Source organism: Hylobates moloch, unplaced genomic scaffold (assembly GCF_009828535.3).
Source record: "Hylobates moloch isolate HMO894 unplaced genomic scaffold, HMol_V3 SCAFFOLD_24, whole genome shotgun sequence".
NCBI lineage: Eukaryota > Metazoa > Chordata > Mammalia > Primates > Hylobatidae > Hylobates > Hylobates moloch.
The window spans coordinates 32166080-32310258 of NW_026652299.1; positions in this window are offsets into that span (position 1 = coordinate 32166080).

The window sequence follows — 144179 nt, forward strand, 5'->3', positions numbered from 1 at the left end:
AGTGGCAGAGGGGAAAGAGGAAAAACCACTGGGGTCCCTGAGGACCTCTGGAGCCACTACATCAATTCTGGGACCACCCACACCTATGCTTTTGCTGTGGCATATCATATATATCCTTGTTCTTGTAGCTGTTTTACTTTGGGTCTTCTTTGCTTTCAGTCCAAAGCATCTTGAATTTGTTGTTGTTGTTGTTGTTGTTGTTGTTTAAATCTTTGTTTTCAAAGCCATCTTGCTGGCCGTTATTCCCTATTTCCCTGCTTGAGGAAGCCAGTGGAATGGGTTTCTCCTCTGCTCCCTCCCTGAGAGGATGACTCGAGCCCACTCCCTGCTTGTCCTCCTCCTGTCTGTCACAGAAGCTCAGGGCTCAAAGGAGTTAGATCAGAGCAATAGGTTAGAGCCAACCAGCACCCTCAAGCCTCAAGTGGTCATGTGTATCCCAATAAAAAGACCAGTGTAAAATAAAATCTGTCCATGTTCCCTTCCCATGCTTGTCATGCAAATGCTTATAGCCTGACTTCAGCAGAAACCATCCACACCCCAGGCCTTCTGAGTGTGGATGTTCCAGCTTTTTCCTGCCAAGACTCTGGCTGCCAGGACCCAAAGCTGTGCAGAAAGAATAGGCTGTCCCAGGAAGGAGGTTCCATGCTTTCTTCCTTGGAGAGATGAGTGTGGCTGATTGGCCTGGGCAATGGTGAAGCAAAGGACCTCTGTGTAGTCCTTGTGATTGGTCCATAGACATTTAGAATTTCTCTCTACCTTGAGGACCAAGGTTCTATGGAGGCAGTAGCTTCAGTGAGTGGACCGGAGCAAAAAAAGCGTAAAAAATTATGTCACCTGTAAGGAGCACTGGCTCTAAGGAAGAGAAAGAGCTCCCTGTGGCAAAGGCTACTGGCCTGGACAGAAGCAGAGGGGGGGAGCAGGAGATGGCTAGGAGTGAAGGAGGAGGGTAGAAACCTCTCACTCTTGCCTGCTCCTCTCCACTTTTTCTCCCTTTCTCCTCCTCCAACTTTTGTTTTCCCACCTTTCTCACTTCCTCTCCAGCACTTTAACCGCTCATCTCTCCCATTTGTTTCCTCTTCCCCTGTTGCTTCCTCCCTTTTGATGGCTTCATCCTCTCTCACCCCAAGGATGAGATGTCCTGAGATGAAAGTCAGAAGATGGTGCCATCAACAATCTGACCTTAGGCTTCTGCAGCTTCTGACAACTGTGGGCAGTTTGGGCTTTTATTATATTATTAAGCCCTAGCATTGCAGTTGCTAGTTATAGACTAGTATTCAGAAACAGTGTGTGCAGAAGGATTTAAATTGGAGGTTGTCTGAGTTGCCAAAATGTATAACAACCAGAGAGTGTGACATTAGCAACGTGGCAGAGTAAGAAGCCCTAGATCCTCCTTTCCTCCACAAACAAACCGATTCAGAAATAATTCTGAAATCAGGAATTATTAAAATTATTCTTAAATAATTAAATTTTTTAAATTAATTTTTTTAATTAAAAACATTAGTCTTAAATTATTAAAATTATCGAGCCTCACTGAAAGGCTCCTGCACCCTAAGAGAATGTGAAACCAGACTTATCAAAGCTTGTAAAAACTTTCAGGACACCCTGCACCAGAGATTCTGCCTCCAGAATGGGATCATATGATTAGAAAAGACCCCATTAGCTCCCAGCTTCTCCCAAAAAGGACAAGGTTTGATTCACTGTTCAATGTCCCAACTTCCTCAGGAGGGTTTGCCAGAGAATTAAGTTTGTCCTGCCAGTCTTGGGACATGAATAAGTCCACCACATCCTCATAGCCTGAGGAACAGTGAAGATGGCAGCTTGGTCTGATAAAAAGTATAGCTCTCTTCCTTCTGGTTAAACACAGAGCTAGTGGGCAAAAACCACAGCTGCCTGCTTCTCCTTGGGGGAGAGGAAGAGTTGATAAAAGCCCTCAGAATCTCTGACCCAGCTGATGGTTGGGAGTCTTCTGTACAGGGCCAGTCTGAGAGATGCTGCTTTGTCTAAGGCACAAATATGAATACAGAGCCCAACACAATGAAGAACAGGCAAAGTGTTCCAAACAAAGAAATAAGAAATATCTTATTTCTAAAACTGGCCCTAATAAAGCAGAATTATATGATTTACCTGACAGAGAATGTAAAATAGTTCTTTTAAAGATGTTCACCAAGAGAACAATGCATAAACAAAGTGAGAATTTCAACAAAGAGACAGAAAATATTTTAAAGTACCAAATAGAAATTATGGAGTGGAAGAACACAATAACTGAATTGAAAAATCCACTAGAAGGGTTCAATAGCAGACTATATCAAGCAGAAGAAAGAATCAGCCACTTGAAGACAAGTCACTAGAAATAATTCAGTCAGAGGAGAAGAAAAAGAATGAAAGAGAGTAAAGGAAGCTTAAGGGAATTGTGAGACACCATCAGGTGAACCAATACATGCATTATGGAAGTTTCAGAAGGCAAAGAGACAGAAAGGATCAGAAACCGCATTAAAAAAAAATTAATGGCTGAAAACATCCCAAATCCGAGGAAGGAGTTGGAACCACATCCAAGAATCCCAAAGAACACCGAAAAATTAATCCAAATATATCCACACCAAGACACAGTGTATTCAAATTGCCAAAAGTCAAAAACAGAAGGTTTTGAAAGTAGAAAGAGAAAAGCAACTTGTCACATAAAAAGAAACTCTGACGAGACTATCAGTGAATTATTCAACAGAAACTTTGTAGGCCTGGAAACAATAGGACAATATATTCAAAGTGCTAAGAGAAAAAGACTGCCAACCAAGGACGTTATACCCAGCAAAATTCTCCTTCAAAACTGAAAGAGATAAATATGTTCACAGACAAACAAAAACTGAAGGAGTTCTGTACCAGTAGACCTACCATCCAAAAAATACTAAAGAAATTTTTCAAGTTGAAATAAAAGGATGCTAAAGAGCAATAAGATATCATTAGAAAGTATAAAACTCATTGGTAAAGGTAAATATACAGAAATATAAAATACTGTATTACTGTAGTATAAAAGTGGGTAATTCACTTTTAATTCTAGTATGAAAGACAAAAGTACAGAAAGTAAACTAAAACATGTTTAAAGATTTACAGTATGAATAAATGTAAATCATGACTGCAGTAACATAAAGTGATCAGAGAAGAAATTAAAGTATATAGCTTCTATATGTAATTGAACTTAAGTTGTTATCAGCTTAAAATAGACTGTTATAGTTGAAGATAGTTTATATCAGCCCCAAGGTCATCACACAAATAAAAATAGCTGTGGAAGTTACACAAAAGAAAAAAAGAAAGGAATTAAAGCATATCGATACAAAAAAATTATTAAAACACAAGGGAAGACAGCAAGAGAAAAAAAAAGGCAGACAAAAGAACTACAAGACTAAGAGAAACAACTAACCAAAAAATAGCAATAGTAATTTTTTCTCTATCAGTAATTACCTAAATTTAAATGGATGAAAATCATTATCAAAAGACATAGAGTCACTCAATAATTTTATTTACAAAAAACTAATTATATGCTGTCTACCAAAAACTTACTTTAGATTTAAAGACACACATAGGCTCAATATAAAGAGATAAAAAGGTACTTCATGTAAATGGCAACCAAAAGGGAGAGGGAGTGGTTAGACTTATATTAGACAAAATAGACTTTAGTCAAAACTTCCACAAGAAACCAAGAGGGACATTTTATCATTATAAAATGGTCACTTTACCCAGAAGATATAACAATCATACATATATATACACCTAACATTGGAGCACCTAAATATATAAAGCAAACATTAATAGAACTGAAAGGAGAAACAGACAACAGTGCAATAATAGTAGGAGACTTCCGTACCCCACTTTCAATAATGAATAGAGCATTTATACACAAAACAAGGAAACAGAGGACTTGAGAAACATTACAAACCGAATGAACCTAACAGATATATACAGAGCATTCCATCCAACAGCAACAAAATAAGCATCCTTCTCAAGTGCACACGGATCTTTCTCTAGGATAGATAACATGTTAGGTCATAAAACAAGTTCTAACAAATCTAGGAAGACTGAAATCATAGCAAGTGTTTTTTTTTTTCTAACCATAATAGAATAAAACTATAAATTAATAGTAAAAAGAAACCTGGAAAATTCACAAGTATGTGGAAATTAAAAAACACACTCTTGAACAACCTTTGGGTTAAAAAAGAAATTTTTAAAAGGAATCAGAAAATACTTTAAGACAAACAAAAAATGAAAGCACAACAGACCAAAATTTATGGAATGCAGCAAAACAGTGCTAAGAGGGAAGTTCATAGGGATAAATGCCAAATTGAAAAAGAAAAAAATATCCCAAATAAGTAACCTAACTTTATACCTCAAGGAACTAGAAAAGAACAACTAAGCACAAAGTTAGCAGAAGGAAGGAAATAACAAAGATTCAAGAAGAAATAAATAAAATAGAAAATAGAAAAACAATTGGAAAAAAATCAATGAAATTGAGTTGTTTTTCTTTTGAAAAGAATAGAACAAAGTTAACAAACCCTTAACTAAACAAAGGAAAAAAGAGAGAGAAGACTCAAATAAAATGTTAAATGTAAGAGAAGACATTGCAGCTGATACCACAGAAACACAAAGGATCGTAAGATACTACTATAAACAATTATATGCCAACAAATTGGAAAACCTAGAAGAAGTTGATAAATGTTTAGAAACTTGCAAACTACAAAAAACTAAATCATTAAAAAATAGGAAATCTGAATAGACCTATAAATGATATGAAGGTTGAGCCAGTAATCTAAAGTTTTCCAACAGAGAGAAGCCCAAGACTAGAAGGCTTCACTGGTGAATTCTACCAAACATTCAAAGAAGAATTAATGCCAATCCTTCTTAAACTTTTCCAAGAAATTGAAGAGCAAGAATACTTCTAAATACTTTTTATGAGGATGGTATTACCCTAATACGAAAGCTAGACAAAGGCACCACAAGGAAAGAAAATAACAAGCCAGTATCTCTGATGTGTACAAATGCAAAAATCCTCAACAAAATACTAGTGAACTGAATTCAACAGCACAGTAAAAGGATCATATACCATGACCAAGTGGGATGTATCCCTGGAATGTAAAGATGGTTCAAAATGCAAAATTTAATTAATATAATACATAAACAGAATAAAGGATAAAAATCACAAAATAATATGTATCATAGATGCAGAAAAAGTGCCTGACAAACTTTAAGACCCTTTTATGATTTAAAAAACCTTTCAACGAGCTATGAATAAAAGAAAATTACTTCAATGTAATAAAGGGCCACAAATGAAACACCTATAGCTGACATCATACTCAATAGCAACCAACTTAAAGCTTTTCCTCTAAGATGAAAAACAAGGACAAGGATGCCCATTCTGCCCCTTCTATTCAACATAGCACTAGAAGGCCTATCCAGAAAAATTAGGCAAGAAAAAGAAATAAAAGGCATTCGAATCACAAAGAAAGTAAAATTATCCCTCTTTGCAGATGACATATTATATATAGAAATTTCTAAAGACTTTATAGAAAAACTGTTAGAACTACTAAACAAATTCAATAAAGTTGGAGGATACAAAATAAATTTACAAAAATTCACTTATGTTTCTGTACACTAATAATGAACTATTTGGAAAGGAAATTAGGAAAAGGAGTTTATTTATAATAGCACTAAATGAATAAGATATGTAGGATTAACTTAACTAAGGAAGAGAAAGACTTGAATATTGAAAACTACAGAATATTGGTAATAGAAATGAAAAAAGATAAAAAATGGAAAGATAGCTTATGCTCATGTATCAGAAGACGTAATATTGTTAAAATGTCCAACTACCCAAAGTGATGTACAGATTCAAATAAATCCCTGTCAAAATCCCATTGGTATTGGTTACAGAAATAGAAAAAACAATTCCAAAATTAATACAAAATAAAAAACCATGAATAGCCAAATCAGTTTTAAGAAAAAAAAAAGACCAAAGCTGGAGGCATTATACATTCAGATTTCCAGCATTGATGTTATGGACTCGTCTGCCAGGATTCAATTCCAAGCTGCACTGCTCAGCAGCTGTATGACCTCAGGTAATACACTTAACCTCTATACCTCAATATACTGAAAATAAAATGGGCATGATGATGACATCAGGTTCATCAGGCAGTTGTGAGGCTGAAGGATGTAGCTAGAGCAAGGCTGGCACAAAACAAGGACTCATGACGTGCAGGCTACCCTCCTATCGCTTCTATGGTGAACTTCTCAAAAATTGAGTGTGCGAAAGCCCCCAACACCTCATAAAACTCAAACGTGAAGGGGCTGAAGAAACTGGGCAAAGACACGGGCAGTATCCCAGGCTCAGTCAAGGCGTCTCTGAAAGCAGGCTGGGAAAGAAGGCAGAGCCTCCAAACAGCTCAGTGGGCAGAGGGGGCTCCATTGTCAAGGCCCAAGAGCTAGGTTGCCCTAGGAACCCTGCAGAGGCCACAGCTGAGCCAGAGGTCAGAGATAGATAGAGACCCAGGATTCTGAGAGGGGATGGTAACCCCAAGTCCTCGTCTCTGTCCCTGGCCAGCGGGACCAGCAAACCAGAGCTGGACAGGATGAGGTGTGAGGCCCAAAGAGCTCTCCTGTCATTCTGCTGTGACATGCTGCTCCCAACACGCCAGGTACAGAAGGGGCCGCCTGCAAAGGCTGAGATGGGTGTCTCAAGAGACAGAGCCCAAATTGACCCTGTGGGGGAGGAAACGCCAGGCAGAATACCCGGGGAAGATTTGGAGACACCACTCCCCACTGGAGAGGTGCCGGACCTGTCCTATGAAAACCGGGGATATGAGAAGCCCATAGAAGCAGGGAGGGGATGCAGGCAAGGCCTCCTGTCATCCCTCTGCATGGCTCAGTCACAGAAGAGGCTGCACTCACCCCAGCAGAGAAACCTCCAAGATAGGGCAGGAACAGGGGAGAATCTGTCCACTGCTCACTCAAGCCACACACTCCCTGGAACAGAGGGCCAGCTCCTGAAATCACCACGGTGAGAGTGTCCACACTCCAGTGTCAGCACATGCTGCAGATCAGGGCTGCTTTTCTGCAGAGGCCATTGCCCTGCTCAATAGTAACCAGTACACCCCTGACTGTAGCGCAGTGTAGTCAGTGCTGAAGGCGGGAAAGTGAACAGTCTGACGCGACCTGGGATCAGCACAGGCAGTGCAGGGGAGCAGTCATGGAGTACGCCAGAACCCTGCATGGGGGCCAGTGGGCAGAGGTGCATTCCAGGCAGTATGTGTACCGTGGACAAAGCCAAGAGGTAAGAATCGTCCCATCCAGCTCCAGCGCAGGTGCCCTGGGACCCTCACTGAGCAACAGAGACACTTGGATGATTCACCAGGAACCAGCCTCCTCTGGGCTCCAGGGTTAAGGCAGCCTCTGATGGGGTCAGCTGGACCCAGGGCCCACCACAGACTGAATCTCCCATGCAAGGTGCCTAGAAGAGGAGTTCACATCCCTCTCCAGTGCCCCCGTAAGCCCACTGACTTTCGCAAGCCCTCGTCATGCCTTGGACGTGAGACATTAATTGAAGTTAGATGACAGTCAGGAGAGATCTCTGGTTCCTCTCTAGCAGTAAATAAATGTCACAGGGAAATGCCCTGACGCTGTCCCTGGTAAGGAGGAAATGTGAGAAACCCAGAGGCGGCTCTGGAAAACCGCCTGCGAGAGGCCCTGATGGGCAGAAGCCAATCATCCTGCACTCCGGGGCTGGGGCCTCCTGCACTGCTGTGTGGGTGGTGATGGTCACACACCTTCCAGCTCACCTGAAAAATGACGAGGTAGATCCTAACCAGGGTTCTCAACCCTGGCTGCCCATCAAAATCTCCCCAGATGAGGCTTGTGAATGGAGGGCTCGGACTGGCACACCTCAGGGTTGCTAAAGAGGGACGACCCCTCAGCACGTGCTTCTGATGCCAGATAACAGATTTGCAGCAATCACAGCATCTCCTGTGATGGGTCCTTGCCAAATTAAAACTGGTCCAAACAGCCTCCAGATCTGACTCCCAATTTTTAAGAAATGTGGGGGATAGAATAACAAGTTAAATTATACCACAAAGATGCAATTGGCCAGACCTAGTATGTGGGACGTTGTACAAAACAAATAACGCAGTTTTTTCAGCAAATAAAGAAAAAGAGGAGGAGAAGGGAAGTTCTCATGGTGAGCCACTGGTTCTCAGTAAAGGCTTAACTGCACCCCTTCTTCTTTCCAACGCTGAATATGTAACCAAAATCAACTTATCTCTACTTCACAGACCACTCTCTTTTTTGCCTTTGTCCAAAGCTTTCTCTTCGGTAATTAGTTGTTATTTCATAATGTAGTCTTAATAGTTCAATAAAAGCACACAGAAGGGGCATTCAGTGATTCAGTGGGGGTGGAATGTGGTGGTCCTTGGTGAAGTCCCCTGTCTGCCATGGGCCAGCTTCTGCTGAGCTGGTCTGAGCCGGGATGGTCATAGGGGAGCTGTCACCAATGCAACGGGGATCCTTGGGTAGCAGGGGCCACCTCAGCGGGGAGGGGCTCACAGAACCGGTTTGGAAAGGTCCAGGTGCCAGAATGGGAGGTTCACGGGGTGAAGCCAGGCCAGCACAGTGAGGGGCTGCTTGAGGGTGGGAACCAGGAGAAGCCCCCACAGCACGCCGGAGGAGAGGCCTCTGCCCAGATAAGGGAGCAAGGCCACCTCAGCATGCAGCAGGAACAGGGGTTGCAAAAACATTCTTGGAGAAGAGGCCAAAAAGATGCAGGAGCAGCAGCAGCAGCAGCAGCAGCAGCAGGCAGTGGGGCAAAGGCGAGAGGAAGCTGGGACAGTTCCCACAGGTCCAGCCAGTGTCCTGGGCCCCAGAGCCACCCCGGGCTGCTCTCAGGCCATGAAAACCCTGATAGCCCCAGCCCTCAGTCCTCTGCTTTCCACCTGCACAGCCCCAAGGGAAGGATGCCTGCCATTGTCACCCTCCCTGCCACCCCAACCCAAGCATTGTCTCCCCTCGATCAGCTCAGCCCTAGCCCTGCCTGCAAAAGAAGGAAGGGCAGGCGGGGCACGGTGGCTCACACCTGTAATCCAAGCACTTTGGGAGGCCGAGGCAAGTGGATCACCTGAGGTCTGGAGTTCGAGACCAGCCTGGCCAACATGGCGAAACCCCATCTGTACTAAAAATACAAACATTAGCCAGGCGTGGTGGTGGGTGCCTGTAATCCCAGCTACTCGGGAGACTGAGGCAGGAGAATTGCTTGAATCTGGGAGGCTGTGGCTGTGGTGAGCCAAGATCATGCCACTGCACTCCAGCTTGGGTGACAGAGCGAGACACCGTCTAAAGAAAAAAGAAAAAGAAGGAAGAGCAGCGTGCCTGTGTGGTGATGGGAGGGGAGGCAAATGCGTGGGAGACCAGGCACCATGGTTCATTCCCACACCAGTGGGAGCAGAATAGGGTGCAAGGGCAAGGAGGGCCATTGAGGATTTGGGTGGCATGACAGGTGGTGAAAGCCATCTCTCCTCATGCACCCTCTCTGTGCCAGACCCATGAATGTCCAGTAGATCTAGTGTGCCCAACAGCAACTTCACTGAATGACAGAAATTAAAGACAAGGACTCTGAAGTCCAAAGAGGTGCAGTAATTTGCCCAAAGTCCTAGAGAACTCTCTCAATCTCACTCATTCTGATCCATAGACATTCTCTTTTTCATCACAGCACACTCGGCAAGGCAGCCAGGGCTCAGGTGGGTGGGAACATCTACACAGGGGCTGCTTGTTCCAAGAACTCAGTGGAGGAAGAGAGGCTGGTGAGCATCAGGGATGTTTAGGGTTTGACTGAGAGAAGTGATGCAATCTGCTCACCCTCTTCCCAGTGAGGTCAGGGGGAGCCCATGGCTGAGAAAATGTGGGGCAGGGGTGGGTGGAAACTCTTAGGGAGGGTAGTGAGATTTATGGTCCTCGGGGAGAAGCCAGTCAGAAAAGGGAGGTCCCAGTGCAGAAGGAAGCCAGGCGATTGGCTGACAGGAAGCTGTGATCTGGGAGTGTGAGGAGGCACCGGCAGGTCAGGGAAGCAGGAGGAAGACTCTCGAAGATGAAGCAGCCAGCACCTCCAAGAGGCCCTGCAGAGGTGGAGCACCCAGGGCAGACAGACGGCTCTGCAGGGCCTGGAGGGGACTCCTACTTTGGGAGGGGGCTGCAGAGGCCAGCAGGACAGACACTGGTGTTTGTAAGAGACAGAAAGCTGCCACGGCACCCAGGGGAAGGGGGCCGGAGAGGTGAGTGCAATTGCTCAGGTGAGTGCAAAAGTCCTGCTCCTGTGAGGGCAGGGAAGAGGGGGCAGGCAGCAGAGCCCCACAAAAGGAGAGTTGAGCCTTGGGAAAGCAGTTGATGGTGTCCCTAAGTCCCACCAAAACTCCCCTCGATTCACCCAGCTCTTCAATCATCCCACACACGTACTATGTGCCAGAGTCTGTGATGGGCACTGGCTGAAGAGATGAGCAGGAAACCATCAACCCCTCAGGGCCGTCTGGTGGGGAAGATGGGTGGACCATCATGGATGGGAGTCATGGCAAAGTCACGGCACACAGCTTGCTAAGACCCTGCCCAGCCAGGCCTCTGGAGGAGGATACAGCTGCACCCCCAGGGACTTGGAGCCCACTGGTGACTGTCTGCAGGGAGCCTGGGGAGCCTGAGAGAGGGACAGAAAATGGCGCCAGGGCAGGCATTCTGGGGCAGCCTTTAGGTGATATTTTGTGAAGTCATTTTAACCAGGCTATGGTTAGGAAGGGATTATTATTTCATTTATACATCAAGAAAACTGAAGCTTACTGTGATGGTTAATTTTATTTGTCAACTTGGCTTGGCCATCATGCCCAGATATTATTCTGGATGTTTCTGTAAAGGTGATTTTTGGGAGAGATTAACATTGAAATCCATGGGCTTTGAGTAAAGCAGATTGCCATCCACAAAGCAGGTGGGCCACATCTAACCAGTTGAAGGACTTAATTGAACAAAGATGGACCAAGCAAGAAGGAATTCTGCCAGCAGATATTTTTGGACTCAAACTTTTCTGCAACTCTTCCTTGGGTCTCTGACCTGGTAGCCTAACCTGCAGATTTCAGATTTACCAAGCCTCTGCAATCACATGAGACAATCCCTAAAAATCTCTCTCTCTCTCTCTCCCCCCCCGCCCCACACACACACAAACACATGCAAACACACCCTGTTGCTTCTGTGCTTAACTTCTATGCCCAAAGACAGGCCAATCGTGTGAGGCTAGCAGATTTGAATCTAGGACAGCTTGAAGCCCCCTTAGCTGCCCCGGTCCACAGTAAACTTCACACTGATCCTTCAAGAAAGGAGAAAGAGGAAAGAAAGAAAGAAAATATCAGAAATTTAATCTATTTAGTCAACATAATTGATTGTCCTTTATTCTGAGAAATTGTTTTCCTTCTCTCAGTGTCAAAATGGACTTTCCTTGGAGAAATGATAATCTCTGATTGGCAACTTTTATAATGTCTTAATTTGGGAAATTAACAGATGAAAATCCTTTCAATATATCGACTTTTAAAAATTTCACGGACATCTCAAAAAATGTAGTCTAGGATCCCTCTCCCAGGTGGCATGCTTGCTTGGACAAATGCACCTGACTTGAGGCCGTGAGTATTTCAGCAGCAGAGATGTCAGGGTGCAGGGACACAGGTCCACGTCAGTCCCAGCGGAGGGGCAGAGCATTTGTGCCCGAGGAGGAAGCAAGCACCAGAGGCCTGGGGACTGCGGAATAGGGGGAGCTGGCTGCCCAGGAAGCCTCACCTACCTCTGTAACTCTGCTCCCATCTCCTCAACCAGTGCTGTGTATTCTGCTGCATAGCCCGTGTGCGGCAACTGAACAAAACTCAATTGCCTAAATTAACTTGGCACTTCGATAATGCACTTAACCTCTGAGCCCCAGATATTTAGTACGACTAATGGCACCACCACCACTGGGCTTCTTTATTTTACAGAATTTCTCCTCTCTGCCTGTGCCCTGGGGTTGCTGCTCATAAAGGCCTCCCTGCAGCCTATCCCCAGCCTTGTAGTCATAACCATCACCTTCTGTTTCATCTCCTGAGATATTCAAGCCTTGCTCCTTCAGGGTCTGTGGACTCCTGTAGCTTCAGGACCCCTAAACATTATATATATATATATCACACTCATAACCTGTTCCAGTTTCGAGGACTTCTTCTCTGGCCAGCAGTGTGGTCTTTGGACTAAGGGCCAGCTATGGGGTCCAGCCATATGGACCAGCTGTGTGACTCCTGCAGGTCTTAATAGTTCAAATGCAGATCAAAATACTTTCTCTTTTAATGTCAAATATGGCCAAGTGGAAGCCAAATAATACAAAGTGTTTCTCTGATTCAAAACTTTTTATCTCTTAATTTTACTCGTGGAAATATTCCCACACCACCCTGTCTTCTAGCATCCTAAATCCAACTGAACATACCACTAAGGGTGGGGATAGTCTCTGGTTTACCATGACTGTGCTGTGCTGCCCCTGGACATTTTGGGGACAGAGGGGGTACTCTGGCTCCTCTAAAGGGACTTTGAGTGTTCCCTTTCTTTCTCAGTAGCTTTTCTTTCTTTTTTCTTCTTCTTTTTTTTTTTTTTTTGAGAGAGTCTCGCCCTGTCACCCATGTTGGAGTGCAATGGTGTGATCTCGGCTCACTGCAACCTCCACCTCCACCTCCTAGGTTCAAGCAATTCTCCTGCCTCCGCCTCCCAATGGGACTACAGGTGCACGCCACCACGCCTGATAATTTTTGTATTTTTGGTTGAGACAGGGTTTCACCAGGTTGGCCAGGCTGGTCTCAAACTCCTGACCTTGTGATCTGCCCGCCTCGGCCTCCCAAGGTGCTGCGATTACAGGTGTGAGCCACTGCGCCCAGCCTCTCAGCAGCTTTTCTTTTGACCTTGCCCCACCTAGCGAACCAGGGCAGCCTGGAGGTGGGGTTTGGACCCAAAGTGTTATAAAGAAGGAATGTGAGTTCAGAGCGTGGCACAGACACAAGACCTGAAGGGCAATACAGGTGGGGATGCCACATGGAGCCTGATGGGTAAACGCACCAGGGAACCATCAAGGCAGGTGGATTGAAAGCCCGAGGACAATCTGAGGTCAGGGGGCTGCAGCAGCTTTTTAACATTTCCCACTCTGACCACCGTGGGTGAGTTGGTGCATTGTAAAAACAGAGACAGGGGCATGGGTGTCTTTCTGTTGTTCATTTCCTTTTTGCTAACCCTCGGGTACACATAGCCGCTGTTGTCTGCATGTCTGTGAAGGGCAGTCCTCCTCACCACAATGACCACAACCACCACTACCACCATGACCGCATATGCCTTCCATGAATCTGCTATGACCTGGAGACAAAGGAAATAGAAACTTCTTATCTAACTTGGGATAAAATAGGAATAACTGAGCTGAAATGAAAACCTTGGAGCCTTAACAAACCTCAAGAACCTAAATTTTCCTGCATGGCTCTTGTACCAGCAGTTTGACTGCTGCAAGCCTGTGGTTTCAACTGGAAGCGCTTCTCACATCCTGTCACCACTTAGAGAAAGCATTTACAACCATAACAACAACAGCTGTTTACTGCACACTTGCCACAGGCTAGGCTCTCGGCCAGCCCACGGTATATACAACATTTAACTCCTTTCAGTGGCCCTGAGAGATTGGGCAGGTTAAACTCCGTGGAATATGATGACGCAACCTTGAGGCAGTTATGAACCTTGCTCGGGCCCCACAGCCAGTTAGTGATGGAGTCAGGATTCAGTACAAGGACTTTCTGGCTGCAAGGCCCTTTAGTGTTTCTCCCAATACTTCCTGTGACCTGCACATGCCTGTAAGAGCCACAAAAAGCCTTACAGAGACAACTGGGGGATTGAGGTTCTTGCCACACTTCCAATTAAAGCACACTTCATCTGAGGAAATTAGGTTCATCCACTGCATAGATAGATAGATAGATAGATAGATAGATGGATAGATGATAGATAGATAGATAGATAGATAGATAGATAGATAGATAGATAGATGATAGAAGATGATAGATGATAGATAGATGATAGATAGATAGATAGATGATAAATAGATGATAGAATATGATAGATAGATGATAGAAGGTAGATTGATAGATACATAGATACATAGATGATAGAAAGATAGATAGATAGATGATAGAAGATGATAGAAAGATAGTAGACTGATAGATACATAGATGATAGACAGTAGATAGATAGATAGATAGATGATAGATGATAGATAGATAGATAGATAGATAGATAGATAGATAGATGAAAGATGATAGAAGATTGATTGATAGATACATAGATGATAGATACATAGATGATAGATAGATGATTAGATAGATAGATAGATAGATAGATAGATAGATAGATAGATAGATAGATAGATAGGAATGGAAACTTGTTTTGGAAGACTGTTTAGCATTATTTACCAAAGCTGAACATAACCATCCCACTTGTAAGTATTTTCCCAACAGAAATGTGTATCTATATGCACCAAATGATGTATTCGAATGTGTTCATTCCAGACAATCTGTAGTATCTTTAAACTTGGAGCAACGAGATTTTCACCAACAGGAGAATGGATGTTTAAATAGTGTGTGTTCATGCCATGGAATGCTGCTAGCTCCCTGCAGCAGTGTAGCAGGGCCTCCTGCAGAGGACATGGAGCCATAAGCCGAAGTCAGGACCCTAATCTTCCTGTATTGCTCCACCTTTGTACTGTGTGTCTTCCCACAAGCATGAGACCTCCTTGGGGATGGAAATGGCCTCTGTTTTTCTTATTTTTACTCCAGACTCACTCAGGTGCCATCAACTTTGGGAATACTTCCTGGCTTAGTTAACTGTTGCCTTTCTATGTCTCCAATATATTTCATCTTTCTACTTTCTTTATTAGACAGTGTTAAACTTATCTTATTACTCGTCTGCTTCTTTTCTGAAGCAGAGTCTTACTCTGTCACCCAGGCTGGAGTGCAGTGGCCAGATCTTGGCTCACTGCAACCTCTACCTCCCAGGTTCGAGCAATTCTCCTGCCTCAGCCTCCCAAGTAGCTGGGACTACAGGTGCCTGCCACCATGCTGGGCTAATTTTTTTTTTTATTTTTAGTAGAGACAGGTTTCGCTATGTTGGCCAGGCTGGTCTCGAACTCCTGACCTCAGGTGATCCTCCCACTTTGGCCTCCCAGAGTGCTGGGATTACAGGCATGAGCCACCATGCCCAGCCCTACTTATCTGCTTCTTAAGAGCTGGAATTAAGTCTTTTATCTCTGTAATGTTTGGGCCTGCAGGATCCAACCCTAGGGAAGAGCTCAATAGCTGTTTGTTGCATGGATGATGATGAGTAGTAAAACCAGTCCAGTGCCTGGAAAAGAGTATGGGAGCTAAAAAGGAATCTGAGAAGGAAGCAGACATCATCAATAAGAGAGGTCTTATAACATTCAGAGATTGGCCCTCTGAGGAAAGAAATTGCAGCTGAGGCCGGGCGCTGTGGCTCAAGCCTGTAATCCCAGCACCTCAGGAGGCCAAAGTGGGCGGATCACCTGAGATCAGGAATTCGAGATCAGCCTGGCCAACGTGGTGAAACCCCGTCTCTACTAAAAATACAAAAATTAGCCAAACGTGATGGCGGGTGCCTGTAGTCCCAGCTACTCGGGAGGCTGAGGCAGGAGAATCGCTTGAAACCGGAAGGCAGAGGTTGCAGTGAGCCAAGATCACGCCACTGTACTCCAGCTTGGGCAACAAGAGTGAAACTCCGTCTCAAAAAAACAACAACAACAACAAAGAAATTGCAGCTAAATGACTAAACTTGTTCTTGCCTTGGCTGGACTCTCACTGGTCCCACTGCCACCCTCGCATGGACGCCAAGGACCTCCTTTGACACACTGTCCCCACGAAGTTCACAAGCTGGTATTTTGGAAGATAGGCCCAATTGGTAAAGAAAGGAACTCTACAAATTTTACTAAATCATAAGGGAAAAGAAGAAAGTTAAACGCAGTTTTCTCTGAACAAAAATACAGCTTGGCTCACATAACACAGGCCATCTGGTCACATTCAAGTGAGCACATTCTCCAAAGCTCCCAAACCTGTACTATGCCATATTGGACACTAAAGATAAGAAGTTTGGCTTGGATTTCCTGTATCACAGTTATCTTTTGCTGCATAACAAACCAACTCAAAACTTAGTGTCTTAAGGCAAAAACTATTTTTCATTTGCTCAAAATTCTGTGAGTCAGACATTTGGCCCAGGTTGCAGTGGGAGGTCCTTCTGCTTGTCTTGTCTGAAGTCACATATATGACAGTGGTCATCAAGTGACTTAAATAAAGCCAGATGGTCAAAGATGCCTTCAATCGCATGTCTGATGTTAGCACTAACTAGGGGTTCGTAATTTAGGGAATCTTAGCTGGGAAGGATCATCTCTGTTCATTGTGGACTCTCATCCTTTAGGAAACTCGATCAGCCGTTTTCACATGATGATCCCAGAGAAGTATGCCAAAAGAACGAGAGCAGAAGCTGTAAAGCTTCTCAAGGCCTAGGCTCAGAAGTCACACATCACTTCTTCCATATTCTTTTGGTCCAGGTAAGTCACATGGCCAAGCCTGTAGTTGGTGTTGGAAGACACTGCTTGCATATAGGAAAGTGCACAATGGCAGCCACATGGCAAATAATCTACAGGAGGCATTGCTTGCCTGCTCTGCAAACCCAGTCCCAGGCTGCTTCCATGAAATGGATACCATCTTTAATGCCCACCACCCAAGAAAATGCTGACCCCTTGGCAATTGTCGGTAACTGAGAGGAAAAGACTAGGAAGTACAAACTTGGTGGTAGAAATGAGGAGTTTCTCATGCCTGTAGTCCCAGCACTTTGGGATGAGGCAGGCAGATCATCTGAAATCAGGAGTTCGAGACTAGCCTGGCCGACTTGGTGAAACCCTGTCTCTACTAAAAATACAAAAATTAGCCAGGCGTGGTGGCACACACCTGTAGTCTCAGCTACTCAGGAGGCTGAGGCAGGAGAATCGCTTGACCCAGGAGGCAAAGGTTGTAGGAGGTTGCAGTGAGCCAAGATCACACCACTGCACCCCAGCCTGGGCTACAAGTGGGACTTCGCCTCAAAAAATTATAATAATAATAATAAATAAGGAGTTTGGATTAAGGCCCACTAAATTCCAGATGCAATCAATGTGGAGATTCAATTAGGCATATATTAATCTGTAATTAAGAGAGAGGTCCTAGAAGGATATAAACATTTGTGAGTCAACATTACATAGATAATGTTGAAAGACAAAGGACTAGATAAAGTCACAAGAGTGCGAGCATACATAGAAAAGTGAAGTAGTTGTAAGATTAAACCCTGGAGTACTCTTGAAACAAAAGATCAGAGAAATCAGCAATGAAGACTAAGAAAGAATGGTTTATGATGTTGGAGAAAAAAAAAAGATAGTGTGGTATCCTAGAAGCTGCACACAGAAAATATATCCAGAAGTAGTAAATCATTTTGTCAAAAAACACTTACAAGTCAAACAAGGACAAGCAATTTAATTTTTGGATGGTAAAAATCTGCCCCCAAATCTAGGGGATCTTTGGTTTGATCATTAGTTTTTAGATACAATACCAAAAGTACAATCCATGAAATTTAAAAAGTAGAAATTTGGACTTTATTAAATTGAAAAGCTTCTGCTCAGTGAAAGACAATGTTAACAGAATCAAAAGGCAAGCCACAGGCTAAGAGGAAATATTTGCAAAACACATACTGCATAAAAGATTTGTCTCCAAAATATACAAAGAATGCTTAAAATGCAACAATTAAAACAACCCTATCAAAAAATGGGAAAAATATCTGAACAGATAGCTCACTAAAGAAAATATATAGATGGCAAATAAGTGTATGAAAAGATGCTCAATATCATTTTATCATTAGGGAAATGCAAATTAAAACAATGAGATTCCACTACACACCCATTAGAATGGTTAACACTCACAAACCTAACTACTCGCTTATTGCTTGGGGAATGCAGAATGGTAGAGTTACCGTGGAAGGTGGTTTGACAGTTTCTTAGAAAGCTGAACATAGTTTTACCCCATAATCCAGAAACTGCATGATTTGGTTTGGCTGTGTCCCCAACCCAAACCTCGTCTTGAACTGTAGCTCCCATAATTCCAACGTGCTGTGGGAGGAACTCTGTGGGAGAAAATCAAATCATGGGGGTGGTTTCCCCCATACTGTTCTCACGGTAGTGAATAAGTCTCACCAGATCTGATGCTTTTATAAGGGGAAACACTATTGCTTGGCTCTCATTCTCTCTTGTCTGCCATCATGTAAGACGTGCCTTTTGCCTTCCACCATGATTGCAAGGCCTCCCCAGCCACGTGGAATTGTGAGTCCATTAAACCTCTTTTTCTTTGTAAATTACCCAGGCTCACATATGTCTTTATCAGCAGCATGAAAATGGACTAATACACAGCACTTGTAGATATTTACCAATTGAGTTGGAAACTTATGATGACATAAAAACCTGCTTGTGAATGTTTATAGTAGCTTTGTTCATAATGACCAAAAACTTGAAGTAAACAAAATGTTCTTTGATAAGTGAATGAATAAACTATGGTATATTCATATGATAAAAAAATTATTCAACAGTAAAAAGAAATGAGATATTAAACTGTAAAAGACATGGATGAATCTTAAATACATATTGATAAGTGAAGGAAGCCAGTTCTGAAAAAGAATATACTCTATCATTCCAATCGTATGACATTGACAAAAAGATCAGTGGTAGCCGGGGAAAGGAGATGGTTGAACAGGTGAAACATGGAAGATATTTTAGAGCAGTGAAATGTTTTGCATGAAGCTGAAATGGTGGATATGTCACATTAAGCATTTGTCAAAAGCCATAGAACTTTAGAGCACACAGAGTGAACCCTTACTGCATGCAAATGTTTTTGGTAATCATTTTATCAAAATAATTTTGATAAAATAGTTGAGGGACACTGGACTGCAAATGCAAGCTGTGGCAAAAAATCTGACTTACGAATGTATGAAACAACCTCACTGAAGGAAATGGGAAGAAAAGGGACTGACCTAAGTAACTCTGGAAATGAGTGGAGTCTGTAAGACTAAAGAACGAAAGAAATTGTACATAAATGCTACCTGATAAAGTTTTCCTGCAATGGGGCACTGGTTAATAATTCTGTATCACGGCCAGACATGGTGGCTCATGCCTGTAATCCCAGTGTTTTGGGAGGCCAAGACTGGCAGATTACCTGAGGTCAGGAGTTCGAGACCAGCCTGGCCCACATGGTGAAACCCCATCTCTACTAAAAATACAAAAATTAGTCAGATGTGTTGGTGCACACGTGTAATCCCAGCTACTCAGGAGGCTGAGGCAGGAGAATCACTTGAACCCAGTAGGCGGAGGTCGCAGTGAGCCAAGATTGTGCCACTGCACTCCAGCCTGGGCAACAGAGCAAGACTCCATCTCAAATAATAATAATAATAATAATAATAATAATAATAATAATAATAATTCTGATATCACTGCACACATCTATTGGAATTGAACAATTAAGTAAAAGAATGGGAGATGGTGGGAGCTAGGTTTCTCACTGTTGAAGTGGGAGTTTAAAGATAAGTAAGAGAAGGAGACTAGAATTATTTATATTATAATGGATAAGAGTCAGATAATCAGTAAGAACTCATGTTAGCTTAGTATATGTAGAGATGGTTACATATAGAAATAGGAATGGATATGTACACATCCCCAGGTTAATATACATTTAAAGCAATGACATCCCAGTAGCAATTAGCACACCTAGTGCCCAGAGCTTGGTTTCTACCATCATATTCCAATAAAGGAACCCAGAGATCTTTGGATAAATGGCTGATTCTAGGACTAGGACAGGAACATCCCGTAGCATCCAAAATATCTTATAGGGCTAGAAAGTAAGAAAGTGCTCAAAAAAAAATGATAGGGGGATGTCAAAAGATCACAAGAGCCACCTGAAAGAGCTTTTGATGGACAAATCTATAATTTAAGCAACAAGATAATAATATAGTAATATTAGATTATAGTAATATTAGATTATAATTCAAAGTATAAATTAAATCTTCAAATTGATTTAAATAAATGATCGAATAGATTAATAAAAAATGGTGGAGAAAAGGCAAATAGGTCATGCAGAAGAATTCCAGATCATTTGTATAGATATTCAGTTTCCAAGGAGCTGAAGCATAACTCCTCATTCTTTTAATGTAAGCTGTGCAAAGCTGCTTCATTCCAAAAGGTACACAAAGAGAAAGAAGAGTTGGAAAGAATAACTTTAATAATTCTCTTTGGAGAATTATTCAGAAAGGTCACTAAAAAATGGACAAACGCAGCCATCAACAATCAAGCACTACCACAGCTTTGATGTGGATCAATGTCAACATCAACAGTGATAAGTCATATTGATAGCATGTACCCTTGATATGATGTGTGAAAATCACACTTTTCTTCTATGTCCTTCCCTCCCCAAACCCATAACTCCAGTCTAGTCATGAGAGAAACATCACACGCATCCCAGTTGAGAGACGTTTCACAAAATATATAACCAGTATTCCTCAAAACTGTCAACAGGATCAAAACAAGGAAAGCCTGAAACTGTAGATATAGTGACATTGCACTAGATGTAACTGGTGTCCCAGGCCGGGCGTGGTGGCTTACACCTGTAATCCCAGCACTTTGGGTGGACCACTGGAGGTCAGGAGTTCGAGACCAGCCTCACCAACATGGTGAAACCCCCGCCTTTACTAAAAATACAAAAATTAGCTGGGCATGGTGGTGGACGCCTGTAATCCCAGATACTCAGGAGGCTGAGGCAGGAGAATTGTTTGAATCCAGGAGGCAGAGGTTGCAGTGAGCTGAGATTATGCCATTGCACTCCAGCCTAGGCAACAGAGCGAGACTCCATCTCAGGAAAAAAAAAAAAAAAAAAAAAAAAGATGTAATTGGTATTCCAGATGGGATCCTGGAACAGAAAAAGAACCTGAGGTAAAAAGTAAGAAAATCTGAATAACAAACATTGAATCAAGAAAGACGTCTGGGATGTGAGGAGCGCCTCTGCCCGGCCGCCCATTGTCTGGGATGTGAGGAGCGCCTCTGCCCGGCCGCCGCCCCGTCTGGGAAGTGAGGAGCATGTCTGCCTGGCCACCCCGTCTGGGAAGTGAGGAGCGCCTCTGCCGGGCCGCCCCTTCTGGGATGTGAGGAGCGCCTCTACCCGGCTGCCCCGTCTGGGATGTGGGGAGCCCCTCTGCCCGGCCGCCCCGTCTGGGATGTGGGGAGCACCTCTGCCCGGCCACCCTGTCTGGGAGGTCTACCACAGAGGCCAGACGCAATGTGGGGGCTGGACGTGGTGGCTCACGCCTGTAGTCCCAGCTCTCTGGGAGGCCGAGGTGGGTTGATCACTTGGGGCTAGGAGTTCGAGACCAGCCTGGCCAACATGGCGAAACATATGAAAAATACAATAGACAAACAAACCAACCAACCCAGCAACAACAAAACAGGTCTACCCTGGAGTCATACTCTAACTTTTTCTATTTTCCTCCCTTTCTGATCCTTTATCCCACTTTCTTTTTCTTCCTCTTCCTTCTCCTTCTTCTTTGTCAAATAGAGTTATTATCATTGATCCATACAAAGTTCCTCTCTCATTTATTTTCTTTAATTCCCAACCCCCATTTCTATTCCCCGTCTTCCCATGTGCAACCTTCCTAATATGTTTGATATGCATCTTTTTGTTTGTATGTATTTTTAGAAAATGTTTCTTGTTTTGTGTGCAAAAAAAAATTAATTAAAAAAAAAAAGAAAGACAACTTCAAATGGTAGAATAACGTTGTTGCATTTCTACTTGTTGGTCCCACACCCTCTCCAACTTGGTGGCAGTCTTGAATATAGCAGCCCATATTCCCAGCGTGGGCCCCTCAAGTCCCTAGTTCAGAGAGCAGAGCAGGCCTTAATTCCAAATTCGTGTTTGTCTGTTCAAACACATTACAAGTGTTTGAACGCTCAAAACATTACAAGTCAAATGAGAAATCTGCATCCTCTGGGGGTGAAAGAGTTGAGATATAGAGTAGAACCTCTAAAGTCAGAGAGGGAAACCTGCAGAGCTTCTTTGAGAAATTGGAACATCCAAAAACACCTGTGTATGCTGTGGAATTTAGAATGCCATTTGCGTGCCTGGAACAAGATGCATCTCAGAAAAAGCCTGAGAAGATCCTAAGCTTTCACCGCTGGCTGATCTCTAAGACAAGCAGGATGTGAAGGCTAAGGCAGAGGAGTGAACAGCCTGGCTAACCAGTACCACAGCACAAAGCCAATCCGCAAAAAAAAAACAGAGTGGTAGAGTTTCGTTGTTGTGGTGGGGTTTCGTTGTTGTTTTCATTTTTGTTTTGGATCTTCTTTGTTTTGTTTTTAACCACTAATACTCAAAAAAATATCTTTCAAAATCCTAACTGAACACAAGCTCAAGGAACAGACTTCAGAGACCACACATGACACACACAAAAAAATACAGTATTTGCAAAAATTATCTGGAAAAGTCACTAAACAAATGGACAACTGCAGCCTTCAACAATTAAAAACAGCAAACTCTAGTGAAGGGGAAAATCAGATTTCCAGAGATGCCACCTTGTAATACCCAAATGTCCAACTTTTAACAAAAAATCACCAGGTCTAATAAAAAGCTTATGCTATTAGGCACACAATATATAAAGATGTAATTTCTGACAACAACAACATAAAGTGGGGATATTGTGGTAGGGGAGCAGAATTTCTGCTATTGAGGCCAGTTGGTGGTATTTGTCCTGGAAGCCCTAACAGACTAATACAATCTGAAACCAACAAAGAGATTGAATCAGCAATAAAAACAATCTCCCAGACTGCTGACAAGGATGCAGAGAAATGGGAACCTTCATTCATTACCGATGGGAATAAAATGGCTCAGCCACTGTGGAAAACAGTTTAACCTTCCCTGAAAAAATGAAACATTGAATTACCTGTGATCCCAAAATTCCACTCCTAGGCATATTCCCCAAAGAACTGAAAACAGATACCAAAACTAGTACATATGTCAGTTTGTTCATATAAGCACTATTCACATGGCCAAAAGGTGAAACGAGCCCAAATGTCCATGATAAACAAATTATGGTATATACGTACAAAAGAACACTGTTCAGCCATAAACCTGTACTGATACTACAACACTGATAAGCATTGAAAACGCTATGTAAGTGAAAGCCAGACACAGGGTATATTGGGGAAAACTGCTTAAGGGTAACAAATTTTCCTTTGAAGTGATAGAAATGTAGAACTCAATAGATGTGGTATTTAGACAACATCGTAAATGGAGTGAATGCCAAATGGCTAATTTTATTTTATGTGAATTCCACCTCTTTTTTTTTTTTTTTTTTTTTTTTTTTTGAGACAGAGTCTCACTCTGTCACCCAGGCTGGAGTGCAGTGGCATGATCTCGGCTCACTGCAACCTCCGCCTCCCGGGTTCAATTGATTCTCCTGCCTCAGCCTCCCGAGTAGCTGGGACTACAGGCACACACCACCATGCCTGGCTAATTTTTGTATTTTCAGTAGAGATGGGGTTTCACCATGTTGACCAGGCTGGTCTGGAATTCCTGACCTCAGGTGATCTGCCCCTCTTGGCCTCCCAAACTGCTGGGATTACAGGCGTGAGCCACCACGCCCGGCCACCTCAATTTTTTTAAAGGGCAACATGAGAGATCCTTGCGCTGACCTGTTCTGTATCTTGACTGCAGTGGTAGGAACGTGGACCTACACATGAGACGGCATTGTACAGAACTAAATGCACACAAACACACCTTCACACACACATGCGCACACACGCATGAGTGCAATAAGACTAGGAAAACCTAAATAAGGCTTGTGGGTTGTATCAGTGTCAGTGTCCTGGTTATATTGCACTATAGTTTTCCAACATGTTGCTTTACAGTCAATTAGGTAAGGGACGCACAGGATCTCTCTGTATTACTTCTTAAGCTGCATGTAAAGCTGCAGAAACTCAGAGGAATAGCCTGGCCACCATATCTCTCACCATAAAAGGCTAGATGTGCCTCTTTCTGACGGGGTCTCCAGGAATTTCAAAAGGCCCCCTCTCTGATTCACCACTGACTATGCTGGTGCCAGTTCATTTGATACTGTGACCGTTTATCCTCAAATTGCCTGATTTTACATTTTTCCCTGTGCCTAGGGCTTAACCTGGGTTCAAAACATTATTTCCTTTTTCAGAATCAAGTATTTTAATGAAATTCAATATTGCAGCTTCGTAGTGCCCATCTTGGCTGGAGTGACAGCTCATCAACCACGTGCACACTTGGTGTTTCCACAGGGGAAGGAGGAATATAATTTTCTTATATTGTCTCGATTCCCCACCTAGGGAAAAATAAAGTAGCAAGGGGCATCCATTTTTAGGCATAAATCTCTTTTTTTAAGGAGAAGTGAAGGAAGGCTGGCGATGCAGCGGCTGGCTCTGCCTTCCTGGCTCCCACTCTGCTATGGAAAGACTGCTCATGTGAGAGTCCGGAGGGCTGCGATTTAATTGCAGTGAGATCCTGGGAAGCTGCTTCCTCTCTCCTGAACTTACTTCTCTCACTTGTACCCTGTGGAAATTAGACTGGCTCCTTTAAAAAGTCCCTTCCAGCTCTAAAGTTCTCTGATTCTTCTTATTGCCATTATGAATCCAAGCTCTGCCACTCACTAGCTTGGCACTGATGTAACCCCTGTGAGCCCCAGACAGTACTGTATCCATCTCTACTAAATCAATAGATAAATAAGGTTGCTGGAATTTTGACTGGATTTTATCAAATCTATAGTTTGAGGAGAATTGGCATCATACTATTGGGTCTTCTGACCCATGCATAACATACACCTCTCCACTTATTTAGATTTTTCATTTCTCTTAGCAATGTTTTATAGTTTTCAGAGTACAGGTCTAGCATTTTGTGGTAAAATTTATCTCAAAGTATTTAAATTTTTGTTATTCAAAGATGTTTTTATTTTAATTCATGATTGTTTATTATAATTTATGATTGTTAAAATTGATTTTAATTTATGATTGTCTACAGAAATGCAATTATTTTTTCTGTATTGATCTTGAATACTGCAAACTTGCTAAACTCAGCTATTAGTTCTAGTGCACTCAAAATTAAAGGTATATTTTGTCTTTTTTTATTCAATCTGGATGATATTTATTTTGTCTTCCTGCCTAATTGCACTAGTTAAAACTGGCTAGATCCAAGAAGCTTTCCCTTGTGGCCTTAGCAGGAATTCCCTTCCCAAGTGGAGATTTGGGGATATCTCCCCCAAGAGAAGGAGTTATTTCATGGTTTATAGGTACCATATTTTCTTTATCCAATCATCCACTGATGGACACTCATTTTGATTCCATATCTTGGCCATTGTGCATAGTTCTGAAATAAACATATGAGTGCAGGTGTCTTTTTTATATAATCCCAGTAACAGGATTGCTGGATTGAATGGTGGTTCTATTTTTAATCATTTAAGAAATTTCCATACTTTTCTCCATAGGGGTTGTATAATCTGTTTTCCACAGGGGTTTTGCTAATTTATATTCCACCAACAGTGTATAGCCATGCTCATGTAACAAAACTACACTAGTACCCCCTAAATCTATACAAATTTAAAAGGGCACTCAAGTTGATGAGCATTTCACTAAGAGTTTTCTGCATCGTGAAATGGGAACTCCAAAAATCCCTTCCTCTCATGGACCATCTTTCAAAAGCACTGATGACAACAGGACAGGTAACACTTGAAGGTGCAGGTGCCCAGAGCAATTCAAGTCACGTGAAGTTAGTGGCTGGGGCTCTAGCATTTCAAGCAACCCAAATGATCAGTCTGTAACAATACCTGCATGGGCTGTTTAATTCAGTACTTTATTGAGATAACAATGAGAATTGACAGTGAATAATTAAGCCCATGCTTTAACATGAAAATGCTTTAACAGAAATGCAATTAATTGTTCTATATGGATGAAAATGATATCCTATATCCATGAAGATGATATGAAATTTACTCTGTGTAATTAGGTTATCCTGCTTTTTCAAGCTGGGGTTCAAATAATGTCACTCCACACCACATAGCTGTCCATAGAACAAATAGAACCTCTGCATGCCCAGACTAGGAGGAAGCCCAGGCCTGCAGAGCCATTCTCTCCACAAACATCACCTTGAGATGCCCTCCTTTGACACCCCAGCATACGTGGGCTGCTCACTATCCTCCAAAAGTCAAAGCCTGGCCATCTTAGCCCATCTCTGGAGCCAGCAGACAGGGCACATCTGGGCACCCCAGGGCTTCCCCAGCCTCCTTGAATGTAGACTGACTTGAAACTGTGGTGCTGTCATGGTAGCCTGGGCTGCTTGTCCCTTCAGGTCCCACAGGCAGCTCCTCAGGCTGGAGGGGACACACCTTCATTCAGGGCATCACTCAGCCCGGCTGTCACAGGCCCAAATGCACCTGGGGGTCCCCATGTGATGGATGTAGGGCTCACCAGTAGCCTCTTTTCCCTGCACCCACCTTCCCCTCTTGTGGATGGTCTTCCCCAGCCCTTGTGCTTGGGCTCCAGAAGAGAGGGTAGGCAGTGGGGACTTTCCAGCTCTTAAGTAAAATGTTTGCTTTTCTGTTTAACTGTGATGCTTCTGGGTATAGCTCTGCTGGCTGGAGCCAAGAGAGGAGTAAGTAGAAGGAAATAAAACCAAGCTGAATCCCTAGCAAGGGATCTTCTCCCTTTCCAGCAAAGAGGGTCCTCTGCTCTGATCCAAGTGTGCCTCATTCAACTAGAACATCTCATCTTTCTCTCCTCTCTCTCTCTCACCTCCCCCACCACCCACCACACACACACACACACACACACACACACACACACACTCAGTGAGGAACTTCAGTGGGTTATAATATCAACCTCCAGTGCCTTTCACCAAAGCCCTGATGAGAAACTAAAGCAGAGATTCTGAGAACACCACGTGGGTCCCCAGCCGCGCTCACTCTGCATGGTGGTCTCTCAGTTGCCCACTCCTCAGCTCACTCAGGTCACAGAGCTTCCTCAGTAGCCAGCCCTTAGGGAGCAGTTGGCTTTTCAGAGGGTGTGCTGTCCTCCTGCAGGCTGCATGTGCTGTGTGGCCAGCAGCTCCACCGTGGGTGAGGTTGGTTCCCGAGGCTGCGCAACCTGTCCTCCTGCAGAGGTTCACTCTAACAGCCCATTGGTACCATCTACATTTTCTCTACTTTCGTCAGAACAGGAACGTTTTAAACCCCAACTGATCACACAAGTCACCTCCGGGTTGCACTATGAAAACATGGACCCCTTTATGCTTCCTGATAACCACCATTGGACATACCCTCTGACCACACACAACAGAGGAGTACTCTATAATTACTTCCTGGTTCACAGATTAATCTACACCGAGATTTCCCGTTGTAACAGAAACACTTCTATGCACTATCTTTTCTCCTCCTCTATTGAAAATGCATATAGGTTATGCTCCTCTTCTGATAGATTAGAAAGGTAAGAAATCAAGAAGTAAATTGGCCGACCAGAGAGTCTCAGTGTCTCCATCTTTAAAATGGGACTAATATCACCAACCCAAGGGGGTCCATGTGGCTTAATGGTGTAGGGAGAACAGCTACCACCGTGGCCAGCAAGTAGTGAGTGCTCAGAATCATATCCCAGCTGTTACCTGCATGGTCATCAGAGACACAGAGGCAGAAGCAGAAGCTTTGACTTTCCCCTGGGCCACGTTAACATCCAAGCCTCTCCATCAATGTTCTAAACACGGTGGATGCTGACCCCTAGGGGGTGTCTGGGAACTCTGTGGGGTGTTTGGGATTATCAATATGATGGGTGGCACTTCTGCAGTACCTGGAAGGGTCCCAACCTCACTTCTGAATGTGCTGCTGGACATTTGTGTAGATGATAGGCCTGTTTATCATTTGAACTTTGTGTCATTTTACATATAAAAACAAAGTATATTCACCTAGTTTCACATACACTGAATTTTCAAATGCAACAATTATGTGAATCGAGGGAAGAATTACTCCTTTACCAAGAATTGCTCTTCTTTTAGAAAAACCCTATCACAATGGCAATGCCTTTCCAAGAATTTGAGTCATCTCCAGCCCCAAACACCTGGACACACCTGCATCTGTGGCTGTCACTGCAGTCCCACAAGGGAGTACCTTCCATGTATAAGTACTTCTGCAGCTCTTATTTCAAAATGTCAAATGTAAAGAAAAACCTTTACTAAAATTTTTATCTTTGTCTTCATACACATTTATTCATTTTGGGTACGTGCAAACATTTGATTACATTATTACATTTTCTAGGAAAGCCAGACCTGAGCAATTACAATATATTATAGTTTACTATGGATTTCTTTGCTTTTATTTCTCCTTTCTACTATAATTATTATGCTCAGGGCTTCATTTTCTTTTTAAACAATTATGTGTACAGGTAAGTTATGCTATCTCTATTTCATTATTATATGATAAAGAGAATGTTACATAATATTTGATACAAAGCGGGTATTGGATCTCTTTGTCTTGAGAAGCACAATTCTGTATTACTTAATGCCCCCAAGTATTCTGCTCTGCAAGAAAGCTCTTTTAGTAAAGGAAGAATGGGATTCGATTGTGATGAAGGATAAACTAACTTCGGGCTGAGGAGGTAATGTGAGCTAGACACACATTAAATATTTAGCTGGATTAGAACAACTGAGTCAGCATAAACCTCAGGCCTTAGCACAGGTGTCTGATGAGATCACATTCCCGTCGGCCAGATGCCGGGGTGTCAGATCTCAAGCAGAAGGGAGATCGTTTAACAAGATTTTGGTTTCTCGTTACAGCTGAATATTGAACCACTTTCAGAAAGGGTAAACTACCTTTTTATTATTAGGAATAAAAGAAAATTATTTTCTTTTAGCCACTCTCCCTACACAATTAACCCACATGAACCTCCTCGGTTTGGTGATATTAGTCCCATTTTAAAGATGGAGACACTGAGACTCTCTGGTTGGCCAACTTGCTTAACTTCTTGATTTCTTGCTTTTCTAATCTATAAGAAGAGGAGTATTACCTCTATGCATTTTCAATACAGGGGGAAAAAAGACAGTGAATAGAAGTATTTCCATTACAATGAAATTTGGACATTTATCCAAATAAGGAAATAAGAATATTCACCCAAATTAACATTACTTGTAAAGCCGTTGTCTCAATGCACATAATTCTCTCTTGGTCATCTAATTGATCCTCAAGAAAGATAAACTGGAATAACGAATGTCCAAACAAATGAAGGCATGACTGCACAAATACAAAGGCTGTTGGGGCAAGGAGGAAAGCTCACTGAACTACCAGTAAGCGCCTGTTCCAGGCGGGACCCGAAGACACTTGAGGCTGTGTACAGTCTGGAGTGGGCCTGTCTGGCCTCTGGGTCTGAGCACTCCCCTCCCATCTGTATCCCTACCCACCCCCCACTGCCCCACAGATCACAAATCCCTACACTAAAGGAGAGGTGGGAGTCATTCTTACGGGAGGAAGTGCCCAGGTGATGGGCCTCTCATGCCGGGGCCTTTCAGCCACCACTGAAGATGCCCACCCTGATGCCCCCAGACAGCCTTCTTGCTAGCAAGGGCAAGCAAGCCCTTCATCTGTCAAAATCCTCCCTCCTGGGCCCCACTGCCTCAAGGACTTGCCAGTTAATTTATTCAGCAGATCCATTTGGGGGTGTCTATTCTTTCCGGGTGCTGGAGACAGGTGTCCAGCAAAGCAACCACGGTGCCTGCTCTCATGGAACTTGCAACATGGCAGGGAGCAGATGTCAGATGGAGGAATAATCACATACACAGTGTGCAGTTACAGCAGGGAGTGAACCTGTGAAGGATGGACTATGGTGGGGGTGGGCATCAAGAAAGATTTCCTTGGGAAGCAGTGCCTGCACCGAGAGTTGAAAGTTGGGTAGGAGTTAACTGGGAGAAAGGGAAGGAGAGGAGGTGGTGGAGAGTAATGGGGGGGCCCTGTGGGAAGGCCCTGTGGTGAGTGGGACAGCAGCAGACCCAACTCTCCCACAGGCCAGAGTAGAGGAGGTAGGGGCATGAGGTGTGGCTGGGCAGCAGGTACAGACCACGCCAGTCCTGTAGTCACATCGAGAGACATTATCTTAAGAGTGGCGCAAATCCATGCCAAAAGTTTACGCGGGGGAAGGACATTGACATTTTCACATTTAGGAGCAATCACTGTGGCTGCAGACTAGAGAAAGCTGGATAAAGAGTGGAATAGCAATCTGGGAGATGAAGTAGGAAGCCATAGCCACAGCACGCCAGCACTCGGAACAGGTGATTTTGGAGAGCTCCAGTCTGAGAGGCAAGTCCTCACTAAGATGGGAGGGACTGAGAGTGTCTAGCATGCCACCTCTCGGACCGATGGGCTCCTAAAGTCCAGCCTCCAGAGAGTGCCCTCCTTGTACATCCCTCACACCTGACCATCTAGCCTCTGGCCAAGTTATTCTGATGACGGTGAGGGGGTATCACTGCTTTATGGAAAGTTCCAAATGCAGAAAACTGTTTTCTTATGATGAATTGGGATTTCCTGCCCATCTCTTGGCCTCCTGCTCCCTTCAGACACCCAGTATAACTGGTATGTTCCAATCTCCCCACCACCCTCTCCCCTCCCAACTCCAGGAAATCCAGGTGTGGAAAGAGCATAGACTCTGGGGTCCCCTTACCAAGAGATGACCTCGGGCAGACACGTAACTTGCCCGAGGCTGTTTCCTCTTCTATAAAACTGGAGGAGCAGCCCATACAGCACACTCAAGGAAGGGGATTCCAGGAGTTGGCATCAATAATCCCGCCCAGCACTTAACAGCTCTCAAGGAGCCAACCGTGGGCCATCCCCTCAAACACTGCTCCTGGCTCCACTGCTGGATCCTGGGTGTAAATCACCCTCGCTCCTCAGTGGGCATCTTCAAGGTCTTCCAGGGAAAGGGCACATTCCCCACAGGCCTGGGGCCCTCCTCCCTGGCCCTGCCCCGATGTGAGGCAACCCTTAGGAAAAGCAGCAGGGCAGCAGGGGCTGAGGAGGCCAGAGGGACCCAGGAAGGCAGAGGGGTCTTGGCTGCCTTAGGCCAATACTGGCAGGCGGAGCATGGGCCAGGCACTCGGGAGCACAGTGGGTAAGCAAGGAGCCCAGGCCTGCAGCCTGCGACCCCAGGTAAAGGGGCTACTGCAGCCACCCGGATTGCATGAGCCACCCATGCTCAGTGTATGGGCAGACTTTGGGACACTACCCTATTCCCTGCTGGGAGGAAAATAACAGGGGCATTTCTGCCCCTGCTTCCAGGCCCAGCTGTAAAGCAGAAAGCCAGTGCTTTACAGGGAAAGTCTGTGGTGCGTGTGCTGTGTGTGTGAGGAAGGGAGGGTGAGCTTGCCTGTGAGTGTGGGGCTGGGGATGGGGGCACACGTGCCTGGAGATGCCTGGGCCTGCCCTGCACACACACGACCCGGCTCCCTGATCTCAGGGCTGTTGCATGGACGCTGAGGCATGAAACAGGGCATCCTTTCCTGGTCTGCCCAACTTCAGGTGGGGGAACTCATTCAATTCTGCCTACGCTGTTTGCCCAGGTTTGAGCAGCGAAGAACCAGGCTCCATAATGCCCCTCAGGTGAGTGGGCAAGCCCACTGCTCCATCCCGTCCCTCCTCACAGGTGCACAACCCTGACTTTCACCTGGAGCTTCCGAAGATGCGGTGCCAGCTGCAAGCCCTTCTCTGGAGGAAGAGGCAGCTTCTGGGTGTCTCCAGGATATTTGCCTCAAGCTCACACCTGCTAGGTGAGAATGACCAAAGACAAAACTGATGCCCGGGAACACACACGGGACAAATTCAGGGCTCCTTCCTGGCCCCCGCAAGATTAGCCAGCAGGTCCAAGACTGGATGCAGCTGCTGGGCAAACTTACACCATTCGATGACTTGAAAAACATTCAAGAGCAAGCAAAGCACTGTAAACAGTGATAAGAGCATAGCAGTTACCCCTGCAGGCCAGGTGGAAGCCAGGTCACCACTTACTCACTGTGTGACCTTGGGCAATTTAATTAACATCTCTAAGCCTCAAAGCCCCATGTCTAAAATGCAGATCCTGATAGCACCTACCTCAGAGGTTTGTGGTGAGGATTAAATGATAATCCATGAAAAATGCCTGGCTTAATAAACATGCTTGATAAATCTTACCTGTTGATTATTTGCGACAGTGAATAGCTGGCAGTGGGTATTAGAATCCTGATGGTGCAACTGCAGCTCAGGGGGGTGGGGCAACAGGCTGAAGGCCGCCAGCTAGGCAGTGGCAGGCCCAAAGGCGACGTGGGGTCTTATTTTTGCTGCCATGGGACAAGTGGTGGGCCCTGGTATCTGGCAGTGCCACAGGGGCCCTTGTTTGCCAAACACATCAGCTGCTGCTCTGGCATAGCCACGGGGCCAGTCCCAGGGCACACGGCATCCCAGCTGGGACAGAGGAGGAGCACCTGGGGCCAGGGCTTCACCAGCCGGTCCGCCTCCCTTCCTGGACCTTCAAAGTAGACTCAGTCTCATCAGAGCAACAGGAAGTGGGACCCTGATCTTACTCCAGTTTCACACCACACAGACCCAGTTTGGGGTTGTGCCACGGCCTGAGTTAAGGTGCCCTCCAGGGCACTGGTTACCTCCTCACGCAGTGCCCTCGCTCTATAAGTCTCCAGTGGACATCCCTGTCTCACCTTTCTGGTTGCGATGATTTTGTCTCTTAGAAACAACAGCAGCAACCACCAGCCCAGGGTTTACCTTGTGCCAGACACTTGTAAGTGCTTTACATGTCTTAATGCTTCAATCTCATCACACCCTGAAGTGGGCACTGCTATTATCCTCATGTTACAGATAAAAAAGCTGAAGCCCAGCTTAACCCAAGAGGTTAAGTAACTTGCCCATAGACACACAGCTAGTAAGTGGCAGTGCTTGGATTCAGATCCAGGTATTCTGGCACCAAAGGCTGGATTTTTAAAAATAATTTCAAATTTACGAAAAAAAAAAGTCGAAAGAATATTGCAAAGAACCTAATATACCAATGGTTAACATTTTACTCTATTTTTGTTTTATCATCATCTCTTTTTCATTCTTTCTCTCAGTTATTTGAATATTTAAAAATATGTTGCTGGCATGTCCCTTAACCCCTAAATGCCTCTCATGGAAAACCTAAAAATAATGACGTTCACTTACATACCCAGATTGCATTTATCAGAATGAGGATATATGACACTGATACAATACTATTTTCTACTCTAAAAAACTTATTAACATTTCATCCATTCCTAATAACACTTTTCTTGGCTACTATATTTTGTAGTAAAGAATTTTTGTGTCTCTTTGGTTTCCTTTAATATGGAATGATTTCTTGGCCTTTCTTTGTCTTTTATGATACTGACATTTTTTAAGAATACAAAGCTTTTTAAAAAAAAACCCTTAATTTGGGTTTGTCTGATGTTTTCTCATAATTAGATTCCGGTTATGCATTTTTGACAGGAGTACTCAGAAATGATGTGCTCTCAGCACATCATATTAGCAGGCACATGATTGTGACTTAGTCCCATTTCTGGTGATATTAACTTTGATCATTTGCTTAAGGTGATGCCTGCCAGGCTTCTCCACAATAAAGCTGCTATATTTCCCATTGTAATTAGAGTATATAATTTGTGGGGAGATACTTTGAAAGTGTGTAAATGGCCTGTTGTCATTAGCGCCTTAGCGCCCACTGACAGTTCCTATCTGAATTAAGTGATGAAGGGTGGCTCTTGAATGCGGTGAAGTGTGGCTCTCCAGCTCCATCATTCTTTCCACATTTCTCTTCTCCCCCATTCATTCATTTACTATCAGTAGGGACTCAAGGATTCTTACTTTCATCATGCATTATAATTCATCACTGTCATCCTTTATTTTGATGCTTGAATTGTCTCAGGAGTGGCCAGTGGGCCCTTCCTCCTGGTCCCTATCATTCTTGAAACATTCTCTTTCCTGCACAAGAGATTTCAGCCTCATTCTGTATTCTCTCTGTCCCAGTCTCTCTGTCCCATGGCCCCAAGGAGCCCTGGTTCCTTTTAGTTGACATGCTTGTTAGAAACCAAGGTCTGCACACCAAGGGTGCTCATTACTGCTGCTGTGTCATTGCTTCATGTCTTGTGCTACTCCCTCCTCTCAGGATGTCTTCCCCATCATCTTTCCAGCTAATTCTTACTTCCCCTTCAACGCTCCACTCAAATGCTGCCATCTCTGGAAGTCAGCCCTGACTCCCCCATGCTGACTGAGAGCTCTAGGACACCCAGGACACAGTCCTGTCCTTGCAGCCATGGGGCCACTTAGAATTCCCTGTTGGCACCTCTGCCTGCCTGCCTGGGCTGAGCTCCTCTGGGCCAGTATTGTTTCCTATTCGTGAAGTCTTTGTTAAACCAATTCTAATTCTGGATCGATGTCTGAGGCATACTCAATAGCACCACCACTTCAGACACATTACAAATACTATTTGGCGTATACAGGTTCCTAGCTCATGTTTAGCCAGGCCTTTGGGTGCATGGAAAATCAGAATGGGGTAGTATCTTCTGGAGACTTGTCTCTCTGACCTCACACTCTTCTCTCGGCTCCTCAAATGGCCTGCAACTAGCCTTGGGGAAAACCAAACTGCTTACTTTTCACATGTCAACATGATGCTTTCTTTATACATTCAACTGATGACGATCATTCCTGTAAGGGCACTTTGCATATTACAGCAACATTGCTCATTCCTGACCAAAGGAGTAAATATGCCTGTGTCTGCTTTTTTGTCCCTGAGCTAATTTTTAGGTGAAAAATAAATATATAACAGACAGAATTCTTTTTACAGAATATTAAGATCTGAGATTTTATCCATTCATTCATTCACTCACTTATTAAACATATATATAAGACATCTATTTATTACTATTAGCAATACTTTTTTGAGTAATAGAAAGACAATAAATCATGATTCTTAAAGTCAGGTGGCTGATAGTCTGTCTGGAGAGATAAAGTATACAAACAGAATAGCTTAAATACAATAAAGAATGAGATAAATGGTGTAAGATAGAAAAAAAGTGTTTGAGAAAAGACTATTTCTCATTAAGAGGATCTGTTTGCTAAAGGGTCTTAGAAGCACAGACAATAGTATAAAGATGACTACAAAGTTAAAGGGAAGAGTGATAAGTCTATTTTAATTGATGGGGAACATTTTAGATAGCCAGAGTGGTCCACTGTTGATAGAATTTGGCTATGTCCCCACCCAAATCTCATCTTGAATTGTAGTTCCCGTAATCCCCACATGTCGTGGGAGGGACCTGGTAAGAGGTAATTTAATCATGGGGGCAATTACTCTCAAGCTATTCTTATGGTAGTGAATGAGTTCTCATGAAATCTGAAGGTTTTATAAAGATCTTTCCCCCTTTTGCTCAACACTTCTCCTTGCTGCCGCCATGTGAAGAAGGAGGTATTTGCTTCCCCTTCTGCGGCCTCCCCAACCTGCGGAACTGTGAGTCAATTAAACCTCTTTCCTTTATTAATTACCCAGACTCAAGTATGTCTCTATTAGCAGCCTGAGAATGGACGAATACAACTGTCTGTTGCCGTTCCTTTAAGCAATGATGCAAGTAGCTCTCTTGTTCCTTACATTCAGCCACAACACTCATGCCCATCATGGCTCAACACTAACCATGGCTCAGGTAGGTGGGAGAGAATGGCTGCAAATCCCCTGGGAGCAGGAGGGAAGGTGGAGGGAGAAGGTGTACTTTGAAAAAGAACCCTTCCCTCAATATTCTAACATATCTCCCTACTGAAACAATCTTAGAAGTAAATTGTCTGCCTTTTTTAAGACCTGAAATGAGAACATCAATTTGCTCCCAAAAGCCTGAGAGAAGTAATTCCTACAAGCTTGATATAACTTGCAAAGTTAAGCATTGAAAACAACTTCATAAGATAAACATATTTTATAAGCTTAATTTCTGAGTCAACACATAAATAAAAACCATGTGTGTTTTTGTGAAATGACATTCAATATATAACCTTAAAAATAACAAGAAATCACTAAATCTCTAAAAAACTAACAAATAAATAGGTGTGTTACATTACCAGCCCCTAATGAGGACTGATAGATAAATAAAACTGTGGACTAACAAAAATAGTAGAAAAAAAAACGCACTGATTTTTTGCTTTTGGTTCAATATGGCTGCTTAAAAAATAATTTGCATTGTAAATATCTTGTTTCTGCATTAAGCGTATGCTTTTTGCCACTGTGGCATCTCTTTGTTCACCTCTGCATACTGGGGCTAAGGTGAGTTCTTCTACCTCTTTGTTTACTTGCCTTGCTCTGTTGAATAATTCACTGCTTGATGCAGGAGTTTCCAGGGGCTGCAGAGTAGAACTCAGAGCTGGTGGAGGTTGTGAAGCCCAGGAGTAGCAACTTTTTGCCTTTAATTAAAGTTCCTGCCCAGCTGATCCCGTGCCCCAGCCAGGGAAGCAGTCTGTCTCTGACATTCTACATGAACACAAACAGCTTTACAAGCCAAGGAGCTGACTCCTTCACCCCACCAAGCTCCTGCCTCTGCTAGCCTCCTGCAGTGTGAAACACCTTATAAATTAGAACAATTCATGGGGAATCATGTTGACAGACAGCAAAGGCTGTCAAAAGCAAAAAAAAAAAAAAAACATGCAGGGTATATTCCATCTCCAGCCTCACTGACTGAACATGCAAAATGGAGAATATTAAGTGACATTTGAGAATGCACCTTTTACATCTCACCTAAACCCATAAGAATACACTGGAATGTCCACATCTCTCACCTGGACAGGTGAGTCAGAGAGCCATCAAATGCATCTTTCAGACACTTTCAGCACCAGAGTTTAAAATCACACTTCCATAGAACATTCCTCGCATGCTGGCTCAGTACCAATGCCTGTACTGGGGACACAAGGCTGAGTCCCACAGACAGCCCTCTCCTGGAGGAACTCACAGACAGTGGGGTAAGAGAAAAGAAAGTAGATGAGGACCAAACACTGGGGTAAAGGATGGGAACAGAGAAGTATAGGGGAGGTCTTGAGGACACAGAGGCTCTTTCCCACAGAGTCAGATCATAGAGTGAGTGGAACCTTCTGTGCAGGGGAGACAGCCCCGGTAAAGGCCTAAGGGTGAGAAATGGCCTGACTAGGGAGAGAATAGAGTATGTACATTTCAGTGTTGTTGGGGCCCAGAGTTCAAGACAGGGAGAGGAGAGAGCTGAGGCTGAAGAAAGAGCTTGTGGCCAGATCCTGGACAACCTCTTATGTCAGGCTAAGGACCGTACTCGTCAGAGGAGGAAAGCAGCAGTCAGAAGACCCCAGTGCACAGAGATCTACGGTGTTGCCTGGTTGATCACAGTGTCCCTAGAAGAGAAACTGATGGGCAGCCTACTAAATTCTTACTTCATCTGTGTCATCAGAAGAATTCTAGGTCCAGTGAACAGATTCTGACTTGAATTACCAAAACAGAAAATTTCCCCAATCAACCAATTCCCAGACAAGCCAAGTTACAGACACAGAGCCCCCTGAATGCAGGGGAGGCCAGGTCCCCTTGAGAAAGGACCCCCACTATACTGCCCAAAATTTACACTATTAATCTTTTTCCCAGCCTTCCCCAAAGGAGCCTATGGCCATACACCAGGGTGACTGTGAATTGGGGGAAAGGAAATAATTAGACCTTTTGGGAGCTACTGGACACTGGCTCTGAATTGACATTGATTCCAAGAGACCCCAAACATCACTGTGACCCACCAGTCAGCATGGGGGCTTACGGAGGCTATGTGGTCAATGGAGTTTTAGCTCAGTTCCATCTTACAGTGGGTCCTGGGAGTCCCCAAATGCATCCTGCTGTTACTTCCCCAGTTCTGGAGTGCATCATTGCCACAGACATACTCAGCAGCAGGCAGAATCCCTACGTTGGTCCCCTGGTCTGTGGAGTGAGGGCTATGACGGTGAGAAAGACAAAGTAGAAGCCACTAGAATTGCCCTTATCTACAAAAATAGTAAACCAAAATCAATTCCACACTCCTGGAGAGAAGGACTTGGAATATGCAGGGGTGTTGATTCCCATCACATCCCCATTCAACATGCCCATCCAGCCTGTGTAGAAGACAGATGGATCTTGGAGAATGAAAGTGGATTATCATAAGCTTAACCAGGTAGCGACTCCAACTGTAGCTGCTGATCCAGACGTGGCTTCATTTCTTAGACAAATTAACACATCCCCTGGTACCTGCTCTGCAGCCATAGATCTGGTGAGTACTTTCTTTTCCGTTTACCTATTAGTAAAGACCACAGAAGCAGTCTGCTTTCAGTTGCCCAGGCCTGTCTCAGAGGCATATCTCAGGAGTATAGCAACTCTCCACCCTTCTCTCATAGTTCAGTCTGCAGGGATTTTGATCACTTTTCTTTTCCAAAAGAGTCCATGAAATTGATGACATGACGCTGACAAGTGAGCAAGATGCAGCAACTACTGTGGACATGTTGGTAAGACATCCATGTGCTAGAGGCTGGGAAATACATCCCACAAAAATTCAGGGTCTTTCCACTTCATCAAAACTTGTAGAGGCCCAGTGTTCTAGGGCATATTGAGATATGTCTGCTAGTGTAAAGGACACATTACTGCACCTGGCCCCTCCCACAACCAAACGAAGGGCACAGCACCCAGGAGATGGTGGAGGACTTGGATTTTAGCAGCAACATATTACTCATTTGGGTGTTCTACTCCAGCCTGTTTCCTGAGAACCCTGAAAAGCTGTTCATTTTGAATGGGGCATAAAACAAGAAAGAACACTCTGCAGTGGGTCCAGGCTGCTATGAAAGCTCATCTGCCACTTGGGCCACTGAATCCAGCTCGAAGTGGCAGTGACAGGGACACTGTTTGGGGCCTGCAGCAGGCTCCTACAGGTGAATCATAGTCCAGGATTCCGAAGTAAAACTGAGCCATCCTCTGCAGATAACTACTCTCCTTTTGAGAAAGAGCTCTTGGCTGCTACTGGGTCTTAGTGAAGAGGCCAAGTTTCCATGCAACCTTAGCCCCCCATCATGAGTGGGATGTTGTCTGGCCCATCAAGCTCTAATGTCGTGCATGCACAGCAGGACTTCATCATCAACTGGAAGTGGCACCTCACCTGCCTCACCCTGATCCCAGCCTGCTCAAACCCAAGGCCCCCTGCACCAGCCTGAGTATCAAAGGTGGGGTTTGAAATCCTTCCTGATAGCAAACAGTAAAGGCCAGAGGCATTTTAACTCAGCCTGACTCTAAACATCGTACACAAAAAGAAGCACCTGCCCCTGGAACGAGACCAGGCTCCTGGAGAAGGATGACCAGGCCCCTATCACGGAGGCTCTGGGCATGGACAGCTGCACAGAAGCCAAGGGCATAGTGGGCCAAGTTCATGCTTATGGAGCACATTCCATTGTTCTTGCTCACATGTGCAGACACAGGAATTTGCAGGCCCCATTAATGACAGATTACTACAGAAAAACTGAAATGCTTGTGCTTCTGGGAGTTTGCCCCATTCTATGTGGCACTCTCTGCATAAGTGATTAAATGCTGTGACTGGGAGGCACTCAGAATGATATATTAATTTATTGGCATTTAGATTTATGGGCTTCAAGACATGCTAACTGAATATAGTTAAAATTACCCAACCTGACCCTTGCTGTCCTCCAGGCTGTAAGACAGTCGAGAGAATTTATACTTCCCTGCAAACTTGGGAGTGCCTTGGAATCAGCCCAGTTTCGCAGTGACTGTGCTGCTTCATTCAGTCAAGGGAAGAAGGGAATAGCAGATATTAGCCACATTTTAAAGCCCTTATTCAAGTTTCAGAGGCATTTTTCTGGCTTACTGTATAGATTTGATAATGTAGTAGTCTCTTAAAGATTGCTGGGGAGGCAGTGACAAAAAAAGAAAAGGATTAATCAAAAGACAGTTAAGCTGGCTAAAAGCAACTGGGTCACAGGGCTTCTGAGCCCAGTCTCCAACCACATAAGCAGCAGCTACTGAAAGCCCAGCATATATGTGTATCAGATCCTCAAGTTGGATAACTTAAACCCATGTGATGTTTAACTGTCAACTACATCTCAGTAAAGTTGGGAAAAAAATAAAAGAAAACTAATTTACCATGTTTTTTAAAAACAAGCGAAATCATATATTAAAGGCCCCACCCCCTCCAAAAAAAAGTTTCTCCAACAGCAACCAAAGGAAGAGCAGGCCACAAGCTGGTGCTCTACACACCCAGACAGGAAGCCACCCACCTCACCGAGGCTAACCTGCCCCACCCCAAAGAACACACTGGCAAGTCTGAAAAACGCTGAGCATTCTCACGAGCACCCTCAAGCCCAGAGTGAAGAAAACTGGAGTTGAAGGAGTGGGGGTCTTGTCCTTTCTTACTGAAAAAAATGGAAGTGGTTGCTGGCTACTGGGACATGAGTAAAGGTCTAACCCTCCCCTAACCCCACCTCTAGTAATGGGGAACAGGTTCATGCAGGTGTTTTTCCCAGTGTCAACACTTCAGCCATCTGAGGCTAGCCCCAGCCCAGGGCTCTCAGAGCCTATCCCCTATCCATCTCTGTGCCATGCCCTCAGGCTGCAATAATCCAGTGAAACAGAGGCTCTCAAGGGGGAAGTAAGGTGCCTCAGATAAAGAAGAAAGTCCTCACAGTGTTGAGTGGAGCAGACAGAAGCTCTGGACAATGCTGCCTGAGCAGGAGCCAAGATTTAAAAAAAAAGATTCACTTACACAAAGGAACAACAGATGTGCACAGTATACACTAACACACACACGTACACACACAGTAACAATGAAGAAAAGGGAAAGAGCATGCAAGAATGAAGAACCCTACCTAGAAGAAAACATCACTAAAGGAGTGAAAAGAAATGTTCCAGAATTGCTTTAAAGTACAACTTAAAAGGGTGTAAAGTCAATAACAAGAGAGCTCAGTGACAGAATGATAAAACAGAATGAAGTGAAAAAACATTATAGACATACAGAAGTAAATTAATATCAAACCATTATTACAGATACTACATTAGAAACAGCAAGAAACAGAATAAACACTACTGAAAATAATTGCTTGTCTGCAGGAAAAGCTTCAGGAAATGTTTACTTAAAACACATAGAGCACACTTACTGCATGCCAGTACTGTTCCAAGCACTTTACTAACTATTAATCCTCATAATAATCCTGAGGTAAGGACAAGTACTATCTGCATTTTACAAAGGAGAAAAACAAGAAACAGAGAGGTTAAATATCTTCCCAAGGTCACACAGCTAATATGTGGCAGTCTGGCTCCAGAGTCCTTGCAATGAACCACTTCACTATGACGAGTAATAATAATGTTAAAAGTCCATAATAATAAAAATCACAACCACTTTCCCCTGACTTGCTCTTGTCTGAGCACTGTTTCTTAAGAGCTTTACATATATTAAGTCTTTTAATCCCAGGAGGTTTCCTGAGATAAGTATACTATTCCAAGTTTATATGAGGCAGCAGGCTCAGTGAGGTTAAGTGACTGAATAATGAACATAGATGAAGAAGGGAAAGAGAGCAGAAGAGATACAGTAGTTTTCCTTTCTCTGAGGTTTCCATTACCTCTGATCGACTACAGTCTAAAAGTATTAAATTGAAAATTTTGGGAATGATCAATTCATAAGTTTTAAATTGTGCACTGTTCTGAATAGCAGCGATGAAATCCCACCAACCCACCCCATCCCATTCGGGACATGAATCGTCTCCTTGGTCTCATGCATCTGTATTATATATGTGACCTACCCATTAGTTAATCAGTAGCCATCCCAGTTATCAGATCAAAAAAACACAGCACAGTCGGCCTTCCATATCCATGGGTTCCACATCTGTGGATTCAACCAACTGTAGATAGTTGGTTGACACACACGAAGTGGATGGTTGCAACTGTGCTGAACATATACATACTTTTTCTTCTCATCATTCCCTACACAATATAGTCCAACAACTATTTACACAGCATTTACATTATATTAGGTATCATAAGTAACCTAGAAGTGATTTAAAGTATAAAGAGGATGCTTGTAGATTACATGCCAATACTATGCCTTTTGTTTAAGGGGTTTGAGAATCCTCAAATTTTGGTATTCGGGGGAATCCTGAAACCAATCCCCCGTGGATACGGAGGGATGACTATATACATAGGATTTGGTACTATCCTCGGTTTCAGGCATCCATTGGGGGCCTTGGAATGTATCTCCTGTGGATAAAGGACACCACTATAGAAGTGAGGGGAAACAGACAATAGGAATGAAAGCCTGTCCTAACACCTGCATTGGATAATGTCTTCTTTTTAAAGTTTCTGAAATTGTGGAGAAAAAAATAGTCTGTAGATTAAAAGAATGAACATTCTAATTGGGGAAATTTTTATATAAAGCACATAATACTGAAATGTCTTATTTCCTAGATAACTATTAAAATTAAAGAATAAGGAAAGAATTTTCCAGCCATTCTGACAGACAATAAATAATCTAAAAAGGTAAAAAATATATATATATATCAATCCACGGCAATAGCAATGTCAAAGACAAGGGAGTATCGTCTAGAAGTCCTGAAGGAAATAGCAGATCATAATATCGAGCCAAGATGCCATCTAAGCATAGAAACCAAGATGACTTTTAATATCACTTAGGCAATTGGTAAACTTATGCAAGCATGAAAAAAAAGAAGCTCAGAGATTACCAAATCCAGTAGTCTTTCCCTGAAGCAGCATTTTTGAAAAAAAAAAAAAAAATCTAGACATAAAAGGAATCAAAATAAAAATCCAGGGATGAAGAAATGATTATTTAAAAAATGGTGGTGAGTGTAATATCCAGCCAAGATACCATCTAAGTATAGAAACCAAGATGACTTTTAATATCACTTAGGCAATAGATCAATTTATGCAAGCATGAAATAAGAAGCTCAGAGATTACCAAATCTAGTAGTCTTTCCCTGAAACAGTATTTTGCAAAAAGAAAAAAAAAATCTAGACAAAAGAGTCAAAACAAAAACTCAGGGATGAAGAAATGATGATTTATTTATTTTTTTATTTTTTTTTTTTCAACTCTCACATGATTTTTTATTCGGTTACAAATATTTTTCTCTTATATATATATATATTTTTTTATTATTATACTTTAGGGTTTTAGGGTACATGTGCACAATGTGCAGGTTTGTTACATATATATCCATGTGCCATGCTGATTTCCTGCACCCATTAACTCGTCATTTAGCATTAGGTATATCTCCTAATGCTGTCCCTCCCCCCTACCCCCACCCCACAACAGTCCCTGGAGTGTGATGTTCCCCTTCCTGTGTCCATGAGTTCTCATTGTTCAATTCCCACCTATGAGTGAGAACATGCGGTGTTTGGTTTTTTGTCCTTGCGATAGTTTACTGAGAATGATGTTTTCCAGTTTCATCCATGTCCCTACAAAGGACACGAACTCATCATTTTTTATGGCTGCATAGTATTCCATGGTGTCTATGTGCCACATTTTCTTAATCCAGTCTATCGTTGTTGGACATTTGGGTTGGTTCCAAGTCTTTGCTATTGTGAATAGTGCCGCAATAAACATACGTGTGCATGTGTCTTTATAGCAGCATGATTTATAGTCCTTTGGGTATATACCCAGTAATGGGATGGCTGGGTCAAATGGTATTTCTAGTTCTAGTTCAAAACAAAAACTCAGGGATGAAGAAATGATGATTTAAAAAATGGTGGTGAGCAGTGAATCTGTTTACATCTATAACTAATATTGAACAAATACAGGAACCCTGTTTATACAACAGAATATGGATGTTGTATGTCCAGATCAAATAAAACACAAATAACAATGAAAAGTTGTTCAGAGGTTATACAGGGGAAAAATGCAAATGGCACTGATACTCTCATCTTTCATAAATGGGAGTCAATCAATACTGTATAAAATTGACTAGCTAAAAATGTCCTCAACCTTGTAGTGATTTAATAATCTCTCTCCTTTTTAAACTTGACAGGATCTCGCTTATTTTGTTTCCTCTGACAGCCTTCATCTAGACCTGGGTAGCAGTAAATAATAATGAAACAAGCCATCCTCTATGGCATGCTCATTTTGCATCAGGCCCTGCAGCAAGCCCTGCAGATGCCCACCAAGCCTGGGGTCTGAAGGATGTCAGAGGGGTCTGAGTCTGAGCGGGTGGTGGAATGTGTCTGCAGTTGTAGGCCTGGAATAGCCCAAGTGCTCTGAGGCCACTACTGGGCTTCCAAGCACTGTGCTCACTTTGCTCCTAACCAAGCTGATCAGCTGGCAGCAGCTAGGAGTTCCATTCGAGATCAGGCATCACAGAACAGGGACAAAGCAAACTGGCAATGGCCATGGCATCAAGGAGTCGGTCCTGCTGGATCAACTCCTGTTCACTCACCTGGGAAGAGGGCAGTACATTTTAAAAATATTTCTATATAAAATTATTACACAGTGTGAGATTGTAAGTGCAAAAGCAAGGTAGAAAGTGCATTTTTAAAATTCTAATGGCAAGCACTGTCTGTATTTAAAGAAATGATTCAACATAAAACATAGAGTGAAGGCTGCTCTCCAGATACCAGGTGAAGCTTGAATAGTGCTTGCTGAGCTGCCAGGCTGTGGAATTGGGGGTTGGGGTAAACCAAGTTTACTTTCATCTCCAAGGCCACAAAGACTACAAAGACCACAGAGATGTCAATCTGGGATGTAACTCAAAAAATATGGAAGGTATGTTTTTTAAAAAAAATAAAAATTTCTATAATTGGACATAATTTCTATTTCAAGCCCCAATTCTGCTGATTCCAGAAAATTTAATCACATGCATTCCATGTGCATGATACTCTTTTCCTCTAGTCTGTTCTGTTTTCTTCCGAAGTTTCTCACCAGGGTGGTATCCGAGCTCTGAAGGGCTTCATAGAGAGGGTGTCTGGTCCTTGGCCATGGCCTGTGGTGCTCCTGGGAGCTGCTGAGATGACCAGCACTCCACTGTCATCTCTGGTCTCCACTGTCTGAGAGGATGTTCTCCTATCAAGGCTCCAGGCTCCCCTCTGGGCGCTATTCTCTCACCAGCAAGTCCCCCCTCAGAAGCCTGAAAGTCTGTGGATGCTCTCCTGCCCCAGTCTGGGACATTCCAAGGTTTTCTCATTTATCTCACTGCCCGTTCCATTCTACTATGTCAGGCCAGGGGTGGTGGGAAGAGAGAGGGCTCAAGGAATTTTCTGCTTCCCTGAGCCTCTCCCACTCCAATCCCAAGGAAGGAAGCAAAGTCCTTCTCCACCCAGAGATCCCAATCCACCCAAGGTGGCTGCTGTTCCTCCACACTTAGGAACCTACGGGCAAGCATTGCTTCCTTTGGTCCCCCCAAGGAGAGTCCAAAATGTTTCAGCGTCAAAGTCTATTTAAAAGCAGTTGGGTTAAAAGAGGAATTACCAAGAACAAAATCCACACTGTTACTATATCAAAATACTGCCAGCCCCTTGGATACAATGTATATGACTCCAGACAGCACAACCACACACAGAAAGAGATGCATCTCTGTGACGACAGGGATAAGCTGCGATTTTCCAGAAAATCTCCTCACACCTTCCCCAGCCCGCTACTCCTCCCCTCTGCAGGATCCTCTAGGCTTCGCTGGCCTCCCTGAGTGGATCCCCGGACTCTGCAGAGCTCAGCTCCCTGCTGCTCTGAGCGCTCTGATGTGACGGCCTTGGTAGGGAGTCTAGGCGGAGTACCCAACGCTGTGCTCCACATCAGGATCGTAGGTCTGCGCCCCACCCCAGAGCAGGACACAGCAAGCCAGTGTGGTGTCAGTGAGGATTCCCAACCCCAGTGCCTATGCCAGGAACAGCCCCTGATAGCAGGACCTAGAGCCAGCAGCTTCTACGCAGGTGGAACCTGCTAGACACTTAAGACTGAAATCACTTTTGAGTCAACTGGCCCAAGTGTTCAACATCTAACATTAAGAGACAGCAGGGCCCGGTAATTCCACCCCTGTCTTGTGATGTTGGTTTCACATGATTACCCACCTTCCCTGGCATCATCTCCACACTGGCGGGTGACTAGTGTATGGAAAATTAAATGAAAACATTCCCCTTCACAGCAGTTCTTGCTCCTCCATTGCTTGCTCTTATGTGCTCTCTCTCTCTCTCTCCCTCTCTCTCTCCTCTCCTCTCTCACTCTCTCATCTCAATAATTGGTGCCTTCTTTTATAAACAGGGACAGCAACAGCCCCATGCCCACCTGGGAAGGAAGCCCCCTCCCCAGGGGCAGTAGCACAAGAGCAGGCACCTCCCGGGGGCTCCAGAGTGTTTTCCCTGGGAGAGCAATGCGTGGGAAGACTCAGAGGAAACACACACAGACCTGGAGTCATGGGTGGTCTCCGATCCTGGCCCATCTGGAAATCCGCTCTGTCTCCTTACAGAGCTTCACTTGGCAAAACCTTGGGTTGCTTCTGACCACATCTCCTCTCAGGGCAGTGGAGGCTCAGATGGAGGACAAGTACGCGCTCGGCACAATGCCATGAGCACAGTACTGCTGGGAACCTCCCTGCCCACCCCCTTACCCAGCCCTTTTGTTCTGAAGGAAGATGTATTACTCTGTTCTCACGCTGCTATGAAGAAATACCCGAGACTGGGTAATTTATAAAGAAACAAGGTTTAATTGACTCACAGTTTTGCATGGCTGAGGAGTCCTCAGGAAATTTACAATCATGGTGGAAGGCACCTCTTCACAGGGTGGCAGCAGACAGAACGAGTACCAAGTGAAGGAGGAAGCCCCTTATGAGATCATCAGATCTCATGAGAACTCACTCACTATCATCAGAACAGTAGGGGGGAAACCACCCCGTGATTCAATTATCTTCACCTCGTGCCGCCTTGACACATGGGGATTATTATGATTAAAGGTGAGATTTGTGTGGGGACACAGAGCCAAACCATTTCAGAGGAGAAGGCCCATAAGGGCCTGGCCAGTTTCTTCTAGACCCCATCCCATGCTTGGCACCCCTAGACACTGGACATGGTCACCATGACCTGCTGGGCAGTCTGTCTCTGCCACTTCCTGCTCCCCAGGTCTTCCCAGATGAGGAGAGCCTGGCTCCACCTCATCCTCTGCATCTTTATTCTACCAAACTTCAAAGGAAGGGGGATTCAGTCATTTCTTGAATAATTCTTACTTATGTTGAGAACGTGGGTATTTCCAGAAAATGAATTAAACAGACAAACTTCCTTTGAAAAATTTTGCAACAGCCATTTCAGAGCTTCAGTGAACCCTAGCAGGCATATGTTAGGGGTTCAGTGAAGCCAAGAGGAAGCTGTGTCTCCAGGAGAGGTGGGGGCCATGGAACAGCCCTCCACAGCAAGTCTCCTTCCTCACTGTCCAAGTCTTTAATGTAAGACATTCGAGGGGGTGTATGACCCCCATCACCTCTTTTAACCCCTGCACAGCTAATTTGAGGTGTTGCTTCTGTTTTACAGATGGGAAGCCAAGGCCAGAGGGTGAAAGAATTGGCCCGAGGTCCCTGGAAAAGTAAACAGAAGAGGGAGGGCCAGGAGAAGGGTCAGGCTGTCCCCAAATCCTACATACTTTGTAGGTGCCACCATCCTTCATGAAGCCTTTCATCACTGGAAACATGAATTTAGAGTCAGGTCAGGGATGGAGAAGACATCAGGCACAGAGATGAACATGCCATGAGCATTATCTGGAGTTAGCCTCACAGCACCTGCCTCCGGTGGGAAGGTGCACCCCCAGCTCACAAATGAGGAAGCTGGGATACAGCTGGGTTAAGTGACAAAGGCGGGAGTCACTCAGAAGCCCCTCCCCTACCAGTGGTTCTGGGGAAAGCGACAAGACGAAACCCAACCAGCCCTTACAGCAATGGGCCTGATACAGCTCAGCAAAACATGCCCTCTCCCTGGCCTGGCTGCTGAGCAACTTTCCACCTGCCTGCACCAACACATTGGACCCCAGGGTATGCTGGGCTCTATGTGGGCACCAAGGAAGACTGTACCTGCCATAGAAATGCATTTGGCTCACACTGTCCATATCACACTGATCTCATCTCTCCATTGGATTCCTGAGTCACAATCCATAAAAAAGTGCTCAGTTCTCATGGGCCCCTGCCCCATCCTTCTTTTCTGTTCAAGCCTCACACCTTGCATCCTGTCTCCACCCCATGACCCACTGCTCTCACCAGGTGTCTCACAGCCTGCTAATGACCACATCCTACTTAGCCCCATAGGTCTGGGACCCTCCCACTACCTGGGACCATGCCCTCAACTGTCAATAAGTGTCCAAGAGGATTAGCCTTCTCTTACATAAATAAAGTCCTATAGGTGAGCTGTCCCAAAGCTGCTGTGGTGGCTCCAAGGTTATTAGGGACTCAGCCTCCTTCTACCCTTCTTCTCTGCCCTCCTTAGCACATGGATTTGCTCCTCTGGTAACCAAATGATCCAAGGTGGCTGTGAGAACTCCAGGCATCACATTCAAGTTCCAAGTAGCAGCAAGGAGCAAGTGGGGAAAGACAGAAGATTTTCCCAGTAACCCTATCTAATGACTTTTGTCTTACTTGCTCCTCCTACCCCTATTGAATTTGACAAATGCTGAGAAGCTGGGAAATATGGTTTTTCATCTGGGGCTATTGGCTGCTGGGTACTCTCCTTCTCTCCTTGGGTGCCTTTATCTCCTGGCCATCCCTCCTCTGCCTTCTCTTTCAATACTGGGGATTTGTGGACCTCGTTCTCTTTTCTTTGCTCAGCCTTTCCCAATGTCATCCACACTTGTTTCTAGCTATCTTCTCTTCCCTGTCTCCCTGTAGTTTCTGATGATGACCCTTAGTCCCTCGGTCTCTGCATGCCTCTGACTGTTAGCCCACCAAGGCTGATTCTCACGGATTGGCTCTGTGTCTTTGTGAATTCCTCCAGATCTGGTCCTCACAGTGTTATCTTCCTTGGGGGCCATGGAGACTTCTTAACAAACACAGCCCTCTAATTGAATGATTTTCCAACCGGGCTGTGTTTTTCCTACTGTGACAAATCTGTCACTCTCTGCTACCTTCCTCTATTTTGCCTCTTGTATGTCAGAGTCAAGAGGGGTGGAGAGCTGGGAGGGCAGGAACCAATGACACCAAGCCAGTGTCCGCTGTACAGTCATACTTGCTGGCCTGGCGCAGGCCCCACTTGAGGTCAGTGAATTCACCTGTCCCACTGTGTGCCTCTTTCCAGCAGCGCTCGGCCATGCAGGGGCAGGTGGGGAGAAAGCAGAGTGAAGGGAGGGCTCGCCCAGGAGTGCGGCTTTACCAGATTTGCTGGAGGGAAACACAGGTGAGGAAGTTTAGGGTATGGGAAAGCAAGCATGAAGGACTGCACCAAGAAACATAAGAGGAATGCCAGGGTCTCATCCTCCTGGGTCAGGAGGAACGAGAGGGCAGAAAGGGGCTGCTGCCTTGGGAGGACGTAGAGGGATGAGATCTGAGGTTTGAAGATGGACAGCCGTGTGGGAGGAGGGAAGCTTTAAGCACAGAGTGGAGGGAGTTATTTTGAAGTGAAGAGTTCCCAGTAATAGCAAGGTTCCTGACTGATGTGGGTCATGAGCCAGCTGACCTGAACCCCCAGAGATGGTCCCCAGAGAAAACATCAAGGAAGACAGAGGCCAGTGTGTATCAGACAGGTCATCAAGATGAAAGTTGACACCATAAAGAACAAGTGGAAAGCAGATCTGGAGGCAGGTGCATGCCTCGGGTGTCAAAGAACAGGTTGGGCCACCAGAGGTCCCAGCCACCGGAAAGGCCACGGGCGGTGGAGCAAGGCCCCAGCAGAGCTCTGACTAGAGGACACATGAGGGGGGCCAGGAGGCAGCAGTGGGGCAAGGACACCAAGCCCCTTTTCTCCCCTGGGGGAGAAGACAGCTGCGTGAGGACACCAGCCCCATGACAGGAGGGAAGGGGCATTTCCATAACGGGGAGCAGTGAGAGCCAGGGTACAGAGGCAAGCCTGTCACCTCCTTGGGCCTCACTGAGATCCATGTATCCTCCATACATGCACATCAATGCCAACCTTTGCAGGGTTATGGGAAGGATTAGGAGATAATGTGTGCCCAGCATCTACAGCAGAACCTGGCACACAGCGGTGGTCGGTAAGGGGGACTATTGACCCACTACACACAACATCACTGCTCCCAGCAAACACACACACTTATACATGCACACATGCATACAAACACACACATGCAGACAGTGCACCTGCATCCACACACTAACACACGGTCACTCATACATGCACACACACACACACACACACCTGCACATATGCACACACCCTAGAAGAATCAGTCTGTCTTAGATCCCAAGATCTCTTCTGATGTTATAATTCTTGGTATTCCTGTTGGCCATGGTAGGTGGCTTAGTGTGGTGGGAGGGGGCAAACAGAAAACAGGAGTGCTATGGGAGGCTGGCTTTTATAGTTTCAAGGTCTTCTCAAAGCCTCTTTCTCTGGGCTCCCTGGTGACACATGGACAGTGGTTGTCATTAGTACCATTGGCCGTTTTTCCAGGTTGCCACCTTTCCAAGCCCAAGGCAGATGGCACTTCCAAGCCCCTTGTGGTTAGGACAGGTGGGGCTATGTTACTAGCTCTGTCCAGTGAGCTGTGAGCAGAAGGGATATGCCAAGTTTCTCTCCAGAACCCTGCTCTGTTGTGACACAGGCAGGCTGCATTGGACTTGGGCTGCTTTGTCAGCTGCACACAAGTGATGGTGATGAGCAGAGCTCCTGCTGACCACAATGACCTGAAGTGCAAATGAGAAATAAACTGTCCATGTTTTGAGCCACTGGTCTGTGGGTCGCTGTGACACCACCTGAGCTAGCTTGTCCTCACTGAAGCAGGGTTGTCTGTCCTGCTGTAGGCACTGTGAGCTTCCAGCACATTCTGGAGCCAGCCTTGTTCTGGGTATCCATCCAACCAACTCACATTTCTTCAGTTTTCCATTTGATGGATACTCTGGCTTTCCTCATTCATTCATTTTAACAAACCCTCCAGAAGGCTCTCTCTGTGTCAGGCCTCCTGCAGGGCAACAAAGAAGAAATACGTCTTGCCCTGCCTTCAGGACATGCCCTGTCTTCTGTGGGGGACCAGGAACAGGTCAGTGCTGCACCAGAGGGACGAGGGCAGCCCAGGGGAGAGCACCTAACACACTAGCAGTCTAGGCAGCTTCCTGGAAAAAGTGATGACTTAGTTGATTCCTGAAACCTGAGAAAGTATTGAAGAGAAAAAGAGGAACGGTGTGTTCAAGGCAAGTGCAAAGGCAGGGGAGAGAACATGGCAAATTATGGGAGTACCTGTGTGTCTGTCTATTGTGTGTGCAGGCGCTGCTCATGTGCACATGTGTGGGTGTGGACACAAGTGTGTGCATGTGTGAGTGCTTTGCAGATGTAGCACAGGTGGTAGAGGGAGGCAGCTGTATGTCCAGAGTTGAGACTAAAGACTTGATCAGGAGCAGCCAGGGACGGTGGCTGAGGCCTGTAATCCCAGCACTTTGGGAGGCCAAGGCAGGTGGATCACTTGAGACCAGGAGTTTGAGACCAGCCTGGCCGACATGGTGAAACCCCATATCTACTAAAAATACAAAAATTAGCTCGGCGTGGTGGTGTGCACCTGTAAGCCCAGCTACTCAGGGAGGCTGAGGCACGAGAATCCTTTAAACCCGGGAGGAGGTTGCAGTGAGCCGAGATTGCCTCACTGCACTCCAGCCTAGCTGAAGAGCAAGACCCTGTCTCAAAAAAAAAAAGGAAGAACGGAAGAAAGAAACGAAAAGGAAGGAAGGAAGAAGGAAGAAAAGACAAAACAAGACTTCAAGACGTCATAGCCTTGATCACTTGATCAGGGGCAATTCATGCGAAGGGGTTTAACTTGATCCCAGAAGGCACTGGGGAGCCATAGAAGGTTTAGGCAGGATGAGTGTCCAAGATCGGTTTCTGCTTTGCTCTCTGGCTGCAGGCACAGAGGCAAGTCCTGAGGCTGTTGTAATAACACTGAATGAAGATGCCCCACCTAGTCAGGGCAGAGCTGGGAAGAGGGAGGGATGGAGTCCCCAACAGTCCTGCAGGAGCAGAGAAGGATGCAGGAGGAGGCGTCTCTAGGGGGCAGGCGGGTGTCTTGGGGATGGGGCATGTGGCCTCAGTAAGAACATGAAGCCAGGAGAAGGGCAGTATTGGGGACCACCATAAGCCAGGCACGGCTCCCCGCTGGGTTCAGCCAGCCTGAGAGGCACACTGAGGACCTCACTTCAGGGCCACACAGCCCAGTTTCATCCCAGGCCCCTGCGAGTTTCCCGGAGACAACCACAGGGAGTGTGCCGCGATTAATTCCCGAGTGTGGTCACTCTGGACAAAGCCATTGGGAATAGAAAGGGCAGCACACCTATACCCATTGTACAGCGGGGAAAGCGGGCAAGGGGTCGCTCATAGACCCCTTCGCGCCCCGGCCCCGCCCCCGCCCCACCGCCGCGGTCTGTCCCAGTGCCAGTACCCTTTCTGCTCTCCCAGCCGGGCACCTTCGGGCTTAGGGATCCCTTGGAGGGAAACCCGCCGGGAAGCTGAGGACAGTGGTCGCCGCCCTCGGTCATTGCTTCCCGGGACCCGGACCCTAACCCTGCGCCACATCTCCACCCGCCTCCACATCGCCTGAACTCCTGGGCGCCTCTGCTGTTAAGTGGGGGACAGCACCATTTACCGGGGAGGAAAACTCCAGGGCTGTGGACCCTGGGGCCACGCAGGAGTTGGGAAGTGAAGGGCAGGGAATGCGGGCGGAGCCCGGGGTTTGCGGGTAGGCAGGCGGCCTGGCCGCGGAGGTTTCCCTGAGTCCTGCGCCTTCCTAGAGGGGGAGGGGCTCATCTCGGCTGGCACAGCCACCGCGGGTACCGAGACTTGGGGACGTGCCCGACCATGCCTCCTCCGGTGGCCCCGGGGCCACCCCGCATTGCGCAGAAGCCTAGCTTCCCGTTCCTCCTCTCTGGTTCAGCTCATTACTCTTCCGGTGACCCTGGGCATGCCACGCTTATTCTCCAGGCCTCAGTTTCCCCATCTATGCTGTGAGGAGTGGAAGGAACGGGATGGCTAGGAGCCTTTTAAGCCCAAGTATTCGAGGTTCTTTCCGGCCCCGCGGAGCCAGGATGTGCCAGCCGAGATGCGCGTGCCGCGCGCGCCCTCCAGTGCCCGATTCCCGCTTCTGCACGGTCCTCGCTGGGGAAAGGCGCCCCAGGAAAGGAGGAAAGGAAGAACTCTATACATTGTCATTATTGTGAACTGATGAACAAAAGAGTCAATAGGGAAGGGAATGGGTAAATAAACCTCAGAATGAAGAAATAATAGGAGAGTGGTCATGAGTGCGCCAGCGCATTAATGAATGGACTCAAAATGAATGCACGCAGAGTAAATGAGCCTTGCCGGTGACCATTTTCGAACGTGTCATTTATAACAAAAGTCACACAGCAGATAAGACTGTGTGTGGATGACATGAAATCCTGCCCACCCTCTCTAATCTGCCCATCCCCTGGTGTGAAGCTTCTCTGTGTGGTCAACCACCCCAAGTCCTCCTTTTTTTTTTCTCTCTGTGTCACCCAGGCTGGAGTGCAGTGGCGCGATCTCGCCTCACTGCAAGCTCCGCCTCCTGGGTTCACGCGATTCTCCTGCCTCAGCCTCCCGAGTAGCTGGGACTACGGGCGCCCGCCACCACGCCGGGCTAATTTTTTGTATTTTTAGTGGAGACGGGGTTTCACCGTGTTAGCCAGGATGGTCTGGATCTCCTGACCTCGTGATCGGCCCACCCCAGCCTCCCAAAGTGCTGGGATTACAGGCGTGAGCCACGGTGCCCGGCCCCAAGTCCTCCCTTTATTTCGTACCTCTGCATCAACTTTTCCTCTACTGGAAAGCCCCCTCCCAACTCATGTGGCTGCCCCTCCTTATCCTTGAATTGGGGCATGACCAGCCCTGTGGGTTCAGCCACTTCATCCCTTCCTGGGGATCCCTGCTGAGGAACCTCCACATCATCAGGGTCACACCCTGTATGCGTCTCTCCCTCCAAGCCTTATTCCCCACCACCACCAGGACATCTAATGGGCACATCCCCAGCGTCTTAAATGTTTGGCACATAAGAGTTGCTCAGGACGTAGCTGAGGAACAAAGGTAGTAAAGAGGGCAGTTTGCCAGTGACCCGCCCACACAGAAGCTGCTGCTCCCTGGAGTGAGCTCCTACTCTCGGCCCCATCCACCTGCCCTAAAAGCTGACAGCCAGAATCCCTGGCCCCAGGACAGGACAGGAGAGCAAGGCATCGGGAGAACCAGAGGCACAGGATCCCAGCCAGGAGAGTCCAACGGGGGCCATTGGGACTGGCAGCTTTGCCCACCCTCATACTGACAGGGTTAGGGGTGGCGCTGGGGGAGATGCCAGTTAGTAAACAGGAGCCCATTCCTCCCCCACTGGCCTCACCATGATTCCCCAAGGCTGGGCCTCACCTGGGACAGCTGGTTCAAGGAGCTGTGTTAATTAGCTTTGATGGTAATCACAGAGCAGCCGCACAGGGTGGTGCTTTCAGCCTCCAGTGATAACAGCATGACCTCCCTCCTCCCCAGGTCCTGGCAATCTACTTCCCCACTCCCTTTGTTCAGGGAGCCTGTGGATTTCAATACAGCACAATTAAAGGGGCTCCAACAGAATAAAAATAGTGTCTGATTCCAGAAGGGCTTCTTCGCTGTGACCCGACAATGTCTCTGCTGATCAAAGCAGGGGCAAGGAGGCCCCGATAGCTCATTTTCTCCTCCTTATCTGTGTAGTCAGATCTGTTTCATCTCTGCTGTCCGGCAGGCACCATCGGTCGCCTCAATTTTCTGGTTATTGCCCTTTCTGAATGTGCACACAGGAGGGGAAGACATGCCAAATCACCGGGCTTCATTTAACCAATCATTGCCGTGCCTTGGGTGCGATAGCCCCTGGGGCAGGCCTCAGAAGCAGCTCTTGGGTGAAGCAGACAGGCTAGCTGGGAGGCTGGAGACCTGGTCTCCTCACCGGACCAGGCACTCATTGTGTGGCCTCACCAATCCCAGGGAGGCCCTGAGAGTTGCTTCTCACCAGCAGGATGGGGAATCAGAGTGCAGACTGGGAGGGCCGTGCAGTGGCCGTGCAGTAGCTGGGGAGAGCATGGAGGCAGTGGCACCTTTGCTACAAACCTGTAGTCTGCCCCTCCACTCAGCCCCTCGTGGTGCATTCCATGTGTCCCAAGCCCAAAAACCCATGTCCTGAGACAGTAAACTTCTCCTCTTTTTTAAGGATGAAATATCTGCAGCTGGATGGGGACCGGAACCAGGGCCACCTGGCCCCAGAGCCCAGATTTTCCAGTATGTAGATGTCTATTTCCTCCTGCAACCATACAGCCTCCCATAGTCTCCCTAAAATGCCAGCGGGTCTGTCTTCGAATTCCTCCAGGGATGGAGGGCAGCTCCTTCCATTAATGGTTCAATGGATAAGACTCCTTCTTAGCAAATGGTTCTTTATGTGGAGCTGAGAACTGTCTGCTTGTAATGTCAACTCAGAGCGCCCATTTCACCCTCAAGACCACGTGGTGAGTCCACTCCTCTCACTCACGGTGACCCTGTAAGTAGTAGACAGCCACTGCCTGTCTCCCCTCCCCTGCACCCCTCCAAGGTCAGCACCCCAGGTCCCTTCATGGGCCCCCAGTGTTAACGTCTCACCCCTCTCAGCACCTACTTTCTCCCACAAGAATTGATTTCTCTTTTCAAGCAGGGAGTCAGGATGGCTGGACTCCCGGTGAGAAAGCCATCTCCTCTGTAGTGAATGCTGCAAAATCCTTGGTTATTTTCTGTCCCAGCCCTCACATCCCAGTGACACACACTGTTCCCAGAATCAAGCTAGGGAAGGGATAATCCTTCTCCAGCACCTTCCTTCTTCCAAAGCCCCGCCTCCAGTTTCCACCTGCCTTTGGCTGCTCTCCCGTGCCTCCCTACAGTTGCTTTCAATACTGTGTGCAGAGTCACCTGTGGCAGCCTGTGTAACAGGAGCTACTCAACCCTTGCCAGTAGGAGGGCCTGCACCTGCCTTCAGTCATCAGTTTTCTTCTCCTAACCCAGCCTTCAGTCTGAGCACCCCAATTGATCATCACACATGTTACATCATCTCTCCAGGTAACTGGTTCCAGGAATAATGACAGGTGAGTGCCCCTTTTCTCCACCACCACTACTACCACCCATGTCTAAAATAAGAACCAAGCCTTTTCTCTCTCATCATTTTAAAATGTAATTGACAGAAATTCCACGGTAGCACCTACACCAGCCAAAAGTGTTTCAACACAGGAGACACCAAGCGGTCTCACCCTGTAAAAACCTGTTCCCTCACCCACCCCCAACCTGAACAGGAGCCTTGTAATGCTGGTTCCCAGTTCAACGCCACTGTCCAGCACTACATGGCAGCCAAGACTCTCCCAGCCCCAGCCTGTGAGCCCCAGCCACCTCACCCCACAGTGGCCCCACAGCAAGTGAAGGTCCTGAGGTCCCACCCCAGCCTCTGGAAAGCCGGAGCCCACAACAGCTGCAGTCCTGCTCAGCCCTCCTGGTTCACCAGGCAGATGCATCATTAGAACCTTCTAGGGCCTGGAAGTGCAGGGGTAGGGGCGGGGTACTTCTCCTTTTTGGGCCAACAAAACTCACTTCTTACTCTGGCAGATACTGAGATGCATTACCCAGACCCCCTTCAAGAGAGGACTCACTGCTTAGCAGCACAAGGAGTGTGTTCCCTGGCACCCCAGAGGCTAACTCCTTCAGGCGCTTCAGTTTTCAAAGCAGTCATATTTCTCCGGGTCATCCATGGCCAATAACTCAATATGCCAGGGGCATGAGGGCCTGGCCATGTCCCCAGCACAGACCTGGATCGGGCAGGAGCCAGGACAGGCAGGACCTGGGACAGGCAGGACCCGGGACAGGCAGCCATTGCTCTGGAACCCTCCCAGTGTGGATAGAGACTCATCAGGCCTCACAGGTCTGGAGGCCCCTTGCCTGGTCCTGCTTTACTCTTTTCCTTCCAGTGGCACTACTCCCTAGTCAACCTTTTTTCTTTTCTTTTTTTTTTTATTTTTTTTTATGAGACGGAGTTTCACTCTTGTTGCCCAGGCTGGAGGCTGGAGTGCAATGACACGATCTCAGCTCACTGCAACCTCCGCCTCCCAGGTTCAAGGGATTCTCCTGCCTCAGCCTCCCGAGTAGCTGGGATTACAGGTGCCTGCCACCATGCTCAGCTAATTTTTTGTATTTTTAGTAGACACAGGGTTTAACCACGTTGGTCAGGCTGGTCTTGAACTCCTGGGCTCAGGTGATCTGCCCGCCTCAGCCTCTCAAAGTGCTGGGATTACAGGTGTGAGCCACTGCACCTGGCCCCCTGGTCAATCTTTTATTCCCCTTGCTCCATCCATCCAACACATTGCCCTGGGAACACTCTTCCTGGCCGTCCCTTCTTGCCACACCAACCCACAGTCCACCACCTCCAGCCTTGCACCTGTCACCCTGCCTCCTTCTGCACCTGCCACAGTCAAGGCACGGCCCCTCCCTACTCTCTGAAATGACCTAATCATCATCACCACCAGTCAAGCTAATTCTCGCATTTGGGTGGTTCTATCTCCAGGCCCTGGAGCACTGCCAGACACATCCTTACCCTCTCCATAAATACTGTTGAACAAATGAACAAATGGATGAATGACCGAATGAGCAAGCACGGCAAGGAGTCCTGCAGAGGAAGGGGGTGCTCTTCCGCAGTGATGCCCAAGGGGACGGGGGAGGAGGGCAGGCACCTGACTCCCACACAGAGGCCTCTCAAAGGGAGCTGACTTTAATCGCCATGAGAGGGGGCAGGAACTCACCAGTGACAGGTTTTAATTTGTAATTGTTTCCATCCTCATTTCCTGCTTCTGTTCCACTGACAGGCTGCCTGCGCTTTAAATCAGCTTTGTCCTTTCTCCCCAAGGAGAAACAGACTTCCAAGAGTGAGCCGGCGGTTTGTGAGGCGGAAGGCCTGTGCGGGGAGAGATGGACATGGATGGCAAGGGGAGGTCGCTGGACGCAGGAGGATCTGGGGTGATGCAGATGCACCCTGTCTTAGTGGCAGGGGTCGTGTGCATCCGCTTGTAGAATCTTATTACATGCAGGATTTCCCTGCACAACGAGATTCTATGAGGATTGTCTTATTACTTCCATTTTTAAGATAACAAAACTGAAGCACAGGGAAGTTGAATATCTCTCATGAGGCCATACGTGGAATGCATGCTGGGGGTGGGATTCACGCGGGGGCTAACTGACCCCAACAGGAGCATCCTTGAGAACCTGAGACTGTGGCAGTTCGTTGCAGGTTATGATTGAAGTTTGCTAAAGCTGTGGTCCCCACCCCCCACCAGTTGCTGAGAGCCACCCACTATCCTAGCATTGGTGCTGTGATTGTGAGCTCTCGGGTGGGCATTAACCAGATTCAGTAATTCTGCTGAGCACCTACTCAGTGCCAGGCAGTGAACAAGGAGACACAGGCTTGCTCCTGCCTCAGATGCCAAGGCAGAGGATGCTTACAGGCAAAGCCTATGCACCAAGCAGGTGTGTTCTGCAGAGACAGGCATTAAAAGCCATCTGGGGAGGCAAAGAGGGGAAGGCAAGTCTTCCCGAAAGGAGGATCCAGAAAAGCTGGTTTTAAGAAATCAACAGGATCTGGCCATGCACCATGAGGTCAGGGACCTCCAAGCAGAGGGAACCGTGTCTAGTTCCCAAGGGCACACAGCGTGGGCAGCAGGCATTCAGAGCTGGCAGTATGAGTTGGGACTGGGGATGAGCCCACCTGGGGAGGAAGGGACTAATGAGGGGCTCAGGGCAGGTGGTGGCTTACAAGGGCCAAATCTTTTGAGATGGGCTCTGGTGCTCAGTTCCCCAGGATGGACAACAGGTGCTGGTGGGCGCTGGAAGTTCTCACGGGTATCCTCACCCACTCACTGCCCTCCCTCTGGCCCCAGAAGCCAAGTGTGGACTGAAAAGTTCTGAAGTGAAGAGGATATCACACGTTGGGTAGCACCTTCTCACTAGCTCCAGACAGCCACATTTAGAAGCCAAGAATGGGGCAGTGGCCAAGATGGTACCTGATATGTTAAAAGGTGTCTGTCTGTCTTGGGCATTGCACAATTCCTAATACCTTGCACAGTGCCAGGCACATAACAGGGACTCAACTAATATTGAATGAGTGCCTAGATTGAGGAATAAATGAATGAACACATGATGGAGCACTATTTGTTTATCAATCCACTCTGCTACAAAGGAAGCACTAACCTGTACATCCATCGGCTGACACAACTCACCCTCACTGAGACAATCACACACCTGTACACACTCCCAAGTTCATGCACATGCACACACAAAAGAACGCCCTGACAAGCACACACACAGACACACACAGATTCTGGAGAGGTGGCTTAGTCACAGATGCCAATTCAGAGTGCAGGGGTGGGGGACAGTCTGCCAGTTAGTGCAGGTCACCCATTAGTGGCCCTGAAATTGATTTAATTGGTCATGGCTAGTGTTCTTTGAAAATGGATAAAGGAAGAACAAGAACAAAATAAGAGAAAGATAAAATAGCCACTCTCAAGAGGTCTAGAGTAGGTGCTGGCTCCAGGGGTGTGTGCACCTGTGCTCTGCTGCTCCTCACAATGGTGTTGCTGTCCAAAGTTCCCAGAGCAACTGACTAGCGGCACCACTTGCTCATGCTGTCGGGTGCCATCTGGAAGGAAAGCAAAGGTGTTCTCTGCCGTGGCTGGAGGCATGTCAGCTAGACTTCAACAAGAACCCTCTGACCGTGGATTCTCTTGCTGTGCTGTGGCCTCTCCGGTGTGGAGAAGGCCATTTTCCCACTGTGTATAGGGACTCGCTGCTTATCAGCCCCTGTCCTCAAATGTTCACAGTCTAGTTTTAAGATCTGAAAAGGGCCACAAAGCTGCAATTCAGAGTGGTGAGAGCTGCTATAAGCATGCATACAAGGCTTAGTGGGGATGCCAAGGGCTGTCTGGGGGTCCAGAGACAATTTCCTGACAGTTTTTCATGGATGTGACATGGACATAAGCCCTTAAAAATAGTGAAATTTGGGCATATGGGAAAAGGGGGAGGCGAAGGGGCTGGGGTAGCAGTGGGGATGGGAGGGAGGGCACTCCAGGTGGAGGGAACGGCATGGGAAAAGGTGCAAGAGCTTGAGAGACCACAGTGCTTTCTGAGAACAGCAGGGATTTTTGCGTAACTTGAACATAAGTTCCACTGGGTGTGTGGCACTGAGACAGCAGCTGGAAGGATGGATGGGTTGGGATTTGGTGCACACATGCTGTGCCTGCCCACTCAGCTCCATCTGCCTGGCTCCAGGGAGGAAGACAGGAAAAGACAAAGAGATGTCCCACACGTCCCACTGCCATACAGCTCTTGGGATGTGCTCTTCCTCTCCATGCCCCACGCTCTGGATCCCAGTTTGGAGGTCTCTTCTTTGTTTTATAACATCTGTGTCATTTAAGGAAGCGTCGGACATTCCAGAGCCCTGAGCCCCGCAGACCCTGTCTGTATACTCACTCCTTCCTATCAATGGTGGTGAAGCAAGAGTAGGCTCAGTCTGGGCCCCAGATAGTGCCCAAACTTTACTCCTCAGGATGCCAACATGGATCATTCATGGCAGCATCCTGGAATGGTGCAAACCAGCAGGCCCCATGTTCCCATGGAGTGATTTCACTGAGTGGAGCTGAGAGTAATTTTCCTCCGACCTGCACCTCAGAGGAATCGTCATGTGTTAGCTTCTACTCTGTACAACCATGCAGACCTCACCACCTCTGCTGCATGTCTGCTACTGCAGCAACAGTGAAAAAAGACCTGCATCTTGGCTCTCTTAGAGCACACACAACACAGCCACATGGAGCCATGCTGGACACTGGTCAGTCAAGAGCTGTTGTGCAAGGCACTCCCAGGTCCTCAAACCTGTGAGGGCAGCTGGCTCCTCCTTCGTAGCCTTGGCACCTGCCAACCAGACCCCAGGCCCTTGCCCACTTCCCAAATAGTTTTCCATAAAAAACAGCTTCCTCCCTGTATTAGTCAGCATTCTCCAAAGAAACAGAACCAATAGAAGATATATAGATGATAGATAGATATGTATATGCATACATACATACACATGTGTTTGCATGCATAATAAAGAATTGGTTCATGCCATTATGGGGCTGATAAGTTCCAAGATCTGCAGTCTGAAGGCCTGAGAACAAGAAGAGTGGTGTAAGTTCCAGCCTGAGCCTGAGTTCGAAGGCAGAAGACTGATGTCTCAGCTTAAAGACCATCAGGCAGAGAGCTCAGGTTCTCTCTTGCTCATTCTTTTTTCTGTTTAGACCTTCAACTGGCTGGCTGAGACCCACACTGGAGAGGACCATCTGCTTTACTCCATATACCTATTCAAATGTTAATCTCATCCAGAGACATCACACGGACACACACAGAATAACATTTAACCAAATATGTGGGCACCCTGTGGACTAGTCAAGTTGATGCATAAAATTAATCATCACACTCCCTGAATGCGTGTTCACCCCCTGCAGTTACAATGGGGAAAACACTTAGGACCTGCCTGTGGCATGCTTCCCTCCCACCAGAACCTACATCCCATGGTCCTAGGCATCCAGCCTGTCTCACTCACTGCTAACCCTGGGCCTGGCACTAGCACAAAGAGCCACCCAAAGATAAACACACACAGCATACACAGAATGCATGTATGAAACACACAACCACAGGCCTGTGCATACATGCCTGTGTCCACCTGCATGGCTGTGTTTGCATGACACCTGCCCACCAAGCACACACAAGCATGCTCATCTAGCTGCACTCCCTGAGTACACGGGTAAGTTGAGGAAACACAGTGGTGAAAGGGATTTGGGCAGAAATCAGAACTAATGACTGCACACCCTGGTGGGGGTGCCTGGGAAAGGTTGTCCAGTGATTAAATGAATGCGCCAAGGTGGCAGGACCCTAGGTGCTTCTTGAAAATATCCTTCTTAGCATCTTTCTGCATTTTCCAAATGGTTTAAAGTGGATTGTATGCTACCTATAAAATGAGAAAAAAACTGTAATAAGCGACCATTGTTTTCATTTTTTTAAATGCTAATTTGTGAAAGTCTCTGAGTCCCCTCCCTTGCCAATGTTTTTCTAGTCTGAGGCCAAGAAGGGCATCTTTCTTTGCCAAGTGACCACCATCCCCACCCTCGTTCTGAATACTAAGTTTCATTGTTTAGAGAGGAATGAAAGGCTCATTTCTTATCAATTCACTCAAGGTGGCATCTGCCCTCTCATTTAATATTCACAACCACCCATGGGCAAGGCAGGCTGACTACACTTCACAGAAGGGGAAACTGAGCCTGGGGGTGTTCCTTGTCCTTGTCTGGTGCACAGACCAGAGCCGAGCCCCACCACACCTTCCAGCCAGACTCGGAGGTGGAGAAGGCCTAGAAGTGGCTCAGCCAGGGACACACAAGATAGTCTTAAGTCCTGATTTCTGCCAAAATCCCTTTCACATTGTTTTTCCTCAATACACCTTTGTGCTCAAGAAGTACAGGTAGGTAAGTTTGTTTGTGTGCACTTGGTGGGCAGGTGTCATGTACACGCAGGCATGCAGGTGGACTCAGGCATGTGTGTGCAGGCCCTGTGGTTTTGTGTGCATTGTGTATTCTGTGTACCATGTATGTGTTTGTCTGTGGGTGGCTCTTTGTGCTTGTGGGATGCATGTGTGTGTCCTGTTTCATACTTGGGGGAAGGCATAGGAGAAAAAATATGGTGACTGTTCCCCAGAAACTTCCAGTATCATTAAAGAGAAACATTAGATGCAAGAAGGTTTGGGTAAAGCATCACCTGCAAAAAGTTAAGTCATGTGACCTGGCCAGGACGGGGCACTGGACCTGGGTCAGATGGGATGAGCCGAGGACCTCATCTGGCCCCATCATCTATGAACTGGGAGATTCCACTCAAGGGACTGGACCTCTCGGCTGCCTTGTCTCAGAGAAGGCAGTGAGGGTCTCCCATGAGATCACCCTGACATGGCAGCACCTGGCCTACAGAGAGAGCCAGCAGCATTAGGAGATTGGCCTTGGATACAGATTCAGGGGAGAAAGGAGGTGGCCAAGAGCCAAGAACTCAGGAAGGCCTCCTGGAACAGGCCGGTTGAGTCAGGTCCTGGAGAATCCATTGCAGAACAAGATATAGCTCAGGGAGGCCAGGAAAGGCACAGGACGCCAAGATCACATCAAACCCAATCGGGCCTCACCCACTCTGAATGACAGCTGCATCCTGCAGACCCACCTAGAGCCTCCCACCAGCCTCCCCAGACAGCCCCATCTGCTCCTGGCCTGCCTCAGGCCAGGCTGGCTGGCCCAGGCCAGCTCCTTCATCTCTCTGGGTGTCCTGACTTTCATCACAAAAGCCCTGATCCTTCCTCGCACAATTGCAGGGGCCAGGACCAAGGAAGGATGGAACACGTACCTCTCTCAATTTAAAGAGAAAATAAATGTCACAGTAAAAACGAGAGGAGCAGGGCTCTCATTTGTCTGTGAAGTCTCATGTACAAGGAGTTTTATCAGCCATGAAATTAGCCCTTCATGGTCTCCTACACCAACAGCCTGGTGAGGGCTGGTGGGAGAAGCTGTTTCGGCGCCACCTGCGAGCCTCAGGGGACCCCACTCCCCAGCCCAGCCCGCCCTGCTGCCCTTGGATGATGTAAAACACAGCCTGTTTTGTGGCTGCCACTGACATGGGCCACCAGGTCACACACAGTCAGGGCAGCACCAGGCACAGCAAGGACACAAAAGTCCTGTCCCTGCCCTGTGCTGGCCCCAGCTTCTGCAGAGCTGCATTGGAGGGGCTTCTGAGTCAGGACCAAAATGAGGCCAGTCTCTCCACATCCATGGAGGCCAGCATCATACATACATAATTACATGTATAAACACAACTTGGAGTCTTTAACTGTTTGGGCTTTGGGACGACAGTGGTGTGAGGCAGTAGGAAACCCAGGAGCTTTACAGAAAAATCTGGGCTCAAAGCCTGCTGCCCAACCAACTAAATGTCACCCTGGACAAGTTCCTTCATCTCCCTGAGCTTTTGTTTCTTCCCTTATTTTTTTTTTGTGACAGAGTCTCACTCTGTCGCCCAGGCTGGGGTGCAATGGCGTGATCTCGGCTCACTGCTACCTCTGCCTCCGGGTTCAAGCTATTCTCCTGCCTCAGCCTCCTGAGCAGCTGGGATTACAGGTGCCCACCACCACGCCTGGCTAATTTTTGTATTTTTAGTAGAGACAGGGTTTCACCATGTTGGTCAGTCTGGTCTCGAACTCCTGACTTCGTGATCTGTCCGCCTCGGCCTCCCAAAGTGCTGGGAATACAAGCATGAGCCACTGCGCCCAGCCTGTTTCTTCATCTTTAAAGTCAGGGTCACATCACCTGTTCTCCAGGTGGAGAGGATGAGAGGATGCAATACTAACTCAGGGGCATGCCCTCTGGGTGCTGGGTGCCCGCTGCACCTGTTCAAGGGGCTGCCTGAGCTTTGAGAAGACTGGGAATGGGCTGTTGTGTCACTGCAGAGAATCACATGCACACACACATAGAAACACATGTGCACACATGCCCACAAGCATGCAACCACATGCACACATGCACACAAGTACTCCAGTTCCCTGAGCCTTGGAGTGCACATATCCTGATGGCTCCCTCCGCAGGAATATTTTTCTGCACCTGCATCTATCTGAGATGAATTCTGGCAGTATCCACAGAATCAACCATCTGACCCAGGTATTTCAGGATGAACAAGCATCAGAAATGTTTTCCTCCATTCCTGCCCTTGCCTGGCCCAAGTGTTATTCAGGTGATTGCCCCATTCAAAGAGGATAAAAAGAGCCATTCACATTCTCCTTGTTGCTTTTGTCTCTCCCCCAGTCTCTCCCTCCCTCCCTGCTTTCTATCCCTGGCCCTCTCCCTCCCTCCCTCCTTCCCTCCTCTGGGACAATCTTCAGCTGGATGTAGGGTGACCAGAAAGTCCCTCCCCCACCACCTCTGCTGCAGGACAATGAGACTTGAGCATAGGAGCTGACCCACCTGGGTGTGGGGACTGAGGCCCAGCACCCCTCACAGCGCTCCTTAGCTTTTTGGACCACCAGGGTCTCCAGTTCTATAGCACATGCACCCAGCCCATCCCAGCTGGTCCTCAGCCCTACCTTGCTAGAGGCTGCATAGCCAGAATTTGCCTTCAGTAAATGACAATGACATAAAGTAAGGTTGAGCCGCAGGTACTGCAGGGCTCGTGGACACCCTTGGGCCCAGGTGGCATCTCTGCACAGGGGCCTCTGTGAGTCACGGCGTGATACTGGACCCTCTCATGAGCCAGGGAACCTTCCTGTACTGAACAGTCTCAGCCACCTGCCTCTGCTGCTTTTAGAAACCCAAAAGCTGGGAACCTTTTCTCCCAAAAACACTCAGCAGTTGTACAAAGAGGACTGTCTTTATGGAATTAAAAATAAATTGGGCCGGGTGTGGTGGCTCACATCTGTAATCCTAGCACTTTGGGAGGCTGAGGCAGGTGGATTGCTTCAGCTCAGCAGTTCGAGACCAGCCTGGGCAACCCCCGTGGTGAAACCCCATCTCTACTAAAAAATATCAAAAAATTGCCAGGCGTGGAGGCATACGCCTATAGTCCCAGCTACTCAGAAGGCTCAGGCAGGAGAATTGCTTGAACCTGGGAGGTGGAGGTTGCAGTGAGCCAAGATCACACCATTGCACTCCAGCCTGGGCAACAGAGCAAGATTCCATCTCCAAAAAATAAAAAAAATAAATTGATGAGAATCGTGTGAAAGAAACAAGGTTGGCAAGATTCAGATTCCAATTCCACCACTTACCTGTATGTGACTTCAGGGGATTTGGCAAGCCTCTCTGTGTGTCGATGTCTGCATGTATAAAATGAAGATAATAACAATGAGTCAATACCAAAAGGGGCTCAAAAGTATCAAGCACTAAGGATCACTCAAAAATGTAGCTATTGATAGGTAGAAATGCATTTGGCTTCTGTGTTCTCTCTATTTGTGCCTCCATTCTCTGAATCAATGGCAGGTGCACACAGGATAGCAACTCAGTATGGTTAAAGAGGAAACTTCGTGAGGATCTGAAATGTTACCAGGCAACACTTACCTACCTCACTGCTTCCAGTGAGCCCGTGGGCAATAGCATCTCTCCCACTTGTAGACCAGGTAGCGGACACTTGGAGGGTGAAGGCTCTCTCAGGAACAGAAACCTGGTAGCTGACAGCTGGCCCTGCTGTCCATACAGCAGCCACTGGCCCGTGTGGCAATGAGCCTTGGAGTGTATCTCCTGTGGGCTGAGATGTTCTGTGAGTGTAAAACACTGGGTTTAGACAACTTAGTGCAAAAAAAATAAAGAGATAAAATATCTAACTAGTATAAATAAGGATATAAATTATCTAACTAGTATCTTTCATATTTTAAGTTGCAATCATATTTTTATATATTGGGTTCAATAGAATATATTATGAAAATTAATTTCACCAGGTTCTTATTTTTTTTTTTTTATTTAATTTTTTGAGACGGAGTCTTGCTCTGTCACCCAGGCTGGAGTGCAGTGGCGTGATCTCGGCTCACTGCAAGTTCCACCTCCCGGGTTCATGCCATTCTCCTGCCTCAGCCTCCCCAGTAGCTGGGACTATAGGTGCCCGCCACCACGCCCAGCTAATTTTTTGTATTTTTAGTAGAGACGGGGTTTCCTCATGTTAGCCAGGATGGTCTCGATCTCCTGACCTTGTGATCCGCCCGCCTCGGCCTCCCAAAGTCCTGGGATTACAGGCATGAGCCACTGCGCCCGGACCCTGTTTCTTAGTTTTTAAACATGGCTATGTGAAAATTTAAAATTATATTTATGCCTTGTATTTTATTTCCACTGGATACGCTGAGCTAGACAGTTCCTTCCTTGGCATCAGCAGCAAGTCCCCTCCTGGGATGAGCCCACACAGTGTGCCACCGCTAACAAGAACACCTTCAGAAAGTCCAAGGTCTACCCTCAGCCCCTGAGCTCCTGTATGGGCTGCAGCCGAGGAGGGCACCAACACCTGCCTCCAGGAACCTGGGGACCTGAGAAGCAGGTCCCTTTGTTTCTACTTCAGCCCGCTGCCTCTTGGGCTGCAATCTCTACTACTTGCATGAGTCCGGTGAGAATGAATACACACAAAGTTACGTGACAAGACTTTATTATTCACAGTGGACAGCAAGGGACAGCAGAAGCCTAGGATTCATGGCAAGCTGGTTCTCCAAGGCTCTAGAAGCTGCCTAAGGTGGATGGAGTTTTGTCTGCCTCTGCCTCCACCTGCACCACAGCTGAGGGACCCTGGAAAGCAGCCCGCCCAGGGTTTTATAGCCCAGGGCAACATGATTGCTGGGCTAAAATGTTGAAGGAACTCCTTTTTCTAAAGGAACAGAAGCAGAACTGGGCTGTTCCAGCCAGTTTCTCTTTATCTCAGAACACTCATTCCCAGGACATTCTACCGTAATTCTTGAGAAGTATGAGTGACAAAGGAGAAAGAATTGGGCTATTCCAAGGCCACCCAGAGAACAGTCCTGCAGAGACTGCCCAGGCTGTGACAAGTCCAACCCTTGCATGGCTTAACGATCCATTCTTCTGTGTATCACTTGTTCAGAAGGGGTGACCCAAAAAATAAGTCCATTACTCACTCCAAGGGAGGTGCATAAGGAAAGCCCAGGAGACAGAGCACGAGGGGTCCGGAAGAAGACTCCTCTAGAGAAAGGCTGTTTTGGTAGTGCTGTTGTATTTTTCTTACCTTCCCCTTAAGCCACATGAAGGGGGCTTCATAAGAACCCTGTAGAGAGCTTGGTGCGCATCCCCAGGGGACACAGGGTGGCCCTACCTGGACTCCCAGTCAACACAAACTCCTGGAGACCATGCCCTTCCCATGAGCCAGGATGGAGCCCACGTGGGGAAGTGAGAGAAGGGCCTCTGGGGACACATGTACCTCAGGGGACCCAGAGAACATCTGGACCCCAGGCCAGGAGTATCCATGCAGGGACTGTAGTGGGAGGTGCCAGTCCTGATGCCCCATGCAGGGGACAAGCCCCCAAAGCCACCTGAACAGAACCCGTGACCAGGCCCAGAGCACCTCACTGCTCACCTTTCCACTCATACATCAGGGCCATGGCGCATGCGGAACTGATGCTGTCTGTCACGGGCTGTGGTGTCCCCAATAGCTCCAGTAACCACTCCCCTTTGACCTCTGAAACAGAGCTCTGACTTTTAGCTGGGCACAGGGTTGCCCCCCATAAAATGCCCCTTCCTCCTTTCCCTTGCTCTAGGTGTGAGCATGGCAGTGAGTGCCACAGGTGTATAGAAATAGTGTGTGGGTGCCCAGAAAATCTCAAAAGGGAGCGAGCACAGGAGCCGTTTCTAATTCTACCTTGTTTGGATGGTTCCCCACTGAGTCTGCTGTATTTTCACCCCAGGTCTGAGTCATATTTGCAAAGACAAAGTATTTTCAGGTGTCAGGGACGTTGGAGAGGCCTGGGGCCAGATCAACAGTGGGAGGCAGGTCACAGGCAGCCCGGCACAGCCTCCCAGGAGTGCCGGGTGCCAACGATGGTGCAGGCAGGACACTGACTCCTACGTGTGTCTGTTTCCAGAAAAGCCACTCCAGAAAACAGATTCCAGATCCATAGACCTGTCAGGACGCAGTGGCAGTCTGACCTTAGGCACAGGCGGTAAAGATGCAGAAAAGTAGAAAGAGGGGACGAATATTAAGAAGGTTCTAGAAATGGACTTGGTATTGATCAGCCCTGGGTGCTAAGGGAAAAGGTTGGGTCCAAATCCAGGCACAGGCTTTGGGCTTTGGCAGTCTTGTGTCTGCCAGGTCCGTTCATGAAGAGGAAGAGGCAGAAGGCTGCAGAGGGAGGCGGGCGGGAACGGCATGAGCACAGTGTGGTTGGGCTAAGGTGGGAATCTGGACATGTCCACTAGGCAACTGTGTGCACAAGCCTGGAGCTGAGGAGGGAGTGATGAATTGTCATAATAAATTGCACTTAGAGGGTGCCTATGAGATGCCAGAGTATTCCAAGCACCTTCATGCAAACCATTATTATCCTCTTTATACGGATTTAAAAAATGAGGCACAGAGAGGTTGGGAGCCCAGGCTCTTAACCACTGTGCTCTGCTCCTCTCCTAGAGGAAAACATGAGAAGGGCTGAGAATGGCCAGTTCCACAGTCAGGAGGCCATGCGTGCCCTGAGCTAGAGCAGGTTTGTTGGGGGTGTGGAGTGCAGGTACCAACTTCAATGGATATGGGAAACAGCGGGTAAGAGAAACACCACAGCTGTGGAACAGAGGCAGGAGCAGAGGAGGGTGATAGCTGAGTGGAATTTTCTCAGCATTGGAGGACTTCAGTGGCTTTAAATGCACTGGGAAGGAACACACACAAAGAGGCCTGGAGGTATAGGATAGAGAAAGGATAGTCGATAGCGTCAGTCCCCAAGGAGGGAGGAAGGGCTGGAATCTTACAAGGTGGAGGAATTACCCCCACTGAGGAAGAGAAGAGGGAGAAAGGAAGGGAGGCAGAAGAGAGGAAGGGATATGGGGGAGGGGTAGAGGCAGGGGCCAAAGCAGGACCCAAACAACTCAGTTCGTTAACCTCTGGCAGGGAATTTCTGTCTGACAAAATCTTCTAATCGCTCAGCAAAAAAAAAAAGGAGCAACCGTCCCTGAGATGAGGGGAGCATCGTGAAGCCGTGGCAGGTGCAGGAAAGAAGCCGGGTTTCAGTGGTAGCTATGGTGACAGGGACAGTGTCCTGGCCTGAGACCCACTTCTTTCCCTGGGGAACAACTTGAGGCTCACAGGTCTGGGGTTGTGATCAAAGCTTGCTGTGGAGATGCCTGCTGAGCTGGACACAAAAAGTTAAGTTTTCCTCTAGCTCAGAGCTACTAATTAGATCATCTAATAAAATAACACTAAATTATAATTTGGCATTAAATAAGGCACTCTATGGACCTCCATCTGCCTGCCTCTGTGTTGCTCTCTCAGGGAAGAGAGGAGCTGGGACAGGGAGAGGTCAGGCTGAGAACTCCCCAACCTGCCTCCTGCTGCGGAGAAGCCACCTGGGGTCAGCAGCCACCGCTGAGCAAGGCAATAGCGACTTGCGGGACTACACAGCCCTGCCTGGCACTGGAGCACGCAGAGAAATAGCCACAGCGCTAATTACCAGGCAGAGCACTGATATCCCATAATTAAATTAATTCAGTATGGTCCATAAAATAAAACTAGCATGACCACTCACCAAGCTCCCCACACAAGGTCGTGATCGTCTCATTTCAGGAGTATTTATTCACTCCAGAGCCCCAGCACTTTCCAGCCAACAGGGACGGTTTGTTCCTATAATTTAGTTCTTTTTTTCTTCCTGTGAAAATAAATTACCTAAACAAATTGAAAAGAATAAACAGCTTGAATTGCAAATTATAAAGTTGCCTAGTCCAGCAGTACAGGAGGTCATTATTCACAATATGTCATTTTAAGATAAGTTAATAAGGAAATATAGAAGAGAATCAATTTTCGGTCATCATTAGCGTATACAGTGCAAAAAGCTACAGGGTATTCAATTAATTCTAGACCATAATTATGAAGCAGGAGATTTGCGTATAAATCAACTTTTTGTATTTTGTTGCTTTCGGTGTACTAGGAAATCCCATTTCTAACCAGAGTTCAGACAGAGGATGAATGGCTGCTTGACCACAGGCTCAGCGGCTCCAAGAACTTCTGTGGGCACTTCAACCCTGGAGGTATTTCATAAACTTCACACATCCAGAAAATCATAATTGCCATCTTTGCAATCATCTCCCATTTTTTTTCCAGCTGCCATCTGTCAAGAAGTGCTGGCCACCTACACCTCATGGAACTTATTCAGTCACTAATTAATCCCAGAGGACAGCACAAGCTACGTGGAAATGCATTATTTTAAAAAGATGGAAGGGAACTAGCTGCTATAAGATACTACATGATGAGGGCAACCCCCGCATTGCTGTGGAAAAACAAAATGATGGAGGGAATGATTTGCAAAATGCAAACTCAGTCCTTAACATCAAATGCTGGAGATGGCAGTTGCAGAGCCCAGTGTTTTTAAATCACGCTTCGGGGACTGCTGGGCTCTGGGGGCATTCCCCAAGGTTTCTTGGTGTGTTTTTCCACAAAGAGTTTGCTTTTAGATCCTTTTAGAAAATCTATATTTTCTGTTTGTCAACTCAGTTTCTTCCTCTTCCACCCCCAAATCATATGGTCCTCTTCTCTCTGAGTGCATTGCTGGATAGGACTTCTCTACTTGATCATGCTTTTCCATTTGCCTTTAAATATACATCTCCCAGGTCTTAAAAACAGGAGAATGTCCCCGAGTCCCATCTTCCCCTTCCTCTGAGGATGGGACTGCAGTTGTGGTGCTACTGTCCTCGAGGGTGGGTCACCTCCTGTCCTCTCTGCTGGCCTGGCAGCTTTTCCCCTCTGCTCCTTCCCTACCTGCCTCCCTTGCCTACAAAGCAGATGTGTCACCAGTCAGGACCTTCTGAGCAGATCCCTATTGACAACGAGGCAGAGAACCCATTAGGCTGGGGCCGTGGGACTCATCTGTGCCACTGCTCTGAAAACGGGCAACTCAGAAGAAGGCCAAGCCACCACGTGTGAAAACCACCCAGTCCTGGACATCCTCTGAGCCTCTGGACCTGGCCATGCCTAAGCTGTCTTGCCCTAGACTTCCAGTTTTAGGAACCAATACGTTCCTTTTTGTTGTTAAGCTAATTTGAGTAAACCCACTCAAATTGCAAATTTAAAACTTTAAATTTGATTTTAATTTGAGTAGATTTAAATTTTAACTTGAGTAAACCCACTGTCAATTGCAAATTTAAAAGTCCTGCCTGGACAGGACTTGGCCTGGCCCTTTGCTGCCTTTCCTCTGTTTCTGACCTAGCACCGCCCTCTCCCTGCCCACATAGCAGCTGGAGCCTGGTAGAAGTTGCACCTTTATGATAGCCCTGGATCCTCTCCTGGGTGGGGTCTTCTGCATCCTACACCTGGCAGGGTAAGAGTGACTTCTGGTCCCAGCTACTCGGGAGGCTGAGGCAGGAGAAAGGCATGAACCCGGGAGGCGGAGCTTGCAGTGAGCGGCGATGGCGCCACTGCACTCCAGCCTGGATGACAGAGCGAGACTCCGTCTCAAAACGGGCAGATCACGAGGTCAAGAGATGGAGACCATCCTGGCTAACACAGTGAAACCCCATCTCTACTAAAAACACAAAAAAATTAGCCGGGTTTGGTCATGGGCACCTGTGGTCCCAGCTACTCAGGAGGCTGAGGCAGGAGAATGGCGTGAACCCGGGAAGCGGAGCTTGCAGTGAGCTAAGATTGGGCCACTGCACTCCAGCCTGGGCGACAGAGCAAGACTCTGTCTCAAAAAATAAATAAATAAAAATAAAAATTAATTAATTAATTAAAACCAAAAAGAGTGACTTCTGAGAGAGCAGAAACTGCCTACAGCCTCAGCAGCACCCCACCCCACCCTGTGCTCCCCACTACAGCCCAAAGAGGGGTCTTCTGTGGCTCCCTAGGGTCCAGGAAACACAGTTCTCCCATCTGTTCTTCCAACAGACATTGTTGAGTGCGCTGCTCACATGGACACCCCCAGAAGCGAGGCAGACATGACGATGGCTCTGTAGTCTCCCCTCTCGCTGATTCCTCTTCCTCCCACCCCAAGCACAACTTCACTTTCACGTGTGCACACGCAGAGACATGCACCCAAAGAGCGTGTGTACATACACATATATGCATGCGAAGACAAATACACACAACACACATGCACACAGATGTCACACATGTGCACATCATTCACATAAACACAAGTGAGCACATATGCTGATGCACCCACACTCACGTACACTTATGTGCACACAGAAACCCCGATGCATGTGCATACTGGCACACAGACAGAGGCAGCCACACTGAGCAGCTCCATGTCGGCACACACCTCCATTCTTCGCCACCTCCTCTCTTCCTCCTTCCCCTTCTCCTGGCTACTGCTAAAATCTTTAGCTCGGCCACCTCTTCCGGGAAGCCTCGCTCTGTACGCGGAGGCCCCGCTGAGGCTCTCACTGGCCCTACACTCCCCACCCTATGCTGTAGCCTGTGGAGGCCCAGTCTGCCCCGGGAAGCTGTGGGCACTTGGCTCCCAGCACAGTCTGCTGCCCAGAAGAAACTGGTGAACCTCTGCAAGTGACCAAGTCCTTGAATTTCTGGAGGTGACCCACTAGGCCCCTAGATTCCTTGTTGTGGAAAATAAACTTAAAGAACTTGTTTCCCAGACTGGAAGAAGAGAGGACAGCCTCAGGAAAGCTCTGCGGAAGCCCATTCCCAGGCAAGCCCCAGTGAGTTATCAGGCACCTGGGAGCACAGTCACAGCCCTGAGGTCAATGCCATCCACTCACCAGGGGACACCCACCAAGCCCGCCAGGGCAAGCGCCTAGGCCAGCTCTCAGAGGAGGCAGGGGAGTCAAGACCACCTCCCTCAGGGCGGCCTGGAGAAGGCAGTCCTGCCGTCCACTGCCTTCTGCTCTTCAGGTTCTGGGACAGACCCTGGAGCGCCAGGCTAGAGGTGGCTTGGAGACAGCAACCCTGAATCACAAAGCATCGGCTCCCCAGAGCCCCTCAGGTGAGGCCTGCAACACTCTCACATACAGATGGACTCAGCCCAGATTCCAGGGTGTCAGCAGCAGCGGGAGAGCCTGGGTGAGTCACCTGGAGTGTGAGGGACCCTGTGGGGAGGTCACCCTGTGTGGAAGTCATCACGTGTGGGAGAGTCATCTGGTGTGAGAGTTGCCCAGTGTGAGGGAATCACCCCCGTGTGGGTGTCACTGTGTGTGGGAGTTACCATGGTGTGTGAATCACCTTGATGCAACTCACCTGGTATGTGAGTCCCCCAGTGTGAGTACCCCCATGTGAGCCATCCTTGGTCCAAAGACAGACCAATCCTCTCCCCATGAAGACCTTTAGGCTGCTTCTCCTGGACAAGGCAAACAGACTCCCACTGCCACACTTCCTGCTCAGACCCAACTCTTTGGGTTTCTGTGCTCAGAGAGTTTCCCACCTCACTACCTCCCCTCTTGTGAGCCTTTCCTTGGAGACCCAGGATGGGGCATGGACCCTCTCTCTCATCTTTGACTCTCAGGGCCTAAAATGAGGAGTAACTTGACACAGGCTTCAACAAATGGATCATTAGTTCATCAGTTCACTCAGCCCTTGGTTCATTTGTTCAGTGGTCATGTGGAGACTGCATGTGGTGTGTGTCTAGATTCCCGAGAGCCCTGTTAGGTGGGACACCAGACTCAAAGCACAGGGCTCTGTGCCCTGCTCCTGCAGGGGTCCCCATGCCAGGCAGCCATGCAGACCATTTATGCATGAGTCCCGTCAGGCTGCTCTGCCCCAGAGACACATGCCCTGCATCGAAGCTGTCTTTCTCCCCGCGCACCACCCCACCCTCCACCACACACACACGGGAGAATCAGGAATAACCAAAATACATGATTCCAGGGAGAAAGGGAGACGCAAGTCCCTATAAGATGGTCTGCTGGAATCTGAAATCCCACTGGGTGGCCTTCCCAGAACCCCCCACCCGGGAGGGGCGTGTTCCTGAGTTAGGTGCTAATTCGCTCCGGCCAGGGCTTCCCAGGGGGGCTTCCAGGCCTTCCGCTTTCCTCCTTGGCTGCATCTGAAGAGGGCATTTTTCAGGCTGAGCATCTCATCCTGCCTCCTTCCTGTAGAACGCTGGGGTCCAGTGATCATTTTGGCCCAGACTTTTGGTGTCTTTGGCAACACATCTCTCTCAGAAACCTAAAAATCTAGGCAGCTTCTTACCTATTTAATACTAAGCAGCTCCATGCACCATGGTCACACTAAAGTTCTTGAAAAATGTCTCCCCTCTCTCTCTCTCCCTCCCTCTTTCTTCCTCTCTTTCTCTGTCTCTCCACCCCCACCCCTTAATTTCAGCTGCCCACACCCCTCCATCTTTTCTCCAAGGCCCATTTTGAAAATGGTTTATTGGTCATCATCTTAATCCATTCAGAAATGTTAAGCAATGAGTGTGATGAACAAGCTCTTGTCTTGGTACTGGCTGCAAGTCTGGGTTTTAACTGTCCTTTCTTGCTCAAGCATTTCTCAATATTAATTTTTACTGTTTGGAATTGGAAAGCAGTTGCCTCATTCGGAGGTACAAGTCCCCAGATTTCTGAACTTTCTGTTCTCTTTTATTTTCAGCCAACTGCAGGTAACACTGCTGCAGCTCTGTTTTGTGAGCTCTCCTCTTTAAACTGGAGTTCATTGGGGAATTATCTATCTTTCAAACTATCGCAGTTGGTGCCGTTACCAGATATTTCACATGATATGAACCACTACCCTTCCAGTCTCTAATATAGACTGTGGTATCCTCCCCTGTGCTGGTGAAGACTCAGAGAAGAGTAAGTTCAGTGAGTGGGAAGAATAAAATATGCCAAAATAATTTTGAGATGCCTATGAGATGTACACTATAAGTCTGGAATTCGGGGAACAGATTAATGATGAAGATATGAGCACAGGTGCCATTGCACTTTTGCTTTTTTGTATACTGGGAAGCATGAATAAATAAAATACCAGATGAGTTTATCCTCAATGATTTTTAAAATTTAGGATCTCTTAAACGAGGCATTTTTCAAACTAAACACAACACTGGAGACGTTGTTTCTCTTATGCAATCCCTTCCCCATTTCTCACCCTAACTCTTCAACCAAAGAATCATTGCCTTCAAGAGCACCGTTACCAGGAGAAACGGTGCGGCATCTCTGGGGTATGCTGGAGAAGATAAAAGCTTGTGAATCTCCAGTCGCCCAAGATGATCTACATCCATTTCAGGTCGAACAATCTCTGACTGTATAACTATAAATTAAATGCACCATGCCTCTTTTATTACAGACATTCTGAAATATTAAAGAATGTTAATAATTAAAGGTAATCTTGAACCAGTTCAAAGCTCCAGCACTAATGATTTGAGCCACTTGACTATTTCAAGATTTCCCTGTCATGCACAAATTTCCCTGTCAGTTCTACCATCATCCCTAAAATAACATTACGAGCTGCATCACTTTAATGCATCTTTAGAGACATTTCTGGAAACCTGCAGTGGTTTTGTTCAACTGTCTGCACTCTTCTAGGTTCAGGTAAACAATCACTTTGAAATGTTTGGGCCCTTTCTTTAAATAGACATGGGTAAGTATGTCATCCATACACACCAGCAACCTGGCAACCTGGCATTTAAATATTTCACCGTCCAAGTAAATACATTTGATGCCTGGGTTCCAACTTGGATTAAGTACTTATTGTGCATCTTTTCCCAAGGCTCATTTTAAATCCAGGTATTTATCAACCTGTTCAAAAACAAAATAGCATCACATCTCCAGGACCTTCTAGAGCTCAGTTGTAGGCCCGGGCTGGCCCAGAGTAACCTAAAAGTATCATAAAATTCAAAAGAAAAATGAGACTGTATATTGACTACCTGTATGACAAATAGAGAGCTACTTAACGGGACACTAAAGACCAGAAGGAACACTAGGTCCTGTTGTTTAAAACAAATTCCAAACTAAAAATGCAGACCACGGCTAAAGGAGCACTGTTTTGGAAAACCACAAAAATATTATGGGAAAACATACATTCATCTTGACAGGCGCCTGTTGCAAAATCATAGGTCCTGGAAAAACACTGTCTGGGTATATGATCCGGATGGAAGCTATGAGTTTTCACCGTCCTTTCTTGCTCAAGTCCAGGGAGAAACTGAATTAGTTGGTCCCTGGGCAAATAGTATCGGTATCTAGGCGGAGCCACAGGGCTCAGAGGATGCCCAGAGGAGAAATATGCTCTTTGCATAAGTAACAGGTGGAATTGAAGTGCGTTTTTGCCCTTTGTTTAGTTTGAAGTTTTTGGAGATTCTTCCATTCTTTCACTTCCCGATTCCCTTTTCATACCAGCTGACGTGCAGCCAAGGTCTTCCTGCTACCTTTTCCACCTGTCCTTCTCCATTGCCTTCCTCGTTGCTTTTTCCACAACCGGTCCCCAGTATGTCTCTCCTTCTCCCTGGGCCATCATATCCCCGCCCACAACTTCACTACCGCATCACTCAGTGGTTTGACCTTTCCAAGGTCCTTTGAAAGCTGGGAGTTTTCTATTCAGAAGTAAATTCACGTGCTCACACATAATTACAAAGTTTTGCATTCAGTTCAGGGGAGGCACTGGCTCCAGCTTGAGAATCCCCCACTCACCTGCATATCAGTGACTCCCAGCTCCCCACCCCCCACCAGACTCCTCCCCAGGACCCCCAAACGGACTGCAGGCCTCTATAAGGACAGTGAGGGCCCTTGCTCTCCATGGAACCCCTGGCATCTACATTGTAAGAACTCAATGCACATTCACTAAATGGTGAAAGAGGAACTTTAAAATGTAAAAATGCATAAAATATACTTTAAATACAGAGGAAAGTTTGCAAAATAGACCATATAAGGTATGACCTTGACAATGAAAGAAGGTACTTGGAAAAAAATTGGAAGCAAACACATCAAAATTTGCAAGTAGGATATTTTCAGAGGGTAAATTTAAAGGTTATTTTTATTTTATTCCTTAAACTTTATTTTGTAATTTTAAGAAAAAGCAGAGGCAGGAGTGTGGTTTAGTGAGCTTTTGTCCTATGAGCTATTGTGAAGAATGAAAGTGCAAATCCTGGGTCTGCCCATTGTCCTCTGCATCCCCTTTCCCCTCTTTCTTATAGAACAAGTCCTAATACTCTAAGCTCTGCTCTCTCCCCTTGAGGGTTATGAAAGGCTTTTAAATTTAAGGGTCCCAAACTGAAGCATCCAGGCACTCCAAACTTCCCTGCCTTCTTTGGGAAACCCAGGCCCATTAAAGCAGGTGATCAAGCTGAGGTGGGGGAAGAGAGGTGGGAGGGATGGAAGCAGACAATTGATAGTGCAGGATAGCTTTCGCCCAGGAGTTTGGGGGTTTCTACAAGAGGCAAACCCATGCTCCGTTTGGCTGTGGTCTCCCCAGAGAGCCAGGACCCTGAGAAATGCAGCCCTGAGACAGCAGTGGACTGAGACCCAGGAGCCCCACACTGGGGCACCTCCAAGCCCTGGATGCTGGACCCGAAGCACAGTGTGAACTGTGGAGCCTGCTGAGAGAGCTGTCTGGCCCTGGCTCTGGCTCTGGCTCTGGCCCCAGCAAGTCTGGGATGTTCATAGGCGCTCCCAGACAGGAGCAGGGAGCTCCAATGATAACTGAGGAGACACAGCTCAAACAGCCTGACTTAGTTCAATTTAGACAAATAGAACAAAACGACAGTTTCTGTGCCCGAGGGCTTACAGCAAATTCCTACCCACCACCTGTGTGGGACTATTTGGCATATTTGGCTAGTGGTCGTTTCCTGCCTCTGAAGGAATTGGCCTTTGGATTCTTAGTGCAAAACACCTAAGGCTGAAAGGCACCTTGGAAAGAAGCTGATCCTGTGATCTGCAAGCCATGCTCTACAGAGCTGCTTCAAGTCCGCTGCAGAAGCGAAAAGAGGCAGAAGGCAGGGCTCCCCTCCACACACCTGGCTCCCCTCAACCCAGCCAGAGCAATTCTGCTTTTGCATTTCATTTAATACAGTTCCTTGTATTTCATTTAATACAATTCCACAGTCTTATGGTCCATTGACCATAAGGCTGTGGGGTTGTAAACTGTAGGGAAAACACTAGCCTCATGGGGGCCCAGGAGGGAAAGTTAGTCCTTGCCCTGGGGAAATGCTGCAGGGCCTGGACTAGAAGTCAGAACTCTTGACTCTCAATCCAGGGCTCATTTCACCTTTGCCACTTTCTCCCATAAGGACCAGACAGAAGGTATAAGGAGTGTGTCTTTGTGCAATGGGGATCAGCTCGGCTATTTCTGTGACCATAAAATTGCCTGACCCTTTATATCTCTCCAGGTTCAGAAGCAAGTACAAAGTTTCTGGCAAAGAGAAGGGCATTTTGGCAGATTTCCACAGATACATTTATGTTCAAAGACTGGTAAAGCACTACATTTGTAACAGTAATCAAAAGACACACACACTCACCCTTTCACAAATATCCAGCCCCAGGGCCAACCACTGGCATGCAAACCAGCACCAGCGCCCTTTCCCAGTGGTGCAGGAGAGGCCTGCTATCCGCCCATTGCAATGACAGGCCCATCGACTGGTTTCTTCAGCCTCCACCCCACTCCCTTCTAGTCCACCAAGGCTAGAAAATCAAAAACAGGACCATCCAGACACCCTCACAGCAAGGGTTCCAGACACGGTTGAAGTTTACCAATCAGACACACTGCCACAGACTTTGGGTTAGAGCTCAACCCCACAAGAAGAGAGGCAAAGCATTCACTGGCTGGAGTACTAAGGCCATTCACTGTAGTGGCAGCTTCTGAGTTCACTCAGGGGTTTCCTGATCTGGCAACAGGAAAGGAAAGTGGCAGGTTTCCATATTGTTTTGCAGTGATAGCCACAGACTTCATCTCAGCACAGTGATTCTACCGGCTGAACATCTTTCCTGGGAAACTCATGGCGGTTCTTCTCCTACAGTGCCATCAACCCTTCTGTTTTTTGGGTTCTTTTGTTGAGGCGGAGTCTCGCTCTGTTGCCCATACTGGAGTGCAGTGGCACAGTTAAAACAGGAAAAGTTCCCTTGTCCCTCTTGCAGGGTGTGTGATGGGGGAGTGGCTCGCTTCTTAATTGTCCCACTGCTCAAACCTCTAGGCAAGCATACAGACAGGCAGGTTGTGGGGCTCCAACCCCACGGCAGTGTCTAAGGGTGAATGTTTAACAGCCGAGGCCTCAGTGGGCGTGTGTTACAGTGTGCTCTTTTAGTTTTGCTCTTTTAGTTTGGCCGTCTATAGGCGGCTTGCCTTAACCAGCTCAATTAGACCCCCGCCTTATGGCAAGGACAGAGGGCTTTCTGTATCCCGGGGTTATTGCCTTGATGTACCAGAAAACTCGGATCACAAGTGGGCTTGGAGAATGAGTGCTAGGTTTTATTGAGTGGAAGCAGTAGATGGGGGAAGCCAGAAGGGAATGGAGGGAAGGTTTTCCCCTGGAGTCAGGCTCTCCTCCAACCTCCCTGGCCAAACTCCACGCCATTCAGCCAGTCAATGGCCTGCCGGCTTGCAGGTGTGCTCCTACGCCGGTGCGTTCCTCTCGACGTCCAGCCACCAGCGTGTTCCTCCTCTGATGTGCTCCTCCCGACGGCCAGCCGCTTCTGTCCCTGCTTTGCTAGGGTCTTGGGTTTTTACAAGCACAGGATGGGGGTATGGCAGGCCAGGGGAGGTCTTGGGAAAGAAATGCAACATTTGGGCAGGAAAACAAAAATGTCTGTCCTCACCCAGGTCCGTGGGAGTGGAGCCCTAGCCAGGGACCACACCCTATCCTACCCAGCACTTCCCCTCCCCACTTCCTTATCATTTAAAGGGACCACGCTGTTCCCTTCCCAGCACTTCCGTATCACAATCACAGCTCACTACAGCTTTGACCTCCTTGGCTCACGCAATCCTCCCACCTCAGCCCCCCAAATAGCTGGGACTACAGGTTTGCACTACCACATGTAGCTAATTTTTTTTTTGAGATGGAGTCTCGCTCTGTCGCCCAGGCTGGAGTGCAGTGGTGCGATCTCGGTTCACCGCAAGCTCTGCCTCCCGGGTTCACGCCAATCTCCTGCCTCAGCCTCCCAAGTAGCTGGGACTACAGGCGCCCGCCACCACGCCTGGCTAATTTTTTGTATTTTTTAGTAGAGATGGGGTTTCACCGTGTTAGCCAGGATGGTCTCGATCTCCTGACCTCGCAATCCGCCCACCTCGGCCTCCCTAAGTGTTGAAATTACAGGCGTGAGCCACTGCGCCCAGCCTTTAATTTTTTTGTAGATACCGAGGTCTCGCTCTGTTGCCCAGGCTTGTCTTGAACTCCTGGGCTCAAGTGATCCTCCCACCACAGCTTCCCAAGGGTTAGGATTACAGGCGTGAGCCACTGGGCCTGGTCCCAGCTGTAAGCACCTAATTCCCTGTATTAAAAATATCTGTGCTTAGCCCAGCTAGTTGGATTCTGTTGCCTACAACTTAACCCTTATTGAACTTTGGCATTTTTGCCAATTTGTTAGGTAAGAAAAAAAAGTATTCATTTTAATTTTAACTTGATTTTCTCTCAACATGAGTGAAGTTAAAAGTCTTTTTTTAAGTTTAGGAGGCATTTGTATATCATTGTCTGTGAACAGATTGTTCGTTTTTAAGATGTCGTTTCCTACCCCATTAGTCATCCTTATTCTCCTATTATTTCTTCTGTTAGCTTCATAGTTTCACTTTTCTCATTTAGGTCTTTAATGCAACTGGATTCCCCATTTGCATATGGGTAAAGGCATGTAGCCAGTTTCCTCGATCCTATCTGCTTGTTGATGTATGTGTATCTTTCATCAAGTATCACATAGGCATGGGTTTATTCCTGAGTTATTTATTTATTTATTTTTGAGACTGAGTCTTACTCTGTCACCCAGGCTGGAGTGCAATGGCATGATCTCGGCTCACTGCAACCTCTGCCTCCCAGGTTCAAGTGATTCTCCTGTCTCAGCCTCCCGAGTAGCTGGGATTACAGGCATATGCCACCACATCCAGCTAAATTTTGTATTTTTAGTAGAGATGGGGTTTCACCATGTTGGCCAGGCTGGTCTCGAACTCCTGACTTCAGGTGACCCGCCCACCTCAGCCCCCCAGATTGCTGGGAGTCATGAGCCACCACACTTGGCCTCCTGAGACATTTCTACTCTGTTCCATGGGTCTGTTTGCCTGTTTTTGTGCAGGTGCCACCATGTTTTCACTGTAGTAATGTTGCAGTGCTTCTTCATGTATAGTAGAGCAAGTCCTCCCTCCTGGCTCTTCTTTCTCAATATCATTTTAACTGTTTATAAATGTTTATTCTTCTCTTTAAATTTAAACATAATTCTATTGGAATCCTTGGGCTGTCAACCTAGACATTGTATTAGGATTGTATGAGATCAACAGATTAATAGAGAGAATATTAACATCTTTATGAAATTAACTTATTAAGTCATGAGTATTTACTCTGATTTTTATGTCCGTTAAGTGTTACAAATTATCTCCATTGATATTTTGTGTAACTTCTGTTAATTTCTAGGTACTTTATAGTCTTTATAACCACGGTGGATCTCTTATTTTTCTATTGTATTTGTGGATGGTTATTGATGTTGTGGATAAATGCTATTGATTTTTGTAAATTGACCTTGAATCTAGCAAGTCCAATGACTGTGCTTATTAGATTTAAGTATTTTCTGTGATTATCTGTGTATAAAATCATCTGTAAATAGAGTTGTATCTCCTCTTTCCAAATGTTATAATCTTGGTTCCTTTTCTTGTCTGTTTTCCAGAACCTTTAAGATCATGTAAAATCTGGCAGCAAAAGAGGTCATATTTAATTTTTTCTTAATTCTAAAAGTAATGCATCAAAAATTTCTGCATTTAGTATGATGTTTGCTGTAGGTTTCTGGTTTACAAGTTCCATCAAATTAAGGAAGTCCCTTTATAGTCTTAATTTGCTAAAATGTTTTTCATAGCTAAATGGTGTTGAACCACCAGAATGGCCACATTGAAAAAGACTCACTGAAACATCAAGTGTGGATAAGGAAGGGAACAATGGCTTCTGGGGTATGAATTGGCACAACCACTTGGGCACACACAGTCAATTATTGTCTTTGTCAGCTCTGGCTGCTGTAACAAAATACCAAAATTGGGTGACTTAAACAACAAACATTTATTTCTCCCAGTCTTGGAGGGTAGAAGCCCAAGACTAAGGTGGTGCCTGTTGAGGACCCACTTCCTGGTACATAAGAGGTCATCTTCTCGCTGTGTCCTCTCATGGCAGAGAGAGGAGGCAAGCACTCCTGGGACTCCTAGAAGGGCACTAATTGCATTCATGGGACTCCACCCTCATGACCTCATCTAATTTTTATTACCTCCCAAAGATCCCACCTCTTACTTAATACCATCACGTTGGAAGGTAGGGTTTCAACATATGAATTATGAAGGGCAAAATCACTCAGTCCACAGCAGTTCTCACCCAGAAACTTCAACCCCTTTTCAGCATGCCTCTCCCCAGTTTCACCGTGCTCTTACCCCCAGCTGCCCACATGAGCAACTCTTTTTCAAAGGGTGGGCTTCATGCATCTAGGACTGCTTAGGACACACGGGCAGGAAGCCAGCAATGCGTGAGTATACACCCCCCGTGGGCAGCCCTCCACCAGTGACTGGCAGGAGAAGAGGTAAGAAAGCCCAGCAACCTTGCCGCAACTGGACAACTCCGAGGCATAATTTACATTCCCAAGTTCTCCTGTGAGATCTACAACACTCTCCTCCACGGGATCTTGCCTTGAATCACACCCTTACTTAGATTCTTCCCTTTGTCTGTCCTGCTTCTCCACTACCTTACCCATTTCCTGAAGGCACACCCTTAATAAATCCCATGTATGTGAATGCTCTTCTCCAGTTCTTCTTCACAACCCTTATTTTTGACTTAAGACAATCACTTTAGCCAGGCACAGCAGCTCACACCTATAATCCCAGCATTTTGGGAGGCCAAGGCGGGCGGATCACCTGAGGTCAGGGGTTTGAGACCACCCTGGCCAACGTGGCAGAACCCTGTCTCTACTAAAAATATTAAAATTAGCTGGGCACGGTGGCAGGCACCTGTAATCCCAGCTACTCGAGAGGCTGAGACAGGAGAATCACTTGAACCCAGGAGGCGGAGGTTGCAGTGAGCCAAGATGGTGCCACTGCACTCCAGCCTGGGCAACAGAGCCAGACTCCGTCTCAAAAAAAAAATAAATAAAAAATAAAAAAACAGTAACTTTGGAAAACTTCTTGGCAGTGTGTATAAAAGCCAAATCTATGCATCCACTGCAACCACAGTTCCACTCCTAGGTACACACAGCAGAATGTGTATGTAAGCTTACCAAAAAACATGTACCAAAATAATTATAGCAGCATTATTCTTAATAGTCCCACACTGAAAACAGCCCACATGTTCATCAAATTGTCCAAATGGGTAAATGAAATGCCTTGTACTCTCAGAATGGAATACCACACTGCAATAAGAATGGACCAACTAAACTACTGCCAACAACATGGATGACTCTGATGGATCTGATGTTGCAAAGAAGAAACAGACACAAAGCGGGCATACGGTCTGACTCTGTTTATGTAAAGTGCAGACAGACTAAACCAATCTATGAGGTCAACTTCATTTTTTCTTTCACATGGTTACTCAATTGTCCCAGTACCATTTATTGAATAATATACCTTTGCTCTGCTGATTTGAAATCAAGATAGTGGCTGCCCTTGTCAGAGGTGAGGGTTGGTGACTAGAGAAGGCACAGGGTGACATTTAGGGTTATAGGGGATGGGTGCCTGCATGCTTCCAGTTTATGAGAACTAATTAAGCTCTACACTTAGGATCTGTCAATTTTTCTGTGAAGTATATTACTCATCAATACATTTTTTATTAGAAAATGATGAGGCATTTTATTCTGCATATATTGACATAATTTTATTGAGTTTTTTTAATGTTGGACCATCCTTATCCTCTTGAGATAAACCTTCTTTGAGCATGTTAAATGAACTTGTTAATGCTAGTTGCATTTGGTTATTATTTTTATCTCTATTCTAAAAAGTGAAAAGAGCCTATGATTTTCTTATTTTATTGTTATACAGTTTTGGAATAGTGGTTAAACTATGAGCAATTTGATATCCTTTTCTGCTTCCTGGAATAACTAGAATAAGATAAGAAATATCTCTTTATTGATAGTTTAGTAGAACTCACAGATTATCTGGATTCGGGTCTTTTTTGGTGGAGGAGAAAGATTAGACTATCCTTTCTATTTATTTAGTGTCTATTGGAATGTTAGCATTTTCTATTTCTTCTTCCCTCTATTATAACACTTTCTAATCTTCAAAAAATGTGTCCATTTTGCCAGAGTGTTCAAATGTATTAGCATAGTTTCTCCGTGTAATTTCATGGTTTTATTTTTTCCCTGTTTTAACACTCTGATCTATCCGGAATTTATTTTGAGGTAAGGTGAAATTGTGGTTCTAGTTTTAATTTTTTTTTCATGTGATTACCCAGTTGTCCCTGCATCACTTATTGGATAAGACCCGTTTTCCTCTGGGAAGTCGCTTGATGTCAGGGCAAGAGCAACGAGTGGCAGTTCCATGGCTCACTAGAACATCAGTGGACTAAGAGGTGCTGAGACAGACAGAAAAGGTGTGAGCCCCCTTGCCATTTCCACCGAGAAGACAGAACAAAAGAATCAAACAAATGTGAGGATAAGCACACCCAGACGGCCCCCCTGCTGGCCTGTCTCCTGATAGAGGGAGCCACTGGGGAATGAGTCACTGAGAATCAATCGCACAGCAGGAAGCTCAACAGAGGCCGATATTGTGGTACTTAGGAAATGAAGTTGTAAGAACAACAGAGCTGGTACTCCTCTGTTTTCTCCCTCTGCATTTTATTCTTCCATGTCATAAAAAACGAGCAGGCTATTTCCCCAAAGTCAGAAAGCACCTGTGACTTACTTTTCAAGGACGCTGGCTTGAAGCTATGCTGGGAAAAATCCCCAAGGCTCCAGGTAGGAGGTACTCGCCTTCCTCGGCAGCAGGGAGAGAACAGGTCCCAGTCTCAGGGATGGAGGGCAAGAGGGAGCTCCCTGAGAGAAGCCTCCAGTTAAGCCTTCCCCGGGCTTGGGCAGAGTAGGGCATATAAAGGAACCCATATGTCAAATTCAGGAATGCCTGAGTTGCTTTTTCAACACTGACAGTGGACAGCAGAGGAAAAGAAGAGACGAGATTATTCACTCTTATTGGACTACCCTGCCCCCACCCCCGTGTGTGTATCCATTAGGACACACTTAGTCAGGAAATGTACCCCTTCCAGTGTTCATCAGGAGGAAAGGGGAGAAAAAAATGAACCCTTAACAACAAACATTTTTCCTTTCAGTCTAACTGGGCTACTTAGACCACTCCTGGACCGATAACAGACCACAACAAATCCTGTGCCTTGATGGGCTTTAACCTGGCTTTTTAGGCCAGTCACAGGCAAGGGATAGGACAATCGTGATTGGACGGCTCTTTACTTGGGTCCAGCCCTGTGTGCTGTTTACAGAATACACTCAGGAGGGTTACGTTCCTGAACCAAACAGAAAATGTTCTGGGAAGGAGTGATGGACTGACTATATGCTGGAGAAGCAGCCAGCAGCACTCAGAACAGAACTTTTTTGTAACTGTTTAAATGTTACGAATTGTGGTAAAATATATATAACGTAACATTTACAATTTTAACCATTGTTAATTGTACAATCTGGTGGCATTAATTACTTGCACAATGTTGTGCAAACATTAACGTTTATATTTATTTATTTATTTATTTATTTATTTATTTATTTATTTATTTTGAGACCGAGTCTCACTCCCTCATCCAAGCTGGAGTGCAGAGGTGTGATCTTGGCTCACTGCAACCTCTACCTCCCTGGTTCAAGCAATTCTCCTGTTTCAGCCTCCTGAATAGCTGGGATTACTACCATCCCGGCTAATTTTTGTGTTTTTAGTAGAGATGGGGGTTTCACCATGTTGGCCAGGCTGGTCTCTAACTCCTGACCTCCAGTGATCCAGCCGCCTCGGCCTCCCAAAATGCTGGGATTACAGGTGTGAGCCACCACGCCTGGCCTTTATTTCTAAAATTTTTATCACCCACCCCCCGCCCCCACTCCCCGCCAAAAGAAACTTTTTAACCATGAAGCAATAACTCTCCATTATCCCCCACCCCCTGCCTCTGGTAACCTCTAAGCTACTTTCCGTTCCCATGAATTTACCTATTCAAGATATTTCATATAAGTGGAGTCATTTGACAATATGTGTCCTTTTGCATCTGACTTATGTTTTCAAGGTTTCATCCACATTGTAATATGTATCAGAACTTTATTTCTTTTTATGAATAAATAATATTGTAAGTAGATAACACACTTAGTTTATACATTCATCTCTTGATGGACATTTGGGTTGTTTCCATCTTTTTTGCCTCTTGAGAGCAGTGATGCAATGAAAACTGGGGTATAGGCAGGGCACGGTGGCCCACGCCTGTAATCCCAGCACTTTAGGAGGCCGAGGTGGGCAGATCATCTAAGGTTGGGAGTTTGAGACCAGCCTGACCAACATGGAGAAACCCCGTCTCTACTAAAAATACAAAATTAGCCGAGCCTGGTGGTGCATGCCTGTAATCCCAGCTACTCGGGAGGCTGAGGCAGGAGAATCATTTGAACCTGGGAGTCGGAGGTTGTGGCGAGCCGAGATTGCACCATTGCACTCCAGCCTGCGCATCAACAGCTAAACTCCGTCTCAAAAAAAAGAAAAAAGAAAATTGGGGTATAGGATCTGAGTTTCTGTTTTCAGTTCTTTGGAGTATGTATCTTGGAGCAGGATCGCTGAGTCATAGAGTAATTCTATGTTGAGCTTTTTGAGGAACCACCAAATATCCACAGAGGCTTCACCATTTTACATTCCTGCCAACGATGAGCAAGGGCTCCAGTTTCTCTATGTATTCACTAACACTTGTCATTTTCCTTTTGTTTTTCTTTTTTTTTTCATCATAGCCATCCTAGTGGGTGAGAAGTGGTTTTAATGTGCAATTTCCTAATGATGAATGATGTCCAGCATGTTTGTTTTGTGCTTATTGGTCATTCATGTATCTGCTTTGGAGAAATGCCTATCAAAATCCTTTATTTGTTTTTCCGAATTTAAAAAAATTAGGGTTGTTGGTGTTGTTGTTAAGTTGTAATAGTTCTTTATAAATTCTGAATAGTAAACTCTGACAAAAATTCTCTCCTTTGACCAAAACTTCAGTCAGGTTCCTAAATCCTTTCTGACTAAGCCTGACCTTGCGCTCCCTCTCTGTCCTTGTGGAATCTAGTTTGAGAAAAAGATCCTGCTAAGTCAGTTTAATCAGAAGCCCCATATACTTGATATTTCCTCTCAATCATTTTCCATCCACTGACCTCAACCCTGCTCCTTGGTTATAAATTCCCACTTGTCTTTGCTGGACTCAGAATTGAATCCAGTCTGTCTCTCCCACAGCAAGACCCTGTGGCAGAGCTCCTGTACTTATCTCCATGGCACCCCTGAATAAAGTCTGCATTTCCACCTTCAAGAGTATCATACATAATTTTTTCCTTAAAAACTCTTAACAGATAGATGATTTGAAAATATTCTCTCTCATTGTGTAGTTTGCCATTTTACTTTATTGATAATATCCTTTGGTGAACAAAAGTTTTTAATTTTGATGAAAACTCATTAATCCACTTTATCTTTTGTTGCTCATGCTTTTGGTGTGCTAAGAATTCCTTGCCAATTACACAGTCATGAAGATCTGTCCCTGTGTTTTCTTTTAAGGGCTTCAGCTCTTAGATTTAGATCATTAATATATTTTTTGTTATTTTTTCTATATGGTGGAGTACATTTGTATATGGAAGTAGAAGTTCAACTTCGTTATTTTGCATTTTGAAATCTAATTACACCAATACTATTTGTTTAAGAAACTATTCTGTTCTCATTGATGAGACTTGTGGCTCTTATCAAAATTCAATTGCCCATAGATGTATGAGCTTATTTATTTCTGGGCTCTAAATTATTTCCACTGGTCTATTATGTGTGTGTGTGTGTGTGTGTGTGTGTGTGTGTGTGTGTGTGTGTGTGTGTGTGTGTTTGAGATGGAGTCATGCTCTTCTTGCCCAGGCTGGAGTGCAGTGGCGTGATCTCAGCTCACTGCAACGTCCACCTCCTGGGTTCAAGCAATTCTCCTATCTCAGCCTCCCGAGTAGCTGGGATTACAGCCACCCGCCACAATGACTGGCTAATCTTTTTCTGTTTTTAGTAGAGACAGGGTTTTGTCATGTTGGACAGGCTGGTCTCAAACTCCTGATCTCAGGTGATCCACCTAACTCAGCCTCCCAAAGTGCTGGGATTAGAGGCATGAGCCACTGCACCAAGCCTATTATGTCTATTCTTATGCAAATGCCACATTGTTTTGGTTACTATAGCTTTGTAATAAGTTTTGAAATTGAGAAGTGTGAAACCTGTAACTTTGCTCTTCTTTTTCAAGTTTATTTTGGCTATGCAGAGTCCCATGCAATTCCATATGAATTTGAGGAGTGGCTTTTTTCATTTCTGTAACAACAACAACAAAAAGTCTATTTGATTTTGATAGAGCTTGCATTGAATTTGTAGATTGCTTTTAAGAGTATTGACACCTTAACAATATTGTCTTTCTATCCATAAACATGGAATGTCTTTCCATTTATTTAGATCTTCTTTAATTTCTTTAAGCAATGTTTTATAATTTTCAGTGTACAAGTTTTTCACTTCCTTGGTTGAATTTATTCTTAAGTATTTTATTCTTTTAGATGCTATTTTATATAAAATTGTTTCCTCATTTACTTTTTGAATTGTTTATTGCTGGTGGACAGAAACAACTGATCCTCATGGGCTGAGCTTGTGCCTAGATACTTAGGTGTTTTCTACTTATATGACCATATTATCTGTGAATAGAAACAGTTTTACTTCTTTTTTCCCAACTTCAATGTCTTTTATTTCTTTTTCTTTTCTAATTCTCTGGCTAGAACTTCCAGTACAATACTGAATAGCAGAGGTAAAAGTGAGCATCCTTGTCTTGTTTCTGATCTTATGGAGAAAGCTTTTAGTCTTTCACCATTGAGTATGATGCTATCTGTGGGTTTTTAATAAATATCATTTAAAATATTAACAAGTTTTCTTCTCTTCTTAGTTTTCTGAGTGTTTTTAGAGTGAAAGGATACTGGATTTTCTCAGATTACTTTTCTATATCAACTGAGATAGTCATGCATTTTTTTTCCTTTTTGCTATCCATATGATGTATTACACTGATCATTTTTCTTATGTTGAACCACCCTTGCATTCCTCGGATAAATCCCACTTAAACGTGGTGTATAATCCTTTTAATATGCTGTTAGGTTCACTTTGCTATTATTTTATTTATGCTTTTTCATCTATATTAATAGTGTATATTGGTCTATAACTTTCATGTCATTTGATGTCTTTATCTGACTTTAGTGTCAAGGTAATTCTGTTTTCATAGAATCAAGTAGGAAGTGCTACCTCCTCATCTGTTTTGGAAGCATTTTCAAATGATTAGCATTAATTCATTCCTCTTTGGTAGAACTAACAAGTGAAGCCAACAGGTCCTAGGATTTCTTTGTTGGGAGGTTTTTTATTACCTATTCAAACTCTTGTTATAAGTCTGTCCAGAATTTATATTTTTTCTTGAGTCAAATTTTGTAATTTTGCGTGTTTCTAGGAATTTTTCCCTTTCAACTAGGTTATCTCATTTGTATACAGTTGTGCATAGTACTCTTATTTCTTTTTTATTAAGGTCAGTAATAATGTCCCCACTCTCATTTTCTATTTTAGTTGTGTCCTCTCTCTCTCTCTGTCTCCCTCTCTCCCTCCCTCCTCTCTCATCTTGCTAGAGGTTTGTTGTTTCATTGTTCTTTCAAAGAACCAACAGTTGATTTCATTGATCATTTATATCGCTTTTTATTCTCTCTCTCTCTCTTTCTCTCTCTCTGTCTCTTTAAGTAGAGATGGGGTTTCACTGTGTTGGCCAGGCTGGTCTCAATTTCCTGGCCTCAAGTGATCCACCCTGCTTGACTTCCCAAAGTGCTGGGATTACAGGCATGAGCCACCACACCCAGCCTATTCCCTATTTCTATAATCTGTGCTTGAATATCTAGTATTTCTTTTCTTCTGCTAGCTTTGACTTTAGTTTGTTTTTTTAGTCCCTCAAAGTGTAAAGTTAGGTTATGGACTTTTTTTATCTTTCTTCTATGTTAATGGGAAGTTTCCCTCTGAGTGCTGCTTTTGCTGCATCCCATAATTTTTGTATGTTTTGTTTTCTTTTGCTTAGGTTTTGGATTTGAGATTTTTCTTCCTTTTTAATGGGAATTTACAGCTGTAAGTTTCCCTTTGAGCACTGCTTTTGCCGCATCCCATAATTTTTGTGTGTTTTGCTTTTCTTTGCATTTATCTCTAAGTATTTTTAAATTTTCTCAGTGATTTATTATTTGATCCATTGGTTATTTAAAAGTGTATTGTTTAATTTCCACATGTCTATGAACTTTCCAATATTCCTTCTCTTATTGATTTCTATCTTTATGCTATTGTTGTCTGAAAAGACACTTTGTGTGATTTTAATTTTTCAAAATTTATTGAGACTCATTTTGTGGCCTTACGTGTGGTCTCTTCTGGAAAATGTTCCATGTACACTTGAGATGAATGTATATTCTGCTGTTTGGGAATGGAAAGTTCTATATTTATCTGTAGGTCTAATTAGCTTATAATGTTTTTCAAGCCCTCTGTTTTCCTACTGCTCATCTGTCTAGATGTTCTATCCACAATTAAAAACAGTAGAAGTTTCCAACTCTCATTTTAGACCTATTTATCCCTTTGAGTCTGTCAGTGTTTACTTCCTATATTTTAGGGCTTTTTTGTTTGACTCATATATGTTTATTATTGTTATGCTTTTTAATGAATTTTGCCTTTTGTTGATATATAATACTCTTTTTTGTAGAAGTTTCTGACTTAAAGCCTATTTTGCCTAATATTAATATAGACATCCACCTCTCTTTGGGTTACTATTTGAATAAAATATCTTTTTCCATCTCTTACTTTCAGCCTACTTATGTCTTTAGAACTAAAGTGAATCTCTTGTAGATAGCACTAGCTAGATTATGTTTTTCAAACTACCCTGACAATCTCTTTTGACTGGATAGTTTAATCCATTTAAAATTAAAGTCACTGATGATTAGGAAGGGCTTACTTCGGTAGGGCACGGTGTCTGATGCCTGTAATCCCAGGACTTGGGAGGCCGAGGCGGGCAGATCATGGGGTCAGGTTTGAGGCCAGCCTGACCAACATAGTGAAACCCCGTCTCTATTAAAAAATACAAAAACTAGCCAGGCATAGTGGCACATGCCTGTAATCCCAGCTACCAGCTACTCGGGGGGGCTAAAGCAGGAGAATCACTTGAACCCGGGTGGTGGAGGTTGCAGTGAGCTGAGATCGTGCCACTACACTCCTGCCTGGGCAATAAAGCAAGACTCCATCTCAAAAAAAAAAAGGAAGGACTTACTTCTACCATTTTCTATTTGTTTTCTGTATATCTTATGTATTTTTGCCTCTCATTTCCTGTATTACTGCTTATTTTGTGTTTGGTTGATATTTTTGTGAAATGATTTGAATCTATTCTTATTTCCTTCTGTGTGTTTTTTAAATATTTTCTTTGTGATTTCCATTATGACTATGTTTAACAACCTAAATTTGTAACAGTCTAATTGAATTTATAGGAACTTAACTTTAATAGCATACAAATACTCTCCTCCTATACATGGTGTTGTTGTCACAAATTACATTTATATATTAGGTGCCCAAGAATGTAGATTTTTAATTAGTTTCTATGCATTTGTGTTTTAAAGCATATAGGAACTGAAAAGTGGATTTACAAACTAATAATATGGAAATAGTGGCTTTTATATTTGCCTGTGTATTTACCTTTACTGGAGATCTTTATCTCTTTATATGCATATCTATTTATTTATTTATTTATTTTTTGAAACAGAGTTTCGCTCTTGTTGCCCAGGCTGGAGTGCAATGGCATGATCTCGGCTCACTGCAACCTGTACCTCCCAGGTTCAAGCGATTCTCCTGCCTCAGCCTCCCGAGTAGCTGGGATTACAGGCATGTGCCACCACGCCTGGCTAATTTTGTATTTTTAGTAGTGATGGAGTTTCTTCATGTTGGCCAGGCTGGTCTCAAACTCCCGACCTCAGGTGATCCGCCCACCTCGGCCTCCTAAGTGCTGGGATTACAGGCATGAACCACCATGCACAGCCCTATATGCATTTCTAATGAATGTCTAGTGTCCTTTCTTTTCAACCCAGAGGAGTTCCCTTGGCTTTTTTTGTAGGAGAGGCCTAGTGGTAAAAAAAAAAAAAAAAAAAAAAAAAACTTCAGCTTTATCTTTTTATCTGGCAAAGTCTTAATTGTTGTTTATGGAAAGTTTTGCTGTATTTAGAAATCTCAATTGACAGATTTTTTTTCTTTCAGCACTTTGCATATATCATTCCACTCCCTTTGGCATCCATGGTTTCTGATGAGAAATTGGATGTTAATTTTATTGAAGATTCCTTGTATAGGATAAGTCACTTCTCTCCTGCTGCTTTCAAGACTCTGACTTTCAACAGTTTGATTATAATATGTCTCAGTGTGAGTCCCTTGGAGTTTTTCTCCTACAAGTTTTCCTTACAATTTGTTCAGCTTTTAGAATATATAGATGCATGTCTTTCAGCAGACTTGGGAAGTTTTTGGCCATTATTTCTTTAAATATTCTTTCTGCTCCTTTATTTTTGTCATCTCTTTCTAGGACTTCGGTAAAATACACACACACACACACACACATCACACACCTGTTAGTGTTCCACATATTCCTTAGGTTCTGTTCATGTTTCTTCATTATTTTTTTCTCTTCATACTTGATATCTTCAATTATTCTATCTTCAAGTTCACTGATACCTGTGTCTGTCTGCTAAAATCTGCTGTTGAACATTTCTGGATTATTTTTAATTTCAGTTATTGTACTTTTTACCTTCAGAATTTCTGATTGGTTCTTTTTAATAATGTCTTTTTAGATATTCTAAGTTTTAATATTTCATTTATTTATTTCCTTTATCCTTTTTTCATGTTTTTTGTTGTTGTTGTTGTTCTTTGAGTCTGTTTAAGCCAGTTATTTAAAACCTTTGTCAAGTATGTTGAATGTCTGGTCTTGCCCAGAAACGATTTCTTTTAATTTATTTTATTCCTTTGAATAAGCCATACTTTCCTATTTCTTTGTATACCTTGTGATTTCTTATGTGGAAAGCTGAATATTTGAATATTATAGTATGATAGCTCTGGAAATGAGATCCTCTTTCTTCCTCAGGGTTTACTGTTTTTTCTTAATTGTTGAAATCTGTAGTAGTCCTTTTAATGACTTTTGCAAATAATTTTTGCAATGACTATTTTCATGTGTGGTCACAAAAATCTCTGCTCCTTATGATCAACTTGTGTTTTGATGGATATTTTCTTGAGTGCCAGGAGCAGTTTTTAAATTGCCTTTTTTAAAATTTAGCATTCATTTGGTTGCTGGGAATTTTTTACTGTTTTCCAATTTCTGACAAAGTTGGTTCTGACCAGTTTTGCTTGTTTTTCAATGTTTCTATGAGGATACAAATGCTTATAGCTATCTATTTCACCATTTTACTGACCTCTGAGTTAACAGATTCTTTTGAAGAACAGGTCTACAGTAATTTAATAGAGTTCTAGTACAGCCAACGTCAAGCATCTGAAGACCACTAATTAATTGAACTCCAATTCTGGGAAGTAGGAGAAGCTGAAATTGTTTAATTTGCTTTGTGCAAGACACCCCACTAATCAACTCTGTTAGTCTTTGCTTCTGAAAATATAGAAGGAAGTGAAGATATGTACAAGGGCCTGGGAGTTCATGGAACATAGGATCTATTCAGTGATGTTAGCCTTTAACATTTTTTATTATTATCCTTGATTATCACTGCTATCACCTCACTCCTGAATCTGTCACTACTCATCCACCCCATTTCTCTGATGCAAGAGTAAGAGCAGGTAACACAAAGGCAAGATAATTAAGATCCAGGTTTAGCAGCAGAGAGAACTACAGTCAAACCATATTCTTTTTTTCTTCTTTTGAGACAGAGTTTCACTCTTGTCACCCAGGCTAGAGTACAATGGCGCAATCTCGGCTCACTGCAACCTCTGCCTCCCTGGTTCAAGCTATTCTCACGCCTCAGCTTCCTGAGTACTTGAGATTACAGGCACGCACAACCACACCCGCCTAATTTTTTGTATTTTTAATAAAGACAGGGTTTTACCATGTTGGCCAGGCTGGTCTGGAACTCCTGACCTCAGGTGATCCACCTGCCTTGGCCTCCCAGAGTTCTGGAATTACAGGCATGAGCCACCGCACCTGACCATCAAATCCTATTCTTTCACTTACTTACTCTGTGACCCCAATTAGGATACCAAGTTCTCCATTCTCAGTTTTCTACTTAAAAAGTGGAAATGATTCTACGTAGTGCCTCCTTGGGTTATTATAAGGACTAAATGAGCAACACTTAGTACCTAGCATGTCATAAGTCCCCCATAAAAGTTAGTGTTAATGTTTATGCTCCTGTCCATGGTCCTGGGCCCAAATCTTAAAACCTGATAACTACCCTGTCTTCTCACCTTTTGGGGTTCACATGGGACTGTTTTCTTTTCTTTTCTTTTCTTTTTTGAGACAGGGTCTTTCCCTGTCACCCAGGCTGGAGTGCAGTGACGTAATCATGGCTCATTGTGGCCTTGAGCTCCCAGGTTCAAGCAATCCTCCTCCCACCTCAGCCTCCTAAGTAACTGGGACCACAGGCATCCACCGTGTCTGGCTAATTTTTTAAAAACATTTTTTGGAGATGGGGTCTCCCTATGTTGTCCAGGCTGGTCTCAAACTCCTGGGCCCAAGCAATCCTCTTGCCTCAGCTTCCCAAAGTACTGAGATTACAGGTGTGAGCCACTGCATCTGGCCCGTTTTTGCTTCTACTTGTTCCTGGCCCCTGAGAAAGGCTCAGTCTTATCCAGTCCTGACACAGGACTTCATTCTTGGTGAGTATGTTTGTGGCCAAGGTTCTTGTAGCCCTTCAATGGAGCTGAGCACTAGCCCTCTATCTCCCAGGAAATATTTCCTCAACCTCTCTTCCCCAGCCTCTCTACCCTCAGTTTCTCCTCTTCTGGGTTGTGGACTATTCAATTATTTCTTACCATTCCTTAGCATTTCTCCCTCATGTGACCCAAACGAGCACAGTTAGTGGTGGGGTGGGAGAAGGATGAAATATTTAAGAGAGTAACCCATGTGTCCCTCCAGTCTGTCTCTTGATCCTCCTATCTCCTCCAGCTTCCTTCCTAGATCATCTAGACCCTTGCTTGACTTTTAGTTTCCAAAGACTGTGGGCTCTGAAGGGAAGAAAAATGGCTTAGGCCAAATATAATAGATTTAGAAGCATCCAGAAGGAGATGGAACAGAGTTTTCCATTCTCCACCCCTCAAACGGGGGAAGAATGTTTTAGTCTAGGGGGAAGGGGTGAGAGCTGAGATTTTAGAAGTCCCTAAGAAAGAAACCTTACTTCCTTCTGGGTAGAAAATAACAGAACCTCCAGCTAGGTTTAAGATCATCAACAGCCAAGGGAAAAATTTGTTTTACTTCCCAGGAACAACACCAGAATAAGGTCAAGGTCTCAAGGAAGAAAAGTGATGTGTTGTGCTTAGAGGAACAGAAGCAGGCCTGAAAGGATCCTGGAAGTGACACTAGGGATGACTTAGCAGTGTCCACGGCAGAATGACAACTGAAGACAGCTCAACGAGGGCTCTTATGAGCAGATCACACTGAGACTTTTTAATTCCCAAGCTAATAACCCAAGAAAGTAAGTCCAAATTCAAAGAAAATGGAGGAACACCTATTTAACTAAAATTACATATGTGCATCCTCAGCAAAACGGAGTCTCAAATTAAAAATTAAGTTACAAGAAGGATGTGACATTTCTGATCTTCCTGGGTCCGACAAGCTACATGATCATCTACAGAAAGCCCAAGCCTTCTGACTTTCATTTTACTTTTTACATTACAGTTATATGGCTAGCCAATAAGGAGAGGGAACAGCTTCCAGAGCCAAAAGAGCTGTATAAAAGGTCACCTTGACAGGCATCACCCAATCTCACTCTGACCCTGCCTGAAGACCTCCTGCAGAGCCCCCATCAGCCAAATCCAACTGGAAGCAGAAAGCAAGAGGGGCTAGGTGACATAGTGCATGCATATCTGCTTCGAAGGATGGAAGTAGGGTGGAGACGGGTGGAGAATGCATCTGGGGAGCAAAGAGAAGATGTTCAAAATTCCATGTGACAATATTCTCAGTGAAATGAACTAACTGGAAAGATCACTTTCTGGATCTGGTCTCCCCTCAGAGACATAGGAAGAGCTAAGCCCAGGAGGGAGGAGCTGGAGGCCACTTTGGTCAATACAGCTGACACCCACAAGGTCATTTACAGAATCCCTTGTCCAAGAAGGAGAGATAAAGGTTAGAACCAGGATACGAGCCAGAATCTTAGAAAATGCATGGTGGATTACACCACAAAAGTGAGACTGGTAACAGTGGCAGGTGAGAAAAAGAAGTGAAGAGTCAGATGTGGGAATAGCAAGAAGATAACTCCAAAAACTTAACCTTCCCATTGGGTTAAACTTCTCTTTGAGATTAACCTTCTCTGGGGGGTAGGAGCCAACCTATTCAGATCTTTCTGTTTGCCAAAGCAGCATCACCCATGTGAAAGAACTGCCTTGTGGATATCTTCAGTGATGTCTCAGGATCTAGCTACACGTGCAGATTGAATCAGAGTCAAAGAGCTGCTTACGGAAATGTGGAGTTCAGTTGTGTTGAGTTGCAATCAACTGGTTGACATGCTAATATGCAACTTAATTAGTTATTTGTTTATTTATAAGTTGCAATTATTGGAGCCAAAATTGTTTTTCATGTCTCAAACATTTTCTTAAGCCTTTGGAAAGTTAAGATAAAAATAGTGAAAGGAAGTTCCTGAGCAACAGCTGTGTGCATGGCCTGGTGCAGCCTGTCTGAATGGAAGTTTGAGGGTAGGAGGCTCCAAGAGGGAAGGTGCTAAGAATTGATGGAGTACCTAATTGCCAGACCAGATTGAGACATTCAGATTGCTCACAAATATGGGAAAAATTAGTCACAGGTACACAGAAAGCTAATTAATTTTATTTTAAAAGAGCCAACAATTTACTCCTAAAAAAGTTATTGCACAAGAAATGCAAAATACCACATGGTATCACCCATATGTGGAATCTAAAAATGTCTAACACATAGGAGCAAAGAGTAGAACAGTGGCTACCAGAGGCTGGGCGGGAGAAATGGGGAAATGCTGACCAAAGGCTAGAAAATTTCAGCTAGACAGAAGGGAAAGAAACAAAAGTAAATAAATAAATTGCATATGAGACTTAAAAAAAAGTAGTAGTAAGGAAAGCACTTTTCTGAGCTCTGTGAGCCATTATAGCAAATTAACAAACATGAGGAGGGGTTTATGGGCACGGACTTGCAATTGGCATCTGAAGTGGGGGACAGTCTCAAGGGACTGAGCCCTTACTCTGTGGGGTCTGTGCTATGTCACGGTACTTAGTGTCAGCATTAAATTGAATTGTTAGTGTCTGGACCTAGTTGGTATACAGAGGAAAAAATCAGATCATAGTATGATCTCAGGGGGGAAAACATCTTCAGCATCTGAGGAATTAAAATTTGAGGCAGCTCAGGCCAGTGTCTAGGTGGGAGAAGACACACATTTTGTCAGCGCCGAGATCCCTAGACCCTTCTGTTAAGAGATTCTTTCATTAAGAACCCTTGTATTTAGTCTGTTCACTTAAATCACTGATGCTTCCTCTGACTTCAGAAGAGATTTGTTTTTTGGAAGGAGGAAAGTGAACTTTAAAGACTGTAGAAAAGGATTAACAGATAGTTGCCTATGGGGCCTAAATCCCAACATTTCACAGAGCCAAAGGGAAGAGTGTGGCTCAGTCAGAGGCCCCAGCTGGTCCGTGTGAAGAGAGGTGGTCCCTCTGTGTCAGGGCCAGCCAGGAAGGAGGACACAGGCCTGCCCAGGCTTCTCAGACACCAGAAAGGGGACCAGGGAAATATTGACAATAGGGCACATCCATGATCATGGGACTGGGGACATAGCAAATTTTATTATATAATAAGCTAATTGTTTTGTTTTGTTCTCTAACTAACATAAGAAAGCTAGAAATCTTTCACGAACATGCTACAAGCCCTGAGGAATGGTCTACACTGGGAAGAGAGGCAGGCGGATCTGCCACCTGGGGTTCCTCCTCCCTGTCCAGGCCATGCATGCTCTCAGACACCCTCCAGCCACGAGGACTCAGCCCCACAGAGGGGCAAGGGCTCACTGCCCACCCGCTATTACCAGGGCAGGCGTGACGAGTGATCCCAGGTAAACAGGCTTCCCGGCTCCCCACCTCCTGCCCTGTGCAGCCCTCCCAGCCCATGGACCTCCTCCTGGCCGTGGGCACTTTGACCCTTCCTCAGTCACCCTGATGGTACTGGAGAAAGCTCATCTTTTCAACAGCTGACCACCGTAGGTGGCTTTTCTTCCTTCTGCCAGCTTCCTCTGAATGTGTTTCTCCACTTCTCACATTTCCTCTCCTCTCTTCCCTCTCCCGGGCTCTGTGCTTCTGCCCGTCTCTCTGTGCTTCTGCCCGTCTCTCTGTGACTCTCTTTTCCTCCATGACTTTGTGTGTATTTCTGTTTTCCCTCCCATGTACCCCTCCCAAAGAAGTGGGGAAGTGAAGGTAAATCTTTTAGAAGTAAAAAGACTCAAAAAAAAGAGGCAGCCCTTCCTCCACCACTGCAGGGCACCACACCTGGACACTCACCATTCTTTGGGGGTGACCGTGTTTGTTTCTTTTTGTTTTTGATAAATTGGGGGGAGGCATGGTGTCATCAGCATGCATAGAAAATGTTAAGTCATAGGAGCACCTAGTGTGTGCTAGTTACTAGAACATGCAGCCATCTACATTATCTTAGTAATCACTAGAACACTAAGTGAGTTCTTGTGAGTGTATGCATTTATTCCATGGAAATGGAAGGTTATGAGCTTTCAATGCCCTTACTTGCCTGAGGTCCAATTGCTCCTGTGTAACAGCCAGGGAGGGACTTCCTTTCTGCCCATGGCACTGCCGCACTCAGTCCACCATAGCACACAGGCACACAGCAAGCACTGAGGGGACTGTCCTGTGGCTGCAGATGAGCCTTGGCTGCACCGCCAAGTGCTCCTGCACCCCCAGGCCTCCCCATGCTCACCAACCCCAGAAAATCACCCCCTGGATGGTGAACCGGGCAGACAGGGCCTGCATGTGTTTCACTTCCTGTTGCCTCCCCGGGTATGTGCCCATGGTTGGGGCTCAGGGACACTTGAGAGATGGAGAAAAGGGCATGAGAGTGGGTTGAACAGCCACCCCACTCAGCCCTGCCATCCACCAGCCCTGGACCTCCTTCCTGCAGATCTTGAGAGTTCCAGAAAGGAAACGGTGGAAAGTTCATCAAATCCCAGGAACCAGAATCACAACTTCTCCCTTGGACTTAATGATAGAAGTTACCTGGGAACCAGATTTTAAAAGCACTGTTCGCCCATTGGGAAGTGAATTAGTCAGAACTTCTCACCCAAGGGGTGTGCCATGCTGAGCTGTCCACAAACCTGAGAAGAGTCATGACCCAAATGGTCGTTAATGGGAGCCAGAGAATGCTGGGCTCACATCCCAGTTCCGTGAATACTGTGTTGTGTGATATGCACTGAGGCACCTGGATCAACTAAGAAGCTTTCGGCTGCAAGTAAAAGAAAACACAAATTGGCCTACAAAAGAGAATTTGTGATTCATGTGACTGAAGAAGTCCAGAGTGAATTTGGTCAGTTTAATCCAGAAAATATCTCCTCTTCTCAGTGATTCTTGGCTCCACCCTCTCCTCTAGGTGACCTTTACTCTCAAGATGACTTCACTTATAGGAGGAAAATGACTGTGACAATCCCAGGCCTCTCCCCTGAAGGACCCAGGCCATAGGAAGACACAGAGTATGTTCTAAGAATTCATGGTGGTGAATCAAGAAATTCACTCTGATTAGGCCCCTGGGTCACATGTTCATGCATGAGTCACCAGCATGACCACCAAGATGGAATATGTGACTGACTCTGCCCAGGCTGTGAGCCCCTCAAGGGGCCCTTCCTGTGGAGCTCATGGTCCTCCAATGGACACCCAGGCTCTTGGGAGGGAAATAGGGAAAAAATTGGGGCAGGAGGCCTGTGGGAAGCCACGATGGTCCTAAGTCCCTCTGAGACTTACTCCAACCATTAAGCACGGCTGGTGATAGTGACCGCTCAGTATATTGAGCAGAGCACTGCAGGTTCAAATGACATGAGCAAACTCACCTCATAATGTCTGAAGCTCTGTGTCAATAGCTCCTTATTTTGGGGGGATTCTGATAAATCTGTGAAACACTCATTCCAGAAAAAGAGAAAAGAACAAATACACAAACTGATATGGTTTGGATGTGTCTCCTCCAACTCTCCCACTGAAATGTGACCTCCAGTGTTGGAGGTGGGGCCTGGGGGTGGATCATGGGGGTGAATCTCTCAGGAATGGTTTGGTGCCCTCCTCATGGTGATGAGTGAGTTCTCACTCTGTTAGTTCATGTGAGAGCTGCTTGTTTAAAGGAGCCTGGCACCTCCTTCCTTTTCCCTTGCTCTTTCTCTCACCATGTGACATATTGGCTCCCCTTGCTTTCTGCTACAAGTAAAAGCTCTGTGAGCCTGATCAGAAGCTGAGCAGATGCCAGTACCATGCTTGGCTTCTGGTGAGGGCTGCAGAATCGTGAGCCAAATAAACCTCTTTTCTTATGAATTGCCCAGCCTCGGGTATTACATTATAAAGATGCAAAAGAGACTAGTATACAAACTTTTAAAGGCAATTTCAGTAGCCCATTCATGGTCCCTGCCCATGGGCCCTGAGTTCAGGCCTGCTTGCCCCATGCCCATTCTTTCCCAAAGCGTCAGCATTTTTGGGTGCTTTCTGTGTCCCAGGCACTGGCCAGGGTGCTTTATGGATCAATGCAGTCTCATTTAATACTGATGACAACCCTGTATATTATCATAGCCATCATACAGATAAAGAAACCAAGATTCAAAGAAGTGAAGTGATTTGAGGAAAGAACATAGTCAATGGGTGATTGAGCCAAAACCAGATCTCCTGATTCCAAGTCCAGTGCATTTTCCTGTCACTCGCCTGGAACTCCTCTCCACTCTCTCCATTTGAATCTCCTCCATTCATTGAGAGGAGGCTCAGATGTTCTTCTTCTAAGAAGCCCTCTTTGACTGCCACACAGTGACACTTAATTACACACAATCATACATGATGTGCTACTAGAACATGATAATTAGGCATACCTAATTATACACCATCGTTACCTTCACATGGCTGTGTCCTGCTTCACCAGACACACAGGACAGAAACTAAAGGCAAAGCCTTTGTTTACCCCATCTCCTGCCCAGGCCCTCCTCACAGACAAGTCTGCTGGATCATCAGTGCATTAGCCTCAGGAGCTGAGGGGGCTGTGGCATGTCAAGAAAAGGACAACCAAAGGTTTTTCTTCCTTTTGGCTTTATCAGCAGCAGCTGGGGCCCAGGATCTGCACGTTCCCTGAAATACATGGAAGCACAGCACCCATGCCATGGAACACTCGAACCAGGGAGCAGAGCATAGAGCGTGGGTCTGGGGGATCACCATGATGTTGGGGCAGAACTTTCTCCTCTTCCTCTGTGGCCTTGCAGGGGTTGAGCTTTATGCTTAAACTCACTGTGCATCTCTCTTGTAACAGTAGCCCTGGCTATTCCACCCCAAGATGCTTCTCTTGTAGGAAGCTGACAGGGTTCCCCATCTTCCTCCTGATCATATGCAATGAGACTTTGACTCATGCCAACCAGCCCTATTTAGCAACTGCCCTGAGCCAGGCCCCAGAACACTCTCACTGCATTCCCACAGCAACCCAGAAGAAGGTGGCAGTTTCCATCTGCCGGCGAGGATGTTGAGGCCTGCCCATAGCACACACTAGGACCATGAGGCCCCAGAGCCTCATCCACCATCACAACTCTCTACTCCGCTGCCTGTCTGGGTGAGCCTCCAGGCTCTCTCTTTAGTCCAGAGCTCCTCCTGCCTTGCATCTCCTCTGGCATCATTATTGACTGTCCTCTGCAGAGGCTAGAAACCACGTGTGCACACCCAGGGCAGAGAGGTGGTTCCCTGCCTGGCCAACCCAGCATGGGCCCATATCACAGCCTAACAGTCTAGCTAGTGATGTTGCTGATTATGATGGTGATACTGCCTCCCCTCTCTGACCTGCTACTGCAAATGCTACAGGTACTGGCACCGCACAACTCAGCCCTCATGGCAGGCTGTCTGGTCTTTTCCTTTTATCAGCTTGTCCTAGATGGCCTGACAGTGCTACCCAACGCTTCCCTAACAAACTCTTTGAGGATAGGGACTCATTCTCACCTCTTATGCCCGAAGTGCACACAGGAATCTTCGGCCATACAGAATTCTTAACAGTTACTATTGTGAGGATCAAAGGAGGAAACCACTCCAAATTTGCAACACAAAGCATGTCAGCGGACAGGCACCTCTCTGCAGTACACGTCCTCCCTCTCTGGCTGCCTTCACACGCACACACACACACACAGCAGAGTGGTGCTGGGCAGGCAAGCTGAGGGCCTCTGCCAACTCCTCTGATGCCATCCTGGATGCTGGATGCGAAGGGACTGCAGCAGCTCTTCCCAACCGAGCAGAGCATCCTGGCGCTCTGCAGCCCTTGCTAATCATCCCCCAAAAGCCTGTAGCTGATGAGCTCTAGGGGAAGACAGCAGTGGGCCTGCTTAATTATCGACGGGCTGGGCAAGCTAGCCCAGCAGGCCTGGCTTCCCGCAGCCCTGGAGGAAGGAGGCCAGCTTGGGTTTGTTAATAAAGACAGAATCTCCAGCCCAGCGGGAACTGTGCTGGCAGAGTTCAAAACTCCAGAGCATATTGTACAAAATGCCGTTTTCCCTATAAATCGAATTGGCATCCTATTTTTTTCTTTTCTTTCTTTTTTTTCTTTTTTCTTTTTTTTTTTAAGTGAGACAGAGTTTCGCTCTTATCACCCAGGCTGGAGTGCAATGGCGTGATCTCAGCTCACCACAACCTGCACCTCCACTGTTCAAGCGATTCTCCTGCCTCAGCCTCCCGAGTAGCTGGGATTACAAGCATGTCCCGCCACGCCTGGCTAATTTTGTATTTTTAGTAGAGACGGAGTTTCTCCATGATGGTTAGGCTGGTCTTCACCTCCCATCCTCATGTGATCTGCCGGCCTTGGCCTCCCAAAGTGCTGGGATTACGGGTGTGAGCCACTGTGCCCGACTGGCATCCTATTTTTTTTTTTTTTTTAACTATTCTAAGCTCTTTACCTCCCTCCCCTCCACTCTCCTTCCTCATCCAGCACCAGGCATGCACACTTCCTAACTCAACAGCTGGCTTCTACGTGCCACCCTAAAAGGATTAGTCTTCTTTAGGTTCATAAATCAAAAAGAACACAGAAGCCAACTTGAGGGAACTCCCACTAGCCAAGTTAAGGCAATTCAAACATCAAAAAGAATAAGATCTGTAAGGGATTAGAACACTTTAAATATATAAAATCCATGAGTTTAGAAACATCTACAGCTAAATGCAGGGTATACGGGAACTTTCTATCTTCATAACGTTTTTGTAAATCTAAAATTAAAAATATATTAAAAAAAGAAAAGTCAGGCACAAAAGGCCACTTGATGTAATTCTACTTATATGAAATGTCCAGATTAGGCAGCTCTACAGAGACAGAAAGCAGGTTCATGGCTTCCAGGGGCGGGGGCAAGGCGGAAATGGGGGGTGACTTCTTAATGGGTATGAGGTTTGCATTTGGAGTGATGAAAAGTTATGGAACTAAGCAGTGGTGATGGTTGCCCAACAATGCAAATGTACTTAATGCCACCGAATTATACACTTTAAAATGGTAAATTTTGCGTTCTGTGTATTTACTACAATAAAAAAGAAAATGTTTAAATGCATACATTGTAGCAAAATATGTACAGGAATTTGTACATTTGCAAGAAATATAGAAGTTGGCATAACATCTTGAAAGACACCAGAATGACGCAAGGAGCCAAATCCTGAATATTGAAATCCTGCAGGACTAATGACCGAGTTTCTTAAACAAACAAAAAGACATGAAAAAGAGCAGGGGAGATTAAAAGAGGCATAAGAGACAAATCAGCCAACTGTAACAAGAAACCAGCCAACTATAAAAAGACATTTTTGAGACAATCAGAGAAATCTGAACACATTCTGGTATTAAGGAGTAATTATTTATTTGATAGGTTTATTTTGGTATTGTGGCTATGCTTAAAATAGAGGCTAGACTTACATATGCAAGCAGTTATTGCTGAAATAATATGACATGGAATTTCTATTAAAATGCTCAAAAAGGGAATGGATGAAGTGAGATTTGTTTTGTGTAATGAGTATATAAGGATTACTCATCTCTCTATTCTTGGTATGTTTGAAATTATCCATAATAAAAGATTAAAGTTCTTTTTAAAGTGCAGAAATAGTGATCAAAGGAATAATAACATGCATTAATTACTGTCCTTTGCATCTGAGGATACCTCAATAGCTCTCACCTCCAGTGGAAGCACCCACATTACAGCCTGGGCCTCACAGTTAGCTCCACCGTCTCCAGTGAGCCCCACAGTTAGCTCCACCCTCTCCAGTGAGCCCCACAGTTAGCTCCGGCCTCTCCAGTGAGCCCCACAGTTAGCTCCACCCTCTCCAGTGAGCCCCACGGTTAGCTCCGGCCTCTTCATTGAGCCCAACGGTTATCTCCAGCCTCTCTAGTGCATTGTGGTCAGGTGGGCTGGTCATGCCTGGGCGGCTCTCACTTGACAGGACATGGTGGGCTTCTCTTGTATTTCTACCTTGCAGACACCCAGGAGGGATATTTAGAATGATGAACTCAATCCAATGAATAGCATGGAGGGAATCAATACTTTGAAATGAATCAAACAATAGACGAATGTGGGATAGGATGGAAAGTTTGGGAAGAGATGGTATGAAATGGATAGAATGAGATGCATTGAACTGAGCTGGCTGGGAAAACCTGAGTGGAATGGAATGATTTGGATGGGATGGTTTGAAATGGAATGAAATAGTAATTCAGATTTCTTTATGACAGTGGCAAAAAGATGGAATGGCAATAAAGTAATAGAAATCTCAAAAGACTTGAATGCATATAAGAGTGACTGATTCCAAAGGGATTAGTAAGAAGCAACTGGGCCGGGCGCAGTGGCTCATGCCTGTAATCCCAGAACTTTCGGAGGCTGAGGTGGGCAGATCATGAGGTCAGGAGATTGAGACCATCCTGGCTAACATGGTGAAACCTCGTTTCTACTAAAATTACAAAAAAAAAAAAAAAAAAAAAAAAGCTGGATGTGGTGGCTCGTGCCTGTAGTCCCAGGTACTCTGGAGGCTGAGGTAGGAGAATCTCTTGAACCTGGGAGGCAGAGCTTGCAGTGAGCCGAGATCATGCCACTGCACTCCAGCCTGGCGACAGAGTGAGACTCCATCTAACCAAAAAAAAAAAAAAAAAGAAAGAAAAAAAACAGACCCAAAACATAGCTAAACACCTGTTGCATTGAGTTGACTGAAATTAAATCATCCTTATTTTTTTGCAATTGAATCCAAAAGATCAATTGCAGCTTCCCAATAAGCATGATGAGATATTTATTTGCCCACGCTCCTCATCCTCCACTAACTGAAAACAGATTTCTGAGCTGTGGGTTCACATGAGAGAGCAGCTTTGATGATTGTATACCTTAGACTCTTACTAAAGAAAGCTGCCTGCCACCAAGTGCGAGGAGAAGAGTGGCCTCTGTCATGAGCCAGGGACATGCAAGAGAAGCAAGACCCTGGGAGGGATATGAGGGTCTAACATATTTTTCAGTCTTGTGGTGGATAAACGATGCTCACAAATTTTTTGACACACCTTTGGTGAAGAGATGCAATATTTATTCCCCCTCCTTGAATCTGGGCAGGCTCTGCATCTGCTTTCATCCATCAAATGTGTCAGAAGTCATGCTACGCCAGTTACCAGGCCCAGGCTTTGAGACTAGCAACCTCCACACCTCATCGATGGGCACACCTGCTTTTGGAGCCCTGAGTTGCTGTGTAAGAAGTCCTGCTAGCCTGCTAGAAAGACAACCTGGAGAAACTCTGACTCCACAGAGAGGAAGTGGGGTCCCACTGAGCCCAACCACTCCCTTCTCCACCCTTTGCCCCTTTTAGGCATGAGTGAAGACTTTTTAGAACCTCCAGCTGCCTAAAGTCTTCTTAGAACAGCCAGTCAATGCTGCGTGGAGCTAAAGAGTCACTCCAATGAGCCCTATCCAAATTCCTGACCCTCAGATAATGAGCATAATACAGTGAGTAGTTTTAAGGCACTAACTTGGGGTAGTTTCTTATGTAACACTGGATAATTGGAACACGTGATGTTCAGTTAACGTGATGCAGATATAGTAGTCCCTGCTCAAGTCCATGTAGAATGAGGCTGGGTGCACAGAGCCAGCTTTGTTTCCTGCCTAGCTCCACCTGGTGACCAGGTGGCTGGACCAGAGGAGGGGATACAGGGACAGAAAGCAGGGCAAGGACAACAAGACCACTTGGCTACTGAACCAGGGTCCTGGTCTCCTCGGCACTGAGTCCTGAGCCCTGATGCGAGAGGCCACAGAGGTCAGGTAGGGTCCCTGTCATTCACCTTTTCGCCAGGAGACAAACGAAAACTCCAAACAAGGGAAAACAAACAGAGAAAAGAACAATGGGCTTGGAGACAGCCCCACTAGGTGACCTGGAGCAGAGTGAGCCAACTTTCTCCTTCCTGAGAATAACAATGGCTGCTATTATTGAGCTCCGACAGTGTACAAAACCCACACAAGCACTAATGTGAGTCACACATCCTCACGGCAACCCTAAGACACAGAAGCTCCTACTTCCACCATACACAGCTGGCAGAGCCATGGGCTGCCCTCTGGGAGCAGCACAACAGACAGAAAGGAACACACAGGCTCTGGAATCATAGCAGCCGGATTGAAAGCCCACCCCACTGCTGGCCACACCTTCCCCAACCGCAGTCTGCTCATCTGAAGACAGGATAAGAAGGCCGGCCCCACTTGAGCTTGACGTGAGGATGACATGTCATGGCATATGAAAAGTGACGGGCACAGTAGAGGCTCTTGGTAAGTGTTGATCTCTTTCCTTAAACCCTCAGACAAAAATTCCCAAACATTTCCAGGTTGAACTTTATAATTTAGAAAAAAGCGAAATATTTGGTGTTGTTTTAATTTTGTTTTTAATCCAGAAAATCCTAAAGGAGCCAGTAAAAATCAGACTGCTTTAAGCAATCCTTCCCCTGTAGTGCATGAACTTGGCAGAGCAGATGTGCAGAGCTCAGGTTGCTGAGGTCATGGGAATGAAGAGCCAGCAGGGCTCCAGACTTGGAGAGGGCTGGTTTGGAAACCTGGTTTTACTGCTTATTCACTGTGAGACTATGGCAACTCCCTGCACCTCCCTGGGCCTCAGTTTCCCCACCTGTAAAGTAGTGCTACTAAGACCTCTCTTGCAGTTGTTGTGAGGATTAAATGAAATAATACATAGCAGATGATAATTAAATAGTGGGCATCACCACTACCACTGTCACCGTCGCATCTTCTACAGAAAGGACCCTCAGGCGTGGGAGGCAGAGAGACATCTGGGATCTCTACAGAGGCAAAGTAAGGAGAGCTGGTAGCTTCTATTCACCTCTTGGCTCCAGAAACAGCGACCCTGTATGGATGACTCAGCAGGGAGCAGATGAGGGGAAGGATGTGCTTCTGTGCTCCTGAGGCCCTTCCTCTGGCACATAGCTCTTTGGGGGAGCAGGGCAAGCCCCTCTCACATCTGCCTAATGAGGGCCTCAGAAGTGAGAATGACAGGCAGGGGGGTGTGCCTGGTAGGGGGAGGGCCAGAGGACTGTCCATCACCCAGGCCCTTGTCACTAAAGGCCTTTACCCCAGGTCACACCAGGCCTGCCTCCTACTCACTCCCTAAGGATAGAACTCTTCAGAGGTGGAAAGAGGCCTGGCAGAGGTGGTCCCAGGAACTCTTGGCTCAGTGAGGCCTGGGGTGGTGGGCTGACCTGGAGAGAGGGGACTGAGACAAGCCAGGGCTGGGCAGAACTCATGTCCTCTAAGAGAGAGGTCCCAGCTCAGGCCCCAGTCTAAGTATGAAAAGCAGGGGAAACATCTATATTTTACAACCCTGGCTGCATTGTACAGAGGGGGATGAGCTGCACCATGGGTGGGCCCTGATGAGTTGAGGATAGAGATTTTGAGAACCTGCTCCCTGGTAGCTTTGTTTGGTGGAAAGAAGACTACAAGCTGGATGGGAAGCAAAGAGCAGGAGAAAGGAGAGTAAGGCTGGGTTCTGCAGGACAATGTGCCAACAGGAGAATCCCTTGCAGATCAGAGATAAGCTGGGACAGGCAAGAAGGGCACTGAGGAACAGAAATGTCCAGTAAAGATGTCTAGGTAGGTCTCTGAGGATTCCGATAAAAGCTCACTCCTGCCTCCTCTATCAACCTTCTGTGAGGTCTACTTTGCTCCCACACACTATCGTGCTGAAGGAGCCTTCTATAGAACTCAAAGGAGTAGCTTTTCTTATCTGGCTGTAGGAGTACCATGCCTATAAGGACCAGGGGTTATAGGGCTGAGGGACTGAGGCAATTCTATTTTGAGCTCATGACTGAAGAGACCACAGCTGACATCTGTGCTGCTCATCCTCTGTAGGGGAAGATAGGTGGTGGAAAAACTGGACATTGGTCTCAAACAGGCATGGACTCATATCCTGATATGCCCGCTAGTGGGAATGGAAGTAGCCAAGGTCACACTAGGCTATGGCTGTCAAATCCCTGACCAAAGGTCAAGAGCCTTCCATCAGTGATGATGTCACCTCTTATGTGACACTGTCCAGGCTCCTATGCCCAGGAAAAAGAAGAAGGAGCTCTAGGACCCCAGGTAAAAGTGGGTGGGACACACACACTATCCCTCATCCTCACGACACCATGTGAGGTGAGTATTATTTTCCCCAATTTATAGATGGGGAAACAGAGGTACAGGACACTAAGTAATTAACTGGAGCCAGTAATGGAATGCAGGTCTATCTAGCTCCAGAGCTTGCCTTCCTTCTACTACATCTTCCTGATTCAGAGGCCCAGCACCCATCACCAAAACTACTACCACCATCACCAAAACCATCATCCCCACCACAACCATCAACAGCAAAATCGCCACCATCATTACCACCAACATGACAAACAGTATCATCATCACCAACAATACCAGCACCACCACAAATATCACCACCACCACCACAAACAGCAATGCCAACACCATCATTACCACCAACACTACCAAGAGTATCATCATCACCAACAATACCATCACCACCCCAACTACCAACAGCCAAATCACCTTCATTACCACCAACATCACCAACAGTATCATCAACACCAATCTCAATACCATTGCCACCACCACCATCCTAACCACGATCACCACCACCACCACAAATAGCAATGCCAACACCATCATAACCACCAACACTACCTAGAGTATCATCATCCCCAACAATACCATCACCACCACAACCATCATAACTATCATCATCACCGCAACTATTAACAGCAAAATCACCAGCATCACCATCACTAACACCACCAACAGTAACATCCTCACCAACAATACCACTGCCGCCACCACCTTCATACTCATCACTACTACCACAACCACCAACAGGAATGCCAACACCATCATGACCAACAACACTACCAGCAATGTTGTGATCACCACCAATATCACCACTGTCATCATTATCACCAACACCACCAACAATGCAATGATCACCACCAACAATACCATCATCACTATCACCACCGCCATAGCTATCATTGCCACCTAATCAGCAACACCACCACTATCATTACCACCAACAATATCATCATTATCCCCAGAAATACCATCACTATCACCACCACTGTCACCAGCAACACCAGCCATCACCACCATCATTACCAGCACACTCATCACAAGCACACTCATCACCAGCACTAATAGCACCCTTACCTGCACCAACGCTAACACCATTGCCAACAATAACACAAAGGCTAGCACTAATATCATCATTAGCATCAAAAAGACAAAGATTTGTCTCAAACAGCTACACCACTTTATGAAGAAAAGGGGAAGGAAGCCTGAGAGAAAATTGAAAAGTAAGAATAGGTGATCAAGACGAAAAGAAGAGAATGATAATAAACTTCCAGCATCCAAGTGACTGATGTCTCAATGTCAGCTGAGTTCAAAGTTAGTTCAGGCCTAGAAGCCTGAAAAATAGGCTTCCTTTGACCAGGAAGGGCCCCTGGCGCCCTGGAGCTGCATATGAGAAACTGAGGCTTGGTCTCTCTTCCCCTAACTTCCAATCACCTGCCTCATTTTGCTTTCCCAGCCCCTTCCCCATCTGCCCATCTCCGATGGCTGAACCCATGCACCCTAAACCCAGCATTGCTCAGCTATTTGATGAATGAAGCTGTTACGGCCTCACACAGAGGGGCCCAGTCTCAAATCTCACACACTGAGCCCCAGACGGGGACCCTGGAGGCCCAGGTTCCAGCCACAGGGACCTCCAGGAACCTGGGGGACCCAGCCTTGATTGAACCCTGTGCCAGCTCACGAACTCAAGTGAGACAAACAAAGTGCAGGGCCAGGAAATGCCAGAGGGGACTAGAAAAAGACCTCCCGGGAGAGCAGAGCACCTGCTCACCACGAAAGACAGCCCATGGAACCCAAGGCCTGCAGGTGGGGGAGGCCATCAGAGAAGAGGGAAGACAACCTCAGAGAGCAAAGGGGGCCCGGTGTCTTCTTGTTCCTTCACTGGCTAACACCCGCGTTAGGGTTATCTGTGTGAGCTCGGGCAAGCCAGCAAACCCCACGACCCCTCTTCAGCCTCCCTGTCTGTAAAATGGAGGTGATGCTCACCTGGCAAAGTGAAGAAGCTGTGAAGGTAGAAAGCTCTCCTGACACACTGGACACAGCCCCAGTGAGTGCCTGTGGGATGAATGAATGTGTGAATGAATGAAAGTCTCTGCACTCCGGGCAAGCAGGCCTCCCCACGCAGCAGCCTGCCACCGTGGGCTTTGGGAATGCCTGAGGCACCGTCACCCACCGCTGTCACAGCCCTGGCCTGCCTCGCTGAATCCATCGGACAGTCTTGAGGCCAAATTTATGTCTCCAGCAACTCAGACTGTTGTGCCGTAGACGCAGGCTTCTGTTCCGTTCAGCCAGACACTGCCTTAAATTTATGCTGCCAGACTTCATTAGGGCCCAAGTTTGCCAGAACCATTAAAGGTGTGGGGGAGAGAAGAGGGTGCTTTGGAAATGGAGTGTGAAATAAGGTAAAGGAAAGTTTAATGGGGCTGGAATCAAGTCTGTAATGTACCTATTAATAGTTATTTTATTCCTTGTCACACTGCTTATTAAATGCATCCTGGCTCTGACGCCTCTGCGTTCCTGCCCGCAGCTCTCATCTTGCAGTAGAGGTGTGCTGAGTTCTGAGGCCCTCTCGTGGGCTCATCTTTCCTCTGGGGCCTGTGGCTGACCCTGGGAAGGTAAGGGCCGCGATCTCCTAAGCAGGCCCTCACCACAACGGGTGATAGAGGGGTTCTCCCAGGGAGCATGCAGGACCTCATTCTATGGAATATGGAGAGAAACTTTAAAAATAAATCACAGTGCCCAAAGCTGTCACCCTGGAGGTGAGGGTAAGGGATCCTATGGCAAGCTGTCAGTCAGAAGAAGGTGTTAGCAGAGGCACCAGGATCGTGATGGAACCTGAGAAATGGGAGTGAGAGCAGGAGACACCTTAGTTCTCCTCCAGAAGAGAGGTGTGGGGCACCAGCACGTGGCATACATCTTCCTGCCGCGTGCCAGGCCTACACTAGGGGAGTAGGATTATGGCCTGCCCAGAGCCAGATGCACCGCTGAGGACCCCCCACCAGTCCATCTGGGCAAGAAGCAAATGCTTAACACACCCCTGTGTTTTGGGCCTTGGTTCGATCAGACACCCCTGCTAGGAGGGATCACAACATCCACGCCAGCCCTCCGGCCCAGTTCCTGCTTATGACACTGGCATGAGGGTTCTGTTCTTTGGTGGGACAGCTACCAACTGGGCTGACGTCTACACACTGGGAAGTTCAGTGCATGGGAGTCGGCCTCCCTGAAAATGGCAGCTTTGCTGTTCCTACCAAACAGAGGCTCGAGACTGCAGGGTGAGAACCAGATAGGGCACTGCCCACTCCAGGCTCTGTCAGCAGGGACAGCCAGCTGGGTGGCAGCATCCAGCTGGATCTGGGCTGCACGAAGAGGTTCATGAGATCATCAGACCAAGCTTCCAAAAAGCAGATGGTTGGTACCATGGAATCAGAGGGGGACAGAGCCTGGGGCTGGGGAGAAGGTATCCTAAAGGGGGTGGCAGATGGGCAGGAAAAGTCACAGACCACTGGGGTGGATGGGCAGCCCTGAGCTACCAAGACTGCCTGCTGCCAAAGCTCTGCGTGGCCCTCAGCTCAGCCCGAGCTTCCAGATTGGGCATTGCCTCAGGCCCTACACTGTGCTGGGCTGGCCTATGCTTGCCCAGGTCAAGTTGAAGTTCAGAGTACAAGTTGGAGCCTACGTGAGATGTGGGCCAGCCTGGAGAGGAGAGAGCAGCTGCAAGCCCTGGGACCTTCCGCTTATCATTCATCAGCTGGTGCCTCGGGCAACCACCATTACTGCACAGGCAGAGGAAAAGGTGCCAGGCCCATGGCAGGGTGGTGGGGCTGAAAGGCTCCTTAAAGATCCCAGGGCCTGGGATGCTATTCTTCTAATATTCTAATATCCTAATTGTCCTGCCAGGGCAATCCTAACACTGAACACTTACCTATTACTGCCCATGTCACGTGTGGTTGATATACCTTAGCCCCCGAGGTAGTTCCATTGTTAAGCTCACATTATACATGAATGAACTGAGGCACCGAGAAGTCAAGTAACTTACCCCGTCTCACACAGCTATGAAGTGGCAGACCCAAACGAGAGAGGTAGAATTGCTCCAGAGTCCATTCAACTCTGCAGCTCACCACCCTAATACTCTGGCTGATAACTGGCTGCCCTTAGGCACTTCAAAATTGACTGGGGGGTGGAGTTGAGCTGGGTCAGATATGAAGGCATGCGGATACCCAAGACAATTGCCCTTGAGGGTCCTGCTTGCCTTGCACGTTTGGCCTGGCCTCTCTTAGCTCACAGACATTCTGTGGACACCTCTGAGATGAGAGCATGATGGCTATTTCTGGGCTGCAACCTCCTGCTTCCTCATCCACACTCTGAGAGTGACCTCCAGGTGCTCAGGCGGACTCCGAGTCCTCCAGGTGACACGTGTTCCTCCTAAAACATAGGAGACACTTCAAATTGCTGCCACAGACTCGTGTCCTTATTCTGGTCTCGCCCCTTCTCAGCTATGCTATCAGACAGCGACGGCTGCCACAGGTCAAACGCCTATACCCGGCGTACTGAGGGCTCACACACAGCCATTCTCTCTTTTACCTTCACGACCACCTGGAGACTCGGCCTCGACTCTCTGATCTCAAGTGAGGTCCGGGGAATATAAATGACAACATGAGCTCATGCAGCAGCTCAGGGGAAGCGAGGCTAGGAAACGAGGCTGTGAGATTTCAAAGCTCCTGCAGCTGCTCAAAAGCTATATGAGGACTGTGTTACAGTTACTGTTATGTTCTGCTTAGCAACTTCAGCCTTCCAGAATATTTTCACATTCGTCTCCCATTTGGCTCTGCCACTCACCCTGAGTTACTCGCCTCCCCTAGAGAGAAGTTCCCTGGAGAGTAAGACAATGAGATTCAACACAGCATACCAGACCTTCATTTCCTAATCATTTTATCAGCCAAGAGGGGACGAGCCAGGCTTTACCATCTCTACCTTACAAACGAGGAAGCTAAAGTGTGGGCAGCTCATGCAATCTATCAGCCAACATATTGCAGTGACCTACTAGGAACACACAAAAACAGCAAAATAATAATAGCAGCGGTTTGAATTATTGAACCACTGTCAGCCACATGCCAAGCACTGCACTAAGTCATTACAGATATTAGCTCATTTAACCCTCACGGCAGCTATAAGTGAACTGTTACTCAACATTATTACCCTCAACGTAAAGATTAAGAAGCTAAGATCAGGACTCAAACCAGACTCCTAGTCACTTATGGTGTCTAGTTCAGTTATTTTTGCTATTCTTTGTATTCATTCACCGATTCGTTCATTCCACACTTCCCTGAATGCCTATTCCCAGGCACAGGACTTAGTCCTGGGAATACAGTAACAAACTGGGTCTCTGCCCCAAAGCAGCTTGCAGACCAGGGTGTCACACAACCAGGTGGAGTCCCCTAAAATCCTGGCAATCCCTGGGTCATCAGGTGGGTCCAGGAAGAGGTAGAGATCTCAGCTCATCATCACCTGGCCTTCCCCAGATCTCCGGCAGGATATATGGTTTAGCAAGGCTCACTAAAAGATGTGCTTGTCCTCATAACATGAACTTCTTGTTCCCTTAACTGTCTCTGTCTTTTTTTTCCTCCACAATCAGCCTTAATCTATATACCCAAAGACAGAGACAAAATGGCATGCTTTTAATGAAGAAGAAGAAGAAGATGATGAGAGCAAAGAAGGTGCAAAATATCTTCCTAAATTCCAGGCTGGCATTTAAACCCACTCATGTGATTCAAGTTCATTTACTTCTCTTGAAGTCGGATGACAAGAACATATATTTCCCTGGAAATGTAGCACACTAAAGCCACTGTAAATAAGGGCCTGAAGATTCGCACTTTTATTTATGCAATGATTTATGAGATTCCCCGTTTTCTCCAGCTGACTGAATCCCAGACTCTGGACAGGGTTGGCCATGTTGACATTTCAAACCCTATCTGTGTAATGCAAATTCCCAACTTCATGTATCTGAAATCCAGCCCTGTGAAGCCATCTGATCTCAATCTGGATAGGCTCCAGTAACCATGGCAACATGATAACAATGGGAACATCATTTTCTTAGCCCGTCCCCACCCACCACCAAAATTCTTACTCCTGCTGGATCCCCATTCTTAGAGAATGGTACCAACATCCGTTGAGGCCCCACACAGAGCCTCATGAGTCATCTGAGACATCATGCTCTCATGCACCTTTGTCCTCATCTGGTTGTTAGCTGATCCTCAAATGATACTTGCTCAGATTCCCTCAAATGCATGCTTTCCCCTCTCTCCAACCCAGGACCAGTCCCTGAAACTGTCACTTGCTTTCAGGTTGCTCCCCACCAATAAGTCTACAGTGACTTTTAAAAACACAATCCGCTTACAAAAGATAAGTTTCTCAGCCCCGCTTACAGTCTCAAATACTCCACTTTTTGCACTCACATGTGTGCATGGCTCCCAAAACTCCTTACTCCCCTTGCTTCTGGGCTATGTTTGTACCACTCCCTCTTTGTAGAGCATACTTTTCCCATCTTCTTTGCTGGATAACCCCTATTCAAACTTCAAGGCCCAGTGCAGACATCTCCTCTTCCTAGAAGTCTTCTAGGACCTCCAATCCAGGATTCATTAGGCACTTCTGAATTGCAACTACATCTCTACCATAGCATAGGATTCATCACACTGTATGAGAAATATCTGTCTACCTGATTCTCTGCCAACTGAACTGTGAGCTTCCTGGGAGAAGGAACCATTTCTTTCTTTTTTTGTATTATTAAAGACACACAGTATGCTTAATCAGTGGGAGAACTCAATAAATGCTTGCCACATGAATCAACAAATGGATGAATGAAGAAACACACAAATGGATCACTCATGTCCATTCTTCTCTCCATACTCCTCCCATCTGTTCCAGAGATCTCTGGATTACAAGATACTTTAGTCCTCTATCAGCTTGGTTTGTTCCTGATCATTCTATGAAATGGAAGACTCCAAAGATCTACAACATGGTGTAGTGTTTTTCAAACTTTCATGAATGCAACTTTGAAAATACATTTTTAATCATAATTCAAAACACATACACATACAAAACCAAACAAAGTATTAAAAAAATTTAGTCGGCCAGGTGCCGGTGGCTCACGCCTATAATCCCAGCACTTCGGGAGGACAAGGCAGGCAGATCACCTGAGGTCAGGAGTTGGGGACCAGCCTGGCCAACATGGTGAAACCCCATCTCTACTAAAAATACAAAAATTAGCCAGGGGTGGTGGCAGACACCTGTAATCCCAGCTACCTGGAAGGCTGAGGCAGGAGAATTGCTTGAACCCCGGAGGCAGAGGTTGCAGTGGGCTGAGATCGCCCCACTGCACTCTAGACTGGACAGAACAAGACTCCATTTCAAAAAAAAATGTAGTGATATAATATGCAATGCATCTACTATTTCCTGTTGTTTGCTATTATACACTATTTTATTCTATTATATTTTATATCACTTTTTAATATGCTGGTCATAGCTCACCAAATTGATTTTATTGCCCACTATGTATGAAATACAGTTAGAAAAACATTGCTGAAGAGTATAGTCCTAAAGATTTTGACTCCAAATTTCTTGGAAGTATAAGGTTACAATCATTCATCCATGCTTTGGTAGCATTTCAAGTGAACTTATAAAAGTATGGGTTCAAGCAGCACCACTTCCTAGCGAATTTCCAAGAAAATATTGGTTGCATAATTTACATTAAATAATTAAATATATTTTTCACTCTATACAGCAGTTAGATATAAACTAATTACATTTCAGAGGACAGCTGCCAAAAATGACAAGCCCAAGTATCAATCTCTTACACTGTTCCTTCATGAAGATTTTATTTTTTACTCTTTGTGCTTTCATTCCTTCTCATCCGAAGGTTAAATGTCAATTCATAAAAGCCTTGCCTAAGTGATGTTGGTGGCATAGCAGTGAGCATAATCGCCTTCCATAAAAGCCTAGCTTAATCATATTATTCCTATTTTCTATTTCTATGTTCCTTTGAAATGGTATCATGGACAGTGATAGTCGAAATCACTGTACACTCTTTGACCAAGAAAGAAAACATAATTCAGGCATCTGTCAGTGTGTCATCACAATGTCTAGTATACAGTCAAAATTACTAAGGTGGGTGCAGTGAGTGGTGCATGCCCCAGCTACTCAAGAAGCTGAGGATGGAAGATCACTTGAGCCCAGGAGTTTGAGACCAGCCTGGGCAATATAGCAAGACCCCATCCCTAAACAAAATTTAAAAGAAAAAGTAGCCAGACATGGTGGCTTATGCCTATAATCCCAGCTACTCTAGAGGCTGAAGCTGGAGGATCACTTGAGGCCAGGAATTTGGGACCACCCTGGGCAACACAGTGAGACCTCATTTCTAAAACACAAAACTAAGCAAATAATTAGCTGGACATAGTAGCACACACCTGTGGACCCCGCTACTCAGGAGGCTAAGGCAGGGGTGATGCATTAGCCCAAATTACTAAGCACGAGAGGAAGCAGGAAAAAGTAAGCCAGAATGAAAAAGAAAGGTCAATAGAAACAGGTCCTAACGTGACCAAGACGAACACTTTAAAACAGCAGACGAAGACTTTAAAACAGTTAACATACTGTAGTATATAGTACATTTAAGAACACAAAGGAACCACATTAACATAATCAGTGAACATTTGTAGGATGCAGCTAAAGTGATGCTTAGAGAGAAATTTTGAGTTTTAAATGCATATGTTAGAAGAAAAGAAAAGTATAATTTTAGTGATCTAACTTTCTAAGTTAATAAACTCAAAAACATAAAGTAAATTAAAACCAAAGTAAACAGAAAACAGCAAAGTATAAAAACAGAAATCAATAAATTAGAAAATAAAAAATAAAATAATAACAAAACCAAAATCTATTATCTTAAAGAATTGAAATTGAAAAAAGTCTAGAAAGACTGATCAAACAAAAAGAAAACACAAATTGTGACTATCAAAAATAAAATAAGATACATCAGTAAAAATCCAATAGCTATTAAAAGGAAACTAGCAGAATAGTGTGAAAAAATTTTTGCCAATAAATTTGAGAACCTTGGTGAGATAGACTCATTTCTTGAAAAACATAAATTACCAAAACTGACACACACAAAAATAGAAAATCTGAATGGCTCCATTGTATGAGTTATCTATTTCTGGGTAATAAATATTATTCCAAAACAGAGGAGCTTAAAATAAGAAACACTTATTATTTCATAAATTTCTGAGGTTAAGGAACCCAGGAGTAGCCTCACTGGGTGGTTCTGTCTCAGCATCTTTCCTAAGGTTGCAGTCAAGTTGCCAGGCAGGGCTATAGTCATCTCAAAGCTTGACTGGGCCAGATAATCAACTTTTACTCTCACTCACAGGGTTGTTGGCAGCCAAAAACTCTATTTCTTTCCACAAGGGCCTCTTCACAAGCTTCCTTGGTGTTCACACAACATGGCTCCTGGCTTTCCTCAGAGTAAATGATCTAAGAGAGAAACAGAGCTAGAAGCTGTGGTCCCTTATAATATAAGTGACATATCATTAAGTCTGCTGCATGCCATTGGCTACACAGGCAAACCCTGGTACAATGTTGGAGGAGACTACACAACTACACAAGGCTGTGAATACCAGCAGGTAGGTATCACCGATGGGCCTCCTGGAGATTAGCTACTACACCTACACCTAAATTAAAGAAATTTAATTCATTATCCAAAAGCCCCAAAAAGAGAATTACAGGCCCATATAATTCTACTGATAATTTTTTCAAACGTTAAGAAAATATTTCAGAAAATATAAGAGGTAAGAACACGCGCCTACTCATTTTATCAAGTCAAAATAACTCTAATGCCAAAGCCTAACAAAGAATTAGAAGATAAGAAAATTAAAGACTCATCACCCTAATGATCATGTACACCAAATTCTTAAGAAAATATTAGCCATACATAGCATTAAGTTCACCAAGTGAAGTTTATTCAAGGAATGCCAGGTCAATTCAACATTCAAAAATTAAGTAATATAATTCAGTACGTTCACAGAATTAAATGAGAAGCCCTATCTGATCATCCCTATAATTACAGAAAAAGCACTTGAATAAAAATTCAACACTTAACAACAACAACAACAAAACACTCTTGGCAAACTAGAAATTAAGGAAAAGTTACCAATCTGTAAGGAACATCTACCAAAATTCTACATCTAAAATCATACTTAAGGGTGAAATATTAAATGCTTTCTTCCTAAGCATGCCTGATCTTACCACTTCTATTTGATATTGCTCTAGGGGTCTTAACCAAAGCAGTAAGGCAAGGAGAAAAAATTAAAAGGCAAAAAGATCACAAAAAATAGAAGTAAAAAAGTTTCTATTTTCAGATGACGTGATTGTTAAAAGGAAATCTGAAGAATCTAAAAACATAATGAAATGAATAATTTAGCAAATTCACAGGGACAATTTCAATAATCAAAATTAGTTGCATTTCTATATATTGATAGTAAACAATTTAAAAATTAAGTTTGAAAAACCTACCACTTGCAAGAAATTTTTAAAAATAAAGTACTTGAGAATAAATATATGAAAGGACATGCAAGACCTCTATACTTAAAACTATAAGGCATTGCTAGGAGAAATTAAAGACCTAAATAAATGGCAAAATATATTATGTTCATGATTTGGAAGAGTTAATATTATTATAATGTTAATTCCCCCAAATTAATCAATAAATTCAATATCATTCAAATCAAAATTTCAATAGACTCTTTGACAGAAATCAACATCTTTATTTTAAACTTTATTTTGAAATGCAAAGGACCTAGAATAACCAAACCAGCCTTGAAACAAAAGAACAAAGTTGGATGACCCACAACTCCTGATTTCAAGACTTGCAATAAAGTTGCAATAATCAAGGCAGTATGGTATTTACATAAACATAGATTAATGGAACTTAATAAAAAGTCCAGGCATAGACTCACACACATATAGTCGATTTTTGACAAAGTTGTCAAAAAAATCTTATGGAAAAGTCTTTTTAAAAATTAGTGCTGGAACTGGAAAAACACATGGTAAAAAAATTAATCTCAAACTCTACTTCATACCACACACACTCACACAAATTAGTTCAAGATGGATCACAGATCTAAACAAATAGTTTAAACTGTAACACTTTTAGAAAAAAATATGGGAAAATACCTTCCCAGCTCTGGGATAGGCAAAGTTTTTTTTATAAAAGACACAATTTCTAACCATGAAAGAAGAAAAATGATAAATCAAAACTTCATCAAAATTTTTAATGTTTTAGCTACAAAAATATATATAAGATAGCTAGAAATAAACTTAACCAAGAAGGTGAAAGAACTCTACATTGAAACTTTAAAATATTGATGACAGAAATCGAAGAGGGCACAAATAAATGGAAAGATATTCTGTGTTCACAGATTGGAAGAAATAATGTTAAAATGTCCATACTACCCAAAGCAATCTACAGATTCAGTACAATTCCTATCAAAATACCAATAACAGAAATAGAAAAAACAATTCTAAAATTTATATGAAACCACAAAAGACTTTGAATAGCGAAAGCAATCTTGAGCAAGAAAAAGAAAGCTGGAGGCATCACACTGCCTGACTTCAAAATATGCTACAGAGCAGTAGTAACCAAAACAGAATGGTACTGGCATCAAAACAGACACACAGACCAATGGAACAGCACAGAAGCCCAGAAATAAATCTATACATATATACAAAAAACTTATGTACCTACACACACACAAAAAACAGCCAACTGATTTTTGACAAAGGTGCCAAGAACACACGGGGAAAAGGACAGTCTCTTCAATAAATGGTACTGGAAAAATTGGATATCTGAATACAGAAGAATGAAACTGGATCACTTTCTTTTGCCATATAAAAAAATCAACTCAAAATGAATTAAAGGCCTAAATGTAAGACTCAAAGCTATGAAACTACTAGAAGAAAACAGGGGAAACACTCCATGACATTGGACTGGGCCGAGATTTTTTTGGGTAAGACCTCAAAAACACAAGGCAACAAAAGCAGAAATAGACAAATGGGATTACATAAAACTAAAAAGCTTCTGCCCAGGAAGGAAACAATCACCAAGGTGAAGAGAACATCTATAGAACGAGAGGAAATATTTGGAAAGTATACATCTGATCAGAGGTTAATATTCAGAATATATTTTTAAAAATTAACAACAAAAAACTCATAACCCTATTTTAAAATGAGCAAAAGACCATAATAGACATTTATCAAAAGAAGACACACAAATGGTCCACAGGTATATGAAAAAATGCTCAACATCAGTAATCATCAGGAAAATGCAAATCAAAACCACAATGAGATACCATCTCACTCCAATTAGAATGGCTATTATCAAAAAGACAAAAGACAAGTGTCAGTGAAAATGTGGAGAAAAGGGAACGCTTACTATATACTGTTGGTGGGAATGCAAATTAGTAAAATCATTATGAAAAACAGTATGGAAGTTCCTCAAAAAAATGTAAAAAGGAACTACCATTCCAGCAATCCCACTACTGGGTATATATTCAAAGGAAGTGAAATAAAATCATTTTGTTGAAGAGGTATCTGCACTTCCATGTTTATTGTAGCACAATGCACAATGGCCAAGATATGGAACCAACCTAAGTATCAATTAACGGATGAATGGACAAAGAAAATGTGGTATATACACACAATAGAATACTATTCAGCCTAGAAAAAAAAAATAATGAAATCTTGTCATTTACAACAACATGAATGATCCTGGAGGATGTTATGCTGAGTGAAATAAGCCAGACGCAGAAAGACAAATACTGCATGATCTCACTCACATATTGTATTAGTCACATTGCTATAAAGAACTACCAGAGACTGGGTAATTTAGAAAGAAAAGAGGTTGAATTGTCTGTACGGGAAGCATGACTGGGGAGGCCTCAGGAAACTTACAATCATGGAGGAAGGTGAAGGGTAAGCAGGCACATCTTACATGACTAGAGCAGAAGGAAGAGAACAAAGGGGGGATGTCACACACTTTTAAACAACCAGATCTCATGAGAACTCACTCACTGTAACGAGAACAGCAAAGGAGAAATCTGCCCTTGTGATCTAATCACATCCCACAAGGCTCTTCCTTCAACACTGGGGATTATAATTCAACATGAGATTTGCACAGGCACACAAATCCAAACCATGTCACATGTAGAATCTTAAAAAGCTGATATCATTTATAGAAATAGAACATAGGTTACCAGAGGACAGGGAGAGGGAGGGGAGGATGGAGAAAGGATGGTTAATGGGTACAAAGTTGCAGTTAGAAAGGAAGAGTATTTTCTGGTGTAGGGTGACTATAGTCAACAATAAGGTAAGTGTATCTCAAAATTGCTAGAAAAGAAAATTTTCTATGTACTCATCACAAAGAAATATAAATGTTTGAGCTGATAGATACTCTAAATACTCTGATTTGATCATATCGTAAGATATGCATGTATCAAAACATCATAGTGTACCTCATATATATGTACAATTATTATGCGTCAATTGAATTTTTTTTAATTTCTGAACAAAGTTTTTAAAATTCCTTTAAAAAATCACTAGCTCCTCTGATTTATGGTGTTCAAGTTTGGAATTGCATGCTATTTAATGAAAAAATTTTAATTTTGTTTATTCAAAGGCACTATTCAGAAAATGAAAAAGCAAGTCATAGACTGGGGAAAATATTCACAAGACATATATCTGATACAGGGCTTGTATTCAGATTATGCATTTTTTAAATCCCTACAAATCAATAATAAAGAGATAAACAACTTAATTTTTTTAAAGACCAAAAGACTTGAGCAGGTGAAGATATACAAATGGCCAATAAACACATAAAAATTTCTCAAGATCATTTGTATTCAAGGAAATTAAAATTAAAACCACAATGAAATACCACTTCATGTGCATTAAAACAGCTAAATTTAGAGAGACTGCCTTAATCAGTTTCAGGATACTATACAAGATACCATATATTGAGAAGTTTAAACAACAGACATTTATTTCTCACAGTCCTGGAAGCTGAAAGTCCAAGATCAAAGTGCTGGTCAACTGGGTGTCGGGTGAGGACCTTTTTCCTGACTTTTTGTTGTATCTTTGTATCTTCACATGGCAGAGAGATAATCTCTGGCCTCTCTCTTTCTCTCTCCCTCCCTCTTTTTTTTTTTTTTTTTTTTTTAGACAGTCTTGCTCTGTCACCCAGGCTGGAGTGCAGTGACGTGATCTCAGCTCACTGCCACTGCAACCTCTGCCTCTCCTGTTCAAGCAATTCTCCTGTCTCAGCCTCCAGAGTAGCTGGAATTACAGGTGTATGCACCACCACATCCAGCTAATTTTTTTTTTTTTTTAGTACAGATGGGGTTTGTACTAAACCATGTTGGCCAGGCTGGCCTCGAACTCCTGACCTTAGGTGATCCACCCGCCTCAGCCTCCCAAAGTGCTGGGATTACAGGCATGAGCCACTGCACCCGGCCTTCACATCTCTTTTTATAAGGATACTAATTCCATTCCTGAGAATGGATAATGACCTCATTATCTTGAAAGGACCCACCTCCAAATGCCATCCCACTGGGTTTCTGCATGTGAAATGCAGGAGGACACATGCATTCAGTCCATAGCACAGACTGACAACACCGCCACTTGGTAAGGATGTGGATGATGAGAATTCTCACACATTGCAGGTGGAAATGTACAGCAGCACAAGCACTTTGTAAATCTCTCTGGAAGGTTCTCTACACTTCCATTACCCTATGACTCTGCAATTCCACTCCTGGGCATTTGCCAAAGGGAAAAGAAAATATATGTCCACAAGAAGGACCTGTAAAAGATTGTTTATAGAAGCTTTAGTCATACTATTCAAAAACTGGAAATAACTGATGTGTTTACCAACTGGAAGAGATTTTTTCAAAGTTTCCATATCGTCACATAGGCAACAACATTCTATTCAATGAAAGAAACTAGACACCAAAGAGCATACACTGTAAGCTTCCATTTATATGAAGTTCAGGAACAGGCAAAACTGATCTTTGATGATAGACATCAGAAGAGTGATTGTCTATGACAGGTGAGGAATGATGCAAAGGGGAGCATGAAGGAACTTTCTGGAATGATGAAATGGTTCTTTATCTTGATTGAAGTGTATGCATTTGTCACAACTCAGTGGGTCATAAAATTATGATTTATGCAGTTCACAGGATATAAATTTCATCTCAATAAAAAGTGCGATGAGACCATTGTATTTATGCTGAGCAAGCAATCATTTATCTGAAGCATAATATTCAAGATGACATAAAAACAGCCTGTCCCAGCTGGCATGCCACCATGCAGCCCCCACCTGTATCTGCTTTCTCATTAAGCAAAACCTTCCCATAGGCCAGCTGTGGTCTGCAATGCTTCCATGTGGACTCACAAAAGCAAAGGAGGTTTCTTGCTTGTTCTCTCCTTCCCTCAAATCCAGCCACTGAGGAGGCAAGACCCCCAAACTGTCCCCTCCTGTCTCCTTCCCTTAGCAATAGTAACTGGCTACTGATCAGAGCCCCCCTGGCTGTCCAAGCTCTGCAATTTGCACTAGGGCCTCCCCCCATCCCTCTAGAGTTGGTGCTATCATTACCACCTTTGAGAAGACGCAGAGATGGCAGCTGCAAAGGCGTCAGGCCAGGTGTCACAGCTGCCCTCGACTCTGTGATCTCCAGCAGGGTCCCTTGAAACTCTGGCTGAGAAGGCACAATCATACGCCCATGTCATAGTGGAAGGAGGGTGAGGCAAATTTTCTGAGCTGGCTGCAGCCCAGTCTGGTCTAGCTGGTTCTCCTCCTGGCCTTCTGAGCCCCAAAGATGGATCTGGGACTGATCCACCACTGGGTCCCGCAGGAACACCACCTGAGTGCCTGCCTGGTGCCTTTCATACAGTAGAGGAGAGAAAGACAAAGGAGGAGGAGGAGCAGGAAGGGATGAGTCTGTCAGCTACAAGAAAAAGACAAAATCGTCTTCCTAGTTCTTGGACTCACACCATCTCTGACAGAATTGGTTTCTAAAGCAAGTGAGCCTGACTTCTGGAATCACACACAGCCCCCAGGCATTGCCAAGAGTAAGCAATGAGAAGAGAATTTCCAGGCTAAAGGCAGTGTTCCGTCTTCCGCTGGTGCTCTGTGGTCATGGAAACAGGCTGGGCCAGGATTGCAAGACAGAGATGGGAAGGATCACGGAGTCTGTCCTGGATGTCACTAGGCTTTGCTCAGCCTCGCCCACTGTAGAGCACTCTCAAAAGGTCTCCGTCACCCACTAGGGGACAAGGTGCAACATGACTCCTTGCCTTCACTGTGGATGCACTCCAGTTAGGAGACAAGCCCAGCTCACCCACTCTAGTAGAACCAGAAAGGATGGCGACCCTTAGGAACCCAGAGACCTGCCTGGTCCCATTCAAGAAACAGAGCTCAGACCCACAAGTAATGAAGGGGATTCACTTTTCTCACAACTCTTGATGAATACCAGACTCCAAATGCAACACATGCCTCCCTGTTACTCTCACCCTTGCTCCAGCGCCCATGCTAAATCCCCTTCTTCCCCTCCCGGCCTCAGTTTCCACATTGCCTCCTGCTCCCTCTGCCCAACCTTGCTGGTGAGTCCAGACTTTAATCATCTTCTCTCCGTTCTCATGATTCTGCATCACAGAAGCCAAAACATCTGCCTGAGGAAGGGAGACCCCTCCTCATGGGGCAGAGGATGCGACAGCTAAGAAGGTGGTGGCCAAAGACCAGATTCTAAATGGTGCATGATGGGCAGGAAAGAGCTGGGAGCCTGGGAACACCTGCCAGTTCACCAAGATGGCCCCAGCACAGACAGGGTTGTGGGGTGCTGCTCAATTTCAAGGGCTCCAGAGCTGAGACAATGATGAAGCAGGCCTGGAGAGGCCTTGGAAGATGAGAAGGGTGGGGGGTGCAGAGAGAGAGAGAAGGGAGAAAGAGAGAGAGAGCATCCTAGGAGTAGGGGAGGGCAGCAAGCACAGCACTCAGCTGTACCCAGGACTGATGGAGCATGACTGTTCATTTATACACTTAGTGACAGGCAGCCTCCCAGGGAGGGCTGTGTTTTATTTAGTGATTTGTGCTTTGCTGAAGCAGCAGAGATTACGCCTGGCTCCCTGGGCAGCTGCTGCTGGGGCCTTCCTGAGTGTGGAGTCAACAGGAGGCTGGGTGGGGCAGAGGCAGCCTCAGTCACTCTGGGGAGAGTCAGAAGAGGGCACCGGGCCATCGAGGCCGCATGCAAGGGCTTCTCCTTTTTGGTCAAGAGGGTGTGGAGGGAGCTATTCCGAGACAGCCCTCAGCTCAGGACACCGTATCCTTCAGACTAAGTCTCTCCTGTACACCCGAAGGCTCAGGTGTAGGTTCCTGTCCACCAGTGAGATGTTGAGGGAGGACCTCACCCGCCAGGTCTCTAGGCACACCTTTATCATCTGTCAAAGCTGCTGATGGGACATCAACCAAATGCACGCACACTCAGAGCTGACACTCAGCCATCTACTGTGCAGGCAAACACTGCAGCCCTGTTATGGGTCTCAATATCTTGATGGACAAGTACCATGACTTCTTTCAAATATATGGCACACCACCTCCTGCCAATCACTTCTATGTTTTGCTAACCTATGACCACAGCCTATAGCTTCCATGTGTTAAGGATCAAGTTTATGGTGGTCTCAGTGTGAGGTGGTGAGCATTCTCTCTTCTTGCCTACATTGCAGCTCTTACAGGCATCAAAGCCTCTGTTTTAAATACTGAGTCTATGGCCTTTTTCCCCACAGTTCTCCAGCTGACTCCCTGATGTGGATGTGGCCACAAAATGAGCTGCCCGTTGCAGGGTTTCCTGCAGCGGGCAGCCCATTGTTTGACTACAGGGCCCTTTCAACCCTGCCCTGGCACTTCATCCCCCAACCTACCTTTATCAGCTCAACCTACCATGTCCTTGAGTCTATCCCAACCATATCACATGCACCCCATTCCCACCACGAGTCCATCCAGCCTTGGGCTTTTAAACTAGCAGATGACCCCCATGCCAGGAAGGGCCCCCCAGGAAGAAGAACTCTCTGCCAACTCCCATGCAGCACAATCCTGAAAGTGTCCGGAACTTGTTCACTGCCTCCATATTTGCTTTTTTCCCCCTAAATTGTCTCGTTCTCCTGAGTCCTAGATCCTAGATTCAGCTCCAGTCCACAGCAGGATGCTTGGTTCATCACTCGGACCTGCCCCTTGGACAACACACGTCACTCAGCTCCTTGTCAGCATGTATCCCTCAGGCTGCATCTGCTTGCAGCCACCCCAGGGACTGCTCTGCAACCCAGCCTTACTTTTCTTCATGGCTGGTGTCCTCATCATATCAGATCCCAGACATTGCACCTTTGCTGGCAATAGCCCCCACCCTCAACCTCTCTCACCAACCTACCACCTCCACCCCAGCCCTCCCCCTTCTCAAGCCTCCACTTGGCTCTCCTGCTCCTCATTACTCATCAAGACAGGGCTTGCAAAACTCATGGCAGGAGGCATGTTGAGGGCCATGGCAGTATCCCCAGATCAACTGCCTCTCACTCACCAAGCCAATTCACTTTAGTAAGGGGAGCTGAACTGGGCTCATCCAGCCATGCCTGGTGTGGCCATGTTCACAGCACCAAGTGTCCCTGTGCTCTGCAATGTAGCAGTGGTTGGCATTGATTGATCATGGATACCATGCCAGATGATGCAATAGGCTTCACACAAATTCACCTCCTCTTCACTACCAACCTATGAAGTTCATTTCCAGATGAGGAAATGGAAGCTTGCAGAGACTGAGTAGCTTTCCAGGGTCACATGGCCAGAGCTCAATTCAAACCCAGCTCTGTCCAGGCCAAGGCCTGTGTTCTGAATCATTCACATATAGGGCTTCATAGCATTCCCCCTTAATGGGAGATGTATTCATTCATTGTTTTCTTCAACAAACATTTGTTTAGCACCTACTATGTGCAGGTCACTGGGTTAAGCCTCTGGCATTAGGAACAGAGTGAGCCAGTTCCCTCCCTGCCATGCTCTCAAGAGTGTTTAGTTTACAGGGATATTTATGTCCACAGACAAATCGTGAACAAGTAAACAAGTGAGTAACATGACTTCCAGAGCCACGAGTACTATGAAGAAAATAAAATCTGTTGGAAACAGAATGAATAAAGAGAAGAGAGAAGAAGTAATTATTTAAGCAGATTATGGGCAGAGGCCTGTCCAAGCAAGGGAACCTTCAGCCAAACATACTAATATCTAGGGGAAGGTATTTCAGTCTCAAGAGCCCCTGGCACAAATTCCCCAAAGCAGGAAGACTTCGCATGGTAGGAAAACAGAAAGGAAACCAGTGGGATTGAAGCATGGGGACTAAGAGATGGAATCATATGAGATGATGTCAGAGGAGTAGGCAGGGCCAGTGTTGAAGGTCTGAGAGGACTTGGTAATGTTAGATTTTATCCATTTGCAGTGGACTAAGCAGAAGACTGATACTATCTTCTATCTACCTGTTTCAGTGGAAAGGGATTTTAAAAGATCCTTGTGATCACTGTGTAATGCATGAATGGGGCTGTGGATGGGGTATAATAAGATGGGCCCTATAAGACCCTTGCAGAGAATTTTGGGGGTCTGGTTTCAAGAAGAGCCAATGACCTACTGACGGGTTAGACATGGGAGGAGAAGAAAGAGAAATTGAAGGAAAAGAAGAGTAACTGCTAGAATATGTGCTTGAGAAATTAACTGTATGGATGGTGATAAAATTAACTGAGACGGGAAAAACAGCAAATCAACAAGTTAGGGTGGGGAGTGTTAAAATCAAAGGTCACAGTAAGCGTGTTAACTTTGGGGTTCCTCTCAGAAAATGAATGGAGAGACAGCACAGGTCCACAAAGCCTCATTGAATGTATAATTCCCAAATCTACAAAACACAGAAAACCAAACGGTGTTTCGTAATTCATTTACCAGCAGATTTTGACCTGATATGAAATGAAGTTCAGAGAAGGAACCTGATATGGTTTGGCTCTGTGTCCCCACCCAAATCTCATGTCAAGTTATAATCCTTAATGTTGGAGGAGCAACCTGGCTGGAGGTGATTCGATCATGGGGACGGACTTCCCCCTTGCTGTTCTCATGATAGTGAGTGAGTTCTCATGAGATCTAGTTGTTTAAAAGTGTGTAGCACCTCCTCCTTCACTCTCTCTTCCTCCAGCTCCCACCATGTAAGATGTGCTGGCTTCCCCTTTACCTTCCTCCATGATTGTAAGTTTCCTGAGGCCTCCCCAGCCATGCTTCCTGTATAGCCTGCAGAACTGTGAGTCAATTAAACCTCTTTTCTTTATGAATTACCCAGTCTCAGGCAGTTCAATAGCAATGCAAAAATGAACTAATACAGAGGCTATTTACAGATTTTTCTAATCCCACTTAGAGTGAATATCCACATGTTTCACTGCAGAAATATCAATATGTTTGATTACAGGATGCTCTAACAGATCCTGCTGGAGCTATTAAGTTTCCACAGTTTAAAAATTCTGAATTCTGAAACACATCTGGTGCACAGAATTTCAGTTAAGAAATTATAAAGCTGAATGGAACTGGAAATACAAGTCTAGAGCTCTAGGGAAAGGCCAGGGGCTCAGGGCTGAAGATTAAAAAAATTAGGACCATCAGCGCCAAGGTGATATTTAAAGCCTTGACACCAGACTTCACCTTGGGAAAGACTGTACACACAGGAAGGCCAGAGCCTGAGCCTGAGAGGCACCAATGTTTAGAGGGTGTGCAGAAGAGGTGCTGATTTTTACTCTGATTTACAGAAGTGAACACTGAGGCTTATGAAGGGAAAGCAGTTTGCAGAGGCTGCAGAGCTGTGCAGACATCAGCAGGTTCCAAGTTCTCCGCCCACCTCTGCATGGTGAGCTGTTCAGTTGGCCCTGAAACCCACTGAGGTTAACTGGCCCCTGTGGGGTGAACCTGCTGTATCTGAGCACATCCACTCTGAGTTCTAAATCTTCACGATCTTGGGTATGGTATCCCTGCTGCCAATCACTGCTCATTTCCTCCCTCCCTGAGCCACCAGTGTGCCCTGTAGACGTCATTCATCATATGGAGTTGTGATCAGGTATTTGTGGTCTGTTCCTCCCACCAAGTTGTGCAATAATTGAGGACAGACGTTGTATCTTAATCATTAGAAACTCAGTAAATATGTGTTGAGATGTCCTAAAATCCTACAGGTGTTCAAATACGTATAGGAATCCCCTCAACTCTATCAATTCAGCCAACAGAGAAGTCTGTGGCATAAACAGGAAAGATACAAACCATGCTGACCCCAGCTGAGCCTTGCCCTCCCCCCATGTTAGATAAATGAGCCAAAGATGACTTTTGTGTCTTGGCCCCTAGGTTGGTTACTTCTTCACAGCAAGCTAAGACCCATTAGTTCAAAAGCCTGCTGGAATCACATTCAAATGTTTACACATTCAATTGTTTCAAAAATAGCCCAAATAAGTGGATTCTCAGCTGTTTATAGCCTGCTTGCTTTGCACACTCTGCAGAACTGGACCCAGCATCTGCAGCCATAGATAAGATCAACCCAAGAGCTATTAAGACCTCAAGCTGCTGCTGCCCTTTGGAGCTCTCTGATCTGGAAAGATGCTGAACAGCCTCACCTAGACACATGACGCCCGCTCGTCAAGCCCCCTCTCCCCCAGGGGTTCCCTTGTCCTCCTCCTCCTCCAGGCGGTAACCCTCATACCATAGCCTCTAGATGACCTCTTGCTGTGAGGGACATGCGAATCTGTCAAAGCGCCACCCACATAAAGCTTGTGGTGCTATTGCCGCCTCATGGCTATCCCCCAAATCCTTCAAACCTACATCAAGGCTGTCAGATTCCCCTCCCACCTTCCCTACACAGAGGCTGTCAGCCAGGAACTCTGCTGAGACCAGAACCTCACCCTGCGGCAGTGAGCTGCTCCAGCATTTGAAGGAAAGCGTCTATTTTCCAAGAGCTTCTCATGACTTTCCCATGCCAGATCATTACCCTTGCCCAATAGATGAGCATGGCACGGGTCCATCCATCGCACGTTTTGAGCACCTACCACGTCCCAAGCTCTGACCTAAGGCCTTGAGGAGTCGAGCCCAAAAAGGGAGACTGACATTTAAACAAACCCTTTCAAGGTGTGATGCTCAGATCCTAAGGGGTGAAATACTCAGAGAACAGGACTTTTAAGGTAGAAGTCAGTATGTTCCAGCCAGGCATGAGAGGAAAGGGCATTGCAGTGTGTGCTCAGGAGGAACGTGGAGGGTTTGGGAAGCTGCAGGTGGCTGGGGTTGGTGGGAATAGGAGGCGGTATGTGCCATGAGTGGGAGCACCAAAGTCTGGAGACCCTCCTCAGCCAGACCAGGGGTTGGAGTAACTGAAGGGTTTTGGGAAGGAATGATGATCAACTGTGTGCTTAGGTCGGTGGCATGGTGGGTCAGTCTTCTAGAAGACTCTCTCTGGAACTCAGTTTGCATGGAGATGTCGTGTTCACCATCTTTCCAAGGTCTGGGCCTTCCATGCCTTACCTAGGTCTTGGGAGGGGGATGGCTCAGGTCTCTATAGCTGTAGGATGCTCAGCAGTGCCCACGTTCCAACTCCTTCTCAGCACATGACCAGCTCACAGGTGGCTAAAAATAGCCCAGCCTTAGACACTCTAATTGGTGCTTGGGGGCAGGGGAAGGCCAGAGTAGATGAGCTCGGAGACCCTCAGGTCCCAGCTGTGCAAGCATGACCCAATTTTCAAGGCAGGTAATTTCCACGAGAGGTGGCTTCCTGGCATTCGGGGACCAACACCTGACCTACTTCCCCACCAACCCTTCCCACACAATGGGGATGTTTCAGTAGGGTGCATTCCCCTCCTCCCCGACTTTATTAAGACAATTCATCTCACACCTGCCCCTTGTTAGTCTCCTAAGGGCCCTGGGCCTTTGGGCCACTCCTGTGCCCTGTCCTGACTGAATGCAGAGGCCAGGCTGCCCAACCAGTCATGGGTCACTTTTGTGGGCTGGCCCCTGCACAGCTAACAGTCACCCCATCCCAGTCCAGGTAAGGAGATGACTGGAGGGAAGGAAGAAGGAAGTAGCGCACCACTGTAGGAATTGAGATAAACAGGAGTGCCATGTAGGGACATTGTGCCCACAGCCACTGCCCCTCCCCAGAAAAGCTGAAAAGCAAGAGGTTCCATGAGTACCCGTCACAGACTTGGGACACCCCCAAGGAGGAAGCCTGGCACCCTGCCTGGCTAGAGGCTGAATGCACTAGAAGCTGCAGGGTCCCCGTGGGCTAGCCCGGAAAAAAGAGGCTTGTGGGAAGACACTTGGGGGAGGACTTGAGATGTAGCCCCAGAGCTGGGGGGCTGAACATGGATGCGGAAACCAGTGCACGTTTCTCCTTTGGGGATTTCTGAAGGCAGAATACTCATTGAAGCTTATAATAATGGCAGAACACATCGAGGGCACACACCACCAGGTCTCTGTGCTCCTAGGGAGGCAGAGTTGGACCTGGCAGTTCTCAGGCTTCATGTCAGGGAATTTCAGGGGCCAGAGGAGGAGGAGGCAAGGGCTGTGGTGGCTGCTGAACCCAGACAGGTAGAAATCCACCCCAAGAGGAGTCTGGGATGTGGACCCTGACAGGGATCAAGGGAAGCTTAGCCATCCTCTCTTAGGGAGTCTCTGAAAGGGCAGAGTCTAGGGTAAAGCAGATGCTGACCCTGGGCAATCCCACACACCGGGCACACAGAGTCCACCTGGAAGAAGACGAAGCCAGGCCAAGCTGGGGCAGCCTGGAGCTGTCCCCCACCAACAAGTGGCCCATCCCCTGAGAGTCCTGTCGCCATGTCTCCATCTGGAAGACGAGAGGTCCATGACTCTCTCACATTTCCGATGTCTTACAACTGAAGCATGGACTGACCATTTGTTCCAGAGGTGCAGACCAACATTATCCCCATTTTGCAGATTGGGAAACAGAGGCACCTACAAGTGAAGGGATGAAATCAAAGCACACAGCCTGGGAACACCAGAGGAAGCTTAGATATCTGAGGTTTGCACTCCTAACCACTGCTTCCCAGGGCAGCTAGAATGCCTGGGCATGGCTAGGCCCCTGAATGTATTCCCGTTCTTGGCAGCTGTTTCTAATAATCTGATTTTTCCATGAAGCTGACACACAAGTCATTACTCACAGGGTCTAGATTCCCTGCAAATAGATGCTCTCATTGCTTGCTGGCTGAATGGGATATCAGGATCCCTGTCATCTGTCATCTGGCCAGGCTGCTGCTCTGGTCCCTCCTTTCCCTCACCTCGGTGCTGCACCGCCTATCAGTGCTCACTCCTCCATTCTGCTTCTTGCAACCTCAGGGCTCCCCGGACAATTCCCAGGTGCCAGTCTTTGCATCCCTTTGCCTAGGGCCTTTCTCTGGCTGCTGAAGCACAGAGGTGCTGGGGAATGAATCTCCCTAGAAAGCAACTCCCAACCAATGACAGGGTGCAGTGTGCACATACCCCAGCTTCCTCACCCTTGGATGAGGTACTTGTGAGGTGTGCGTTCTTCACTGGCCCCAAAGTTCCCCAGTGGGAGTAAACCCAAGCGTCCGCAGTGCTAATTTGCTTTACAACCAAGGCATCCTGCCCTTCCAGGCCTCCCCTCCCACTTCCTACCAGTGTGGCTCGGGATCACCTCCAGAAGAATCCAATCTTTGTCTGAGGGTCTGTTGCTGGGGAAACCAAACAAGGGTAACCTGCCTCCCTTCCTCCAGCCCAAACAGAAAAGAAGTGGGTGCTACCTCATCTGCCCCCTTTAAGGCCCTTTCTCCCTGCTTTCCTCCAGCTCCGACTGTCCAGCCCCTCCTAAGCTCCTGCAGTGGAGAGGTCCCCCTCCCTCCTGCCCCAGAGAAAAGCCTGTTGGACAGATGAAGAAACTGAGGCACAGAAAGATTATTGAATCCCTGTGGAGAGCTGTCCCCACTGGCCCCTCCTCACCACCACATGGGCAGGAAGATCGCTTGGGGCTTCTGGGACCTGAATACATTTTTATTTCCTTGGGTCTTCTCACCTGGCATCTTTCATTCCTGAATAATATGTGAGATATTTCTCCTTCTTGTTCTCTCTGCCTATTTCATCTTTCCAGGCCCAGGATGGTGTGCTGGGGTCTCCAGGTGCCCACCCCTGTGCAGGCAGCTTGCCTCAGAGCACACTGGGGCTGAAATGCTGTCTGCTCTTCCTGCCCAGGATGCCAACCTGCAGCTCTGCTTGGCAGGGATTTGTGGGCACACATTAAAACTCAGGTAGGATGTTTTCCCCCTTCTGTCATCCCTGGCACCTTAAAAATCTCTCATCTAATTTGTTTTGTAGTTTGAATTTCACTTCATTGTTTTCAGCCCATTCTCATAACCGCTGAGATTCTGCTGAATTATTTCTGTTATTCTCACTGGTGTTTACGTTCCCTCCGAATTTCATATTCTCTCTGAATGTAATTAGCAGGCTATGTATCCAAATAACTAAAAAGGCTGTCAGGGATTGCTCATGGTGAAGGCCAATGGCCTTGCCTCCCTCCAGCCCCACTCACACACACACCACGCATGCGCATTGCCGACTGCCCGGGTGCCTGGGCACTGCTGTCTTCTGCCACCCTGGCGCCTGAGGGTGCAGCTTTTTGAATAGGGCTGAGGGGAGCTACTCCAGCTGAGCCTCCAGACTGCCCCACGCTGGGGGGGGGACCAAGGGACACTTGCAGTCAAGGTCATCCAGTTGCCCATACCACATTCCTGCCCCATCTCTGTGCATGTGGTTAACCTCTCTGAATAACAGGCTTTTCCTCTGTGCAGGAAAGACAATGGCACCAGCTTCTCACTCTGTGTGTGCGGAGGGGAGGTGGGAGTGGAATGAGGTGAGATGGCATGTCCACAGCAAGCAGCCTGGAGCTGGGACAGAGGAGATACTTCGTAAAAGCTTACTTCTTCCCGCCATTTCTCTGAATTAAGAACAAATGTACACTGTGGGCTTGAGTGAATCTCTCCACTTCTGCTATGGCTAATGTGATCATAAGGAGATTTTTGGAAGATGAATTTGTCCAAATCCCTCCTAAAACTGTAGCTTTGCGAGTGTCCATTCCTGGGTACCAGGCTCTGACCAGGACCACTTCCAGGGATATGCAGCTCTTGGGGTCATGTCTAAAATGGGAAGGTCTCATTGGTTCTTCAAGAAAGGGCTCATCTTATTTTGCTTCTGCAACTACACCCAGCAACTCACAATGCCTGGCACACACTGGCTGTGGCACACACTGGCTGTGGCACTAACAGCCAGCAAGTCAATGTCCACAGCCCCCTTTTTCTTTAACAACAGAACACTTGGATTTCAGCTAGAGCCCAGGTCCCCTTGCAGTTGGCTGTGACCGTATAACCAAGTTCTGGTCAATGCAACACATGCAAGTTTCAGGACATGTCTTTAAAGAGAAAGAGATGCCCTTCCTTGCCCCTGCCTCCTCTGCTGCTATCCAGGACGCGAACTTCAGGGAAGGAGCTGGACCAGTTCCCTTGGACTATGTGATGGAAACTGCACATCAAACACATTAGAGCAGAAAGGGAGGAGTCTGAGTCCAACGCTGTCAGGCTGCACAGCAGCCCTGGCCACCTGCTGGACACCCACACGAGAGGGAAGTTGAGTTCTAGCCTATTAGGGCACTGGTTCATATTTTGTATACCTGCCCAAACTGTATCATAACTATTACAGTGGGTGTTTCATCATTATTCACTGACTGAATAGCAAACTTCAGAAATCATGAAGTTTTTCCAGAACAAAGTCACAATAAAAATGAACCATACCTTGTACTAGGATTAACTGCAGGAGACTGACCTCCGGGATGGAGCAGTGAGGACTGCAGCAGATGTTCTCCCTAGCAAACAACCGTTCACCTACAGAAAGTTATAAAAACAATCATTTAAAGTCTCTGGAAATTGCTCCGGTGGCATACCAAAATAGAGAAGCATTTATTCAAGAAAATCTACCAAATCTTCTTAAGAACAGGGAGCGTCTGTGGACACAACTAGCTCAGTCCCTCAGTCCCAAGCTCTGTCTTAGAGAAAGCACTCCAGGAACTAGAATCCAAGTGAGTACCATCAAAAAGACAGGGATCCTCCTCGCTCCAGCTCCCAGTCTAGAGCTACAGTTTCTCCTGGTTACTGAACCCTGCTCTGGATAGGTATGGCCAAGAGGACAGGCTCCTTGAACTCAGCCAATTTCGGATTCTGATGTTTTGACCTCTGGGCCCTTAGTAGCTCTGAGAGGCTGCCCTTCCCAGGGCAAGGCAATCCCTGGAGACAGTAAATGACCAGCTGTTGTAAAATGTGGGTTTTACTGTAACTCAGGTACAGTGAGGCCAAAAGCCTGGATACAACTGCCATTGAAAAGATGACTTGTTACTCACAGTCATGGGGAACTTTGAAAGAGGAAGCCAGGTTTAGTTGGATAAAGTTGGCCCAGGTATATGTCATATTAGTCAGGGTTTTCCAGAGATACGGAACCAATGAGATACATATAGATATAGATAAATGAGAAGGGATTTACTATGGGAATTAGCTCACATAGTTACACAGGCTGAGATGTCCCATGACCTGCTGCCTGCAAGCCGGAGAACCAGGGAAGCTGGTAGCCTGGCTCTGTCCAAGTCTGCAGGCCTGGGAACCAGGAGACCTGATGGTGGAACTCCCATCTGAGGCCAAAGGCCTGAGAACCTGAGGGTCGCTGGTGCAAATCAGGAGTCTGAATGCTGGAGACCCTGGAGTTCCAATAAGCGGAAGAAGGGTGTCCCAGCTCTGGAGGAGGGAGGGAATTCACCTTTCCTCTTTTTGCTCTATATGGGTCTTCAATGGATTGGAAGATATCACCTATATTGGGTGAGAGTGAACCTTCCTTTTTCAGTCTACTGACTCAAATGCCAGCCTTTTCCAGAAACACTTCACAGGCCTACCCAGAAGTCATGCTCTTACCAGCTATCTGGGTATCCATTAACCCAGTCTAGCTGACAGCTAAAATTAGCCATCATATGCCAAAATCCCTAGCAGAAGAAATCCATTCATTACACTAGCAGTGCCATGAGTGGGGTGGTCCAGTACCTCCTCCCCCAGCCTCCTTATGGGGTGGCACTGAACAGGGCTGCCACCCCCAAGAGGTACTAGGGTAAGGCAAGTGAAGTACTCACTTCAGGTACAAAATTTAAAGGGGCACCAAAATACTCAGCAATCAAGGAAAATACTATTTATTGTATTTATATTACATTATATATTGTATTATAAATAAATATGTAAGAAATTAGAATTTTATATTTACAAATAAATTATAAATAAAAATATTTTTTAAAGTCTAAATTAATGCAAAAAAATCAAAATGAATAAAATATCAAAATGAGAACAAAGATGAGATTCTAATTTCCAATTTCTCCTTTCGCCCCAGGCTCCAGAATGACCCCCCAATGTATATGCCATTAGTGAGGGGCCCAGAGCCAAAGGGAAAAAAGTGAGCAGCACTTGGGCCTCTGCGATATCATTTGTTCTGTATTGAAACTCACTAAGAGGAAATAAAGGAAGGTGGAAATGGCAACATCCTAAGGGGGTAAAAGGCAGCCTCAGAAGGAATGAGGCCAGAATGCTCCCAAACACTCAGTCTACACATTTCCAACCGCTCATAAGATAGAACCTTCTTTTGGACACTGAGATGACCTGTCCACATGGAAGGGTGCATGTAACCCTCATAACAACCCTAGATCTTCAGTGTTCTTACTATCTGCATTTTATAAATGAGGAAGCAAGATCCCGAGGCACTGTCACACAGCTGGCAAGGGGCGAGCCAGGACTAGATCCCAGGCCATCCACCCCAGACTCCTGCTTTCAGCATCTACACCCCACTACCCATCATGCACGGCCACAGTACCACTCTCCATGGTCAGCCTCCACGCCTGCACTCTGGCTGACCCCACTGCACCTGGGCCACTGGCTCCTGGATTCCTTGTCACCTCTCAGATTTGGGCTCGTTGAAGGATCTGCATTGATTAGGATACGGAATGGCCAAGGAAGGGGTCTAAAAAGCAAGTGTTTTCCCATTTGGCCAAGGAGACAATGTAGGCATGAAACCTCCTGGGTCCAGGTAGCCAAGGAGGCACGGAGAATGAAAGATCCCAAAAACTTGAGCTGAAAACAACTGTCCTCTGTGCGTGAGTAGTTCCTGACCCATCGCTAGTAGTCAACAAATGTTTATTGAACCTCCAGTGAATTAATGCAGGGTTTCTCAGCCTCAGCACTGTGGACAATCTAGGCTAGATGGTTCTTTGTTGCCGGGGCTGTCCTGTGCATTGTAGGATGTTAAGCAGCGTCCCTGGCCTCCACCCTCTAAAGGTCAGTAGTACCTTCCAGCTGTGAAAACCAATAATGTCTCCAAACATTGCCAAATGTCTCCTGCAGGGCAAAATCACCCAGCTGGGAGCCACTGTGTTAATGAAACAAAGAATTAAAAAATGAACAGCTATTGGTCATCTTAAAGAAGAAGGCGGCCCAACGTGGCACTGAACAGACCCAGAGGAGAGTTGGTCGGCAGGAGGAAGCCCTGGAACATCTCTATTAGGAGGCTGAGATCAAGTCACTGTGACTTCTTTTCCCCACTCATCAAACTGCCTATCCATAGCAAATCTGCAAAGTGTGACACTTTCAACAGCAACAAATGACCTATCAGAGACCCAGCCCAGGGCTACGAGGACTGTCACTGTTCCACATGGCTGCCTGACTTACGCTGGGACCAGAAACAATTCACTACTTCTCCTTAAAAGAGCAATTTCCCCTCAGAGTGATGGATGGCCTGCCAGTCACCAACCACAAACCAACTCTATTTCTCACCCTTCACTGGGCTGTGCCACTCCAGGGCTTTATGGTAAATTAATCAACATTTGAGAGCATGTTGGGCAAAGATGCAGGGTGGGGAGTACAAATCTCCAAATTCAAAGAGACAAGGCCAATCAAATTATGTTTCCAGCCTCTGCCCCATCACCCAGTGCTAGCTGCTATCCGATTAGGAAAGGCAGAGGCAGACAAGCCTCACATATTTAGGACTTGGAGTCACATGTCCCCAGCTGGAGTTAGACTTTACATTGGTCCTTGAAGTTTCCTGTAAAGAAATAGTATGGAAGCCACAATAGGATGTATTCAGCACCTTTCAGATTGGCTAAAATTAAGCCTGACAATACAAAAGTTGTTGGAAGTATGAAATAATGAGAGCTCATTGCTTGTGGACATGTAAACAGGGAAAGCACCATGGAAGATGATTTGTGACTGTCCTGTGACTTGAACATACACATGGTGTGTGGCCCACCCATCCTCTTTCTAGATACCAAATGGGAATCAGCAGAAATGTGTGAGTAGGATCACCACCACACATGCAGAAAATGCAGCGTTGCTCACAAAGACGGGAATCCCCCAAACATCCATCAACAGGAGGATGAATGAACAGAATACTATATCAAATAGAGACAGATTTCACAAACGTAGTATCCAACCGAAAAAAACAGCCCAAAGGGAATGGGTACAAAATTATTCCATTTCAGATAAAGCTCAAAAACCTGAAAAACTAAACATTATAACCTTTAGAGATACATTCCCATGTAATAAAACTATAAAACAACAAAACTACCCCAAAAAGTAAAGGATTGATAAGCTCAATTTCAAGAGAGTGATTGCAATTGAGAAGGATGTACTCTGGAGACCTCAGAGTTACTGGTAATGTTCTATTGCTCAAGCTGCGGGGTGGATACACAGGTGTTCACAGAGTTATTATTACTATTCAAATCACACATACAGATATTACTATATGTTTATTCATATGCTTGAAATATATTTTCTAATAAAAAATTAAGGGGTGTGGATGAAATGGCAGAAGGAATGGTTAGCTTCTTCAGAGATGTTCCAGTTGAGGTCAGAGCCCCTCAAAAAGTATGCCCTGTAAAAGCAGGCTGACCCTCCACGCAGCAAAGGCCCAAGGACTGCCCTTGCACAGGATCATCCATAGGGGGCGCTCCTTGGGAAGCCAAGAAATGCCTGAAGCTAAAGGAAAAGGGAAGGGACTGTCTTCCAGTGTCTGCTGCCTCTGACCCTCCTCCACAGAGCTAGGAGTGTGGACTATGTATCAGGCAGTTAATCCTACAGGGGAGGCTTCATCATACCCATTTTACAAATGAGGAAACAGGCTTACAGAGTTGATATTACATGCCCAAGATTACACAACTACTAAAAAGTGTAGACAGTCCCTAACTCTAGCCTATCTGATGGCAAAACTTGACCTGTTTTCCATACTCCAGGCTCCCTGCTGAGTGTCCTCATTCACCAACCCCCTGCCCCAGCTACCACAGAAATGCCTTTGGAGACACAAATGGACAAAAACACCCCTTCCTCTCAGGCTGCGTCACATAAGCTCAAATTAAAAAGAAAAATTTTAATTCACCCAGCCCAGCGGCCAGGCCACTAACATAGTTGGGCAGTGTATTAGTTTATTTTCATGCTGCTAGTAAAGACATACCCAAAACTGGAAACAAAAACAAGATTAATTGGACTTACAGTTCCACATGGCTGGAGAGGCCTCAGAATCATGGCGTGAGGTGAAAGGCACTTCTTACGTGGTGGCGGCAAGAGAAAGATGAGGAAGAAGCAAAAGCGGAAGCCCCTGATAAGCCCATGAGATCTCATGAGACTTACTCACTATCATAAGAATAGCACAGAAAAGACCAACCCCCATGATTCAGTTACCTCTCCCTGGCTTCCTCCCAAAACGTGGGAATTCTGGGAGATACAATTCAAGTTGAGATTTGGGTGGGGACACAGCCAAACCATATCATTCCACCCCAGCCCCTCCAAATCTCATGTCCTCACATTTCAAAACAAATCATGCCTTCCCAACCATCCCCAAAAGTCTTAACTCATTTCAGCATTAACCCAAAAGTCCACAGTCCAAAGTCTCATCTGAGACAAGGCAAGTCCCTTCCACCTATGAGCCTATAAAATCAAAAGCAAGCTACTTACTTCTAGATACAATGGGGGGTACAGGTAATGGGTAGATATAGCCATTCTAAATGGGAGAAATTGGACAAAACAAAGGGGTTACAGGGTGCATGCAAGTTTGAAATCCAGAGGAGCAGTCAAATTTTAAAGCTCCAAAATCATCTCCCTTGACTCCAGGTCTCACATCCAGGTCACTCTGATGCAAAAGGTGGGTTCCCATGATCTTTAACAGCTCCAACCCTGTGGCTTTGCAGGGTACAGCCTCCCTCCTGGCTGCTTTCACAGGCTGGCATTGAGTGTCTGCAGCTTTTTCAGGTGCACAGTGCAAGCTGCCAGCAGATCTACATTCTGGGGTCTGGAGGATGGTGGCCCTCTTCTCACAGCTCCATTAGGCAGTGCCCTAGTAGGGACTCTATCTCGGGGATCCAACCCCACATTTCCCTTTCGCACTGACCTAGCAGAGGTTCTTCATGAGGGCCCCATCCCTGCAGCGAACTTTTGCCTGGGCATCCAGGCATTTCCATACATCTTCTGGCATTTTCATACATCTTCTGAAATCTAGATGGAGGTTCTGAAACCTCAGTTCTTGACTTCTGTGCACCCACAGGCTCAACACCACTTGGAAGCTGCCAAGGCTTAGGGCTTCCACCCTCTGAAGCTACATCCCAAGCTCTACATTGGCCCTTTTCAGCCACGGCTAGAGTCACTGGGAGATGGGGCACCAAGTCCCTAGGCTGCACACAACATGGGGACTCTGGGCCCAGCCCAAAAAAACACTTTTTCCTTGTGGGCCTCCAGACCTGTGATAGGAGGGGCTGCTGTGAAGGTCTCTGACATGGCCTGGAGACATTTTCCCCATGGTCTTGGGGATTACCATTAGGCAGTTTTAGACATGTTCAGTTTGAGATGTCTATGAGACATCCAAGAAAAGATGTGATGTATGCAGTTATTGAATCTAGAAAAAAATAGACTTCAAGAGAGAAGTCAAGACTGACTTACAAAATACTCTACAGATGCCATCACCAGAGTATTTTAAATTCACAAAACTGAATGTACTCACCCAGGAGGAAAGTATAAATAGGGCAGAGAATAAAGGAGCACTGGGACCATCTGGCATTAAGAGTTATGGAGAGAAAAGGAGGAAACAATATGAGACCAAGTTGATACAACAGTAATTCAACTGCTACATACATACATACACCTTGTAAAGTTCAACAACCTCTAGAGATAGATAACATAATCTAGAGTCTTTGCAAGATATTCACAATATCCATCATACAATTAAAAATACACTAGTTATTCAAAGAAGCATAAAAATGTATCTACAATTGAGAGGAAAAGCATGAATAATGTTGATCATCCAAATTTTGGAATTAGAAGACAATGACTTTTTTAACTACTGTAAATATATTAAAGAGTTAAGAGGAAAAAAATGAATAGAATGGGTGAATGATCATATGAAGGATTTCAAAAGAGGAATTTAAACTACAAAAAGAGAACCAAATCAAAACTCTAGAACTGAAAAATACAATACAAAAATGAAAAATTTATTAGATGAGTTTAGCGTCAGACTTAACACAAAGAAAGAAAATCAGTGGATTTAAGGCATATTGACAGAAATT